Here is a 121,896-nt window from a genome sequence, read left to right as displayed (position 1 = left end):
AAGAAAGAAAGAAAGAAAGAAAAGAAGGCAGGAAGGAAGGAGAGGAAGGGAAGGAGGGAGGAAGGGAGGGAGGGAGGAAGAGCCCACATACAGGAATGTCAAAGGGACCCAGGAGCCTATTGAAGGAGCTCCCAGTGACCAAGACTGGGACAGTTGGAGCAAGAAAATAAACAGTGGGTTATAACCCAGAGAAGAAACTGAATATCCAAGAGCCCGTACAGAGAAAACAAATGGTTGAATAAACAAATACGTAGGGAGAGAGCAGGCCAATTTCCCACGCAGAAGAATTCAGAACCACTTCTGTGAATGGACGGGGGCCACGCCTCACTCTCCTCCCGCGCGGACTGGGCTCGGTGACCTCCCCCCAAAGAGGACACTGGGGGAGGGCACGGTGGGGTGGCTTTGCAGGGAAGCCGCCTGACAGACACGTCCCAGCCCGGGGATCGGGCTCGGTGCCGACAGTGACGGGGTGTGTTGACAGCACGCGCCCTGGTCACGACACGGTCGAAACGGCTCTTAACCTCTGTGGCCTTCCTCCCCCCCGCGCACACCCCAGTCTCATCACGAGAAAAACACCAGCCAGATCTCAGCGGAGGGGCGGCACAGTGACGAGGGCTTCTTAAAACGGGCAAGGTCGTCGACAGCCGGGAAGGTCTGAGACACCGTCACAGCCAAGAGGTGCCTCAGGAGACCCGATGACCGAATGTAAGGGGACTTCCTGGGTGGGATCCCGGAACAGACCAAGGATATTAGGGAAACAAAATAAAAGAAGACAAAAACGAAGCAAGAAACCCTGACCAAGGCTTGGATTTGCCACAAGAATCCAGTTATCAAGGGGGTGCCTGGGGAGGGGGCTCAGTCGGTTGAGCGACCGACTTCGGCTCAGGTCAGGATCTCACGGTTCATGGGATCCAGCCCCATGCCGGGCTCTGTGCTGACAGCTCGGAGCCTGCTTGGGATTCTCTCTCTCGTCTCTCTCTAGCCCTCCCGCAGTCGTCATATCTCTCCCTCAAAATAAACAAACTTAAAAAAAAAATTTTTTTTTAAAGAATACAGCATCCATAGCCGCTCACTGTGACAAGTGTAGCTCACGAAGAGAGGGCACTCCCAACGGGGACACCGTGCAGGGTACACGAGAGCTTTCTGTAGGACCTTTGCGAGTTTTCTGTAAGCCTCGAGCAGTTCCACCATAAAACCTTGGTTTTATAAACGTCATGAACTGTTCAGCCTGTGACTCACGGGTCGTATTGCCTGGGCAGTGACCCAGACACCTCGGCCCCTGCTGCAGTGACTCACGCTGGGCCCCGTGTGGCCCTCCGGGTTCCCTCCGGGAAGCTGCTCACCCAGCGCCCAGGAAGGTACCCTCTGCTCGGGTCACAGGGCCGACAGGACGGGGGCTCCGGGCCGCCAGCCAGCCCTGGCACGGGCCTCAGGGGGAAGGGGCGTTGGGCGGGGGGGAGACAGACGGATAGATAGACACAGACTGAGACCCGGATCAGAGCAAATCCAAGCGTCCTGATACCCCTGGACGTAAGGAAGCCCCGCTCCGCGCCTCGGATATGACGTTTTACCCTGCGTGCCGTCCTGTGCTTTAGAACAGGGAGAAATTCAGAAAGCCGTGTCTCGCATCGTCGAAAAATTGGAATTTTTACAGGGCACGTCCAGAGGAGAAGCTCAGACTGAGTGTGTGCCGAAGCACCGAGCTTTCGTCTACACGGTGGCTGGACCCCCTTGAGTCCCCCTGGCGTGTTATGCGGCTGAGGACTGGCCGGCCCTCGGAGGGCACCACGGAGTTTGCTGCTAGGCTACTCTGTGCTCGAGGGGAAGAAGGGGCAGGAAGTAGATTCTCGTGCAGAGGACGCCGACGACACCCCAGGCGTGTCCTGTGACCACAGCTACAGAACTCCTCCTGTTCAAATGCCACCGAAATGCGGACGGCTGGTCGCCAGGGAGATGGCCTTTGGGAAGGGTGTCTCTGTGCACACAGGCGTCCCAGCGGGGCTCTGGCTGATGCGTCAGCGGGATGGGCTCCTTTCCTGGAAGGTGGAAGGCGTGGGGGGGATGGGAAGCCCTTGCCAGGCCCCAGGTGATTCTCATTAAGGACGGAAGTGACCTCGGGGGCGGGGGGGGGGCCACCCTCCCAGCAGCCACACTTCACTGGGCGTTAGAAATTTTCTGTCGTGTTCAACTTGCTCTCAAGGGGCCTCTTCAGCAACCCTTAAACCTCCGCTGCCCCGAGGGGGACAAAACCACCACTGCCATGGCAACCGTGATCCCGTGCCTGTCAGACAGCAACCGAGCCTCACAGGGCTTCCACACAGTGGTGTCAATTCTCTCCACATACATTAGAAAGCACGGGGTGCCTGGCATCCGACCTGGGCTGAGGTCATGATCTCGCGGTTCGTGGGTTCGAGCCCCGCGTCGGGCTCTGTGCTGACAGCTCAGCCTGGAGCCCGCTTCGGATTCTGTGTCTCCCTCTTTCGCTCTCTCTCTCTCTGCCCCTCCCCTGCTTGTGCTCTTTCTCTCTCTCCCTCTCTCTCAAAAATAAGTAAACACTAAAAAAATATTTGAGAGAAAGAGAAAGAAAGAAAGAAAGAAAGAAAGAAAGAAAGAAAGAAAGAAGGAAAAGGAGGAAGGAAGGAGGGAAAAAAGGGGGGAGGGAGGGAAGGAAGGAAAGAAGGAAGGAGGGAGGGAGGAAGGAAGGAGGGAGGGAGGGAAGAAAGCATAAAGAGTCAGGACGGGGGGCGCCTGGGTGGCGCAGTCGGTTAAGCGTCCGACTTCAGCCAGGTCACCATCTCGCGGTCCGGGAGTTCGAGCCCCGCGTCGGGCTCTGGGCTGATGGCTCAGAGCCTGGAGCCTGTTTCCGATTCTGTGTCTCCCTCTCTCTCTGCCCCTCCCCCGTTCATGCTCTGTCTCTCTCTGTCCCAAAAATAAATAAACGTTAAAAAGCTAAACTTTAAAAAAAAAAAAAAAAAAAAGAGTCAGGACGGGGAAGAAGAAAGGCAGGGATAGTCATGCCAGGTGCTGTATGTATACACCTCTACCATTTAATCCTTGCAAAGGCCCCGTGGGCCCATTTTACAGGGCGGAAAACTGAGGCTTAGCAATTCAGCCAGTGGTGCCCAGCAAGGAAGAGCTGGACGCCTGGTCCCAGGACCCGCGGCCCTGGTCAGCCCGGCCTCCTCGCACACGTCACTTGCATCCACGTCAGTCAGCTCTCGCCGCAGCTGTTGATCCTCCGGTGGCTTCCGTCACACCTGGAATAGAGCCCCAAATCCTGCCAAGCCGGACTCTCTGACCCCTGCCCGCTCCTCTGCCTCCCCCGCCCGACCCGTCTCCCCACCCCAGCGCCGGCTGCGTCTGGCTTCTCCTCGCTGCTGCTCCCTCCGTGTGCCCCGCTCTCCTTTCTGACGAGTCTCCTTCACTTGACTCAGTGTCTGCTCAAATGTCACTGCCTCCGTGATGACTTCCCTGACCACAATATCTACAATGTCAGCCTAAGAAACTCTCTATCCTCTTTCTCTGCTTTATTCGTCACGTTACGGGTCTTATCTCTGTCCTGGTGTTGTACATCTATTTATACGACGTATTGTACGGCGTTTCCTCCATTGCCTATCTCCCCGCCAGAATACAAGTCCCGGGGCTGGGGGGTGTTTGTGGTCGGTTTCCCCACCAGAATATAAGTCTCAAGTTGGTAGAACTGTGCGCGTCTTATTTACTGATAGAGCTTTCCTCCAGCCGCCCCGGATAGAGGGGCTTACACTGTGCGTGTGTGCGGGGGGGGGGGGCAGCAACGGTGTGTCTGCTTTTGTTTTATATCCTCCTCTCTGTCTGCCTCAGAGCTCATCAGAGAGCAGGACCAGCCCCACAAATCTTTGCCCCAAGCGTGCTCCAGGCTCCCAGCTCCCAGCTCCCTGCCCTTGGCCCCGTGCTTCACCCCCGACCGATGCTCGGTGAGCTTTATTTGCTGTCGTCTGAACCGGGCTGGACCCAGAGGTCGGAAGGCCTGATGGATCCCGTCAGTTCACCTGCTTCACGCTTGGCCTTCGTGAGGTTCCGGTCAGAAACAGGCCATGAGAGACGCCGGTAAACCCTTTTGATTCCCCCCGTCTCCCACCTGGCCTAATTTCGTAGTGGAAGCTTCTTGGAAAATCTCCAGGCTTATCTGGTCCACTGATCAGGAAAAATGCTCTCCTTCACTTAAGGGTGTCATGATGGTGGTAAGAATAAGCCAGGGGCCCGGCGGCCAGGGGGAGGAAGGAAGGAAGGTAAGAAGGAAACCCACTGGTGTGGCGGGGGGTGCGGAGGGTGGAGGGGGGCGGGAGGGCAATTTAAGGGAGCTGTAGAACCAAGCAGGGGTGGGGGGTGTCCAGGGGGTGATAAAGCTGTCCTCTGGCAGCCGTAACCCAGCCCAGCTGCAGTCTGCAGAGACGGACTGGAGGCACCTTTCTGAGGGGGGGCGGCCCAAGGCGCACGAGCCGACGCTGGGAACTTCACCCGGCCCCGGGCTCTCAGACCCAAATGATTTAAATGAACAAATACCAGTAACAGCTCAGTTGCTAAGAAAGAAAACAAAAAAAGGAACGGGCTTTTCCTAGTGTTAAGATCTCTCTTTGCCATCACACTACCGTTTGCAAACTCTAGTCTGGCGCCTGTTGGCGGAGGGGCGCGTTGGGTTTCTGCGCTTGCGTTTGGCAGAATCTCGAGAAGACACCGGCAGGAAGGAGCCGTGTCCCCCACCTGCTGGGAGGATTCAGAGGCCCCTCCCGTTGGCCTCATACACTTCTGGTTTGGGTCCCGTGGGAGAGAGAGGGCGGCTCTCAGGTCAGGGGACAGGGAACCTCCAGCTCCTGTGGACAGGCGGGCACTTCGGAAATTAACCACAAATGTACAAGAGGCGTGGCCAGGGCGGAACTTGGAGGTCACGGAAGAGGTCCTTGCACTAAAATGCGTACGGGCTCTGACCCCTTAGAACTCGCATTGGGCGGATCTTTAAGGTACCCCAAGGCGTTGTGGAAGCCATCCAAAATCACAAGCCTCGCGCTCAAGGACCACCCAGGAGGAATCCCGCTGAGCTGGAGTGCTAGGATCTGTGGACACACACTGTCGGTAAATAACCAAGGACAGGTCTGCATAACAATGACTCTGGGCCCTATTTCTGGAAATGACGTCATCGGCCTGCCGTGGATCCCACGCACGGCCACCGGGTCAGCCTGGGCCGGGAGGTCTTTTGGGTTCTCGGACCAGCCTGGATCCTGACTTAAAATTCTGCAGCTGCCCCACACGGTCACCGAGGGCGCTGCCGCACGCAGGGGGCGCGAAGGACCCACTCGGTGGCCCGGCACGGTCTCCAGCACCTGCCCAGGGGCCCGGATAGAAAGAAGCCAGCGTGCTGGGCGGGTGTCTGGGGCAGCCATGTCCCCACTTGCCAAAGAACCTGGGGTGACGGGGGCCGAAATGAGGGCGGGGTGGGTTGGCAAGATGGGGCCCCCCCCCGGGTGACCCGGGCCGGCGTGCGCAAGCCCCCACTCGGCCCACCTTCACACACCTGGAACCTCCTCTCGTTTTCAACGACCAGCCTGGTCTGTGCCCTTGCAGTTAACTCAGCTCTGGGAACCAGAACGCGCTCTCCGCTCTGCCCCCGACCTGATCACAGGGAACACGGTCCAGAGAGACTGGGGGTCGCCTCACAGGCCGGCAGCCCCCGACCCAGGGCACGTGTCAGTCAGTCGCACTCACCTCCGACCTCGGAACTCCTCGCAGAGAACGGCCTGAGACACCAGCCAAGGTCCCTCGAAAGGGTTTGCAAGTCGAAAACGCACAGCGGTCCAAAGGGTGGGTGGCGGCCGCGGTCAGCACTGGTCTGTGCGACAGGTCGGGGAGCACGAAGCCTCGGTGGAAAGTTGGGGGGGTCTGCCCGGCAGACGTGCACAGGGACAGGTGAGGGTGCCCCAGAGAGCCCACCGTCAGCTGTCAGCTGACCAGGCCCCGGGGCCGCAGTGCGCGACTCCTGAGCTTCCGGTGTGCCCCTGTCCAGCTCTGTGGGGCAGACGGGAACCAAGTTCACCCCGAGGCTGGAGGGCGAAAGACGCCCTTGCAGGGTCAGCACGAGGCAGCCTTTCCGTCCTCGGAAACGTCACCGTAGCCAAGGCGTCGAGGATGCACGGTTGGCTCCCAGGACCCTCTTAACGTCCATTAAGGGCAAGGCCAAAAATTCAGCACAGGCCACGTGCAGAAGGAAGGCTGGCCGCTGAATCACACACGGCCACTCGTTCCTTAATGGGGCGCGGTTTGTCCACTCAGCCCCAGAAGGAGGGCCGGCCCCCATCGGTCTTCCCTCCTGACGTCATAATTCAGCGGAGAAGACGGTGGTAGTCACCACACCCAGCACAACGCGGCTTATTCCTGACACGACAACCACACGGCCCCGTGCTCCTACTGCGCGCCAGGCCCTGGGCCGGCGGACTCCCACGCATCGGCCTGTGCTCCCAACTAGTCTCCAGAGGGCTCCGGGCCGGGTCGTCCTCCCCATTTGATCGGTGAGGATCCCGAGGCACAGCGAGGGCACGTAAATTGTCCAGGGCCACATGTGGGATCGCAGAGGTGTGGTGGGTCTCAGGGCCCCAGGGCAGGAGCTCCTTGCCTGGCTCCCGAGATCAGGGGGTTCAGGGAAGTTGGCACCGTGTAGGTGACCCCTTAATGGGACTTGAAAAAGAGGCGGTCAAGGGGAGGAGACAGGGAGGAACGTTCTCGATGAAATGAGGCGCAAAGTCACAGATGCGACAGTGAGTTTCTGGTGTCTCCTTGGTGTGGACGGACAAGGACAGGGCAGACAGATGCCAGGGACGATACCACGCTGGGAGGTGAGGAAACGTCCCCAAAGAGGCCAGTCAGGGAAGTGACAGGGCCAGACTGGCCCAGTAGGAAGGTCCTGGGGACACGTGCTCCACAAGCATGACAGGGGCTGGGGAAGCAGGATCCCCGGGAGGAAGCCGCTAAAACGGACCAAGAGAGGGGCACCTGGGCGGCTCAGTCGGTTAAGTGTCTGACTCTGGATTTCGGCTCAGGCGATGATCTCAAGGTGCGTGAGATCGAGCCCCGGGTCCAGCTTTGTGCTGACAGCACAGAGCCTGCTTGGAATCCTCTTTCTCTCTCTGTCTCTGCCCCTCCTGCTCTCTCTCTCTCTCTCTCAAAATGAATAAACTTTTAAAAAGAAGGAAAATGGACCGAGACAGAGAAAGAAAGAGGGCCCGGGCCAGCCAGCTTCCCACGGAGGCCATCACTGTCCACGAGGAGCGGGGGAGGAGGGAGGCCCGCTGAGGGCCCAGGGAAGCAGGGCATCTCCACACCGCACGGTAAACCAAGGGTCCCACGGCACAACATTTGTAAATGGGATGCGTCCTCTCCTATCCAGCCACTGCTAAGACGGCGGAAGGGGACCCGTCAGTCCCGCTCGACACAGTCACCTGATGCTCCCCCTTTGCCCAATTTTATGGCAACAATAACATCACAGAATGTAAAAGTGTTTTGAAAAAGGCAATGCCCAGGGGCACCTGGGTGGCTCAGTCGGTTAAGCATCCGGCTTCGACTCACGTCCATGATCTCACAGTTCAGGAGTTCGAGCCCCACGGCGGATCGTCTCTCTCTCCCTCTCTCTCTGCCCCTCCCCCACTCACGATGTCTCTCTCCAAATAAATAAATAAACTTTAAAAGGAGAGAGAGAGAGAAAGAAAAGAAAAGAAAATGCCTAGAACCCTGCCCCCTGAACACACAAGCATTTCTTACTCCCTTTCCAAACCAGTTCAGCTCTGTGGCGGTTTTCACAGAGCGACCCCGGTGTGCCAACTGCGCAGCCCGGGACGGTCCTCTCCCCGGCAGGTGTCCAGCTTATGCGTGTGGCTCGTGTCCCACGGACGGATAGTATGTGGGAACGAGCAGCCTGCGTGCAAACGCCTCTGCGGATCCTGCCGCGTCGCTGAAGGTTCCGCGCGTGACCTTTCCCTGGGTCTCCACACGCTCGTCATGATTTACCCTGTTGGATTCCCCTCGGCAAATGTGCCACAATTAGTTAGCCCGTGCCAATCTTTGGAAACGCAGGTCACTTCTTTCTTTCTTCTTTTTTAAATGTTTTTATTGTAGATGGTACTTCCTTTCCAGGCTGGCAGGAAACCCGGAGTGCCCCCCAGAAGACTAAGAAGGGCCTTGATTCCTTACACACATAAGAGGCACATTATAAAGACACCATGAATAAAGCTGAGAGATAAGCCAGCAACTCGGAGGAAATATTTGTAAAATACACGATGGCCGATGAGCTGCTATCCTTTGCACACAAGGAGCCGGTTAAAAAAAATCCATAATAAGGGATGCCTGGGTGGCTCAGTCTGACTTCGGCTCAGGTCATGATCTTGCAGTTCATGGGTTCGAGCCCCCCCACCGTCGGGCTCCGTGCTGACAGCTCGGAGCCTGGAGCCTGCTTCAGATTCTGTGCCTCCCTCTCTCTGCCCCTCCCCCGCTCATGCTCTGTCTCTCTCTCTCTCTCTCTCTCAAAAATGAATAACATTAAAAAGAATGTATTTTAATCAATAATAAAAAGATTTTTTTAATAAAACAAAGGGCAAAGCAAATGGATTTGCCACAGAAACACAAACGGCCCACAGTCTGGAGAGACGTCTCCCCTCGCTCGTAAGCACAGACGTGCAAGTCGAAACAAGACGTCTCTTCCCTCTTCAGACTGGAAAACAAACAGGATTAAGTCGATCTTATTTTGCGGAGAGTGCGGCGACACGGCACCCCCGCTTTCTGACGGCGGGCACGTACGTCAGCCGCACCGTCACAGACGGCCATCAAGCAAAATAAAAAATTGAGCTGTGCACACACTCCCACCCAGAAGTCTGACTTCCAAGAATGAGTCGCACAGAATAACAGCACAACTACCCAGGGATACACATGCGGGTTCTTTTTGCACCACGGGCAGCCACGATGTGCTGGGAAGATCTCCAGGCCCATCCCGTGGGGAACCAGTGAACGAGGGGAGAGAAACGAACGCACGCGTGTCAGGGACCCGCGGGGGCGCGGGTTCGGAAGAGGGGACGTCCCCACCTCCGGATCCGGATGGGACTTTGCCTCTTCCACTGCACCGTTTGAAGCATTTACAACCGGTCGTAATTCTGTAATGACCAAAGCCATAAAAAGAAACAAGCTGATGTGGGTATAAATCAAACGCCAGGAACGCTGTCACCCGGATGGCTGCTGCCTGCACGTTTCTCCTCCCTTTGCCCCGGAGCTCGGGGCAGGCCGGTTCTCAAACTCTTGGCGCATCCTGCCCAACGGCTTTCCGCGAGGGTGAGAGCAGTTTGTGGGGTATTCGGTGCGTTATGTACGCGTGAAGCAGGCGGGTCCCTCCGAGAGGCTGGCGGTGCGGCTGTCAGAGTGTGACGCGCCTGATCTCTGGGCAGTTCATCCGTTTCCCTGCCCCACGGTGCTCCCACAGTCCAGGGCGCTCCAATCCCCCTTCATAAGGCCGCTCAGTGCCTGGTGTATGGGGGGCACTATAATACACTCTGCTTGTTCAATGCGCTCTTTGGCGCCCCCCCCTCACCCCCCCCACCATGGTTCGGAAAAAGAGTTGGCAGAGGAGGCGGTTGGATTCTTTTCAGAATGGTTATTACCAACACCAGGTAGACCCAAGAAAGAACAGGAAGGCGGTGTCCTCAGGGCACAGCAGCCCGCTGACCCATTTCCCCGCCCCCCACCCCAGTCCCAGTCCAGGCGCCCCGCCAGGAGCCAGCGCTGGGCGCTGCTGGCCACAGGGGAAGACGCCGTGCCTGGCCCGGCCAGTCCGGACACGCGTCTCCCTCTGCGGTTGGATGCATCCTCTAGACTTTTCCCGAGTGCCCGAACCCCCTTCCTCATGTCTGCATCCTTGCCGGAGACTGCCCACCCTGAAGGGACAGGGCAGACCCTCTCTCCTCCCCGTGTGGCTCCATCTCCTAGAGCCGGAGATGAACAGCCATGGGACCCGGGGACCGGGGCCCGGCCCCTCCAGCCCCGGTCTCTGCTCAGTCCCTGTCATCTTCATTTTGTCCCTGATGCCTTACTCTGGCGTCTCCCTCGGCACAGTCCTTGCGGCAGATTAAAAGAGTAGGTTCCGCGAGCTTGAGTGTGGTACCAGAAGAAATGTGGTCGACGTGCGGGCCAGAGACGGAGGCTGGACCCAGCCCTGGCTCTCAGACGCCGGGGGACTTTGCGCCTCTGGGGGCTCCTTCTCCTCCCCCTTCCCTGTGAGACTCGGGCAGGATTTGGCACTCGGACCTCCCAGACAATCATAAGCTTCCTTCCCTGGGACTCCCCCTGGGACTATGCGAACGCAGCGGCCAAGTTCCTATAACGCTCTTGGGGCTCCTGCGCCCCGCCCCCAGCCCACCTGGCAGAGGCAGGCGGTTTCTTTCGTTTTTGTCTTGATTCTGGGAACTTACGTTGGCTGCCTTCCTGGTGGCCAAGCCAGGGTCAGGAACACAGGTCAAGGACACCGGGGCGACGCTTGGGCTGATTTGGTGCACAGAGGGGAGAGCTGGCCCCTCCGAGCCTACCCCAGGGGCCGTCCAGGATGAAGGAGCGTGAATTTAGGCAGGGCCACATTATATCAAAGGGAAGGAGAGCTAAAAGCAGAAATAATGTCAACCCAAGCAATGAGCAGAAAGATAAGATCTGAGCAACCTCCCAAGTGGTTACAGGTTCCAGCCACTTCTCACGGCCCTGGTCCAACCACCAGCGTTCTTAGCAAACGCTAAGAACCGTAGGGGTGGGTTCTCGGCTCTCCCTGCCGCAGCCCTGCTGGCCAGCAGCGGGATGATCCTGTCCAAACACCAACACTCGAGTAGACCACATCCCGTGGGGCTGGCCAAGGAGAGTGCCACCGGGTCACTTGCACGGTCCACATGGGGGCCTGCCGCCCCCTCGTCTCTGGGACCTCACTTCCCACTCCAGGCCCCCTCTGTCCACTCCCTCCCGCCCACCGGCCGCACTGGCGTGGAGGCTCTCCACCCTTCGCTAGAAGGTTCTTTGCTCCTGGCTCCCCGACGCCTGTGTGCTGTCTATGTCAGCCCCCCACATGCCCCAGTTTGTATCTCCTTCCCCCGTGACGTCTCTCCTTCGCACTCGTCATGACCCCACAGGCCACAGGTCACATTTGTCTGTCCCGTCTCGTCTGTGTCCCAGCGAAACGCCAGCTCCTCCAGGCCCAAGACCGTGTTTCTTCTCTCCTGACTGCCAGCTCCTAGAGACGCAGCGATGCACAGTGAGGACAGTGCTGGCTAGATCCGCCGGCCCACTCAGGAATAAGGTGACGGCGGGTAATCCTCTTGGGCCCCCAACGGCAGCGGGCTCCCTGAATGAGAATGTGTGCGCAGGGCCGGTCCAGGAAACACTGAGGAGAGTGATTATTATTCTGAATCCAGACCCAGCCAGCCAGTGTGAAGACGCCCCCCCCCCCCCCGGGACGCCGGGAGCAGTCACAGAGCCCCACGCTCCGATCTGGGACCCAGAGCTCCGTGGAGAGCCGCACACGGCCTTTCCGGGGCGCCAGAGGGAGATGATTGGAGAGGGTCAGACCAGATGACTGTAAGACACAGGGAATAAACAAGCACCGGGCTAATGAGCCATCTGCTGGGTGGTGAGATTCCCACACCACACAGCGCACCAGCCCCACGGACCCATCGCTGGCTTAGCCCAAACAGCATCAGAACATTCGACAACAAAACTGAACCATGACAACAGTGCTTGCTCCAATTTTCTGGGGGCACGTGATCACAACTGTGAGTCAGGTGACCGACGACAGCCACCCAAACGAGGCCACCCCCGCACCAAAGTTCCCTTGCTGCCCTCTATCTCCCCCTAGTCACTTCTGAATCAAGTCTCGTGTGCCCAGGCTCTGACGTGGCCCCTTCGCTGGGCTGGAGGCCAGGGCCACGCTATGGGGACATGAAGCCACACGTGCCCGACTGTCCAAAGGCGGAGTGAGGAAGACCACTTTGCCTAAAGACGATGAGCCCCACCTTCCCCGGGGCTCCAGCCTGGCCAGTGCTCCGCGTGGCTGGGGTGGGGGGGCCCTGGAAAGCCTGGGCACCAGGTGAAAACCAGAGAAGGCAAAGGAGGTGACCGTTGGCAGTGGTCAGGCTGGCTCGGGCCGGCGTGGAGGGCGGGAGGAGCCTGTGTGCACGGGGCCCTCTCTCAAAAAGCAGCACCCGGTTTTCACCAGCCCTCCCCCCATCGGGTTCCCACTGGGAGATCCCAGAGAACTGGGAGCCACAAAGGAGCCCCCACTGTGGTCTGCACATCTCTCGCTGCCTGAAATCCCTTCTCTTTCCCTCCTGCCTTTCCCACACTCCCTGTAGCCACGAACCAGGTGTGGGGAGGGTGGGCAGAACAGCGCGGAAACCAGCCCAGAGCCGGTGGCTGGGTAATCCTCACTCTGGCTCCAGTAAGGACAGAAATAAAATTGCCATTTCAGCTCTGGGTGCAGCTGGGAGAGGCTGTCAGTCCCGAGGATGTACGGAAAACTTAGGCGAGGGATGTGCATGAATGAGAAGCAACTTTTCTCATTTCCTCGTCAAATTAGGCGAGGATAGCAATCGCAGCAGGGGGAGGCTGAACCCAGGGGAGCTGCCCGATGTGAAACGGGGCCCGGGATTGGCTAACGACTGCAGGTAGCCTGGGGCGGGTGGGGGGGGGGTGCCCCCAGTCCCTGATGTGTTTGATTAGCCACCTGGGGCAAAGGAGTCACTATGGGCAACTGTCCGTGTGGGGAGGTGACCAGCCTGCAGCCAGAGGGGGTCGCTATGGGATTTTCTGGCCGGCGGAGGGGTGACCAGCCGGCAGCTAGAGGGGGTTACTGTGGGAATCTGGTCACATGGGGAGGTGACCAGCCCGCAGCCAGAGGGGTCACTCGCTATGGGCACCTGTCCAGAGCTCGCTTGGAGATAGGCTTCTCTCTTGGCCTGGTCCCCAAGGAGGCTGGAGTCAAGCGGAAGAAGAGGGGGTGTGCCCTAATGTGGGAAGGGAGGGAAGAGGGAGGAGGGAAGAGGTGGGAGGAGGAGGGAGGGAAGGGGAGGAATCGGGAGGGAGGGGGAGGTGGAGGAGGGAGAGAGGAGGTGGGAGGGAAACGGGGGAAGGAGGAGGGGGCGGAGGGAGGAGGGGGGAGGCCGAGGCCGGAGGCGGAGCACGAGCCTAGACGCGCGCGCCAGAGGCGGCGGCAGAGCCCGCACCGGTGCGGCGCGGCGCTCTGGTTGGCTGGTCTCCTCCTCCCTCCCGCCGCCGCCCCCTCCTCCCTCCCACTCCCCGCCCTCCCCGCGGCGGCTGGCGTCGAGAAAGTACAGTAAAAAGTCCAAGTGCAGCCGCTCGGCGCACAAGATGGGGTCCGGCTCCTCCAGCTACCGGCCCAAGGCCATCTACTTGGACATCGATGGGCGCATTCAGAAGGTAGCCTCCTCCCCGCCCTTGCAGCCCCCGCTGGGTGCCCCCACCCCTGTGCTCCGTGCGCGCCCCCCACCCCCCCCCCCTCGTCAGCACCGTGGCCCTGCGATCCCGGGCAGTGGCCCCTCCCCAGGTGAAGGGCGACGCGCGGGGGGGGGGGGGGGGGGGGTCGCCGCGGCGGGGGGGGGGGGGGACCGTCGTCTGTGCGTCCGCGCGTGGTGGGTCCGGGCTGCAGCCTCTGACAACTTGGGCTGGGGGACGGCGGGGCCCTGCGGGGCTGGCATCCCCACGCCTCGGGCCCCGTGGAAAGGGGACGACCCACGCGGGGGTATTTTTTCCGCCTCATGGGCAGAGCTTTCTCTGTAACAGATCTCATCCGGTTGAGTTTGCGTGTTCAGAGGGCTGGTACGTTAAGCCTTTCATTTCGCTCCAAACGACCCCGAAGCAGACACCGCGGAGCCAATGGGCAGCGATGGGCAGCCCTGGGGGATGTGGTCCCCGCGCAGGGATGGTGACCGTGGCACTGAGGGTGACCGAGTATGCCGCCGCCCCCCCCCCACCTCCCCGGCCAGTAGCAGTGCCTCCTGCCCAGTGGGGAGCAGGTGCGGAGGGGGGATGGGGGTCTTAGAGAGAAGAGACCCTCGTACCTGCCCCCACTCCCTCCGTGTCCCCTCCCAGGCAGGCGGTCACTCTGACCGCAAAGGGGGCTCCCTGAGGCTGCTCATCACCCCCCCACACACACAAAGCGACAGGCTCTGTGGTCCCTCTGCCCTTCTCTGGAGACATGAAGCCCTCCAGATGTCCAGTGACCCTAACCAACTTGAGTCTCATAGGAGAGGCTTCTGGGACAGACCCCCCCCCTTTGTCCCGGGCCCCTCCCTTTCTAAACCCCTGGCCTGAGCCCAGAGAGTCCTGGACCCGTGCCTCTGATTGGCAGAGAGGGACAATAAGAAAGCTGGCTTGGAGGGGGGATTTTCAGCTCTTCCTGAAGGCCCCGGGGGAGGGGGGGAAGCCACCGCGAGGCAATGACCCCCATTCTTCAGCTGCACATTTCAAGGAAGCCCCCGTAGCTGCCGTCTCTCCCCTTCTCTTCTCCAGGACCCCCACCCCCACCCCTGCCAGGAAGCCAGGGGAGGGTGCCCCCGCCAGTCACGGAGTAGGCAGGGGGCAGGAGAGGGTCTCTCCGAGAGATCTGGAGTGCCTCTGCCAGCTTGCCAACAAGCCACCCTCACTGCCACTGTCCCCATGTCCGTCCCGGGGACGTGAGAACCCACCCTTCCCCCACCCCAGCCCGCCCTGGTCGAATCAGAGAGCAGGGAACAGGAGGCATCTGCGAGGGCAGGCTGGCAACCCCCTCGTTTCATGAGCGCTGGGCAGGTGGTCAGGACCGGCCTCCGGCCCCCCGACTTCCAGGACTGGGCGTTCGCCGGACCGCTCAGGAGCCTCAACGGCCTCCTCAGAGGAAGAAGCGGCCCCGCGTCAGGTGCACGCACACGCAGCCCCACACACGCACTTACACGCGTGCTTCCACGCACAACGTGCGCACGAAACCATGCGTGCACACAGCACACACGTGCACAAACACAAACCCGCACACCCGCCTGCACACACACGAGCGCACGTGCGCACGAGCGCACGCTCTCCCGCCCTGCCGGATGAGACTTCCCTGAGGCCGGCCCCCTCGATCTTTCGAAAGAGGTGAGATGAGACCCTGCCGCCGGGTCAGCACTGACAGCTTCTCCCCCAGAGCTTCCCAAAGGTCTCCCCGAGAAGCTGGATCGGAAGCGGGTGAAAGGCGGAAGGCAGGTGTCGGAGGGTGCGAGGGGAGGGCTGAGTCTGGAGGCTCCGCCGGCGGTGCGGGCAGGCTGGCGTGTAGGGGCGGACGCACCTGGGGTGGGGGCGACTTCCAGAAGGCAGCCCTTGAAGGCACACCCGTCCTCAGGAGCGGGGAGGCCGTGGCCTCCGAGGGGCCCGATCTGCTTCCCCGGGGCGGCTCCACCCCTTCCCGTGGTTCTGAGCAAGTCCCCCCGCGGCGGAGCTGGCCTCCGCATCCGAAAAGTGGGACAATCGCATCTGCTTTAGAGACTGGCCTGGGAAGCCAAGAGCGGGCGGCCAGAGCGCCTGGGGCTGCGGGACCAGGGTGGGCATCGGGCGCCCACCCCCGGCTCCGGCCACGAACGGCCTCTGGCCGCGGCACGCAGGGGAGGGGAAGTGCGGGCAGGCGTCTGCAGCGCCTGTTACTGTTCCTCGACCTTGCTCGGAGCGCTCTGCCTTTGCCCTTGACGCTGTTGGAGGCTCGGCTGGACTTGCAGCCCTGGGCAGAGCCACGCATTTGGGGTTTCCAGGCACGTGCCGGAAAATGACAATGGGCCACTCACCGCACGCCCAGCAGCACCGTGGGGACGTCAGACGTCTCTGCCGAGAGCGTTTCCAGCGGTGTTTTCTGTGGCTGCGCCCTCCTTCCTTAAGGTCACAGGCGCCCGGTTGATTCTGAAAGGTCCCCGCGTGCTGGCCGTGCTCTGTCTCCCTTTAACCCAGCAGAGCTCTTCTCCCCCACCGAAGGCCGTGGACACGACCCCACGTTGCTTCCAAGGGGAAAGCGTGATGGGGGGACGGGGGAGGGGTTGAGGCGCGTGTCCCCTGGCGTTTGCGCTGCTTTGCCCCCCTGGTCATCAGTCCCGTGGCTCCGCCTTATTTCTGCCCTGTGCTCCGCGACTCACCCGGCTCTTGGTCACTGCACGCTCCCCCCAGAGAGGGCACAGATGCAGGGGAAGAACGCCCCCAGCAGTGACCCCCGCAGATAGAACCGGGTCCAACAGAGCTTAGGGGGATGGTCCGGAGTTGTCCGAAGGGAGGCCGCCTTCCCTGTCCTGGGGTGATGAGGCTGGGGCGTCTCAGGTGCCCGGTGACACCATTGCAGCCATCGGACAGTTGGTTCAGTGCTTTTTGACATGAAGGCAACTCCAGACGCACACGTCACATACGGTCCCCGGGGCATACAGTGTGACAACAGCAGTGGGAACTGGGGGGATCCTCGGACCGCCTCGGGGAATCGATCTTTCGCCTGCGAGCTTCCCTTCAGAGGCTGTGCACAGTGGGCTCGGAGGGCACAGGTGGCTCTGCTTGGGGCCCGCGCCCCTCCTGCCCCCCCCCCCCCACACACAAAGGCAGCACACAGAGCCAGGCCGACCGCGGGCCACACTCTCAGAGCCTCCCCCCTCCGTCCACATGGCCTGGGCGCGGTCCTTAACCTCTGCGCAAGGTGCACGAACCGCCAGGGCTGCTTGACGTAGAATCAACGGGACAAGGCGAGTCACTTAGCCCGCTGTCCGGACGAGCTGTTGAACAGCTACCGTGTGCTGAGCGCTGGGTCCGGCGTGACTGTGACACCCACGATGCCGTTCCCCGCCCCCCCCCCGTGATGGCCTCACAAATAGGCAACCACAGCTGCCGCAGGGCGCCCCGGGACGGACAGAAGGACACGGGGGCGGGGCAGGACGTGGGGGGCTTAATGGATACGTTCCCTTCCTTGGTTTAGACTGGCTGGGGTCGGGGGGCGTTTCGCAGACTGGGAAGCCTTAGGATGACCCGGATGGGGAGCCGCTGGTTGGCTAAGGGGACGGCCTCACTCACCTCCACACACCTGTCCCCATCACCTCTCCTCCCCTGCACCAGAGGAAGCCGTCCCCTGCTCGTGTCGAAGGGGGAGCCGGGGTCCCCAATCCTGGATGGCTGGGAACCCCTGCTCCAGAGGACTCTTCTCTAGAAGCTAATGCTTCTTGTCTTCGCCCAGACGGTTGGCTTTTTTCTCTCCTCTGCGGCCCCGGGCCTCAGTACCTCTGCCTTCGCACTCACCTACCGTGCCCGCGGAGAAAGGGTGCGCTCAGCTGGGATGTCCAGGGGATGGCAGAATGATACACGTGGCGTTGGGGAGGTTGAGGGGCCCCTGCCTGGTGGCACGTCCAGGCAGGGGTTTGATGACCTTACGGAGAAGAGTGAGGCGTTCATGTGACCCTTCAGCCTGTCCTTGGGCTTGGGCTGGTAAGAAGCCTCATGTGGACAAGAGTGGGCCTCCCGGAGCTCCCGAGGATAGAAGGGGCCACCTCTGCTGGTGCATTGCCCTGGGCTGGTGGCTCCCTCAGGGACAGTCCCCTGCCGATGGCACCCTGCCCGGCCCACCCTCAGCCCCCACTCCGAGCCATTGCATTCTTGTCCCAGCCTCACCACAGCTGGGACCCCAGCCTCGCTCTGAACCTGGAGCCCAGGTCCCCAGAAGCAAATGGCCGCTTGACTTGGTGAAGTTGTGTCTACTCTAAAACGAGGGAACAAATGAGAAAACCCGAAAGCGGAGAGCGGTGTTGGAAAGTTGTTCTAGTATCTGTGAAAGACTGTGCTGGGTTCACCGATTGCAGTCGCCCCCCCACCCCCACCTGCTGACTGCGGTCCCTCCGCCCCAGTGCACCCGGCTGTCCTCCCTTCTCACCAGGAGCCGTGGTCCCCGGAGCCTGGGCCTGCAGTGCCTGGGTCCCGTTGAGTCCCTGCGGTTTCCTCTGCGGCCAGGCCTCCAACAGCCCTGCCCGCCGTCCCTCTCCCCGCCGCCTGCCTCCCTGTGCCCGCCACCCGACCTGCTCCAGCCCTGCACCCTCCAAGGGACTCCAGGCTCCTCTGCCTTCCTTTCTTGCCTTGGGCACAAACAGCTACTGCACTTCTTTAGGGCAACCCCACCTTCTCTTTTGCGAAACGTGGAGCTGCCCCCCACCCCCCACCCCACCCCCGCCCCACATGTGGTCAGCACGGCCAGGCCCGGAGACCCCCTTTGGGGTATCTCCCCCCTTCCTGGAAAATATGTCTGTCTTGCCACCTGGCAGAGCCTGGTGAAACTGTCCTTTGGAATCTGAGATGCGTGCACCTGCCCTGCCCACGTGCAGAGCCGACGACGGAGGGGCCTCCGCTCCGTTTGCGCAAGACCGCGTCCACTGGCCGCTCGGACCCGTTGCGAGTTCTCGGGGCCTGGGCGCCGCTGTTACCCCTGCACGACCGCCAGGTGACGGCGACTCCCCGTGGCCATCCTCCAGCGCAGTCTGCTTGTCTTCCTCTGAGTGTTTGTAACTTACGATATTTAAGTGGATACTTGAAATGGTAACATAAGCTAATCGCCAAGTTCGGAGACGCCCAGGTTCGGAGAGGGTCTCCAGCTGGAGATGGTCCGGTAGTGAGGGGGGAGGAGGCGTTTTGCCTCCAGCTCTGTCCCCCTGGGCTTGCGATGACCCCTCTGTCTCCAGCTGGGTGGGAGCTGGGAGGGGGGATGTAACAAGAACGGGGGTGTCCGGTCTCTTACTGGACAAGTAGATCGACCACACACCTCTCGGAGAGGAGGCCTGTCCAATCCTGTCTAGCCCGAGGGCACCGACGAGTCAGGGAACCACTGGTCTCCCTCCCCCTTCCCATTCGCCATGGCCCGAAGGTCTCTTAAACAGAAGGACGCGGAGATCTCTCAGACGGCCTGCAGCTCACCCTGTCTTGGAGGGGTGGCCGCACAGAGTGGCGAGGACCACGGGCCCCGCAGACCCGGCTCTGTCGCTTGACCGCCAGGAAGCCCGAGGGAAGTCGCCTTCTCCTTGGTACAGCGGGCACGGCAGAGGCGCCTCCATGGGGTGACCGCGGATGGCACCAAGTGACAGGCAGAGTGCCCAGGGCGGAGCCGGCCCCCCAGGGAGGCTCACATCCTGTCCTGACAGCAGCCCCCGGCCCGGCACCCCCTCCCCCGCCACCCCCTGCCCCTCCCTCTGCCCTGGGAGACCGCGGCAGGAGCCGAAGCAGCACTCTTGTCACTTGTCCGCATCTCTGTGAGGCCACCGCGAGCCTGAACTCAGCCCCCAGGACCCCGGGTGCCTGCTGGAAACACGGCCCCTGGAGCCCCGAGCGGCCTGGGCCAGCGGCCTCCCCGTGGCCTGAAACACGTGCGGAGCACAGCTCTGGTCTTCAGGGAAGGAAAGCAAGGCCAGAGGAAGGGCTTGGTGTCCCGTCAGACAGCTCACGTGACTTGCAAATGAAAGCGGCTGAGCCGCCAATGTCAGTGCCGTTGACGGGGAGCCCAGGGCCCAGCCCGGCGGTGGGACGGCAGGGGCCGGGGGGCGGGGGGGGGCACAGGAAGCCGTGGCTCCCTGGAGGCTGGGTCCCCACACCCTGGCTTTGCCTCCTGGGAGTGGTGGGCACGTCCCCAAGGCCCTTCCCCCAGCAAAAGGCACAGGCCAAGCCGCCTACATCCAGCCCCCGCTTCCTCGGCTGCGGATGACCCAGCGGCAGCACTACCGGGAACTGGGGCAGGTCTTTGGCTGGAAGGGACAAGAGAGTCCCCGGAAGACGTGGAGGGCCTCCCAAGTATCCACCTCGACAGCAGCCCGCCAACTGATCTTGCCCCTAGGAAGGATGTCCCCGCGCGTCCTAACTCCCCCCTCGGGCACGCGGACGACCAGCTGAGAGGCGGCTGCCTCGAGGCACGTCCAGGCCCAACATTCCCGTCCGCCGCAGAAGCACGAGCTCCAGGCTCGAAGCCGGCGCAGTTTGCAAGTTAGCGACCCCGGCCCCGAACTGGAGCTGGACCCACAGCCTCTTACTCGGCTCCCGGGGCCGTCTCCTCCCGCTTGGTGGTCGAGTGTCTGTGTTCCCAGGGTTCCGGATCTTTCTGAGCAAAAAATATCCTAAGCACGCACGTCAAGAGCCACCTGCGGGAGCGCGAGGAGTACGCGGCGTCTCTCCCCGGGTGTGTTGGGCACGCGGCCACGTGGCGGGAGATGGCCCCAGACGGTTGCAACCTCAAAAAACAAATCTCTGTAGTTGACGGTGTGGTTCGTTTGCCTTGAGCGCACCGTCCCTGTCCTCCCGTCCCCCCTCGCCCCCACCGCGGTACCACGCCTGCCCCCCGAATCCCCAAGCTGATCGCCCGAGGGGAGCGTTTGCCTGAACAGAAGCAGTACCCCTAAAAACACGGTCTAGAGCATTAAAGTAGAGCCAGAAAGTCTCATCGAGTTAGCTTTAGGTGCCCTGCGTGACTTTTTTTTTTAATTATAGCAAAATACATATAAAACTGGGGGCGCCTGGGTGGCTCAGTCAGTTAAGCGTCCGACGCTTGATCTCGGCCCAGGTCACGATCCCAGCGTTTGTGGGATCGAGCCCTGCATCAGGCTCTGCGCTCACAGCACAGAGCCTGCTTGGGACTGTCTCACACGTGCGCGCCCTCTCAATATAAATAAGTCAACTTAAGAAAATAATGTATAAAAGTTACGATCTTAACCACTCCTGGCTGTGGAGCTCTGGGGCATGAAACAGATTCACAGTCAGGTCACCAGCATCCCCACCGACCACCCTCCCCGACTGAAACTGTGTCCCCAGTACATGCCGCTTCCCCAGCCCCCGGTGCCCACCCTCTGCTCTGTCTCCGTGGACCTGACTCTCCAGGCCCCTTGGACAAATGGAATCAGTCCTTGTCCTTCTGTGCCTGGCGTGTTTCCCCGAGCACGATGTCCTCCGGGTCCGTCCACGTTGTGGCATGGGTCCGCTTCCGACGTTTCCTGGCCGCAGTTGCGTTAATCGAGGACGTGGTGTGTGCTGTGGCCGTGAAGGGTGACATGTTACAGGCAGGGACGGTAAACAGTTCGGGGAGGGTGGGCGCTTCTCAGATTCAGTGACACTCTGTCCACGTACCGACATTATGATGTCACAGTCCAGAGCCCGGATTCTGGGGCACGCAGGCAAGTTCCTTACGTGTCTCGGTGGCTCCATCCGTGAAGGGGGGTGGAGGGAGCGTCTCTCTCAGGGGTCGTTCGGATGAGACACAGGACTGTGTGTCCAGTGCCGAAGCGGGGCCAGTCCGTGGTGAGTGCCGCGTAGAGCCCTCGCCGCTTGTATTGATCTGTTGAGAGTTTATCTATTCACGCTGCGGACGGAAGGCAGTCAGATGCCCGTGTCTTGTTGGGAGGGCCTCGCCGAGACCCCCGGCTTCCCGCTGCGGGGCGGCAGGTGGCTCCCGGGCAGCTGGCCGTCAGTCCCCGCGCCCGGCCTGTGTCCAGGCGCGCTCTGTGACATGTAGAGATGCTTCCCGCCCAGGGACACCGTGCTTCCCGGGGCAGCCCTACGTCCACCCTCCTGCCCCCCAGCCTTCTCACCGAAGAGAGGACCCACACTTGCCTTTTCTTTCTCTTCTCGCCGGTTCAGAGGTGGGACCACGGGGACTGCGGAGAGGAGGGAGGGGGGGCGGGGTGGCCACTGACCCTGCCACGCCCGCTGCGCAGGATGAACGGGGACAGCCTGCCCCCTCCTCCCCCCGGCCGCATTAGGGCTCCAGGCTCAAGCTTCATTGGTTTTGCCGGAAGGGGTGTGGGTGCCGCAAGCACCCAACAGTAATTGTGCTGTTGAAGCGAGCTGGCTTCGGGCTCACGCTGTGTGGCTGGTCGCTGCTCGGGCTGCCCGCGGGGGGCTGCTGGCCACACCTCCCCCCACGGGCCCTTGGCCCCCCATGTGCAGCCCGGGGGAACACCTCAGCCCTGGGAGAGATGGGAGGTGCTTCGGGGAAACAAAGTCAGAGCCTACCCGTGCAGTGGCGGGAGTTAGCGGGACCTGGTACGTTCCCCGCTCCGTTTAGCCCAGAACACGGCCGTGAGGAAAACTGCCACCCTGTCCTGCAATCAGCACCACCAAAGGGACGGTCGGGGTAACGGGCATGGTGTCCAGATGGAGTCTGGTCACCCTGGAGGCCAGTCGCCCACTGGGCCGATTTGTTTTGTAAGCAGACCGGTTAACGGAGCCCTGGAGCCCGGTGATTCAGGCTCTTTATCTTCCCAGCTTCTGCCTTCCGGGTGTTTTTTTTTTTTAAACTTTTATAGTCTTACAAATGCCAGAGAGAGAGGCAGCACCCAGTACCGCTGACATTATCCTCTAGAATCTTCCATAACGTTGAATTTACATTCGCAAGAGGGGCTAACCCCCGGGTGCTTATGGAAAGGCTGGCTGTCCACCGAAGCCACTGGGTGCTGGGCGTGGCTGGGGAGCTGAGCCATTTCCAAAGTGTTGGGGGGAGGCCCCCAAAATGATGTCTTTGCCCAGAGTTGCGTTATATAAACTTCACACAGAGAACAGTTAAGATGTGAGCGGTGCTTAAAGGTTCATACCTCCCCTCAGATCTCTAGAAGCTTCTGAAGCCTGAGACATCACTGCGGAGAACAGAAAATCCGGAGCTCAGAACAGACACCAGAAGGGCTGGGAAACAGGACTCCAGAGATGGCCGTGGCCTGTGGAGCCCTTAGGACTTTAGACTCGGCCCTCGAGCCGCCAGGGTGCAGAGCTGTGGTCCCATCCCAGCGTGAATTTGATCCCATTTCGTGGGTGTTGTTTGGAAGGCTGAGCCCTAAGCAGCAGAGGAGGGAGGTGGCCTCTGTGCCCGCCCCCCACCTGGCAAAGCCAGCCCAGAAAATTCCAAGGAGCCGGGGTCCAGAGAGGAGCTTCCCCTAGCAGAGGAGTGAGTAGGGAAGTGTAGGAGCAGTGAATTCCCCGCCCCCGCAAATATTTCTGGAAGCGGTGCCGGGTGGCCCGGGGCTGAGCAGGTGAAGGAGGTGGGCATCAGCCTCGGGGCGCTGCGTGGACACGTGGGCAGGTAGTATGAAGGTCGGCGGGAGGTAGGGGGAGGCGCTGAGAAGCGACAGGTGGGTGGGGAGAGGGCTTTCTTGGAGTCAGAATCAGACCTGCCCCCCAGGTGCTGCCTGTGTTAGAGCCCTAATCAGTGTCGCCAGTGCTAACGCCGTGGCCCTGAACGAGCCTGGAGGGCTGTGGCTGGGCGCGCCAGCTCCCACGGGCTCCTGTCCTGAAGGTGTAGACGCGTCACAGGCCACCCCACACCCTGCGCCCCACCTCTTGCCCGGAGCACCCTGTTTCTTCCAGCTAGCTTCCTGGCCTGCAGCTTCCCCCCCCCCCCCCCAGGGCTTCCCCTGAAGCCCGGGGCCTCCCCAGGGATGGGGACCCTGGGTCTCCTGGGTGTTGGTGCGGGAGCAGCCGAGGCCGCGGGCTGGATGCAGAGCCCCTGACCCCCCGGTGTGGGTTTCTGATTCGGCCTCAGCCCCTGCAGTGAGCCCTCTGTGCGTCCTCCAGAGGGATCCAGGAGCAGGCAGCTTGAGAGGACGCCCTGGAGCGAGGCGGGTCCAGGCAGCAAACGGACCCCTCCTAAGGGCCAGGCTCTCCTTCTGGAAGAAAGAGTCGGGGAGCTGGCGGCTTTCACGCAGCTGCTGGGAGCCCCAGGCATCAAACTAAACGATGAGCCGCGTGCAGGCCTTTGGCTCGGCGGGACTGCGGAGACACGGCCCCCGGCTGAGGTTCCATCGCGGTGACAGGCCACCCCCAGAGTCCCATGGCGTTGAGCAGAAACCCTGACCTTTGCAGGGACGTGTGGCAGCCACCCAGGAGGCACGGGGCGTTTCAGCCTGGCGGGTGGAGGCCAGCCTCTGAACACAAGAAACAGGGCCGGGGAGCCACTCCAGCCACCTCGGCGGCAGGCACGCAGCACGCTGGGACCAGCGCGAGGCCCCTGCCGCCCACACCCAGAGACACTTGTTTTCTGGCAGGAAAACCATCCTCGATTTTTCTAATGAAATCTCAAGGTCATGAAAAGGAAAGGGAAAAGAGGAGACCCCGGACGCAGGAAGGAGGGACTCCTCCCCCGTGCAGATGAGGGCTTCTGGATCCCTCCACTCCGGGTGGCCACCCAGCTGCCCACTTTCTCCCACGTCTCCGATTTCCACGCCCTTGGCCTCGGCTCACCAGGGTGGCTGGGTGAGGGCGTCTGGCCCCGCCTGCCCGCGCTGTCCCCTCCCTGTGCCGCTGCCCGCGTCGTCCTCAGCTCGTGACTGATGCCGGATGAGCTGTCCCCATCCTAACCTCCAGTCCTTCTGGGAGTATTACAGTTATTTCAAAGAGGATTTAAAGTTATATTTGGAGGAGCGTCATGAAAAAGAACTTTGAATAAAAACATGCCCCTGCCTCCATTTGCCTGCCTTCCGTGCTGGCAAGAGTGGCCTTGTAGAGGGAGCGGTGTGGCGCAGGACGGTCCCCGTGGCGTCAATAGCGGGGGGAGTGGAGTTTGCCCGAGGCCCGAGGCCAGCCCCCCGGAAGGTGGACGGGAGGACGCAAAAATGTGACCCACTTCTCCGGGTCGTCCTGGGCTGTCTCTGCTCACGGAAGCTGTGGGTTCCAGGTTCCATGCGAGTTCGGGCCATCGTGTCTCGAGGCGGCCAGAAGTGGTGAGTGATTTCTGGGGTTCCGTGAAAATACTTGGATAAGGAGAGAATGATGGTGCACGGATTCCTCTCCAGAGAAGTCGCGGTCCCCTGGTGTGATGCCTGGGAAGGAGGCTGGAGCAGGAAGGGGCGTGAGCCTTCCGCCTTGACAGGTTCTCCTCAAAGGGCTGCAGGACCCGGATCCCCAGGGTTTGCGCCCCGCTCCTGACCTCAGAGCCAACACCTGCCATTCGGCCAAGGCCTCTGGGACACCGTGCAGGACCCACTTCCCACGAACAGCCCCTCCGCCCGCGCACTTCTGCCTCCCCCCACCCCCCCCCCCCCCGATTTCATTCCTGCTGGGACAGACGATGGAAGTGATGCCGCTTGCTTTCCAAGGTGCCGGAGCTCGGGGTCTCCCTGGGGAGGGTTTTCCTGACTCCCAGGCTAGGTCTGGTCGCCACAGGGCTTCCCCACGTCTTTTCACCCTGCCCCGCCACCCCCTCGCCCCTCCCGGATACGGCTGCGGGCTGCAGGCTGGGGGTCTCCCGTGGGTGGCCCTCCTCGCGGCCCCTCCCCCCGGGCACGAAGGAGCCCGGGGCCCAGGACGGTCTCGCTGGCCGCACTCAGCCTCCTGATACAGCCGAGCCCAACAGAGCCCCGGGGGACAAGGGTGCAGGTCGGGCAGGAGAGCCAGGCAGGGGCCCAGTGAGGGGACACGGGACGGTCGGGCACCCTTGAATGGGACCCAAGAAGTAAAGCAATTGTCCACCGGAGAGACACCTTCAGAAATGTCCCCACACAAAACAGTCCTTGGAAGGGGACTCCACCCCCACACATTTCTTACCCGTTCGGCTGTCTGCTCTTGGCATTTTCCGTCCCCTGTGGTCCATTATTTATCACGGCGGAGACTGGCCTCAGACACCAGAAGTAGAAAACGAATCAGAGCAAGCCGGAGAGTGACACGAGGGGTGAATGGATCGGCCATGACAAATGGGTTCAGCGCGCAGGGGGCCGTGGGCCCTCGCAGACACAGGCGCAGGGAGAGGGGCCCTGAAATCCTGCCGAGCCCAGGCCCGGAGCCCAAGCTGGAGGGCTGTTTGTTTAGACGGTCTGGGGGGCCGTGTCCTGCTGATGAACATTGTCAACCAGGACAGGAGTTACCCTGGATCCCCAGGCTGCTCTTGTCCGGCCTCCCCGCCCAGGCCCACATCGGCCCCTCCAGGAGGGGAGGGGCGGGGGGACAAGGTGATGGGTCCCCTCCCTGGAATCCGGCCCCCCCGGCCCCTCCTGGGGTGTGCCCCCAGTCATATCCGCACCCCGTGCCTCACACAGCCTCAAGGATTCCTATTCTCTGCAAAGAGAGTCCAGTCTTAGAACGGAGGCCAAGGACACAACGGCTCCTGGGACGACACCAGCGCATTCCCACTGTCAGCGTCACTGAAAACAGCACCAATTTATTCTCTCGCGGTTCTGGAGGCCAAAGTCCAGGATCAGCACCACGGGACCTCCATCAAGATGCTGGCAGAGTTTGCCTCCCCGCCCCCCCCCCCGCCGCCCCCAGAGGCTCTAGAGGGAAGCATTCTTTGCTGCTTCCTACTTCGGGGGACTGTCAGCACACTTTGGCTCGTGGCCACACACTCCAGCACCTTCCAAACTCTCTGTCTTCACATCACTCCTCCTCCTGTGTCACCTCTCCCTCTCTGTGGCCTCGCGATTCGGGGCTTTCCCGTACGGCCCATCCAGAGAATCCGGGCTAATCTCTTCCCAGGATCCTCAATCTTACCGCGTCTGCTGAGGCTTTGCCTCGGAGGGCGGAGAAGGACGCCACAGGGCTCTTAGCCGCCCAGTTGTACGTGTTTCCGGCCTCGGATTAAACCACAGGCCCTTGTCTCCAAGGCTCCTCACATAACGGCTGTTCCCCAAAGCCGGCGGGATCATCGGTCTGGAGCGCGGACGGGGCGCAGTGGGGCGGTCGCGCCTTCCCTGCACCTGCGGCCTGGTGCATCGTGCTCCTTGTGGCCTCCCGTCCCTCAAGGCCGGCCCTCCTTCACAGATGGGTCACATCTGCCTTTATTTGTGCGTGTGATGACGTCACTGCCTCCCCTGCCTGCCGGCTGCCCGCACACTCCAAGCAGGGTCCTACATTTCTGTCTCCTCTACTCCCACACCAAATTTCGCTGTTCATTTTGACGGAGTTAACTCATGCCGTGCTGAGCAAACGTGCCTCCAGACCCGTTCACTTAACAGACGAGAGGGCCCCCCCGTGCGTGCACGGGAGCCGAGAGGAGATGCCTGGTGGGCCGTGGGCCGTGCGCCCGCCCCGCAGCCCCCTCCGCCACCGTGGCCCCGCTTGCTTATCCGGCAGCCCTGGGATCAGCAGACTGCAGTTTGCATCTGCACAGACACGCGTGTAGCTGTAGGATCCTGACCCTCGGACTCCACACCTGTGCCACAGGGATAGTCCCTGCCCAGCCCACATCCGTCTCGCGCCCACAACGTAGCAGGGATTTGCAAGTATTTTACAAGGGCGACCAGTGTCTCGACTGCTCCGTGTTGCAGATGGGGACAGCGTGCCCACCAACCCCAGGGCGCGTCAGAGGCAGAGCTGGGGCCGCACCAGGAAGGCTGGCTTCAGGTGCCGCGCGCCACAGCACAGACCTCAGGGAAAGGTCTACCCATGGGGTGCTAGGGTCACTCCAGCCCTCGGGCTCGGTGCGGCGACCGCCCCGTGGGGGCCTCCCGGCACCTCGAGGCAGGTGGAGCTGTATTACCCTCACTGTGAGGATGAGAGGGCCCTGCAGGGGCAGGGAGGGTGGCATTTGGGGGATTCCCCCTGTGTTTGCTCCCAGCTAGCCCTCCCACGATTCCGGGAGACTTTGTGCCGCGTCCGAGGGCGGTCATCAGTAGTTCCGGTGTCCTTCGTCACCCTGAGCCGTCGCGTCCTCACCCCTCCCCGCCGACCATCGCCCCTCTGCCGGACACTCACGCACGCCCTTTCCCTCCATCGCCGCTCCCTCGCTGTGTGACTCTGGAAAAGTTCCTGACGCTCTCTGAGCCTTCCCATCTACAAAACAGGAAGAAGGATACCCACCCTCAAGGGTACTTGAAGGATCAAAGGTCATGAGCGTTCTTCACCAAATCGCGCAGGAAAAGGAAAGGGGACCGTGTCTCACACACTCACACACGTGTTTGTTTTCAATTCGGGATCCAAAGCTGGCCCACACATTGTATTTGTTTGCGGTCTCCCTAAGCCTCTTCCTGTCCGCGTGTTTCGTGCCCTTTACGTTCCTTGCCATTTATCTGGAGATGAACGCTTGCTACTTCTGATCCTTAAAGACACAGACACGGATACAGGCCCGGGTACAGACCCAGATATAGAAATACAGATGCACCTGTAGCTATGACGCCCCGAAGGATGATAAGGCAGATTGTTGTTAGTTTTCCTTCCATGTGAATATCGCCCCGTGGCTGTCTTGAACCATAAGAAAGGATCCCGTAGGTTAGGGATCCACACTGACGTGCATACAGATGAAGCCGTATGTCTACCCTGGGTTTTCAGTCACCCCGCGGGGGAGATGTCGGGGTGCAGATGACTCGGGCTGGGCCTGTGCTGGTGGCCGTGGGGGTCGGGGGCCGCGGTGGGGCCCCGCTGTCGTGCACGCTCGAACGTTTCCAGAGTACGAAACTTCTCTTCTGTAGAGGAATGGATGTAATGAGTCTGCCACATACTTATAAATGGTAGTTTCTGCTGTTACTTTATATTCTCTTCAAACGCAGTGACCAGAAAAATACCTCCTAACTTGGAAAGGAAAACGAGGCCTGATAGAGAGTTTATTTTAGCGGATTGCCTGACAGTTCACTGTAATCCACTCTGTGGCATCATCCTTAAGGGTCCAAAAACAAGGGGCAACACAGTGAATATTGTGCTCACATTTACATGACTGTAAAATTTGTAATTAGAGGTGAATTGCAGACAGATTGCAGACAGAGATAGATGGAGAGAGAGGTAGACGGCCCACACGCTTCCTCGGCGACACGTGTTTATTTCTTGCGTATTTAAAAACATAAAATGTGGGATTGTGGTCTTGGTCTCTTTTTAGCCTGTTCTCTATATTAAACACTTGTAATTCTTGGGCACTCAAAAGCCGGTGGAAACTCGTCTTTTAATTCCCTCAAAGATAGAAAAGTTGTGAGTCCAGGGATGGGCGGTGATTTGGCCGCTTTATGGGCTGTGCGGGTTGAGCTCTAACTCCTGGAGCTGGGGCATGAGATCCGGGAGTCAGACTGAAATACCCTGGTTTGCTTTGAAGGCAGACAAAGCCTTATAAAGCTTCTAGAAGCGGATGTAAACCTGAGTAGGTTCTAGGAACTACAGAAAATAAGTCACAGTTTGATAGACGAAAGATAAGGAATTTGAATTGGTTTCTTCTCCTCTGGGAGAGGAGCCTAAGTCAATATGCCATCAGAAGTACCGATAATTGAAAACAAGGCAAACGGAGGACGTATACGCCACTATGGGCAAGTGACAGTGGCAGAGGCCAAGAGACCACTCCTGCTTCCGTGCAGACCGCCCCTAGAGGTCTCCGTTCAGGAACAGCACGCGGCCCTGGGTTCAGAGCCAGGCGGGCCCAAGTTTGCATTCGGGACCACGCTGGCCAGGCCAGCTTCTTCTCTCTCTGTGGCTCGGAGCCCTCATCTGTGACAGGGGTGACGATGATGTCCCAGGGTCACTGGGCTCAGATTCTGGCTCAAGAATAGTTGTGATCCTGTCAGGTCGTGGTGACGGTGGTGGTGGTGAAGATGTGATGACAGAGGTCAAGGTGGAGGTGATGGCGGAGGTGACAGTCGAGGTGACGATGGTGGCCCTGGCATCATCAGGGGTGTGACACAAAACAGCGGATGCAGATTTCAGGCCCAGCTCGTTTGCAGAGGCCAACGCTTGGGCGCCAAGTGCTCCCGGACCTGATGGGCAGATCCTGTGCTCCGTGGGAGGCAAAGGACCGCCCACAATTCTGCCCTCGGGGACCTCATCTTCCGAAGACTTTCTTCCTGTGTAACGAAGACAAAACGAACCCGGACCAGAGTGAGGTCACGCTGATCCCTGAGCCCAGCAAAGTTTTCTCAACCCCTGCTTGGTGATTCGGTGAACTAATCCATACACGTCTGCGTCGATCTGACCCCAGTTTTCACTGCACTTTGGATGTAGTTGAATGTGGTTAATGAGCAGTACAAGGATACCAGAGCGATGGAACCTGCTCTGTGACAGCTTGCCCAAGATAACACGTCCTTTCGTGCCACACTCTGCTGAAACACCCAGGAACGCCGACACGTCGAGGTCGAAGCTGTGTGCCCTGGCTGCCTCTTGCTTGTGAAAATGGCCTTTCACAAGGGGTCAAGGAGGAGCCTCCCCAGCCCCATCCCCAGGGAAGGGTTTCAAAGGGCCCCTCCTGTAATCACAGCGGCCACATAACTTAGCACTCAGTGCACACCAAGCTCTCTATGTGTCCTGATGAACCTTCCTGACATCCCAGAGGCACAGGAAAACTACTTTCCTCACTCTGCAGGAGAGTCAGAGCCTCAGAGCGGTGAAGAAATCTGCCCTGGGTTGAGCCGGTAAGAGGAGAGGCTGGAAGTGAACTCACGTCTGTGGCTCCTCCCTGCTCACCCCTCTGCCCTGCATGTGCCTGGAGCAGTGCACAACACCAGCGTCCAGCCAGGGGTAATCCAAGGGATGTGAGACAGCTGAAATGGCCCACGCTCCAGGCAAACCAGGACCTGCCGGTTCAGACCAAGCCAGCTGAGAGCAGCCGCTCACCCAGCTGACTTACTCGTGGCCAGACCCACTTACTCCGCCCTGATGGCCAAAGAGTTAGTGCTGTGATTTGCACAGTGCTAGCAACCCATCTGGTCCCCCCCCCGCCACACACACAAAATTTTACACGCAATCCTAATATGTGAAGCTTATATAAAGTTAAGTGACATGTGTTAGTACCCATTTGTCCTGTAAGTTCACATCTATAGCACGCAGTAAAGAATGAATGGGAACAGAGGGGGTCCCTGCGTGAGCACTGGGGTTAGAATCAGGAGCTCGGGACGGCATCCACCGGCTAACGGCCTCAGCGTCAGTTAACGTCACTGGCCCCAGATTTACTGGCCCCCAAGACACTCCCTGAGGAGCGCACCCTGGCCCACACTGTCTTGCGGACGTGAGCAGGGCTGTGTGGCCCCGTGACTCGGGGGCCAGGACTCGGCCTTAGGACAGCGGTCACGGGCGGCCTCGTGGGGGCCAACCCAGCGGACCTGACCCCAAAGATAACGTGTCCCCCCCCTCAGATCGTTGATACTTCGGTTATTACAGCCGAGGGTTTGCTTTGTAATTACATCTAAAGGAGTTTGAGGCGATCTACTGGAAGGAAAGAAATCTGAATCAGGGGTTGCCAAGACCCCGTCCTGCGCCCCCGTGCCCCAGGGCGGCTCCGGTCAACCAGAATGCGCCCTTCAGAAGTCAGCCGCTTCCCCGCCTGAGCCGCTCTCAGCCCATCTGCTGGTCTGGACTCTGCAGGGCCCCTGAGCCTGTTCATTGCAGCTTCCTCAGCAGGAGGCCCCGGGCCTCCACACCCTTCCTGGTCCCTGGTCGGCCCTGAAGATGCATGCATGGGTCTGAGGGGCGTTCCAGTAAGGTCTGGAGCCCAGGAATTCTTTAACAGGGAGTCCCGGCCCGTGGGGGAGCACCTGGCTGCATCTCCAGCACTCAGAGCACCTGCTGGGGACGGAAGCACCCCCCCGGCCTCCCCCTTCCGTCTCCCCGACTCGGGTTTCCTCTGGGTCCCAGTGCCCCGTGGGGTCCCTCCAGGCCCCAGTTTTCTTTCTCACCTCATTCTGCCCCAGGAGGCACCTGGCCTCGTTCTCTGCCCTGGATTCTTGCTCTGCCCTCCCCCCAACGCCTTCTCTGGGTCCCCCCACCCCCCGCCGGCTCTGCACCCTGCCCCCCATGTTCCCCTGGTGCCTCCCTCTCACGCTGGTTCCCACACTCCTTGCTGAGCGCTATTTAAATTCTGGGTTTTGTCCTCTGGTTAATTTCCTCATCTGCTTGGCGTAATGCCAAAGAATATTCTTTCCGAATAAGAAATGGTAAAGGCCCGTTATTTGTCTCCTAAGAATTCTATGTAAATGCAGTACAGCACGTGCTCTCGGGGGGGGGGGGGGGGGGGGGATGTTCATAAAGCTACTTCTGTTATCGGTTACTAACCTCAGCTTCCAGATCTAGATAACTCTTGCTTGTGAAAGCCCTGCAGAGTCGCTGTAGAATATTTGGAAAACGCAGAGCATATAAAAAGAAAAGAACCCACCGTGCCACCAGACGTTTCGGGACCTCTCCCGAGGCTGCGTTCTCGTGTGTGTGTGCGTGTGTGGCTCTCTGTTATTTACATAATTCTTTACCCTGATCATTTCACTCAGCATTACGTCAGCCGTACTTTCCGATAGAACGTGAAGTCGTCTTCAGAAACATGATTTTAGTGCCAGCATAATGTTCCGTCCTGGAGACTAGCTCAAATGGAGTCATTTCGTCGTTTATGTGATATTTCTCTGCAATAAATAACAGGAGAGGAGCCTCCCTGGCCGTGGCTCTTTGCTTGCAAAGCGGCCGCGCAGCTCAGGGGTTTGGCTCGCCGTAGGCGTGAGCTCACTCGTGAAAAGGGCCCGAATGGTGTTAGAAGGGCACTTTATAAATGCTCTTATTATTATGTTCACTGTTATTGTTTCCCTAAGAGCGGTTCCTGGAAACGGCTTTCTGGGTCAGAGGGCACGCGTTTGCCAAACCCCTTTCCACCAGGGCCGTGTGGGTGCACATTCCGGACAGGGCGCCCCCTCGCGACCCCCGGCCAGAGCTACCGCACGAAACCTCTTGATAGGTAGACACACAGTTGTAGCAGAGAACACAGAGAGGGGCGCCTGGGTGGCTCAGCCCTTGGAGCATCTGACCCTTGGCTTTGGCTCAGGTCATGATCTCACGGTTCGTGGGTTCGAGCCCCGCACCGGGCTCTGTGCTGACGGTGTGGTGCCTGCTCGAGATTCTCTCTCTCCCTCTCTCTCTCTCTCTGCCCCTCCCCTGCTCCCTCTCTCTCTCTCTTTCTCAAAATAAAGAAATAAACTTAAAAAACCCAAAGGGAAACCCAGTTTCCCTCGTGGCAACTTCTTGCAAAATTATAGGAGTGTCACAACCAGGACGTGGACGCTGAGTTGACCCAACACCTCACTCAGATTTCGCCCGCTTTATCGTGCTTGTTCGCATGTGTGTATTGAGTTGTATACGTGTTTGTCAAACGTACAGATGCTCATTGCCACCCCCCCGATCGCCCCTTTTGAGACCCCCCCCATCCTCCCCTCTCCTGCCGCCACCCACCCAGTCCCCAACTCCCGGCTGACGCTAATCTGTTCTCCGTGTCTAAAGTTTTGTCATCTCAGGAGTGTCATCTGAATGGAATCACACAGTATGGAACCTTCGGGGATTGGCTTGTACTCACTTGGCACGAATCCCTCCGGATTCATCCGGTCGTTGTGCGGACCGGTAACTTGTTTCTGTTTCTTGCTAAGCGGTGTTCCGTGGTGTGGACGGACCCCAGCGTGCTGGCGTTCACCCATTGAAGGGGGCGTTCGTCGCTTCCAGATTTTGGCCGTCTACCGCTGTTTCACCATTGCCAATTTGGTTATTTCCTCCTATTTTCTTGGAGGCCGATATGGCTATTTTTAGAAGTCCGTACCGTTGTTTTGGTGGAGTACAGATTTCTCATGTCAGCGGGACATTTATAATTAATGAACATCATCATCAATTACAAGAGTAAATACAAGTTAACACTGAGATTTAAAATGCCCCGGGGGGGCTGAGATCAACAGCCGGTGTGAACAGAGAGAGGAGGAGTGGGGGGGGGGGGTGGCCAGAAGCGAGCGTCCCAGAAGCATCCATCCAGTTCTGATTAACCAGAGGAGGCCACATGAAACATTCCCTGTGTGGGGAAGCAGAGCTCACCCGTTGCTCCGCGGGAAGGGGGACTTGGTGGAAGAAGAAAGCGTCTTCCCCCCTTATGCTGGGACCCCAGCAATGTGGTGTCCGTGGCTCAGTATCCTCAGCGGAAGCCCGTAAAATCCCTTGGGGGGCAACACTGCAGGAGAATCGTAATGAGGACAATTTTGCCTGCGATTCGTTACCCCCAGGTTCTAAGCAGCTCTGTGAAAACTGTTGCTAAGGCAATTGAGTAAAAAATTTCACAGGCGCCATACACGGGAACAGCAAGACAATGAACGTGATTGCATGTTTTACAACAGCCAACCCCGAAAGCACGGCATATCTGACACCGAGAGTTTTTTGATGATTTTCAGGGGTTCCGGGGACGGTTTCCGTGACTTTGAAAGGCGACTAACTGGTTTGCCAGCTTCGTGAGACTGCCCGCGCCCCGATCGGGATGGTGGCCGGCCTCGCGGAGGAGGTCCCCGGGGACGCTCAGCTCCCTCGGGAGGCCACCCCCGCCACCCCCACCCTGCCCGGTCCCTAGTCCCCTCCCGACATCCGCAGACTGAACTTCTCTTCTGCGATAGTGGCGGTCGCCGTCTTTCCCAGGCTGCAAAACTCAGCCCAAACCCACGCAGCCACTTGGTCATCCTACTTGTCCGGATGGGGAGCTTTTCGTAATGCAAAACCACAGATATCTGCGCAGGAAACCCAGCTTCTAGTGGTCGCTGACTTCGTGCCAGTCCACCCGAGAATGTGACAGGCCCGGCAAGAGTCGTTCTCAGCAGCTGCGGGGAAGCGCCTCGGCCGGGCCCCCGCCTCCCCGAGCGGGTGTGGGAGACCCGGAAGGAGAGGGTGCGGGAGATCTGGAAGGACGGGGTGCAGGGCCTGGGGGGGCGCGGCGCGGGGCGGCCCTCCTACTCCTCCCGCCCGAGCGCCCGACGGCTCCCAAGAGGGGGTCACTTCCTCGGAGACGGTGCCAGCCACAGCTGGCAGAGCAAGGCCCGCGGGCAGGACGCCACAAGTCACGTGTGTGAAGGCCACGAAGACGCCGTCAGCCCGCTTCTGCGCACCTGCCCCCTCCGGAGCACAAGCGCCCACCCGCCCTGCGGCCCTCCCGGGGCAGCCGGGCTGGTTCCGGGCACCGGGACCGCGGGGCCCAGCCCGGGGCTGTGCACCCCCCACGCTTTGTCATCGTCCTTACCCGAGGGGAGAGTGGGAACAAAAGGAGGGCGGATGGTGGACATTAAGACCAGCTTTCCTCAAACATTGCTTTGTCTGTGACTCGCACGTGAATGTGTCACGAGGCATGACACATCCTTCAACGGTCCCCGGTATCTGGCCAACGTGGGATGCAGCACCCCCCACCCCCCCCGCCATGGGCATCCGGCATTTCCTGAGCGTCCGCCACCCGCTGGACCCGCCCCAGGCTCTGGGCACAGCAGAGCGGGACACGGACGGTGTGGCGGCCACGGCCACCTGTGGTCAGGGCTGGGGTGGACGTGGAAGCGGGGGCCGGGCCTGCCTCGACACGGCCAGATGCGGAGCAGGGCTGGGAGCCCGGGGAGGGGTGGGGACGTGCGGGGACCGGGGCGCACACCAGCCACCGCCTCCCTCCGCTGGAGTAGGAGCTTCGTAAAGCCTGTGAGTCACAGCCCGGCCGCTGCCCGCGCCATGCACACTGCTGCCGAGTTGAAGAATTGGCCACCAAAGGTGTCTCGCCAGGCCAGTCCCTCCATACTGTTGGGCGTAACACCACACCTCTCAGGTTCACGGAGCCAGGTGTGGTGACGCAGGAGTGGTCCGGGTGAGAGGTGACAGCCGGAAACGGGAGGGGGACACGAAGGAGCCCTGGCAGCTTGCCACTGGCCGAGGATGAGGAAGCCCAAACTGCCAGGCCCTCTGAGTAGGGGAAAGAACCTTCTGGAAAAGATCCAGGCGCCCCCCCCATCTGTGGGTGAACGCCTCATCACCTCTGCTGGTCTCGCCGAAGCCTGGAGCCCCCACCGCACCCCGTCCCCGTGTCACTGCTGGCCCGCGTCCTGTTTCCCAGTCAGTGCACCGTCGAAATCCTGTTTCTGCTCCGGAACATCCCAGGCTCCGGAACATCACTGTCACTGGGGTCTCCTCTCCTCGCGGGATGCCCGCCCACATCCACACAGCGTGCTTCCTGCCGGATACACAGCTTCATCGCTCCGTGGAAGGTCCTGGTTGAAAGCTCCCGGAGGGGACTTGGGAACAGCGCTGTCCTGCGCGTGGGTTTGCAGGAAGACCACACACAGAGTGCCCTCCGGGAGCCGCGGTTCAGCCACGATCAAATCTTCACCCGCCTAGCGTTGTAGCGGGGAACTCGTTTGCCTGGAGCTGGCGCTGCGGCCCGGAGACCCCGTCCACCCCCCTGCCTTTGGCAGGCAAGCAGCACAGTGTGGCTGGAAGCCGGAACCTCGAGGGGCCCTCCCTGCACGCTCCCTCCACGAGCCTCTGAAAGGGGAGTCCGGGGAGAGCGGGGAAAACACAGACCAGGGCCCTCCGTGAACAGAATCACATTCCGGGAAGAGGCCTCTGGACCCAGAATCAGAGAGAAGCCACACCCCGTCCTCTAGAACCGGCCCATCCTGTGTCTGTAACCCGCAGACCACCCGGACGCGGGTTTGGTGGCCGATGGCCACCCTCTCTGCAGCCACCAGCCCTGCTCCTCTAAGTACGTCGGTCAAGGTGCTTTTGCTACTTGGAAACAGAAGTGGGGTTATGTCAGTTCAAGAAGCTCAGGGTTCGCGGTGGACGGATGTGAGGAGGTGCGTACGGGCGGGTCCCGATCTGGGGCTGCGGGAAATGTGCTGGGCAGCTAGTGGGTAGAGATGCCCTGCGCTCTGACGGGTGTGCATTGGCCACTGCCGTCCCTGCGCCTTGAACCTGAGTCCCCACCTGTAAGGACAGGCCCGGAGGACACCTGTCAGGAAGGAGACCCGCTCAGCCAACCTGGCCAGAGCCCCGGGTCTCAGCCCTGGGCGGCCCGATAGGAATGGGTCAAGGCTGGTCCCAGCTGTGAGCTGAGCCAGAAAGTCCAGTCAACCTGGGCTCCAGTGACACCTGCCTCTCTTCCTCGTCCTCACCGACTTGATCGGTGCCACAAAGCAGCAGGACCGTCCTGCTGTGAGCTTGGGGATCCCCCTCCCAACCCCTGCTTCCGTCTTTGCCTTTCTGGGGTCAAGCGTTGCTCCCTCCCCAAGAAACAGTGAAGCAGAGAACTGGGTTCGATGTTCCTTCTTCAAGCCCTGGAAATCCCATAGGCTGTAAATTTGAAGTCCTACGAAAACAAAACTGGGTGCCGAACAAAATGGAGCGGGAGGTCATCCGGTGCGTTTGGCAACGCAGAGCCCCCGGGAGACCGGCACCCAGAAGTGCGGGATTCCAGAGCCACCAGGAACCGTGAGGTCCGTGCGCAGTGGAGACGGCTGGCGTTGGGGTTGTGTGGAAACACGGCGTACGAACGATGCCTTCAGCCACCCGCCCTCCCGTGTCGCTCCTCACGGACCCGAGAGCAGGTGCACCTGATGCGATCGGTGCCATTTGCAGAATGGCAAAGCGAGGCTCCAAGGTCACCGTCTTCCCGGTGAGGGGTGGGGAGGGCGAGAGAGGAGCCGGTGGGCAGAGGGAGTAGCCGGTGGGGACAAGCCCTGCCCTGCCCTGCCCTGTCGCCGGAAGGAGGCTGGTGTGAATGCAGGCACCGAATGACACCCACGACCTGGGAGTCTAGGTGCTGCGGCCAGGTGTGTGCACGGGGCGGGGCGGCCCTGGACGCGTTCCGACCGCCACTGGCTGGCGGGGCCTGAGGGGGCCTCTTTGGCTTTGATCCCGGCATGGGGCTGGGCTTGTGGCCCCCGTGCCCCTCATCGGTTATGCGGCAGCAGGAAGGTTCTAGACACGGAAGCTCCCGCTGGCATCACGGGCCCCAGCTGAACAAGAAGGTTAGCATCCAGCAGGCGAGAGATGGGTCCTCGTGTGTTTCTCGTGTCTCACTCTAATATCATGGCGCTGCCAGTCAAACCGCGTGAAAGGGTCTACTTACAAGTGTCAGTCGCTGCCTCAAGCCGGACGGAAATACGAAATCTGTGTTTTTTTGCGGGCTTGCTCCCCGTACATCTCCCGTTTACATTTCCTGTTTCCAGCACTCTTTCTTGGCTGCATAAAAGGGAAAGGATTTGGGGCGCCTGGGTGGCGCAGTCGGTTAAGCGTCCGACTTCAGCCAGGTCACGATCTCGCGGTCCGTGAGTTCGAGCCCCGCGTCAGGCTCTGGGCTGATGGCTCAGAGCCTGGAGCCTGTTTCCGATTCTGTGTCTCCCTCTCTCTCTGCCCCACCCCCGTTCATGCTCTGTCTCTCTCTGTCCCCAAAAAAATAAATAAACGTTGAAAAAAAATTTAAAAAAAAAAAAAGGGAAAGGATTTGCAGAATGATTCGGCACGGGAACCAAAAGCCACGGGGCCCCCTGGCAAGGCTGCCCTGGGGTGGGGGGGGGGGGTGGGCAGTCTCCCGAGCCAAACAAGCGTCTCCCACAGCCAGGAGCACCTGACCTCAGCTGGGGAGCCTCTCCTGCCACCAGCGAAGAACCCCCGTCCCAGCCCTGCCACCATCAGGCACGCCCGTCGCTGTGCCCCAGCCTCTCACCTGCTCGCGGCGTATTCGGTCAGGGGAAAGCCTGGCTCTCACACACGTGTAAGACGGCCCCACATCCCAGACGTCATTAGCTGAAGGGGGGGTTACTAAGAAGATGTCACAACCAGCACAAAAGGGAAATCCAAGGACCATACGCCTGCGTGCGGTAATCTTTTTTTTTTTAATGTTTATTTATTTTTGAGGGAAGGACAGAGTGCGAGTTGGGGAGGGGCAGAGAGAGGGAGACCCAGAATCGGAAGCAGGCTCCAGGCTCTGAGCTGTCATCACAGAGCCTGATTCGGGGCTCGAACTCACGAACCGTGAGATCACGGCCTGAGCCGGAGTCGGACGCTTAGCCCACTGAGCCGCCCAGGCGCCCCTTGCGTGCAGTAATCTTGAAGCAGAATCACAAGTGGACGCGGCGTGACCTTCCAGTGGAGACACCCAGCATCATCTGTTTTGTTTACCCCGGATTTCCTTCCGGCCTCCTGGCCTGTTGTCAAAAATCACCTCGACGGGGGGGTTATTCTGGGTCTGGAGCGAGGCTGGCCTCGCTCGGTGTGGCCGGGTAGCTTCCACGGGGCAGCAGGCGGGCTGAGGCGCCTCGTGAGCCTGCCTGACCTCGTCTCAGCGGGAGACCCCATGCGTGCATTTTTTCAAGCTTCTGTTATTAGCTGTCCCGAGGCCGAGCGGGCGAGTAGGACAGTGTCTCTCTTCCAGCGGCCACAGGCAGCACTTAGATGCCAGTGAAGCCTCTGCAGACAAGCACAGGACAGGCCCCCCCTGGACCGCGTTCCCGTCCACTGATTGTGGGCTGAGTGAGCCCACGAAGCTGTCTGTGTCCCAGCTATAAAGAGTCACAGTCTGAACGCTGTCTGAGCGAGGCCGTCAGAAGCCCGTCCCCGGGAGTCTGCCCCTTGGCGTGGAGGTAGTTTTCGTCCCGTTCTCTGGGGCTCCGAGGTGGCCCTTCCGGGCGGAATCACAGCCTGGCCTCTGGCTGATGCAGAGACACAGCTGATGCAGAGACACGGCATAGACGTGACTCTGCCCAGTTCTGCCCGTTCCCACAGAAGAGAAATTTGAAGCACAGAGAAGCTTGCCCAGGGTCGGAGAGGTCAGAGGCAGCGCGTCAGCGTCCCCCAGGCGCCCCGGTTCCCACGCTGTCACCCCAACCGCTGCAACAGGAAATCCCCGCCCGCGGGCCGGCTGTGCTGGGCAGAGTCGGAGGAGCCCTCCCCGTCTCAACGGGCTGCGTTCATGCATCTTCGGGGACGCTGCTGTCCACGCCCCTCCTCAGTCCAGCCTCCAGGAGCCCACGGCGGAAGCTGGCTTTCCAGAAGAAGCTGGAGAGAAAGAATCTCGGAGACCGCCCCTGCCTGTGAACGCTGCAGGCTGGCACAGGGCCCCGACCCGCCGTGGGGAGCCGCCGTGCACATGAGCCGCGTGGGAGGCGACCTCTATGAAGGAGTCGCATCTGCCCTGACAACACGGTGCCCTTCTCCTGGTCTGAGGCAGCCCACCCAGCCCACCCAGGTCCCCGGGAGGGACCTTGCTGCGGTCAGGCAGGGAGGGAGGAGCGCGGGGCTCACGGCAGCCGGGAGACCCCTGGCTCCTAACCCGCAGTTCCCGGGGCCCAGCCCAGACCCTCTGCCCCAGAATCCTCGTGCCGGGGCCCAGACATCGGCATTCTTCCGCCGAACACACCCTTGGAGGAACATCTCATCAGCAGGGCCAGGGGGAGAAGTGACTCTCCCTTCCCCTCTGCGAACGCCCTCGCCTGCCTCCTTTGTGCACCCCTGCCCTTCACCGGGGCCTGGAAGAAAGCCCCCAGTCAACCTCACAGAGGTTCAGGACGAGAACGTCAGAAGTGGTGCTGTGCCGGTGGGCGAATCGCCAGGACCCCAGACCCAGCCCTGCCGGCCCTGCCCGCTCACGGCACGGCCAGAAAAGCCGAGGCATAGACTGTGGCGCTCGGGCCTGCGCTGGGGTCACTGGGGATGCGCCGTCGTGAAAATGCGGGCCTGGCACACGTCAGATAAAGGCGAGGCTCCTCTCCAGGGGGCGGGGAGGCTTCGTAAGGCAGCCAGCAGTGGGGGGAGGGGCATCCAGAAAGCAGAGGTGGCGCCCATCGGAGGGCCCGGGGAGGGGCACCACGGCCTGGAGCGAAGCGGGGGCGGCCCCCGGCGAGGCCCCAGGCTGGAACCCCCCCGCAGCCAGCTAGGACGCGGCCACACGGGCAGCCAGAGTCCCTGCTGCACAGGAGAGTGGCATGGCCGTGTCCGAGTCCCAAGGCTGGGAGCTGGGGCAGGACCAGGAGCGGGGACAGTGCAGGGGCCACTGCAGGTCGCCAGGCTGAGCCAGGGCGGCGGCCACCAGCGCGGGGTGGGACACCGGCGCCGTGACTGCTGGTGCAGATAGGCCAGCGGGGAGAGGGCGCGCTGGCTGGGCCTCAGCGTGGCCAGGCCAGCAGCCCACGGCGAGTGGCGTTGGTCACAGAAAGGTGAGGTGCACGGGGGAGAGTATTCACTGCGTCCTGTAAAGAGAGACCCAGAGGGTCTTAGAAGAGAAAGTGGTGCTCTGGGCACCGGAAGATGCCCACCCATCCCAGGGCTGCTTCTCGCCACGTAGGGACGAGGGGAGGGGCGGTCAGCCAGGGACAATGTGGAAGGAAAACGTCCCGTGGGTGGAGACGGGGGCTTTGCCACGGACTGTCCACACCCCGTCAGCCACGGAGATCGGCCGCTCCCGGGGAGGGATTCAGAGCAGCGACTCACAGTCGGGACCCCTTGGACGGAAGACGCTGATGCAAACGTGTTTCCCCCCCCCACACCCCGTTCCCGGGGTGGAACCCCCCGGGCGCTGTGCACCTGCCTACGTGCTATGTGTTTTGCTGTGGGGACCGCTGGTTGGCCGGTTCGCTTTGGCTTTTCCCGTGGTGATGCCCCCTTGGATTTAGTCCTACAGCCTCAGCCCCCCGAAGTCCACAAGGGCAACCTTTTTTTAATTTAAGTTAATCACCTTTAACAAACTTTTTTCCATAACGGTCTCCAGGAGTCATCGGAGACTCCCCGCAATGCCGTGTCACGAAACCGAGGGGGTCAGCCTGTGCGTCAGACGTCACCGATGGTGACCGTCACCCGCAGGTGTGCGCCACGGGTGAGAGCTTCACCTCTCGCGACATTTTCCAAGACACAAAGAAAAACTGAAGTTTTCACAGTCCGCGTGGACGGGCTGAATGAAAACACATTCTTACGGCATTCCCGTGCCCACAGTTCTGTTGTCTCTTTTTACGGTGAACCTGCAGGCTGGGCGGGAGGCAGGGCTGGAGGCACCTGACGTCGCCATGGAAACCGGCACCCCACCCAGCCCACCCATCACCTCCCTGTTGCTTGTGTCTTACAGGTGGTTTTCAGCAAATACTGCAACTCCAGTGACATCATGGATTTGTTCTGCATTGCCACCGGCCTGCCTCGGTGAGTGATCCGGACGCCCCGCTGCCGGCCAGGCCTCGCCAGGCCAGTGCACCTTGAGGGGAAGGCGCCTGGGAAGGAAGGTCGAGCCGCCAAGGCTGAGGACGACAGGTGCACCAGGGCCCGGTGGGCTCGGTTCACACGTGGGAGCCCTTTCGGATCCGTGAATGAGACCCCGCGGACCTGGGCCACGGCCTGTGTTCATGGAGGAAACCGCTGGGCAGAATTAGGCAGAAACCAACGTCTTCCGAGGGGTTTTTTTCCTTTTATTTATTTGCTTTCCAAGAAAGGCCAAGGGAGGGTGGTTGTGTTTTGGCTTTAACACAGGTGAGATTTTTCCATCTCGGGACGGGGTCTGGTGGCCACGGGGCAACATTTGGGAAGATGGGTTGAGAGTAGTTGAAAAGGCCAGTGACCCCCTCCCAGAATCATCACAATTCCAGAAGAGCTATTTCCCCCAATCAACAGTCTGAGTGCAGTCTTTCTCCTGACTTTTTTTTTTTAATATTTATTTATTTTGGGGGAGAGCGCAGGCGGGAGAAGGGCAGAGAGAGGGGGACACAGGATCCGAGGCGGGCTTTGCTCTGACGGTCTGACAGCAACGAGCCCAACGTGGGGCTCGGGCTCATGAACCGTGAGATCGTGACCTGAGCCGAAGTCGGACGCTCATCCGGCTGAGCCACCCAGGCGCCCCTCTCTCCTAACTTTCCGATTGTAAAGAGTGGTCAGGAGTGGCCGTGGCGTGGCATCTCACTCCAGAGCTGTGGCCCCGGTCACGCGCCGGGACGGGACACCAGGAGCGTCTCACAGGCAGGGGAGGAAACTATGTGCCTGGAATGACAACGAATGGCAGTTTTTAGCTGCAAAACTGGTCCTCAGTCCTGGGCATCTTTCCCTGACCATTGTGCTGAACAATACATGTGTATAATTCTTGAGGACAACCCGGGATCTGGGTATCACCCCCCCAACCCCGTGCACGCCACAGAAGGGCAGAGAAGCTTAAATAACATGGTCAAGGCCACACGGCTTAGGCGAGACCCCAGGGGCGAGAGGTCGGGGGAAGATTCAGCTCACCCACTCGAAACTGCTTCGTAGGAGAGCGTGCCCCGCTTACACGGGCCCCCACAGTGCGGTCGGGGAGCAAACCGAACTCGTCGTTGGCCGACATAAATGCCCCTTGCTGTCTGGCTGCCGTCTCCTTGATCTCCCGACTCCGTAACCTAGACTTCCTCCGATTCCCATTTTAAATTACTTAAAAATGGGGGCACCTGGGTGGCTCGGTCGGTTAAGCAGCTGACCCTTGATTTTGGCTCAGGTCACGATCTCACGGTTTGTGCGACGGAGCCCCGTGTTGGGCTCTGCGCAGACAGTGCGGAGCCTGCTTGGGATTCTCTCTGTTCCTCCCCACCTTGTGCTCACTCTCTCTCTCTCTCTCTCAAAATAAAACAAACTTTAACAAAAATTATTTTAAGTTACTTAAAAAAGGACAAGGTAAAGCCCACTTGGAATTACGCATGGCCGCTTGTGTGTTACAAACGCAAGTGTCGTGTCTGGGAGCCGGGCTGGCCCCGGGACCCCTGTTGCCCTTTTGCGCGTGGGGACGCTGACGCGGTGTATCTTCCAGGAACACAACCATCTCTCTGCTGACCGCGGATGACGCCATGGTGTCCATCGACCCCACCATGCCTGCCAATTCAGAACGGTAAGCGGCAGCCGGCCGGCCTCGGCAGCTCGGGGTTCTTGGGGCGTCTCTGACGCTTCTCTACACGCGCGGGAGGGGCTCTAGGTTGTCCTTGCAATTTGCTGCTGTAGGAAAATCCGAATTTAAGCCAAAGATGGGGTAGGGGCGGGGCGGGGGGGGGGGGGGCGAGGGAGGCTTGTTCCTTTGCAGACCGGTCCCTCCCCAAGACAGTCACATTTGCAACAGTGCTCAGGAGGGTCGCTCTCAACAAGAGTCCTCTGAGGAGCCACGGATGGGGAAACTGAGGCACGGAAGGCAGGCGAGGAGCAGTGAAGCCAGGTCCCGGGGCCCTGCGCTGATGGCCCCACTGTCTGCCTCCAGAAGGTTCCCTGACCACAGCCCCGGGGGTGTTGCGTTCACACTGGGGCAAGATCTGGTGGTGGCCCGGTGCTGCCTGCCCAGACCAGTGTGCACAGGAGGCGGGGGGGGGGGGGGGGGGCCTGGGGGCCTGAGGAGCGGTTGCGGGAGACCTGGAAAGTGAAAGGGACATTTGCGAACCTGAACATTCATAAAATCGGCCAAGCCTGCAGTATGGCGGGAAGAAGGACAAGGCCTCTGGGCAGGGGCCCCTCCCCTCCCTGAGCAGCCCCCTGGCCCAGCCACCTACCGAGTCCCCGGGGCCTCCACTCTGTGTCTGCACCTGGGCAAGGTGGGCGAGCAGGGTCCACGGGGGACGCCCCTCAAGACCCCCCCCCCCCCCGCAGCCCCTCTCCCGCTCCTGCTTCCCACTGAACATCTGCTCCGAGGGACATTTGTCACTCCGGCCATTGGGCTGTCCCACCTGATGACTGAGCCCTGCCGGCCATTCCCAACCTGAAGGAGAAAGCATGCCCCAGGCGGGCCCCACTCGTGCCCCAGCAGCTGGAGGGCCCACGGTGCTTAGTGACAGTTGGAAACATTTGGGCTCCATGTGATGGGGTGGTCTGAGACCCTCACTGGAGGCCCCCAGAAGGATCCCCCCACCCAAGGTGTGTGCACACCTGAGCACCCAGAGGTGCCCCGGGCTGGGTGCCGGGTCCCCCAGGCCCCGCCCGGGGCGCAGACCCTCCCCCGCACAGCTTAAGGCTTCAGTGCAAGGAGCCGCACGAAGCCGCTGGGAGGCACAAAGTCCTCGACCGTCCTCGTAGCCACACCGTCTCTCAGGCTCGGTGAGCCGTGGTGGGCGCTGTCCTTCTCCACGCACCCAGTTGCCTCCGCCAGGCCTCCCCTCCACGGTGCCCATCGGTCTTCCCAAATTCCGTCCGCCGGGAGCTTCTGCCCCACACCCTCGGGCTCCAATTGCCAGCCGCGGGCTCCCCGGAAAGAGCGGCGCGAACCTGCTCCCCAAAGACTCCAGCGTGAGTCCCGTAAATCACGGCACACGCTCGGCCAGATCGCGCTTCAGGAGCTGGGTCTTGAGCGACCTGTCACCCCCGACGTCCACAGACTAGACTGACCTTGGGGTGGGGGGGAGGCGTTCCACTCAAACCAGCACAAGCTGGTCTCTGAGCGAAACGGCATTTCTCCTCAACAGCGGTTTGTCCGTAGCTTGTCTGTCTGTACTTTGTGGCTTCCAAATGTCTGCTTTGTACTTTATTCTGCGCCAGTGGCTCTCGGCAGGGGAGGTGTTGTTCCCCTGGGGACACTGGGCAGTGTCTGGAGACACTGTGGCTGTCACAACTGGGGCGGTGGGCGGAGAGTAGGGCTGCTGCTACCAATTCCCACTGTGTGCAGGATGGCCCTACCATGCTCAGGATGGTCCCACTCTGTGCAGGACGGTCCCACTGTGCACGGGACAGTCCCACTGTGTGGATGGTCCCACTGCACGCAGGATGGTCCCACTGTGCACAGGATGGTCCTAGTATGCACAGGACAGACCTACTGTGCGCAGGGTGGCCCTACTATGCGCAGGGTGGCTTCCATGCAGAGACCCACTGCCTGAAACACCAGGGGAGCCGAACTTAAGAAGCCCGGGTTTCTGTGCTCTCTGGCATTTTCTTTCCAGAGCTACCCGTTCTGCTCACAGGTCACCAGCCCCCCACCCAGCCGCACAGGAGACTTCCCGTCCTCCCTCCCCTCCCTGCCCACCCCTCAGGTCCTCACGCTCTTGATCTGGGCTGGGGCCCCAGAATTTGCTGTTCTCTGGACTCCCAGGTGGTGGTGGCGATGCTGGGTGGATGCCACTTCCCAGGTCCCATCCCAGCGGCCCCCAGACCCCGCCTGCCCCAGGTCTCTCCAGGCCACTTCTCTAGTTGCCTGGGGGTCCAGTGCCGCTAACCCAGTGACTTGCAGCCCTCCCACCGATCAAAACCACCAGAGAGCATCGCAAAGGCCCTGAGGTCCAGACCCCGCTAGGACCCGCCCATTAAATGTGAATTTTTGAGGGATTTTTTCAGTCTCACCAGGTGATTCCAGTATACAGCCCTGGGGGAGAGCCACTGGTATAGAGTGTGGAAAACGTAAGAGACTGCCCTTGACCCCAGGTCGGTGCTCACCAGAAAGCCGTGTCCACCAGACACAGGGTTTCCTCTCTGGGAAAGTGCTGGAATCTTGTTTCTTCCCAGCAAACAGTGGCCGAGTAGGCCGTGCATGTGGTCAGGCTGTCTCTCCAGCATCTTCCACTTCTGAAGACATTCGCAGCCGCTCATCGCCTGCTTGCTTCCCCAGCCTCAGACGCAGGAGCCATCTCACAGGACAGGGCTGGTGCTGGTGCTCCTGTAATTGTCAGCTTTCCAGGGTCTCTTCTCCAGATTCCGAGGGCTCGTGACTGGCCACCTGGCTACTGATGAGAAGAGGGGTCCCGGTGGCCCTCAGGCCGATACTTTTGGGCTCATTTCAAAGCAAATATCATAATCGTCTGAGGCTTCCTTCAAAATACGTTTCCCCTTAATGCCTTCTTTAGATGCTCCCAGCCAGCCTTTGCTTTGGACTCTCCTACCCCTCCTCCGGGCTTTGCGATGCACAGACGCCTGGTCTCTGCCTCCAGGTGCCCCTCAGCCGAACCCCGTGCACCTTCCAGGAGACTCGGCCCCAAACACAGCTTCATCGCAGTGCTCCCGGCACGGCCTGCTTCGGGGCCTGTTGGCCACAGGACATTGTCCAGATGCCTCCAGTGCATCCTCAGCCCCCTGTTGACTGGGGCCAGAGAATTTCTAGAGCTTAGCCATTCAAGCAGTGCAGGAACACCTGGCCCTCTAATGCGTATTTGAACGCGGAACGTTACCTCCGTGAGGACAGGAGCATTTTTGTCTTTGTCACCTGTACCTGACCTGTGAGCCCTCCGGGAACAATTTATTGACTAACGACCTGAACACAGGACACGGGACGATATCCCCACGGGCTAGTAAGGTTTCATCTGGTACGTTTGTTCCTAAATTCTTGCGCTGGGTCAAGGTCATGTGATGGCCTGTGAAGATCAAGGATCATGCGTGGGCCTGTTAACCGGTCTTGCCAGGACTCCTTCCCCAAGGCTGTGACCGTCCATACTCCCCCAGTGATGCTTTTTCACCTGCTTCCCTGTGTCCTTGCAGCCTGCCTGTCACAAGGTTTTGCAATTTTGCTAAAAAAAACAAAAAACAAAACACAAAACCAAAAACCCAAACAGCCTCTCTCTTGAGGTTCCTCTTTAAAAAACTATTATGAGCTATTGCCTATTCTTTTGAACTATTTTCTGTTGGCTCAGTCGTCTTTCCCTCCCCCCGTCCCTTGCTGTAAGTCCTGGTGTGCCAGGGGCAAACCTTCTGTGTCCATCCCCTCGGGGCCTCGTGATGACTGGGGATGGCGTCACCAAGATGCCCGTGCGTGTTCACCCGGGCGGCTGACACCACCCGCTCTCGTGCACTTGGGAGATGTGGCCGTCGGGAGCTCGGACCGGGCCAGGGGCAGAGCGCCTTCCCTGTGCGAGTCAGGTGCTGGCACGGACGTGGGCACAGGAGCCCTTCCCGGCGGGATCCCGCACCCGAGCGTCAGTGGTCCCGATCGCCAAATTTGTTGAATTCACCACATGTGAACATCAGAGAGGAAGTTCATCATTTAAATGATATGTTTAGGGGCGCCTGGGTGGCGCAGTCGGTTAAGCGTCCGACTTCAGCCAGGTCACGATCTTGCGGTCCGTGAGTTCGAGCCCCGCGTCAGGCTCTGGGCTGATGGCTCAGAGCCTGGAGCCTGTTTCCGATTCTGTGTCTCCCTCTCTCTCTGCCCCTCGCCCGTTCATGCTCTGTCTCTCTCTGTCCCAAAAATAAATAAACATTGAAAAAAAAAATAAAAATAAATGATATGTTTAAAGTATTCGGAATTCTTCCGAACGAGGAAGCTCAGAACAGCCAGAGAAACTAATTACAGAAAAAAACCCTAATCTGCTGGATTCCAATTTCTCCCGAGTGCTTATCTCCCGTACCAGGCGTGCTGGGAGCACCTCGGACGGCATCTCACAGAGAACTGTCTTCTGTCTTGCAGCACCCCGTACAAAGTGAGACCGGTGGCCATCAAGCAGCTGTCTGGTAAGGCCCTGCTATCATTTTTAAAATTAAGAGAAAAAACAGAAGGCTCCAGGCTGCCCCTGTGATTGAATATATATTAGGTAAGCATTTGAACGTAAACCCTGTGCTGTTACAGAATCTGAAGCCCTGTCTTACGCTCCACCCTTGACGACCCCTCGGGGGCCTCCCTCCCAGGCCGTCCCCACGGACTTAGCAGACCCTGGGTGACAGTCCGCCCTTGTCTTCCTGGGCGCGGAGTCTGGCCTGCGCGCTCAGACCCATGAGTCGCCAAGTCCGCACGTCAGGCCGTGGGCCGTCCGCGGCCCCCAGCCCCCAGCCCCCGGGACGCCGGGTGCGGTCAGTGGTGTTACGGTGGTAAATTCCCATTTCCTTCTGGATCTTTTCTCTCTCGTATTTACGTATGATTCATGCAGAATACAATGTTCCCATTTAAGTGTATATTTTGATGAGCTTTGAAAAATGCATACCCCCTTGTAACCGTTCCCAAAACCAAGACGCGGAACATTTACGTCACCCGAAAAGGTTCCCTTGTGTCCCTTCCCAGTTAACCGCCCCCCCACCCCCGCCCATGACCCCTGGCCTCTGTCAGCAACCCACCTGCTTTCTGACCCCGTAGATTTAGCTTTTCGAGAGCTTTGTATAAAAGAGATTACATAGGATGCCTCCTGCTTTTTGACTCGGCCTAACGGCTTTGAGACTTGTGTGTGTGTCAGCTGCCCCAGTGGTTCATTCCTTTGTATCGCTGGGTAGTGTTCCCTGGTGTGGCTGGACCCCAGGGTGGTTCCCCACCCATCTGTTGAAGGACAGCGGGTTACTCCCAGTCTGGGGGCTTTTAGGGTAAGGCCGCCATGAGCATTCAGGTGGATGCCTTCGTGGGGACGGACGTTTTCATTTCTCTCGGATCGAACGGGACCGCTAGGTCGTAGCGTTAAGTAATTCGCCGAAGAGCCTGCCCGTCGGTTTTTCCAAAGTGGCGGCACCGCCTGACCCTCCCACCCACCAGGGGTGAGCAGTCCCCGGCCGCGCTCGGAGTCGTCAGTTAATCATTCTAATGGGTGTGGTGTGATATTGCGTGTGGTTGGACTTTATGCTTCCCCAGTGACTAATGATGGCGAATGTATTTACTAACCGGTCATAAATCTCTCATGATCCGTCGTGGTAGGTGACTGCTTTCCTTATTATTGAACAGTGAGTGTCCCTGATTTATTGGAGACCCACACCCTTAGGCAGACCCGTATCATAAATATTTTCTCCCAGCCTGGAACTCGCTCCTTCGTTTTCTTAGCCATATCTTTCAATGAGGAGAAGTGTTCCATTCTGATTCGGCCCGGATTATCAATTTTGATCTTTTTATGGTTTGTGCTTTTCGGTACCCTATCCGAGAAATCCTCGTTCGTCCCCTACCTGTGAGGTTTTCTGCCGTTCTCTCTTCCGAAGGTTTTGTATTTTTAGTTTGTCCCTTTAGGGCTGTGATCCCTTGCAAGATGACTTTTGTGTATGGCCTGAGACAGAAGTCGAGGTTTATTTTCCTTTTTAAAGTGTAAAGTTAATTTAATTTTGATTTTTATAAGGTTGATGGCCACAGAATAGAATTTTGAAGCCACCCATCCCATGCTGGCCGGGATGAGGCACTTATGTGTCTGCACCTTGTCTCATCTTTAAGGTGACAGTTGTCAGGGCACCTGGGTGCTGGGCAGCTCAGTTGGTTAAGCATCCGGCTTCAGCTCAGGTCATGATTTCACAGTTTGTGGGTTCGAGCCCTGCGTCGGGCTCTGTGCTGACGGCTCGGAGCCTGGAGCCTGCTTTGGATTCTGTGTCTCTCTCTTTGCCCCTCCCTTGCTCGTTCTCTCTCTTTCTCTCTCCTTCTCTCTCAAAAATAAATAAGCATTTAAAAAATAAAAAACAGGAAATCTTCTGGATCTAAGGGGAAGAGTTTTCAGACTTGCCAACAAAAATCACATCCACCAAAGGAAAAATTGATAGAGGTGCCCGGTTGGCTCAGTCAGTTAAGCATCTGACTTCAGCTGAGGTCATGATCTCACGGTTCGTGGGTTCAAGCCCCGCGTCGGGCTCTGTGCTGACAGCTCAGAGCCTGGAGCCTGCTTCGGATTCTGTGTCTCCCTCTCTCTCTCTGCCCCTCCCCGGCTCATGCTCTGTCTCTCAAAAATAAAAAAATGTTCAAAAAAATTTTTTAAGTGACAGCGTTTACATGTAGGCACTGATTGCTTTGCATTTTTTTAATGCTTGGGGCATCTGGGTGGTTCAGTCCGTTAAGTGTCTGACTCTTGGTTTCGGCTCAGGTCATGATCTCTCAGTTCATGAGTTCAAGCCCCACTCTGGGCTCTGTGCTGATAATGCCGAGCCTGCTTGGGATTCTCTGTCTCCCTCGTTCTCTGCCCCTCCCCCACTTGCACTCTTTCTCTCAAAATAAATAAATAAACTTAAAATAAAATAAATGTTTTTAATGCTTCACTAGCTCTTTGAAAACTCTTAATTCAATTCTCTTGATAGTAGATGTCAGAATAAAATCGGAGTTCTAACTTTTTCTAGAAGGAAAATTCCTTTTTTTAAAACAAAAAGCAATCGAGCCCTTGACTTGATAATGAATGTGACTTTTTTTTATTAACTCAACCCCACACTTCATTCGGATTTCACCAGTTTTTCTCTGGATGTCCGTCTTCTGTGCAGCATCCAAGCCACGGTCCCGTCTGTGTCACACTGGCCCTTGGGTCTTCTCCGTTGGCCCCGTCTGACAGGGCCGTCTGACTCAGACACTTTGGAGAGTCTATAGAATGTCCCCCAGGCTGGGTTTGTCTGAGGTTTTCTTCAAGATCAGCCAAAGGGTATGGATCTGGGGAAAGGATGAGGGGGCCCACGATATCCCTTTGAATCCCTGGCTTCCCCACTGCCGAGTTGCTGTTTCCCCTTCCTTACTCTGCTCTTTGGAAGGATGTCGCTCAGTCTAGCCCACCTTCACGCGGGGCGGGAAAGGACTGAGATTCATTCTCTCTGCATGGATATCCATTTGTTCCAGAACGTTTGTGGAAAAGACAGTCCTTTCCCCCCATCGAGCTATCACGACATCTTTTGTTGTTCCGGGTTTCTTGTATTTTCAAATAAATTTTAGTATCAGTCTGTCAGTTGCTATGAAAAAAAAAATTTCTTTCAGTGGGACTTTGAAATTGTACTAAATACACAGAACAATTTGAAAAGAGTTACTGTCTACATTGCTGAGTCTTCTGATTCATGAATGTGGTATCTCTCGATTTATTTGGGTTTCTTTTAATGTTTCACAGTAACATAGTTGTCAATGTAAAGTTCTTAAATCTGTGTTAATAAATTTATCACTAAGTATTTAATATTTTAATGTTACTGTCAATGGATTTTTATTTCAATTCCCAGCAGTTTTTTGTTTATACAAAATATAATTGGGAGCGCCTGGGTGGCCTGCTTTGGATTCTGTGTCTCCTTCTCTCTCTGCCCCTCCCCTGCTCACATGCTGTCTCCCTCTCAAAAATATATAAAGATTAAAAAAAAAACAATTAAAAAAAAATATATAATTGGTTTTGTGTATTGATTTAGCTAAGCTCATTCAGTAGATCTAGTACCTTTTTGCCGATTTCCTATGATTGTCGACATCTGCAGATAGAGAATTGCTTCTTCCTTTCAGACTGGATGTCTTTTGTCTCTCCTATTTCTCTTTCTTGCCTTGCTGCTCCTGCTGGGATATCTAATATGAGAGAAGCACACGGTGTGAGAATGCATATTCTTGCTCTGTTCTCATCTTAGAGACAAAGTGAAGCTTTTCACCATCGGTTATGATGTCAGCTGTAGGGTTTTTCTGTAGACGCCCTTTCTCGGGTTGAGGGTTTTGTGGGGTTTTTTCCCCTTAATTCCTAATTGGTTGAGAGTTTTGATCATAAATTAGTGTTGGATTTTGTCAAATACTTTTTCTGCCTCCATTGAGATGATCATGTTTTTTACTCCTCTGTTCTGTTACTGGTGGACGTACTGATTGATTGTAAAACTTTAACCTTGAATTCCTAGTGTAAACGCCATTTGGCCACGGTCTACTATCTTTTTGCTTTGGATTCAATTTAAATACGTTTTGTGAAAGGTTTTTGTTATCTGTATCAGCAAGGATTCCATAGTTTTACTTTCGTACGGTATGTTCATCTGGTTTTCACATTAGGGTGATGCCGGCCTCGTGGGAAGTGGGGAGGTGCTCCGCCCTCCTGCTTTCTGGAAGTTTGTACAGGGATGGCACTATTTCTGCCTTAAATGTGTCCTAGAATTCACCAGGGAATCCTCTGTGCCTCGAGTTTCTTTGTTGGAAGGTTTTAAATTATGAATCCGGTGTCTTTAAGAGACGAGTATGCCCAGGTTTTCTGTGCACTTGGAATGAACTTCAGGAAGTGGTACCCATTCGAGCAGAGATTTCATCTAAGAATTTGTTGGCAGGATGGAGTCTGGGAAGTGCTGGTCATCCCCTTTATGTCCATGGCATTGGCGTGAACTCTGCTTTTCCATCCGAGATACCCGGAAGGTAGACCTTCTCCGTTCTCGAGTCCGTCTGATTTATACGTTTTCTTGATTTCTTTTTTCTAAGAGCCAGCTTTGGGCTTCATTGGTTTTCTCCATTGTTTGGTTCCTCTTTCACTGATTTCTCCTCTCATCCTTTTGATTTCCTTCCTTTCCTTCCTACCCACTCCGCATCTAGTTCGCTCCTCTTTTTCCAGCTTCTGACGACGGAAGCTTAGATCATTGATTTTAGATCTTTCTCTTTTTTCTATAATAATTCGAAGCTAACGATAGCCCTCTAACTATAAGTTAGCGGTATCTCATAGATGTCGATGCGTTGCGTTTTCGTTTTTATTCAGCTCACAATATTTTCTAATTTACCTTGGGGTTCCTGCTTGGATCTATTTGTTATTTAGAAGCGTGTTGTTTACTTTGCAGATGGTTGTGTATTTTCCAGTTACCTTTCTGTTATTGATGTCTCAGTTCATTCCACCGCGGTTAAAAGTGGACCCTTGGGGCGCCTGGGTGGCTCAGTCGGTTAAGCGTCCGACCTCGGCTCAGGTCATGATCTCACAGCTTGTGAGTTCAAGCCCCGCGTTGGGCTCTGTGCTGACAGCTCAGAGCCTGGAGCCTCTTCAGATTCTGTGTCTTTCTCTCTCTGCCCCTGCCCCGCTCACACTCTGTCTCTGTCTCTCAAAAATAAATAAACATTAAAAAAAAATTGTTTTTAAGTGGACCCTGGATGGCTTCTGTCTTTTCTAATGTATTGGAATGCGTGGTGCGGCTTGGGGATTGTTCCGTATACACCTGAGGAGCATGTGAACCCTGCTGTTACTGAGCGGAATATGCCACCAATATCAGTTAGGTCGAGTGAGTTGATAGGGTTGTTCAAGTTTCCTCCGCCTTCATTTTCTGTCTATTTGTTCCATCAATTGCTGAAAGCAGGGCGTTGAAATATACAAATGCCTTGTAGATGTATCCATTGCTTTTCTCAGTCTGTCAGGTTTGCTTCATGCGTTTCCCTTCCTGTTATTGGGTGCGTACTTGTTTAGGATTGTTCTGTACTCTTGATGGATCGATCCCTTTATCCTTACAAAAATGTGGCCCTTGTCCTTGGTACTATTCTTTGAATGTCCTCCTTGTCTCATATTAACGCAGCCACCCCAGCTTCCTTAGGCTTTAGTGCTCACATATTATACCCTTTCCATCTTTTTATTTTACTGTGTCTGTGCCTCTGTATTTGAAGCAGGTTTCTTATTGGCAACATTTATCAATCTTGGCAATCTCCGCCTTTCAACTGGAGCCGTGAAACCATTTACGTTAAAAGTAATCATAGATACAGCAGGGATATCTTGCTGCTACCTTGCCACTCATTTTGGCTTATCTCATTCATTATTTTTTTAATTTTTTCTCTCTTTTCTTATGTCTTCTGGATACTGACCATCTTTTCGCCACTCTTGGTCTCTAAACTGTACTTCTTTGTCTCTTCTCGGCTGCCCTTGGTTTCACAATTGGTATCACCGACGTATCGCAGTCATCCTTTAAATCGTGCCCTGCCACTTCTTGAAGGAGTGGGGTCTCAGAGCCGTGTGCTTGTGTGTGCCCCCACCCTGTGCTCTATGTCATACATTTTACTTGTGTGCTACATATGTTTTTAGGCCCATAATCCACTGTTACTCATTTTTTGCTTTCAACAATTATGTTTCTTTGTATAAATCCACATTTGCATTTTTTTTTTTTTTTTTTTGCTATATTGTTGATCATCTGGATTTCGTTTCCTCCCATTAAAGAGTGTGGGTTCTGTCCTGGAAGGCAGTTCAGGTACTTACAATTCAGTTTGATGCCTTTGAGACCTGCCTTTAGGCTTTGCCAGGATGGTTGTAGTGGACCAGGATCCAGGGATAGTTCAGTCCTACTGCTAAGGCGTGATGCCTCCAGGGTGTCCCTTGAACTCCTGGAGATAAGGTTGGGGGTGTCAGGGGCTCATCAGGTGGGACTTTGAAGGCCCATCAGGAGGCTGTAATTCCCGTAGGCAGAGAGGAGCATGGAGGCAGCGGGGGTGGTGAGGAGTGGCCAGATTCTGGCACGTTCTCCTTTTTTTGTTGTTATTAATGTTTATTTTTGAGAGAGAGAAAGAGAGTTGTGAACGAGGGAGGGGCAGAGAGAGAAGGAGACACAGAATCCGAAGCAGGCTCCCAGCTGCGAGCCGTCAGCACAGAGCCCGACGGGGGGCTTGAAGTCACGGACCGCGAGATCGTGACCTGAGCCGACGTCAGACGCTTAACCGACTGAGCCCCCCAGACGCCCCCAGATTCTGGCGTGTTCTGAGGGAAGAGCCCTACTTATTTCCTGAGTGGACATGGGACATCAAAGAGGAGTCAGAGGAGCCCACAGAGTCGCTGAGGGGACGGAACGGCACCCCCCACGTGGGAACAGGCTGAGGGCGTCTGGCACACGGGAGGAGAAGGCGGCTCACATTGGGACATCTCCGCGCGCTGTGGTTGTGGGCACCAGTGTTGAGTAGATGTGACTAGAGCCTGCGGCTCCCCCGTCCCCCAGCCCTCACTGGGGATGTGCCGTGGCCCTGCCAGTGATGGTGCTGGCAGTGTTTGCAGCCCGGGCTCCGTGAGCTCACCAGGGAGGCAGGGAGCTAGCACGAGGGACCCAGGATGGGGCCCCGGGACGCCACACTCGGGCACAGGATTCCATCGGAAGGAGGACGCTGGCCGCTTGTCACCATCCAGTGTGGAGGGGCCAGAATAACGAAGCCTTTGAGGAATAATGAAGCAAAAAACAGGCCGAGTGCACGGCTGCCCGGACACGAATGAGCTTCGGGAAGGAAGCCTGGGGAGCATGGCAGGCGTGCCCAGGTGTTTACAAGATTGTCTCTGGAGGAAGAATAAGGAGGGATTTTTGTGTAACTTCGGGCCCAACTTGGACCCGTGGAAGTGGGTCTGTGCTCCTTAAGGGAAAGAACTTAGCAAAAGCTGGAGTGCACCTGACCGTGTGGGGACTCACTCAGCCTCCCGTGGGAGCTGGCACAAAGGCATGTGTTCTCTGCAGTGACGGCGAGCGGGTCCTCCAAACGTGCGCATCCCCCAGCACCGTGAGCACCCGCACGGGGCGGTCCGCGCTCGCCGTCTGCACACTGATGGGCAGGCTCACACCCTGGCGCACGAGGACCCCTTGTCTACAAATGCACACTATCCCGGGTTTTCCTCTGGGAAAAGAGCTGGTATCAGGTAGACCCTCGTGGTCCGAGCCTTCCTGAGACAGGTCAGGGAATGGTGCTGTGTCTTTCCGTCTGGAGCCTTTTCTGCAAATGGGAACTCTCGGCTCTCGGCAGGAAATGCCCCTCCTTCGCCCACGCACCGGCGCCCAGCCCGGCCTTGCTTCCAGAGCCTCTCAGCCTCTCCCAGGGTCAGTCGTCAGCCCCGGCCTGGCCGCCCTGAGTGTGGCGGGAAGGAGCCCCAGCTGCCCGTGAATCAACAGGCCACAGTCACAATGGCAGGAAAAAGGTCAGGAAAGGAAGTAGGAGCCTGAGGTCCAGACTTCCATGCAGCTGCTGAGGCCCCTGGCCTGGCCTTTCCTGGGGGTCGCCGTCCTTCCCGCTGGCCCCACGTTTTGGTCAACGCTCCTACCTGGTCCTGGGGGAGCCCTGGTCTCTCAGGGCGGTGGCAGCTACGTGTTGAGAGACACGCTCCTCCAGGGGAGCGTCTTCAACTTTAGGACTGACAGCAGGTCCCCCCGCTCCCTGCCCATCCCTAGGACCGGGACACATCACACCGCCCGGCTGCACCTCTGCTGGCCTCTCTTCCGGCGGGCTGGTGGGGGCGCCCCGTGCGGGCTGCCCCTGAGGCTGGCTTTCCTTTCTGTCCCCCTGGGCAGAGATCAGGGGTGACTCCAGGCCTTCTGGCTTCCAAGAGCTTCCTTGTCCTTGTTCCCAAGGACAGACAGAGAAAGTGAGCCGTGAAGACACATCAGAAGCACCCCCACGGAGCCTGCCTGTGGTTTTGCAAGTCACAGGTGACAGGTCGCTGGGGGGAGTGACAGGTGCTGGCCGCGCCTTGAACGTTGCCCAGAATTCCAGCAGGCCACACGCAGCCCTGTCCCCGGGGCGTTCTCCTGCCCTTTTCCCTCCCCAGTTTAGTGCGAGATTCAGGGAGTCCCTGCCAGAAGGGCCCATCTGGATGTCCCCACGTGTGCTTGCCTGCTCGGGTCTCTCCAAGACACCCAGCGCCCCAAACTTGCGCGCCACCGCTTAGGAAACAGGAGTCACAGTGCCTGGGGCTCACCCTGGCTGAGTGGTGGCTTGCTGAAATCCCAACACCGCAGAGCACTGCGGTGACGGACCCCGGAGCTGTTCTTCCAGGAGGGGACCAAGTGTATGCAAGGTCACCGCGGTCCAAATGCGGAACTCACACTGGATTCCGAAGACTCCGTACGGATAAAAGAATGTGCAACACCTCGCTACTCGTTCTCCGACTGCACGTTTTCCTTGTGAGATAGAAACATGGAATGCGCCGTTTTCACGTGACAGATTCCATGGTTTCTAGTACATTCATTTTTTTTTTTTGTGCAACCGCCACCACTGTCTAGATCCAGAACATTTCCGTCACCCCGCAAAAAACTCCCGTGCCTATCGGCAGTTACGCCCATTGACTTCATCCCACCCCAACCCCTCCCCCCCCCCCCCCGCCTCCGCCCGGTCCCTGGCAACCACCGTTGCTATGGAGATGCCTGTTCGGGATGCCTCCTGTGATGGAGTGCGCGGCCTTGTGCGTCTGGCTTCTTCCCCTGAGCAGCGTCGTCGGGCTCCTCGGTGTCGTACTGCGCTCCAGTTCCCGGAGGAGCCACGTTCTCGCGAGACGTTGGGCCGCGTTTTTTCATCAGCTGACGGCATCGGGGTGGGTTCCACTTAGGGCTGTTGCGAGTGATGCTGCAGGGAACGTGGGTGTGCACGTTTTCATGGGATGCACGTTGAGATGAGATATATTGGGTCAAATAAAATACTGACATTTTTTCAAAGTCCAGCCGGTGCCCAGCAGCGCAGAGCGGAGGCCGCTGGTGCCACGGGCGCCCACGGCGTCCTCCCACCCAAGCTCCCGGCCTGCCTGTGGACCTCGCGTGCACAAGGCCCACCAGAAGTGGGGAGGTCTTGCCGCCCCGGGAGCAGTCCCCGCCTCGAGAGGGGGCCGAGGGACAAATGCACCTCGGCGCCCTTGCCGGTGCTGGGAGGCCCTCTGAGGTGGCCGTCACGGTTGCCCAGGGGACCCCGTGACAGGCCTGTGCTGACTTGCCCTCCATGCACTCTCTTCTGTCCCTCGCCTCGGTCCCACATGCCCTCCAGGGCTTGCTGGGGTCCCTGCCGCACCCATCTCCCCGTCTGTGGGTCGGCTTCCAGGCACCAACCTGAGAGCTGTCCCCAGTCCCTTGTCAGTCGGGTGAAATGGCCTCAGGACGGTTTCCTACCACACGGCGCCTCAGTTTCCCTGCAGAACAGGGAACCCACCCCGTGGGTTCTTGGGAGGACAGATGACAGAATTCATGCACAGTGTTTAGCCCGGCGCCTGGCATGCGGTAGGTGCTCAGTTAACGGTAGCTGTCGCCGGTAACGACCCAGGGGCTGCAGTCACGCCTCTCTGGCACTGCTGACGTTTCCTAGGACAGGAACGGCCCTGGGGTCGAAAACGGCACGCGCCGCTGGCTGCTGTCCCCTGCGAGTCTGGTGCATGCCTGGAGATAAGCACAGCGTTGCTGATGAGACAATAACGCTCTTCCTAGTATTTTCCATCCTTAGCTCCGCTTCCGCCTGAAGAGCCTCCCGATCACGGCCTCGGTCACCCTGACGTGTGCCACTCCTGAGACACAAAGGATAACCAGCCCTGCTGCCCTGCCGCCTCCAAGCGGCTTACCCCACTCCCGCGGGGTCTTCACGGGATTGCACCACCCGGTCCCACCAGCAAAGGCAGTGGCACCTAGCATGTCGCTGCCAGACGCATGGGCATCACGCAGTCATTCGGGGCCTTGGGGACCTGTGTCCTGCCCCCAGAATTTGGTGATGCAGAAATGGCGGGGTCCGAACATTACCTTGAGGACCTCAGGGAGGCCGCCGCTCCGAGCGCTGTCTGCCTCTGGGCATGCGTGAGGACCTGGCAGAGCCACATACGCCCGCATCCTGTGAGGCTGAGACACGCGCACGCCCGAAGCGCACAGTTTGATGAGCTCGATGACAGGACCCACGCGTGTAACCCCCATCCCACCGAGATGAAGAGCAGTTCTGTCACCCTGAAAAGTCCCCCGTGCCTGCTTTCAAGTCAGTGCCCACTTAGGAGACCACTGTTCCGACTTCCATCAGCACAGACCACGTGGTCCTGGTCCGGAGTTTCACGGGAGCGCAGTCATTCCGTAGATGCTGTTCCGTATGGGGGACTCTGTCGGTGTCATGTTTTTAAGACGCATGTGTGTAGTTTATTAACTCCCATGTTGCGGAGTAGTGTTCCACTGTGAGTTCCCCGCCGCTGGCTCTCCTGTTGAGGGACACTGGGTGATTTCAGCATGCGCCGCTGTAAAAATCGTACAGATCTTACCATAGGCATCTCTGTCCGTTATCTTGGGCCATAACCCATGAGCGATGTCGCTGGTTCATATGGTAAATGGATGCTTGGCTTTATAAGAAGCTGACCAACTGTTTGCCCCAGTGGTCGTGCTGCATTACATCCCACCAGCTATGTGTAGGTGAGCTGGGAGCTCCACGTACGACCCAACGCAACGTCTCAGCTTTTAACTTTTTAGACATCAAGTAGGTATAAAATCATATTTCATCATGGTCTTTTTGGTTTTATTTTTTTTAATGTTTATTTATTTTTGAGAGCGTCAGGAAGGGGCAGAGAGAGAGGAGGACACAGAATCCAAAACAGGCTCCAGGCTCTGAGCGGTCAGCACAGAGCCCGACACAGAGCTCAAACCCACGAACCTCAAGATCTTGATCTGAGCCAAAGTCGGACATTTGACTGAGCCACCCAGGTGCCTTTCATCATGGTCTTAATTCACATTTCTCAGATGACTTAATGATTGTTGAGCATGTTTTTTCATGCTTATTGGCTGTTTGAACATCTTTGTGAAGTGTCTGTTCTATGTGTTTGCTCATTTTGTAAACAAGCATGTGTCTTTTTGTTTTTGTTTTTTTTATCACTGGTTTGGAGGAAACTCTCTATATTCTGGATATAATTCATCTGTCAGATATATGTATGGCAAATATTTTTTCCCACTTCGTGACTTGCCTTTTTACTTTTCTTAATGAGGACATTTGATGAGCAGAAATTTTTAACCTGATGAAGTCTAATTTAACAAGTTTTTCTTGCATATATTGTATTTTCTGTGTCTTCCCTATGAAACTTTCTCCTACCCCCAGGTAGAAGAGATAAGATAAATTTTTAGGAGATTTGAGAGTGATAGCTATTATATTTTGGTCTATGATCCATTAAAAAATTTTTTAATGTCTATTTATTTTAGAGACAGAGCACAAGCAGGGGAAGGGCAGAGAGAGATGGAGACAGCATCTGAAGCCACTTGCAGGCTCTGAGCTGTCAGCACAGAGCCCGATGCGGGGCTCGAACCCACGAACCATGAGATCATGACCTGAGCCAAAGTCAGACACTTAACCGACTGAGCCACTCAGGAGCCCCAATCTATGATCCAATTTAATTTTTTTTTCAACGTTTATTTATTTTTGGGACAGAGAGAGACAGAGCATGAACGGGCGAGGGGCAGAGGGAGAGGGAGACACAGAATCAGAAACAGGCTCCAGGCTCTGAGCCATCAGCCCAGAGCCCGACACGGGGCTCGAACTCACGGACTGCAAGATCGTGACCTGGCTGAAGTCGGACCCTTAACCGACTGCGCCACCCAGGTGCCCCTATGATCCAATTTAAATTAATTTTGTGTGTGGTGTGAGGTAGGGATCGACCTTTTTTTTTTTTTTCCCCTGTATGTATATTCGGTCATCATAGCACCACTTGTTAAAAAGACTTCCCTTTTTCCATTGAATCACTTAGACACTTTTCTAGAAAATTATTTGTCTCCATGCACGGGCCTCTTTGTAGTCTTTCTGTTCTGTTTCATCCACCTGTGTGTCTATCTAGACACCAATAACACACTGGCTTAACTGCTAGGGCTTGAAACCAGGGAGCCTTCCACATTTGTGTTTCTTTTACAGTTATTTTGGTTATATGGGCCTTTTTCTTTTCCCTACAAATTTCAGAATTAAGAATCAACATGTCAGTTTCTTTTTTAAAAAGCAATCTATGACTTTGGGATTGCATTCAATACAGAGGTTAGTTTGGGAAAGCTAACATCTTACCAATACTGAGTCTTCTAACCCATGAACATGGTACACCCTCCACTTCCTCAGGTTTTCCTTAACTTGCCTCAACAAAGTTTTTTAGCTTTCAAGATGAAAGTCCTGCATATCTTTTGTTAAACCTATTCCATGGCATTTTCTGTTTTCCAGTGTAATTGCCAAGGGGACCTGAATTTAATTTTCCATTTGTTTTCTGCTCATTATTCTAAAAATACAGCAGATTTTCGTATATTGACCTAGTATCTTCTGACGTTGCTTAATTCATTTCTTAGCTCGGGTAGTTATTTTCTAGATTCCTAGGATTTTCCATAAAAACAATCATATCTTCTGATAATAGAGACACTTTGACCTCTGTTTGTTTTCTATCTCTTTCACTTGTCTTGTGGCCCTGGTTGAAACTCCGATACAATTAAGTAAAAATGAGGGCAGGCACCCTTCCTTTATCCCAGCCTTAGGAGAAACGCGTTCACTCTTTCCACCAAGTGTGACATGAGCCACAGGTGTGTTGTAAATGCCTCTTATGGGGTTGAACACGTCTTCTTCCCCTAGGTGCTAATAAACATTTTCCATCAAATGTTCTTTGACAAAATTCTTGGTAAACTGCATCAGGTGTTATATTTGCATCTGTTGAGATGGGTTGCGGCAATCTTTTTATTCCTGGGTTTCTAATGTTTTTTTTTATCATAAACAGGTATTAGATTTTGTCACGTACTCTTTCTTCATCTAGTGGATGATCATATGATTTTTTCTCCTTTATTCCGTTCAGGTAGCGAATTACGTTGACTGATTTTTAAACGTTAAAACAACTTTGTTTTTCCATGATTGCTGCACTTGTATTCCTTGAAAAATACTTAGGAATGAGTTTTTTAAAAGGTATACAGGATCTCTACCCTGATGTAAGATGTATTCTCTTTTACATATTGCTAAATTTGATTTCCTAATAATATTAATAATTGTTAAGGATTTTTGTGTTAGTGTTCAAATGGGATATAGGTTTGTAACTTTTCTCTTGTAATGGCTTTGTTATGTTTATATATGGTTATAATGGCCTTATAAAACATGTTGAGAAGGGCACCTGGGTGGCTCAGTCAGTTAAGCGTCTGACTTGAGCTCAGGTCATGATCTCACAGCTCATGAGTTCAAGTCCCATGTCAGGCTCTGTGCTGACAGCTCAGAGCCTGGAGCCTGCTTCAGATTCTGTGTCTCCCTCTCTCTCTCTGCCCCTGCCCCGCTTACACTCTGTCTCTCTCTTTCTCTCTGTCTCTCAAAAATAAGTAAACATTTAAAAAAATTGGGGTGGGGGCACCATGTGGCTCAATCGGTTAAGCATCCGACTTCATCTCAGGTCATGATCTCGTGGTTTGTGAGTTTGAGCCCCGCGTCGGGCTCTGTGCTGACAGCTCAGAGCCTGGAGCCTGTTTCGGATTCTATGTCTCCCTCTCTTTCTGCCCCTCCCCCACTCACACTCTGTCTCTCTTTCAAAAATAAAATAACGTAAAGAATTGCACGCTCTTCTAACTGAGCCAGCCAGTCGCCCCTAAAAGTAATTTTTTATGGTTACCTACATGTATGTCATTTCGGGTGCTTGTATTTACCCCTGTAGATTCCAACTTCTAACTGGTGTTTTAGGCCTTCAGCCCGAAGAATTTCTTTTTTCTTTTAACATTTCTTGCAGTGCAGAACTGCTAGTGACTGACTCTGTCAGCTTTTACTTATCCAAACATATTTCTGTTTTGCCTTCCTGTTGAAAGATGGTTTCTCAGGGTATAAATTCTGCATACGTGGTTTGGTTTTGGTCTTGTATTTTTGAGGGAAGTTCAAAGATGTTGGATCCTTTTTTTCTGCCTTCGTCGTTTCTGACGAGAAATCAGCGTTTCCTTTATCATTATTCCCCTGCAAAGAACGTGTCCTTTTTTTTGGCTACTTTCAAGGTGTTTTTCCTTCGTCTTTGGATTGCGGCAGTTTGATTAGGATGCACCCGGCCCTGGTATTTTTGTTTGTTTGTTTGTCCTACCTGGTATTTATTGAGTATCCATGGTCTGTAAACTCGGGTTTTCTCCAAATTTGTGAAATGTTCAGTTTTATTTCTTGGAATGCATTCTACGTGGCATTCTATCTCGCCTTTCCTTCGGAGATTCTAATTGCACGTATGTTAGAAATTTGCTATTATCCCTCAAGTGGTTGGCTCTGGGTGTTTTTTTTTTTTTTAATGTTTTTTCTTTGCTGCTCTTCAGGTTGCATAATTTCTGCTCATCAGTCCTCAAGTTTCCTGACTCTTCTGTTCACTCAAACTGCTGTAAGCCCATCCATGAATGTTTGGAGATATACTTTTAAGTTCTACAGTTTTCATAGGATTCCTCGTCATAGATTTCTGTCTTGAGAGTCTCCATCCGGTACTATCCACTAACATCCTTTTCTCACAGTCCTTGGACATGACTATAATTTTGCTTCATTAAAAGTTTGGTCTGCTAATTTCAACATACGCATCATCTTGGGCTTCTGGGGGGGTGATTTTTCTTCTTGACTGCATATCACATTTTCCTGTCTCTTTGCATGTCTCTTTTTTAGTGTAGACTTACACTACGAATAATACATTGCAGAGACTCTGGATTTTGTTATCTTCCTCTGAAGAGTGTTTGTTTTTGTTCGAGCTGGCAGCTAAATTGTTGAGTGATCACTTTGGTTTGGGGGGAGTTGTTTTGGTTTTTTTAAGTTTATCTATTTTGAGAGAGAGAGAGAGAGAGAGAGAGAGAGAGAGAAGCCTGGACTCAGACTCCAAGCTTTGTCTCCCATGTGGGAGCACTGATATAGACATATCAGTACTAAGCTCTCTCACCCTACTAGGCACATAAATGTGTAATTCAGAGATGGATTAGGGAAGGAACAAGGGAGTTCTTACAGAACTGGTCACTCCCAGCCACAGACTTCCTTCTTTGAGAGTTATCCCTTTCATTTCCACTTTCTCTCTGACAGTCCCAGGCTCTGCCCTCTGAACCCTCAACCCCGTGAACCTGCAGCTTTCTGCTTACATTCTAGCCACCCCACACTGCAAGCTCACTCCACAAAAGAACTTAAGAACTGTCTTCCTTCCTTCTCTAGCAGCCCAGCCATGGGGATGTACCATAGTTTATCCAGCTAGTCCCCCATCGTGGATATTTATGTCGCTTCCCATCTTGGGCTGTTACAAACAGTAAGTTAGCCATTTTCCATTCCTCTTGCTACAGCCCCCACAACCGTGTGCGACGTGTTCGAGTCCATAGATGGAGCGAAACCTTTAGTCTGTCAGTCTTTATAGTCTTTAATGGATTTTTGCAAAAGCCTTGTCTTTTCTACTATAACCAATTCGTTGATTGGGTCAGAGTTTCTCCTGCAGAATTCTCCCCGAAATTAATCTTGTGACATTGTTCTGATATGTGCAGGTTATCATACGGTGGACAGAGTCCCAGCAACATGTACAGTCCACCGCTTGCTGCCAACTTCAAATCCCTCTGGGGCATCCTCACTAGAATATCATACCCACACCCTTCTGCCTCAGAAGCACAGCGCACCCCATCAACCATGGGGGAGGGTGTTTCTGAGAGAGGAGAAGTGTGTGCGGAGTATATTTCCCGCATGGGTGAGCACCATCCCGCCCCGTCTTCGCAGCCCTAAATGGAAACATGACCCGGGTAGGGCAGGATGAGTTTGGCCACGTCATGACTCAAGCTGCTGTCTTTTATCACCCAGCCACATCGGGTCACCCAGAGGATTAAATGACCGATCTGTGCAAACCACGTAGGACAGTGCCTGGGCCATAGGAAGAGCTCAGTACAGATTGTTGCGGTTGCTGCGATCTATAAAACAATAAAGGAAAATTGCACTGCTGGCTGCCCCAGAGGGAACTCCCCTCATGGGTAAGTTGTCTTGCAAACCAAGCCTAAGGAGGAGAGAAGGGCAGAGAGAGAAATCGTGTCCAGACATCTGGGATCAAATTAAACTATGCAGAACACCAGGTCCCCCTCTCCAAAACCGAAAGGGGAAAAGGTCCACCCTATTCTTGTCCCTGAGGTGCCATGGGTCCCTAACGACCCTGCAGGAACCCCGGGCAAGAAGGTAACAAGATACGCTCCAGAGTTTCAGATGTGGTCATCAGAGTCCTTTGGGCCACCTTGCTTTCTGTTACATCTGACGGCTAACAGGAGACAGAGGAATCACTCAAGGTCACCACCAGTCACAGGGAAGTGTCCCTTTGGCTGCTGATAAACATGAGTGATTTCTCGGTCGGACAGACCCTGGAAAGGGCACCTGTGCCTTTAAGAAGCAAGGTGAGTTCACTGTTAATCATATATCTTTACTGTGCTCCTGGGTTATTAGGGAAACATCCTCATCCTGCATGTCTGTTTTATGATGTCCATAAACACTGAATTGCCGACGGCTGTGCCCTGGGCCAGAATGTCCTCTGCCGGCTAGAAGGGCTGGGGGAGGGACACCAGAGCAGGGGTGAGTTCACCCCTCTGCTTCCCTGGAGAAGGGTGGTGACACTCCGAGAAGGAGGGACGGGGCAGGGGATGGGCAGGGGCGGGCGGGGACTCCCCTTCCCTGTCCCCCGAGGCAGAGCCCTGGGCAAGAGGGACAGAAATGTGCACCTTCCTTTCAGGGCCTCGGGGGCATCTCTTTGGTGCCCACTAATGGGCATCGTTTTCCCCAGCGTGAAGTAAGATACCCCTTTCTGAAGGGAGAGCACGAGAGTCTTGTTTTGTAAATGCTCTGGGAGAATGTGTCCAGTCCGTGTTTCTGGAAGGATGCTCGGCGTCTCACCCCACTGCTCCCGGGTGGGACTGACGAGGGGAAACACCGCTCCCGCGTCACAGGAGCCGCTGGAGCACGGCAGTGGCATCGTGCGACACCGGCCCACTCATCCGAGAGATGGTTCTGGCCTGAACTCGCAAGCACCCCACGCGTGCCGGGGGTCAGTGGCGGGGCCGAGGTCCCCACGCCGCCTGCCCTCGGATTGCGGGTTTGGGGGCCGGCGTCCTAGGGCGCGGTTTGCAGTCACTTGCCCAGGGGAGAAAGGCACAGGTGCAGACCGGCTCAGGTGTGTGAAGGAGGACGAACGCCCGGCCGTCACCATTATTCTGTTCAGAACAAGATGGAGAAGCGCCCCGGCCAGCTCGCTGCTGATCGGGTTAGCGCATCGTGTAAACCACCCCTTAGAGGAGGAATTATCGGTTGGGCTGTGCTGTCGATCAGTTAAGCCAGATTTCCATGTCGTTCCATGGGGGGGGGGGGGGGGGGGAGACTCGGGATTTATCTGAAACAAGTAAACAATTCCTGGAAGGACTGGGAGAGGCGGAGGCGGGTTCCGAGAACCGTGTGCAGCGGCCGAGGCGTCGTCGGGCAGCGGCGGACTCTGCCCTGGTCACTCGCGGGAGCCGCTGGGTAAACGGCGTGGGGGAGGGTGCCCGGCCTGCCCCCGGGCGTCCCCTAGGCTCTGTCCCGGGGGCCGGGTCCTGGGGCCACTCGAGCGCAGATCGGGGCCTGAGGCTGCGCTGATCTGGCAGCGTCCTGACAGACGGACCCGGCCTCCGCCAACCTCCGGGGTTGCCCTGGAACCAAACCAGAGTCGGCCGTGGGAGACAGTCTGCCAGCCACGGCACGTCCCCGCCGGCGCCTGCCGCCTGGGAAGCCCCCGGACACGCGCCCACGACGCCCTGAAGGCAGCCCAGACCTGGCGAGGCGACGGGGAGCCTGCCGAAGCCTGTGTCCTGAGCGCTGGCCGTCGGGGCAGCCAGATCCTTTGCCTGTGCTGGAGCCACGGTGAGCTGGGAGCAGCGGTCTCCGCACGGCGAGCGGGCTGCCCGCGACTCTCAGCTGGCTCTCCCTAGCCTCCGTCGCGTGGGGCGGCGGTGGTTCATCCGGGCCTCCCGTCCCCTCGGAGCCTCCTTTCCACACCCCCCGTTTTCCAGCCCCGAAGTGCCCGGCCGTCCGCGTCGCTGCTGGTTGCTCTCCAAGCGATTCAGAAATTCTCAAAGCTGGGGCCCCTGGGTGGCTCCGTGGGTCGAGCACCCGGCTCTTGACTTCGGCTCAGGTCATGATCCCGTGGTTCGTGGGATCGCGCCCCGCGTCAGGCTCTGTGCTGTCAGTGGGGAACCTGCTTGGAATTTTCTTTCTCTCCCTCTCTGCCCCTCCCCTACTCATATGCTAGCTCGCTCACTCGCTCGCTCTCTCTCTTTCTCTCAAAATAAGTAAATAAACTTTAAAAGAAAAAAAAAGATGGAGTGCCTGGGTGGCTCAGTCGGTTGAGCGACCGACTTCGGCTCAGGTCATGATCTCACGGTCCGTGAGTTCGAGCCCCACGTCGGGCTCTGTGCTGACAGCTCGGAACCTGGAGCCTGCTTCCGATTCTGTGTCTCCCTCTCTCTGCCCTCCCCCGCTCATGCTCTGTCTCCCTCTCTCTCTCAAAAATAAACGTTAAGAAAAGTTTTTTTCAAAAAAAGAATTTCTCAAAGCAGAAGACCTAAATATGCTTTAATTTTTAAAATTCAGTATGTGCCATGCCACACTTAGGAGAAAGAGGTGAGTTTCCTATATAATGTCAGATTTGTCCGAGTCCCAACCGGGAAGGTTGGGAATAACTGACATTTGAGATTGAAAACTACTTGCTGCTCCCCCTGATCCAGGGGTTTAGAGCCATCAGAGTGTTCCAGAGTTGCCAACAGAATGCAGGCAGGATGTGCCCCCCACCCGGAGCTCAGCCTGTCCCCCAGGGGCTCACCAGGACAGGCACTGAAAGGAGGGAAGGGTGTCCAGGAGGGCTCGTGGCTGTCAAGGACCCGCAGTGATTTAATGACAATGGCATCCGATGGCTCCCGCGGGCAGCGCTTACCGTGGGCCCGGCGCTGGCCTGAGGACTTCCCACACACGAAATCACAGTTCATTTTCAGTTCTGAAATCCACCGGGAGGAAACGCTGGCCTGCTGTAGGAGTCCCGGCGAGCCCGGTGGGGAGGGGAGGCATCCACTTCCTGATCAGGGCTGTTTGTGGATGTGCGGGTGTGGTTGGCCTTTGCGCACATAGGCATTTTTGCCTCTTTCCCCTTGCAAAGAATGCAGGCCGTGCGAGTATCTAAAGCACGCAGGAGCCACGGTGCCGTGGCGGGTGATGGTGCCCAGTGCCTGTAATCACCCAGAGCTCGGCCTCCTCTCGGGCCCCCTCTGAGAACAGCAGACGTAGAGGCCTGAGTTGGGCTGACGCATAGCTGTTAACAGAGACCAGAACACCCGTGTCCCCCCCGGGACTGAACCAGAGATGGGAAGATACAGGATGAGGGGACAAACATCTTTATTAGTGCTTTTGGGCTGGAAATTCGATTTAGGCATTAAAATCCAGAAACGCTCAAAGGATACGATGTCGAGAGTCCAAAGGAAAAAGGAAAATTGCTCCTTAACTTTTCTATTCCATTCTATCATATTTTTTTTATCAAGCTTTTTATTTTTATTTTTTTGAGAGAGAGTGTGTGTGGGGGAGTGTGCATTTGATCAAGGGAGGGACAAAGGGAGAGAGAGAAAGAGAGAGAGAGAGTGAGAGAGAGAGAGAATCTTAAGCAGACTCCATGCTAAGCGCGGGGCTCAGTCTCAAACCTTGAGCTCGTGACCTGAGCCGAAATCGAAAGTCAGATGCTTAACCGACTGAGCCACCCAGGCTCCCCTTAGCTTTTTATTTTATTTTAATTTTCCTTAATGTTTATTTATTTTGAGACAATGTGAGAGAGCACAAGCGGGGGAGGGGCAGACAGAGGGAGACACAGAATCCGAAGCAGGCTCCAGGCTCTGAGCTGTCAGCCCAGAGCCCGACGTGGGGCTCCAACTCACAAACCGTGAGATCATGACCTGAGCCGAAGCCAGACGCTCAACGGACTGAGCCACCCAGGCACCCCAGCTTTTTATTTTTAAATAATTATAGAATAGTACACAGTTGTAAGGAAAGGTACAAGAGAGCCCATGTACCTCTTATGCATTTTCCCCTGCGGTAACATTTTTGAAAACACAGTAAGATGTCACAGCCGCGCCCCGTCGATACAGTCCAGATGCACAACATTTCCTCCCCACCAAGGTTCTTCCTCCTTAACCCCTCACAGTCACGGTGTTCTCCATGTCCGTGGTGTTGCCATTTCAAGAGCGTTCTATAAATGTAGTCATTCGATAGGTACCTCTGGGGATTGGCTTCTTTTACTCAACATAATTCTCTGGAGATCCATCCGGGTGGTTGTGCGGATCACTAGTGTGTTCGGTTGTTTTTCATGACCCAGTTTGGGGCTGTTACAAACAAAGCTGCCAGGACCGTCGTGTGCAGGTTTTCGTGTGGCCGTAAATTTTCATTTCTCTGCCCCGGGGAGCAATTGCTCAATTGTACGGTGCATGCATATTTAGTTTTTTCAGGAAGCTGCCAAACCATTTCCCAGAGCGGTTGCACCGTTTTGCATTCCCTTCAGCAAGGTGTGAGTAATCCGTTTCTCCCCATCGTTACCAACACTTGGGGTTGTCATCGTTTTTGTTTTTTTTTTTTTTTTTAGCCTTTTTGACAAGTACGCCGTGACATTTCACTGTGGTTTTCATTTGCGTTTCCTAATGGCTAACGACGCCTACGCTTGTGCTCCCTCTGTGTTTGCTTCAGGAAAACGTCTGCTAGTGTCTCCTACCCATTTCAGATTGGGCTGTTCCGTTAAGGGGTTTTGAGGGGAGGGGGTTGTCTGCAAAGTTTATCTCACAGGGCTTACGTGGAGTTTTGATGGCTCTTTTCACGTTCTGCATTCAAGTCTCTGTCGAGTTGACTTTGCGAGTCTCTGTCGAGTGGACAGACTGTAGCCTGTCCTTTCGTTGTCGGTTTCCCAGTCCCGCTCATGGCCAGAGCTTTACTTCCTTTTTTTACCTATTTTATTTTATTTTATTTTATTTTAGTGTGTATTTATTTTTGAGACAGAGAGGCAGAGTGTGTGGGGGGAAGGGGCAGAGAGAGAGGGGGACACAGAATCCAAAGCAGGCTCCAGGCTCTGAGCTGTCAGCCCGACGCGGGGCTTGAACTCACGCACCGCGAGATCGTGACCTGAGCCGAAGTCAGACGCTTAACTGACCGAGCCACCCAGGCGCCCCAAAGAGCTTTACTTCTGACGAAGATCACTTTGTCCATTTTCCCTTTTATGGATCGTATTTGAAGCATCAAGTCCGAGAACTCTGCCTCCCTCAGGAACCTGGAGATTTTCTCTATTTTTTTTCTAACAGCTTTATAGTTTTGTATGTTCCATCCACGGTCCATTTCACGTTAATTTTTACATAAACTGTGAGGTTTAGATCGAGTCTCATTTCCCTGCCTGTGAGTGTTCAACTGCTCCAGCACCATTTGTTGAAAAGACGGTCTTCCCTGCGTTGGATTGCTTTTGCATGCTGGTCAGAATCAGTTGGGCATATTTGTGTGGGTATAACTCTGGGTTCCCCGCTCTGTTGCACCGATATCTGCGTCTACCCCTCCGTTCGTATCACACGGCCGTGATTAGTGTCACCGTACACGGAGCATACCTCGTTTTCTTGTGCTCCATTTCATTGTGCTTTGCGGATATTCTTTTTTTTTTTTTTTTTTTTTTTTTTTTTACAAATTGAAGGTTTGCATCAAGCAAGTCTGGTGGCACTACTTTTCCAACAGCCTTTGCTCACTGTGTGTCTCTGTCACGTTTCAGTCATTCTTGGAATAGCTCGGGCTCTTCCATTTTTATTGTATTTGAACGGCTGCCATCTCATGATAAAATTGTAACGGATGAGGAGTTGCTTGTTAGGGATGAGCAAAGAAAGTGGTTTCCCGAGGTGACCTCTACTCTTGGTGAAGATGCTGCGAAGATTGTTGTTGACAACAACAAAGGATTCAGAATAGTACCAAAAATTCATTGAAAAAGTAGCAGCAAGGTGTAAGAGGACTAATTCCAGTTTTGAAAGGAGTCCTACTGTGGGCAAAATGCTTTCAGACCGCATTGCCTATCAAGAGAAACGTTCGCGAAAGAAAGACCTACAGCCTGATCAGTCAGCGATCGTCCATATTGAGGCAGGACCCTCCACCAGCAAAAGGATTGGGTGGGACTCACTGAAAGCTTAGACGATAGTTAGCATTTTTTAACAAAAAAGTACTTTTGGAATTGAGGTATGTACATTTTTTGGACATAATGCTATTACACACCTAACACACTGCAGTGCAATATAAACATAACTTTTACACACTAGAAAACCAAACAGTTCATTCTGACTCAGTTTATCGTGATGTTCAAGTTCGTTGAACCCAAACGTACGATATCTCTGAGGTCTGCCTGTCATAGGTCTTAAACTCAGATAGACTGATTCAGTACACTTTATCTTCTTTTTAAAAACAGTTTTAACTCTTCTAATTCCTTTGCATTTTCACGTAAAAGTCAGAATCGGGGCACCCGGGTGGCTCATTCAGTTAAGCATCTGACTCTTGATTTCGGCTCAGGTCATGATCTCACAGTTCCTGGGATCAAGCCCCGCATCGGGTTCCGCATTGGCATCGAGGAACCTGCTTGGGATTCTCTCTCCCTCTCTCTCTCTGCTCCTCCTCCACTCACACATTCCTTCTCCCCTTCTCTCTCTCTCTCTCTCTCTCTCAAAATAAATAAATAAATTTTTAAAAAGAATAACTGTGTCAATTTCTACAAAAATCTTGCTGGAGTTTTGACAAGAATTATGTTAAACCCATTTATGAGTTTGGGGAAAATTGACATCTTTACTATATGGAACCTTCCGAACCATGAACATGGTATGTCTCTCCCTTTATTTCCATCTTTTTTTATTTCTTTCATCAGTGTTTTGTAGTCTTCATCATACAACTTCTGCATATGTCCTGTTATATTTATACACAAGTTTTGGGTGTTTTTTTCTTTAGTGTTTATACAGTGGTATGGTGATTCTAATTTTGGTGTCTACATGGTCATTGCTATATATGTAAATACAATTTTGTATATTTATCTCCTATCCTGTGACCTTGCAGAACTCATTTATTAGTTCTAAGAGAGTTTTTTGCAAATGCCTTGGAATTTCTGGTGTAGACAATCATGTCATTGGCAAATGGGGACAGCTTCGTTTCTTCATTTCTCATCTGCTTTGCTTTTTCTTGCCTTGTTGCACTGGCTAGAACTTTTAGCACTGTGTTTAATGACAATAGTGAGAGTAATCCCTGCCGTGTCACAGTTTAAGCAAGAAGCAGTCAGTCTTTCACCATTAAGTGTAATGTCAGCTGTAGGTTTTTGGTAGATGTTCTTACCAACGTAAAGTTCTCCTCTATCCCTGCTTTTCTGAGTGTTTTTTTTTAATGTTTATGTATTTTTGAGAGAGAGAAAGGGAAAGAAGGAGAGGGCCCAAAAGAGAGGGAGACACAGAATCCGAAGCAGGCTCCAGGCTCTGAGCTGTCAGCACAGAGCCCGATGCAGGGCTGGAATCCACAAACTGTCAGATCATGACCTGAGCCAAAGTCGGACACTTTACCGACTGGGCCACCCGGGTGCCCCTTATGAGAGTTTTATCAAAGGAACAGATGTTAAATAGTTTTTCAAATGTTTTTTTATGAATTGATAGATCATGTGTTTTTTTTTTCTTTAGCTGTTAATAGATTGCTTTCATTGATTTTCAAATATCAAACCAGACTTGCATCCCTGGAATCAACCCCATTTGTTCTTAATGTATGATCCTTTCTATATTTTGTTGAATTCTAATTGCTAATATTGTGTTAAGGTTTTTTGCATCTATATTCATGATATTGGTCTGTAGTTTTCTTTTGTTCGGTTGTCTTTTTCTGGATTTGGTATCAGGTTCATACTGGCTTCATAAAATGAATTGGGAAATGTTCCCTCCTCTTCTATTTTCTGGAAGAAATTGTTTAGAAATGTGTTCATTCCGGGGCACCTGGGTGGCTCAGTTGGTTAAGCGTCCAACTTCAGCTCAGGTCATGATCTCATGGTTCGTGAGTCTGAGCCCCGCATCAGTGCTGGCAGCTCAGAGCCTGGAGCCTGCTTCCGATTCTGTGTCTCCCTCTTTCTCTGCCCCTCCCCTGCTCGCTCGCTCGCTCTCTCTCTCTCTCTCTCTCTCAAAAATAATAAATATTAAAAAAAATTAGAAATGTGTTAATTCTTCTTCAAATGTTTGGTAGAATTCTCCAGTGAAACCATCTGCCCCTGGAAATTTCTTTGGGTAGAGTTTTAAAAGTAGAAATTCACTTTCCTTAATAGTTATAGGCTGTTCAAATTACCTGTTTTATATTGGGTGAGTATGGTCATTCATGCTTATTAAAGAGTTGCTTCATTTTCCTCTAAGATTTCAAATTTGTGTGTGTCAAGTCCCTCATCCTTCAGGATTTGTAGCCGTATCCCCTCCTCTTCCTAATATTGCAAATCCGCGTCTTCTCTGTGTGTTATTTTTGTCAATCTTGCTAGAGATTTGGCAACTTGTTGATACTTTTAAATAGCCAGCGCTTGGCTTCATTGATTTTCTGCCTTGTTTTGCTAGTTGGTTTTTTTCGCCACTGATTTCTTTTATTACTTCCTTTCTTCTGCTGTTGTGGTGGGTTTATTTTGCCCTTCTTTTTCTAGGCCGTTGGATTAGAGTCGAGTCTTTCCTCTCTTCTAATGTAAGCATTTAGTGCTATAAATGTCCCTCTCAGCACTGCATTAGCTATGTCTCACAGCTAAATTTGGATATATATTGCATTTTCATTTTCATTCAGTTCAAGGTCTCTTTTGTTTCCTTTGAGACTTCCTCGTTGACCCCTGAATCACTTAGGAGCGTATTGGTTCATGTCCAAGTGTTTGAAGATTCTCCTACGGTTTCTGCTACCAACGTCTGGCTGGATTCTCTTATGGTCAGAGACCATACTCTACATGGTTTCAATTCTTTTAAATATTTTGAGGTTTCTGTGTGGTCTGTCTTAGTCTGTGCTTCCTAGGCATCTGAAAAAAATACGTGTTCTGCTGTTGTTAGGCGGTGTGGTCTATAAATATCGATTGGTTGATAGACTTCTAAATTTATCTCAAGACCTCGAGATCATTAACCCTCGAAGACTCTGTGCGACACCATTTTCGCCAAAGATTTCGGAGTAAGTGATTTAAAATCCCGCTGAGTCCACCAAGGAGGCCTGTGAAGCTTTCTCACCGGTGGCTCTTGCTGGTAGAGTTGCTGTGTCTCTCCCCTGGGGTAGGAGTAGGCTCCCTGAAGGACAGGGCCCCGGATCAGCCAGCAGCTCCACCAAGGGCTCTCTTAAAGTTTCCTGGATGACGTTTTCACTCCTCTAACGGTGCCTTTTTTTTTTTTTTTTTTTTTTTTTGAGACAGAGAGAGACAGAGCATGAGCAGGGGAGGGGCAGAGAGAGAGGGAGACAGAGAATCCGAAGCAGGCTCCAGGCTCTGAGCCATCAGCACAGAGCCCGATGCGGGGCTCAAACTCACAAACCGTGAGATCGTGACCTGAGCAGAAGTCGGACGCTCCACCGACCGAGCCACCCAGGCGCCCCATACGGTTTCAAAAGATTTAACAAAACATCGTTTTTCTTGGTTTCAAAAGATTTAACAAAACATCGTTTTTCTTCTTCTCATCGGGTCTCAGAATGCTAATGCCACAGAGAACCTTGGTCCATCACCCTTGCATTCGGCAGGTGAAGGGATGAGAGGTCTCAAGAGGCTAATCTGGATTGTTTTTTAAATGCTTTTCGTGAAATTAACGTGCGTTCATTGTAGAAATATATTAGATCTAGAGAAACAAAAGGAAGAAAAAAGTGCACCTATAATCTCACAACCAACGTGTCTCCTCCCAATGTCTTCAAAACTGAGAGCCCACGTTTGCATTCCTGGTTTGCAATGTCTCTCTCTCTTTTTCTTTAACCACAGACATGAACGTTTTCCAAAATATTATTTCTGACAGGAGACTTTATTTCCACAGGACAGATGGGCCATCATTTACTTAATGTCCATTTGATGGGCACTTGGGCCTTTAGAGGCCCCGCTAAGTTCAGTAACACGGTGATGAACGCCTTCTGTGTACGTGCGTATGTTCCTTCCTAAAAATGGAGACCGCAGATCAGAACGTGGGAACGGGAGCTTTTTGTGTGTGTGTGTGGCTTTAGCGCCCCACTGCCAAACCGGATAATTGAGATTTCGTGTTTGTCTGGGCAGGTTTGGTTTGCTTTTCGTTCGTTTTGGTTTTAGGCATAGAGCCAGCAGAGATTACGTGGTCAGGAGTAAGTCCTGTGCGGGTTCTCGGCGTTTTAGGGCGTGGACGAACGGCCACCTGAGGCCAAGGCGAGCGAGCCGTCCCCCTTCCCAGGAGAGAGAGTGCTGGAAAGAACAGTGCCATGAGCGTCTGTGCCTTCCTATGAGGCATCTGGCGCTGAGCCCAGTCAGGAAACAGGAAAACTGGCAGGTTATATTCAGCCCGGGACCGGGACCTTGTAAAACCATCACAGGGCCCAGGTTTACGTGCAGGAACAAACTCGCTCACCCTGGCCCACTTCCTCTTGCCAGGACCCGCCATGAGAACGCCGTGTTTTATGTTTGGAGCATGCCTTGAACTTGCTTTGTCCTAGTAATTGCCCCCATAAAATGGAGCGGGGCACTAAGTGAAAACTTCCCGTATTTAGAGACCCAGTCCTGCCTGCTTTTTATGACTCGTGCTGACTCCGGCAGGACCAGCTCTGCCGAGAGGCCACTTACACGCAGGTTGGCGGGAGCAGGACAGGAGGGAAGAGCCTCTGAAGGTGGACGGGGAGACCCCAGGCCCTGGGGAGGCCCCGGGTGCTGACCGTGGGCCGGAGCGTCCCCCCCCCCCAGGTAGCCCAGGCCGCTCCCTGCCCCGGTGTCACCGTCACCTGCCACGACATCCCAATTCAGGCCACAGCGGTCCATGGACTTCTCCCTTTCTCCATCTGCCTTTCTCTTTTGGTCTGCAGAGAAAGAAGAATTAATCCAGAGCATGCTGACCCAGGTCGTAGAGCAGTTCTCAAGGTACAGAATCTTCTAGACACATAGTCTCTGCAGAGGTACGCTTTTCTGCTCACGGCAATGGTGGGGCCTCGCTTGGAGGCCGTGCTGGCCGGCAAGGCTCCGGCACATCGCTCACCCGGAGGGGCGGCCTTCCAGGGGGAGTCCTTGCATGACCCCCTGTAGCTGAGCCGGCGCGGGTGGGACCCAGGAAGCGCTTGCCTTATACCGAAGAGCAGGGCCGCTGGGCGCTGGGAGCGTGAGAGCTCACGCTGCTGACAGGTCTCTCCACCGGCTCTCCTGGGCTTCAGAGGTCAACCTACAAGAACTGACACCATTTTTGTTTTATTCGCTTATTTTTAATTTTTTTTAATGTTTATTTTTGAGGGAGAGAGAGATGGAGTGTGAGTGGGGGGTGGGGGGGAGGGGGCAGAGAGAGGGAGACACAGAACCCGAGGCAGGCTCCAGGCTCCGTGCTGTGAGCACAGAGCCCGACGCGGGGCTCGAACCCACGAACTGCGAGATCACGACCTGAGCCTAAATTGGACGCTTAACCGACCGAGCCACCCCGGCGTCCCTTATTTATTTATTTTTAAATGTTTTACTTATTTTGAGAGAGCACAGGGAAGGGGCAGATAGAGGGGGAGAAAGAGAATCCCAAGCAGGGTCCACGCTGCCAGCACAGAGCTTGATGTGGGGCTCGAGCCCACGAACCGTGAGATCATGACCTGAGCTGAAATCCGGCGTCGGGCGCTTGACCAACTGAGCCACTCGGACACCCTGAATTGACACCACTTTGAAAATGGGCCTGAAAACAAGCATTGCCACGGAGACCCTGTGTAGACGTGGGCTTCCTTCCGCTCTGAGTTGTCCTGCCCGTCCCGAAGTGATGCCTTCTGCCCTTGGTTATTTCGAGGTGGCATCTTGCCGTCTGGGGGCACGTGGGTGACACGCCCTCAAAGCCTAGGCATTGCGGCGCTGAACGGGCTGGGCCCGGAAGGGATGCGGCGGGTTGGCGAAGGGGTCTGTGCCCGGCCAAGCAGGGTGCAAGCGAGGGCCGTCCCCGCCCAGGTGTGGGGACGTGAACACACCCCGTGCCTTCCGTCACGGAAGGACGTCAGCCGAGGGCGTCTTCCCCCCTCCGCCCGACCCTCAGACACCTTGAGCTCCTGGAGATCAGCCCCTCGCCCCCCTGTGCCCCCTACAGGGGTGAGCCTGCCCACAGGGGGGGTTCGGCAGGTGACCGCCAGGCCCGTCGTAATTCTGAAGAGTTTAAGACTTATGTGTTGACTCGTTTTCATTCCTAGAGCGTTTAAGATCAACGAACTCAAAGCCGAAGTCGCGAATCACCTGGCCGTGCTCGAGAAGCGCGTCGAACGTGAGTGAGCTCCCTGCTTCTCTCTCCTTGTCCTTTAACCTCTGCATAAATTAGCCGCCTGACGGCCGGTGGTGAGCGGCGAGGGGAGTGAGGCGAGGCTGGAGGTGAGCGCCCGTGTCTTTGGCGCCCGGGCGAGAACAGTGAGCACTTCCTGTCGGAACACGTGACACGGTCCGCGAGCGCAGCGGCTCAGGCCACGGTACGTGTCCAGCAGCGGTGCGTGGCAGCGTGTCTGGGTCTGGAAGGGGCAGAACGAAACCGCGGAGTCCCCCAGACCAGCCCCCCGGAGACGAACTTGTGCTGAACATCTTTGTGCCTCTCTTTACGCAAACGAGGCCTGCCGACGCCCTCCCTGACGTCACGATTGGTTCTGGACCACGTGTACCAAATCATCACCTCCTGCTCCCCAGTCACCACCAAGGCAGCGGAAAAACTACCAGGAAGCACAGGAGAGTGGGTTCGGGGCTTGACTCAGGGACCAGGGTGCCCAGGCCTGCACCAGACCCCGCACACCGGGAGAGCCGGCCCCGTGACACAAGGTTTATTAATGCCAGGTCGTGCCAGCGACCCAGAAGGCTCGAAGCTAAAAACCCAGGCTTTTCTTCATGCCACTCGGGACGTGTGCTTTATGCACATTCCGTACCAAAACCGTTGGGGGGAAACGTTGAAATGCAGCTCCAGTCATATGTGTCTTTAAGGAACTTTCGTTAGCTCTGGAGCCGAAGGAGGGCCCTGCCTCCCCGGCCTGTGCTGTTGCCTCTGCCCCGTGAGACCCCTTCCCCCCATGCCGGCACCCCGCCCAGAAAATCGTCCCCAGAGGCTCTCCTTCGAGGCGCCCTGTGACTCGCAGAGGCGCCCTGGGGCTCCTGGAGGGGGTGGCCAGGCTTGCAGGGGGTGCTAACCACGAGTCAGGCGGCTGTGACCAGTCGGGGGCCAAAGCCGCTCCTCGTGGGTGGACTCCAGCATCCCTTCATGCTCTAGCTTGTGGTTCCACTCTGTGCCCGCCTATTGAAAGTGTGAGGGCGGACGGGAGAGGCCACACCGTCGAGGCCGGACATCCAGCCTCACTCGAGAGCCGTTGCCGGAGTGCGTGCGGGACTTTTAAGGGGTCCTGCACCGGGCCCTCTCCCTCCTGTGCAGTGGGGGCAAAGTGAAGCTGGGACAGGCCAACCAGGTGAGCAGTGGAAGGTTCCAGAGGCAGCCCGGAAAGGACAGAGGCAGCAGACACGGGCGTGCTGATGCTGAGGGCCAGGCCCCCTCCTCCCGTGTTCTGCCTTTAATCCCACGACCTGTTCTCCTCCCATTGATTAATGCACAACTTTGCCGTCTTGCACTCACTCTCCATTTCCTTGGCAACCAGGCTCTTCATAAACGTAATTGCCATAAATTCTGAATCTCTGGGACTCAGATTAGTGATATTGTACTGTCCCCCCCAAAAGGCTTCGTTTGAGCATCACTCCCAGTAAATGGCCCGGAAACCTGATCCATGTGAACCAATATCCAATCGAACATTACGCCCCCACTGAGAGCTGCTAACGCGGGGCACGCCTTTAACTTACCCACAACGGTAAATAAGCAAGTGAGAAAACAGAAGAAGCCGTATGATCCCAATTTTGTCTTTTTAAAACTCCGGATGGACAGATAGCTGTGTCGATGCACGGGGCTGAGAGAGAAACACCTGGAAAGGCACACGTCAATAGATATTAAGTGGGTTGTTCTCGGGGCCCGTAGGACCATAGATAAATTTTAAAACATTCTTTGAGATGCTCCGTATTTCCCCCATTTTCTACAACAGTCAGATGTAACCGTATCGAGAACATAGTAAGGGGAACCCGGGACTGTCAGTGGCAGGGTGCCAGCACCCTGTTTGGACACCCCACTGTGTGGCTGTTCACTTTGGGGATCAAAGTCTGTGCAACATGCAGGGATTCTTCTCCAGATCTGTTCGCTTTCGGGAATTTTCTGCCACACGTCGCTGGGACGTGGCTTCCCGAGGCTGAGCCTCCTGCGGTGTGGCCCAGGGCCTGGACGCGGCGCTCTGGGAGGTCCAGATGCAAACCGGAAGGGGTGCGCGCTGGCCTGCTTTGCCCAGAGGAGGACCCGCGGCTTCCGTCCACTTCCCAGTAGGGTCCCTGATGCGAGAAAGCGCTAAGAACGCCCCACTCCCAAAGGAGGGTGTGGGCTCTCGGTGAGAGAGTGGACCGTCCTCCAGCTCAGACTCTCTGCATCTCCCCACCTGGCTGCTGCCACCCAGCCCCTTGCACTGACGGCCCCGGGCTTCGGTCCCGCGTCCCCGGGCCTTGGTCTCACATCCCCGGGCCTTGGTCCCGAGTCCCCAGACCTCAGTCCTACATCTCTGGGCCTCGGTCCCATGTCCTCGGACTTCGGTCCCATGTCCCCTGGTTTTGGTCCCATATCGTCTTGGTGGAGCTTCGCACAACATCCCCCAAGTGGCACAAGTCGCCGGAACCAGACCCGAATATCAGATCCTCCAGATTCCCACCACTCTGGGCAGAAAGAAGCAATACTTTCGTGTAGCCTTGCCCCTGCGTGGCTCCTGGCCCCGGAAGCGTCTAGAAAACTGCCCGGGGATGCTCAGGGCTCCGGCAGGCTCTCTCCCCACACTTGCTTCAGAACGGCTCCGGAGGCCGTGGGACGGAATTGTCTCTCCCCGTTGTGTGCTTAGGCGCTCAGACCACGTTTGAGGAAGAGGGGAATAGAGTAGCATCGTGGGCCCCGTCTTTTTGCAGAGAAACCGAGGCGCGATTACAGAGTAACGAGGCTAGTCTTTTCTGTTGCGCGCGAACTGCTCTGATCTGAACGGCTTTCGGAAGGGAAGCCGCCTGCTTCGTGGCAGCCTTTCTGGGCTAAAGGTGCACGTGCCAGAGCAAACGTCTCAAAGGTGAACGCTCCGGGGGAGGCACGAGCTCCAGTTCCTTCCGGATCTTTCTCTGGTGCCCCGTGGCGTCCGGACGTGGCAGGCACTCCTGTGTGGCGGGGCTGCGGGAATGTGAGCCGGCCCGGCTCTGCTGACCCACGACCTGTCCTGTTTGCCTGCCCCCAGCCCCCGCCCCCGCACGTCCACACCCCTTCCTGGCTAACGGCTCCGGCGGGACCTGAGAACTCGGAGGTTTTCTGCTAATACGAGCTCATCCTTGCCGGGAAGGCTGTGGTTTTGCCTGCTGAGCCTCTTGCTGGGTTTTAATGCGCGGCGGCCACATTTCCTCCCCTTGTCTTTTTAGGACAAGAGATTTCTTTGTCCCCGGTCCTCAGCTGGGGAGGGGAGAGAAAGGGGGGGGGGGGGGAGTGGGTGCAGGAAAACTCAGGACTTGGGGGAGGGGAGCGGCGGTCGCCGTGGCCGAGCCGCACCGCCGCGGGCCGCAGCGGGGACCAGTGCAGGAGCCCGAGCCAGCCGTCCTCGCCGCGCAGGGCCAGCCCCGGCGACAGCCTTGCGAGGTCCTCCACGTGTCTCCATGGTAACCCCTGTGTCTCCTTGTCCCAGTGGAAGGCCTGAAAGTGGTGGAGATTGAGAAATGCAAGAGCGACATCAAGAAGATGCGGGACGAGCTGGCGGCCCGAAGCAGCAGGTGAGGTCAGGCCTGGGAAGGGCTGCCCTGGCCGGGCCCCCCGAGGGGGCTCCGGGCTTCGCCCTCCCTCAGAGCCCGGCGGCGGGGCCCCGACCCAGCGCGGGCTGCGGCGGGCGCGGTTTGGCTGGGGAGTGCTTGTCAGTCGCGCGGCCTCCTTGTCGTAGAAGAGGGTCCGCGACCAAGGCGGGTGGAGGCGACGACATTTCACGGAAAGGAGGAAGAATCCGACCGCAGATCAAAGCCTCAGGATTAACTTACCCAGCTCGAGAGAAGCTGGAGAGAGGTTGGCATCGGTTTTTGAAGCAAGGGCCCGGTTAAGAGGAACAGGCGTGAGGCTCACGGGGGAGGGCGTCCTGGTGCCCGGAGGCCGTGCTCCTGGGTGGACGTCCCCCCCACCCCCCGCCCCGGCACAGAGCAGGGAGAAAGGCCACAAGGCCTCAGGCCGTTCTGGACACAGAAATCACTCTCCCCCGGGGAGCCGAAATTCGTGGGGAAAAAAACACCCCGGACTTCATGCCGCCCCTTCGAAAGCAGGGTTTTGTCCAGCAGGACCCTCTCCAAAGCTGTGAGCACAGCAAGTGTTTGAGCTGGCGGCAGAGATGAGGAGGAGGGGGGGCGGGCACGTCGAGCACTTGCTGTGTGGGGACCTCACACCTGCCGGCCCTGCGAGATGGCCCCCAGCCCCCCTGCCCCCCCCACGGCCACTCCCGGGAGGGGACTCCCAGGAGGGGGCACAGCCGGGCCTCAGCGGGGCTGAGGGGGAGACAGGGAACCTAAGAATCGCCCCGCGCACACACCGGGTCGTCTTACGACGACTCATCTGCCACTTTGAAGATCGTTCCCTGATTTTAAAACACTGAGGGCGACCGGCTCAGCGAGGGAGGCCGGCTGTGCAGAAGGGTCTCTGAGGGCAGGAGGTAAAGGGGAAGGAGATGGTCCCGGCAAGTTTCCGTGAGATGCAGAGGGGCCGGCTGGACTCGGGGGGGCTCGGGGAACAGCCTGATGGGCTCAAAGCCACGTTAGTGTGGTCCTCCAGGGACCAGGCCCCGTCCGTATCACACCCACGTGATGCCTGATTTGAATCTGGGGATGTCTCAGCCCATTTGATTTGGGGACGTCAGGGCGAAGGCATTTGTGAAAATGCACAGAAAATTGGGAGTCAATGATTCATCTTCGACATCCCCTCAGTGAGAGGCTAGCACCCTCGTGGGACCGGGTCAGGGCCCTGGACTGGGCCGGGGACAGGGCTGGGAAGGATGCTCACACCCACCCTGGCTGTGGTCACGGAGTCGCCCTCGGGCTCAGGATCCACACGGTGTGCCCCAGCCGCCCTCCGCCTTGGGGCCAGGTGCGGGCGGGCTGATCCGCCGGGGACGGTGGCTCCGGCGCCCCCAGCATTACCAGCTTCATCCGGCAGCTTCCAGGAAAGGGAACTAAGACTGGAGCTTGGCTTCGGTCTGAAACGAAGGAATCTGAACTGGCCTCCTGGCTTCAGCGGCTCGTCTGTACCGCGGGCCGAGGAACCTCACCACCTGGGCGGGAATGATGCCCCGAGCTCCCTTCCCGCCTCTGTGGGCACCGCGTCACTCACTAACGTGCCCACGGAGCCCGCGGAACACCCACGGGACACATTTCTGAGGCAGCCTCTTGTCCCTTCTCAAATGACCACATCCTACCACCTGCCCACAGCAGCCGGGGTGAGTCGCGAGCCCCAACCTTGCTGGTCCCGTCCCTGCCGTGTCTCAGGCGCCCCCCGGCCCCCACCTCACCCCATCCCGTGGAAGCGAGGTGTGTGCCAGCCTGGCGTCCCGCAGGTCAGGCTGCAAGGGGACACTAACGTGGCCCAAGTGGCCTCGCATGCCTGTGGCGGCCATAACAAAGCACCACAATCGGGGGGCTTTCTCACGCTAGAAATCTGTTCTCTCAAAGTTCTGATGGCAGACGTCAGAGAGGTAAGTGTCGATGAGGCCATGCTCCCTCTGACGGCTCCAGGGAGGGTCTGTTCCAGGCCCCTCTCGGAAGCTTCTGGAGGCCGTCGGCAGTGCTTGGGGCTCCTCGGCTTGTAGCTGCATCACGCAGTCTGTGGTCTTCACTCCACCTTCTCCCTGTGTGTCTCTGGGTCCAGATGTCCCTCTTTACAAGGACACCGGCCGCATCTTAACTAATCACACCTGCAGTGACCCTGTTTCCAAAGGAAGTCCCGCTTGCGGGTGCTGGGGCGTTAGGACTTCAAATGATCGCTTTGGGGACGTGGTCCAACCACGACGCGGCACATGGGGACGATACGCCCGATTTCAGAGCCCACGGGAAGAAGCCCACCAGGGAGCCGAGAGGCAAAACGTCACCCACAGGCACCCATCTGGCCAAGTGGGCTAAGCTGAGGCGTGGTGGGTGCCTGGGCTCATCCCCGGAACAGAGCTCTCTTCCTCACCGCCCAAAAAGTCCATTTTTAGAGCTCCCAATGCCATGATCCAAAGAGAAGCCTTCCCGGTGCCCTAACTGCTTTGAGAGGCGATATTCTCAGCAGACGGTTTTCACAGCATCCCACGTAGGTGAGAGACGGGTAAATGTGACTCTTCAGTCACAAACAGAGGGGGGTAAAAATCTCCAACATCGCTGACACATTTAGAAAAAAGAACCCCGGGGGCCTGGGCTCAGGCCTCACCCGCAGCCACGCCGCCCACCCCGGACCCTGGTCCGGGAGCCCGGCAGCCCCTTCCGGGCCACACGCTAACGGCCCTCTTGCCCTTGCTTCGCGGAGAAGGGAAGCTGGGAAACAATCGGCCGCTCGCACTCCCCCTTCTGTCTCTGTTGGCTGCAAGGTTCCGTTGTAGTGGTGCAAGGACGTCACGCAGCATTTAGCGTCCCTGGGACCAGGCTCCCCGACACCTAGCTTCGCCTCACTGCGGGGAGAGAAGGGCGCCCCGGACAGCTCTTTCCAGTCATACCCACCTGCGAGGTGGCGACCGAGCCTCTCCGGAAGGCGGAGGGGACATAGGCGGCGGGCAGGGGTGAGCCCAGCCCCGTACCCGCAGGGATGACTAATGACCCACATTCGCCAGCACGTGAGCCCAGCCCAGCGGGGCCTCGGCACCAGGGGCCCCGCTCTGGGAGCAGGGGTGGGGTAGCGCCGTGGGCAGGCTCCCAGACGCCCCCGGAACAGGCCGCACGCCTCCCAGACCCACGCCCTGGGCTTCTCCTGGTCCAGGTTCCTGCTCACATTCAGGGCAGGGCCAGGCCTAGCTGAGCACAGAGAGGAGTGCCGCCCCGGGGCCGGGGAAGGGCTGCGAGGGCCTGGGGTGGCATCTGAGGGCTCCGGGGTCCGCGGCCCCCACTTCCATCAGAAACAAAGGGGCTCGTCCGCCGGATGAGCCACAGGGGAGGGGAGGCCGGGGGCCCCTGGAAATGAAAGCAAAAATAAGCCCCAAATAGAATGAAAAGAAAAGGCAGCGTGCCAGCTGCTCCGTGGCTGGAGGAGGCTGGTTCCCATGGCAACGGGCACAGAGGGGAGGGCCCAGGTGGGGAGGCCCCGGGAGAGTCGCCAGGCGCCCAGCAGACGCCCCCGGCACCGGGAGGGTCAAGGAAGCTTGCCTCTGCGACCACCCTCCTGGGACACGCACAAGGCCTACCTAGCTGGTTTAGTTTAAGAGAGAGAGAGAGAATGAGCAGGGGAGGGGCAGAGACAGAGGGAGGGAGAGAGAATCCAAAGTGGGCTCCACGCTTTCGTGCAGAGCCCGACGCGGGACTCGAAACTCACGAGCTGTGAGACCATGACCTGAGCCGAAATCAGGAGGCAGAAGCTCGACCGACCGAGCCACCCGGGTGCCCCCGTGCCGTCTCCTTTCTCAAGTGCACAGACCACGCTTGTCACTTCTCAGAAACGTGTAGGCTGCAATTTCTCGTTCGCGGGCGACCACGGGAATCATCCGGTCGGTGTCTTCTGTGGGTTCGTCGGTGACTCTTTGGCTAAATCTGTGTGCAAACCCCCTCCCCACACGGAGCCGGGTGGGTTTTGTGAGCATCCGGGGCAGGGAAAGAGCACGACACCATTTCATTCCGAAGGCGCCTGTTCCAGAAGGAAAACAGGCTTGTTACTCTGAGCACAGCCCCCAGGTGAAAGCTCCAGACTGAACGGATGAGGGGGCGAATCCCCGGCAGTGACCATGGCTGGCGAGGCCCCCGCCTGAAATCTGGATGCCGGGCCGCCCAGATCCTCTAGGTATTTCGAAAAGAAATGCTGTGTTGTCATCTTTTTTCACTTACAACACCGTGAGCAATAAATAGATCGAATTTTAACCAACGGGCGCCTGGGGGCCTCGGTCGGCTGAGCGTCCGACTTCGGCCCAGGTCATGATCTCACGGTCCGTGAGTTCGAGCCCCTCGTCGGGCTCCGTGGAGCCTGCTTTGGACTCTGTGTCTCCCTCTCTTTCTCAAAAATAAATAAACATTAAAAAAAATTTTTTTTTAATTTCTTTAACCAACTTCATCCAGCTCATCCATTTGTCGAGGAGGCCACAGTCCCCTCATTGTCTGTCCACAAACGTGGTCTTTTGCCCTTGTACCTCGGTGGATTCTTTTTGCGTTACCTTTCAGTGCATACCGAACGCAACCTTTCTTTTTCCTCTCTCCCCTAAACTCTCCTTACTTCACATAATACGCATAATTGCCTAAAGAACGCGTAATCGTCCGTCGTGGTTTAAGCTCTTTCCCACGTTTCAGTGGCTTCCGGTTTGGGGTTGTGTTTTCGTAACGACAGATAACGTTGCAGTGAATACCTTTGCGCCCAGGGATGGCTGCTTGCATCCAATTCTCTTCTGAAGATAAATTCCCCAGGGTAGACACACGGGCTTCTTGGACGTGAATTTCTCTGTGGCTCTTACTATGTGGTACTAAATTGCTCTCCCAGAAGGTGGACTTCATTTACAAAGTTTGCCAAGTCCGAGGATAGAGAGCGTGTTCACCTTCCGAGAAGGTGGGGAGGGGGCCACGTGCAGCCCCCCCAGGGTACGGCCAGGTCCGCACTCTCTGCCCTGACGGTGGGAGGAGGCTTGCCCTGCAGAGCACCCCCCGTTTGGTGTGTTCTGTCCCCGTGGAGAATATACCTCGATACTGAGGGACAAAGGAAGGCAGATAGCAAACGCATCTCCCGACGGTAGGCGCTGGGGGAAACCGGAAATGTCCTGCACGTCCGTGCTGGGAGACGGGCTTGGTAACACAGCCACATCCGGAAGCACTGGGCAAGGATCTGCCTTGTCCCGCAGCCCCGCTCTGTGGGGCGCCATGCAGTGAGTGTGGGATATATGAGGTGAGAAAAAAAAGAAGTTGCAAAAGAGGAAGTTCGGTACAATTCCATTTGGGTTTAAAAAAAAAAAATACAAGGCGCTATCCCTGTGTGTCCATGCCTAGGAAAATTCTGGAAGGATACGCCAAACTTAACGCATTTCCAGGGTGTGAGGTTGAGGGGAAAGAAATAGGTAAAGTGGGGGGGGGGGGCAGGGGACTTGCTTTCTTTTTTTTTACACCTTACCTACTTCCTTGTTTGAATTTTGTAGAATCCAAGGGTCTTACCTGCGTCATTAAAAGATATTTAGGAACCTGTTTAAAATGAAGCTGATGTGTTTTCTGAGAGCCCCCGTATCATCTCAGGAGGTCCAGGCAGGGTCCCTGGGGGTTAGCAAAGAGATGTCGCCGGATTTAGGATTTACTGTCCCGCAGCAAGTAAGGCCAAGGGGTCGGTGGGGGTTGGGGTTCGGGTTGCTCCGAGGAGGTGCCCCAGTGGACACCCCGCTCAGTGGCGATGCCAGAGCTAACCCCGACTTTTCCCCTTTAGGACCAGCTGTCCCTGTAAGTACAATTTTGTGGATGCCAACAAGAAGATGACGCCCCGGCGTGATGTCCCCACTTACCCCAAGGTGAGAGGAGGTGCTGGCTCTGACGAGACCGCGGCTGTGCGTCCACGGCCAGGGCACCGGGCCCCGAGCCCTCAGCCACCCCGACTTGCCGGCCAGGCCCCCTCTGGCTCTGCCTTCACAAACCCAGCTCCCAAGCGGCGCCGGGCTGTGGGACGCTCCTGCTGTCCTCGGGCAGGGTAGTGTTTTGTCTGCTCTGTGTCTGCCACAGGAGCCCCGGGCCCGGCCTCCTGTGCCAGCAGGTGAGGGACAGCCCCCGCCCCGTCCGCCCGTCGCCGACGAGGTGAACGTGTCCGCTCTCCCATGTTACTGCAAGGAGCTTTAATTTTTTAATTTTTTTTTAAATGTGTATTTATTTTTGAGAGAGGGAGAGACAGAGCACGAGCAGGGGAGGGGCAGAGAAAGAAGGAGGCACAGAATCCAAAGCAAGGTCCAGGCTCCGAGCTGTCAGCACAGAGCCCGACGCGGGGCTCGAACCTGGAACCGTGAGATGATGACCCGAGCCGAAGTCGGATGCTTAACCGACTGAGCCGCCCAGGGGCCCCTGGAGCTTTAATTTTTAACTAAATTACCTCAGATCTGCCTGTTTGGATCTCCCGTCCCCGAATAATACGTAGTGATTACGAGAAGTTTCGCTCTCTAGTCTCAGATCTCTCCATTACAGGAACCCAGGCCCTGGTGACAGGAGCAGCGCCCTGGGAGTTGAGGGGGGTCTTCAAACACCACAGAGAAGGGTCCTTTGGCGTCAGTCGCCATCTCAACAGTCCCTTCGGCTGAGTTGGCAAAGCCCTGGCCCGACTGACCACACGCTCTCGCGCTAAGATTCAGGCTTCCGCGTGCTGGCGCTGAGACCGGTGTCCCGGGTCCCCAGGGAGTCATGAGACCCAGCCGGTGCCCAAACTGAAAGGTGTCTCTCCTCTGTAGCAACTGCCTTTAAAAAAAAGAACAAACCAGGGGCACCCGGGTGGCTCAGTCGGTTGAGCATCCGACTTCCGCTCAGGTCACGTAGTCACAGTGCGTGGGTTCGAGCCCCGCGTTGGGCTCTGTGCTGACAGCTCAGAGCCTGGAGCCTTCTTCCGATTCTGTGTCTCCCTCTCTCTCTCTGCCCCACACCCCGCCCCCACTCACACTCTGTCTCTCTCTCTCTCAAAAATAAATAAACATTAAAAAAAAAAAAAAAGACCTAGGGCAAGGTTATATCTAATCCCGGAACCCTGTCATCACGGGGCTCCTCCCTCTACCATCACAGCCTCAATCTCCTACGACAGTTTGACCCGAGCTCTGGTCTCCCCTCTGCCCACACCCCTCAGCGAGCTGTGCTGCATTAGCGTATGGCCAAAGCAGGGACAGGTTCCCTCAAAAAAGAAACTCCGGATAGCTTCTTAGCCAGGATTTGAATGTACGCCACGTTCCCTGGACTTCACTTTAGTGTATTTTTTCCAAGTCGGGTGTATTGAGAGGTAATTGACACGTAGTGAAGTTTCCCTCCTGTGGGTGCAGAGTACTGCGAATTTGGAAAACCTCAGGTGACCTCCAGCAGTACCAAGGGGCGGCACATCTCTGTCACCCCACGACCTTCCTCGTGCCCTCCCCCTGCCCCCGGCAGCCACTGATGGGGTTTCTGCCCCTGGAGGTTGGCGCTCCCCAGAATTCTGGTAGAATGTGGCCCTGGAGCCTGTGCACAGGTGTCCTTGAAAGGGGACAGGAGGAAGTGGAGGAAACATCCCCCAGCCCGCGTGCGGCTGGTGGCCTTTGTCTCAGCCCAGAGGCTGATGGTCCCCTGTCCTTCCCAGTACCTGCTCTCTCCAGAGACCATCGAAGCGCTCCGGAAGCCCACCTTTGACGTCTGGCTCTGGGAGCCCAACGAGGTGAGTGAGGGGCCCCCGTGCCAGCGTCACGGGCACCCCAGATCTCTTCCTCCTCTCTGGTCTTTGTTTTTTAACTCGATTCTCCAGGTTTTACTCCAAACTGACTCTGGGCAGGCCCAGGAGGGCCCCAGAGACAGGACTCAGCGAGGGGGGTGTCGGAGCAGAGGCGTGGGCGGTCAAGGGCAGGAGGGCTGGGCCGTGGTGCCCCTGGCTCCCCACCCCTCAAGCACCCTCCCGGGCGGCTGCCGTGCCCACCAAGGAGAAGCCCGGGAGGCGTCCCCCACAGCCAGCGGAGTGGGACGCAGGACGCGGAGTCCCCTTGCGCAGCGAGAAGGATCTTTACGTTGTCCGTTTTGCTGAGAAAACACTAAGATGGAGACTTCCCGTTTGTTTGTTTAGTCTAATAATATCAGTTGTACCCCTCCCTTTGTGAACCCCAAGAAAACAAAAGCCGTTCATCATGGACACCGGCCCCAGCAGCTCTACGGACAAATTGTCCGGCTTTCTGGCAACACAGATGTGTAGACAAGCTGCCCCCGGCAAGCCCACCGCCTGGACAGCAGGTCCGCTGACGCGGGAACGGAGGGCTTTGCGCCCTGAGCGGGCGCCGTATGTGTCTCCAGGGCCTGGGCTCTCGTGCTGTCGTCCTTGCCGACACAGGAGAGGCCTCCGCCCCGCCGCGTGCTGACCCGGGTCCCAGGGGTCGTCCCATAGCCAACACTGAGCCAGACGACACGCGGCCACCGAGGAACGTGCAGACCGGAGCGTGCGTTTGGAGGCGCAGGAGGCTGGCCTTGCCCTCGAGGTCGGTGCGTGACCGGCAGTGACCGGGAGGGTGGGAGGTGGCGTGGCCAGCAAACAGCAGTTGGGTCTTGAGGACGAGCGTCGGGACTGAGGTCTGAACGGGGGGCCCAGGCTGGGCCGGGCCCGCCGGGTGGCGAGTGGACTCAGCGGGGTGCCTCCACATGCACAGATTCCCGCTTCCCGCGGGTGGGCAGGAGCCCTGCCAGAGCACTTCTAGAAGAGCCGACGCTCCCGGAAGTCATTCTGACCCCGGCCCACCGGGAGCGAGAGCAAAGCCGGGGCCCCCCGTGGCAAAGCGCCCACGTGGACAAGGGCACTCGCCGCCCATCTCTTACGGAATCTCACCGAGCGCAAGGCTCCCTGTGGCCACGGAGGCCACGCCGTCTCGTGGGGAGATTGAAGGATTCACGCATCCACGATGGGAAGGCCGCCCGCCCGCCCTCCCACGGGCAGACCCGTCAGGGGCCCCGGACCCCTGCCGCTCTCCAGTTTCCAAAACCCGGCGCCATGGACGTTATCCTATCTGCATCCATCCCGTCCCCTCCAGGAAGACCGGTGTGTGGTCGGCTTCCAGGACGTTCCAGGACGTTGCCGGCTCTCCCAGGACCGCGTAGCCGGGAACATGGCTTTGGGGTGGCATGCCCTGTGTTAGCTCGGGCAGCCATGACTCAAACCACATCCTGGAGGCTACAGGTCTGAGATCCAGGCGTGGGCAGGGCTGGTGTCTCCCACGTCCCCAAGCGGTCGTCCTTCTGTGCGTGTCTGTGTCCTGGCCTCCTCTTCTCGAGGGGACACAGGTCCTGGTGGATCAGAGCCACCGCAGTGACCTCATTGAACCTGGATGACCTCTCTGAAGGCCTGCTCTCTGCACAGTCACGTAGGGGGTTAGAGCTTCCATTCACTGATTTGGGGGCCACGGTTCAGTCCATAACACGCCCGTTTGGGAGGAGGTGGTCACACCGTGACCACAGACAGCCGGGGAGCGTGGCCGTGCAGGCCCCAGGTGGCTGGTCGATGGCATGGCGGCAGGGCACAATGTCACGCCCCGGGCCGCCAGGCGATGCCTAGAGATCCCTGCCTTGCGCGTCGCCAGTCACCCTGGGAGACCCGCCTCCCGGAAATCAGAGCCCGTTTTATCAGACTCCCACTTTGTAAAAATCACTTAATCTTTCTTCCCTGGTTTAATGAGCTCCAGAGCTCTGAGCTGTATTTAAATAGATCACCACGATGACAGCACATCCTCTTTGGGACTGAAAACAAATCTACTTCAACCTGAGATTTCTACAGAAGACAGCTCAGTGAAGTGAAGTGAATCCGGGGCGGGAAGCTCACCTTCCAGACCCCGTAATTAACGCATTAAAATGTGTGTGGGGTCCCAGCGGGCCCCCGAAGGGCAAAATGGAGCATGTGGGGGATGCAGGCCGTCAAGGCTCAGCCTCTGTGTCCGCACACGCACCCGCTCTGGGGTCTGTGTCCGGGGGATCTGTGCCCCGGCCTGTGATGCCCTTCGGGAGACGGTTTCTCGTGTGCCGAAGTTCACCGCGTCGCCGCTGACACGGTCATCTGGGGGCGCTCCCTCTCACCCGATCGCTGTCCTTCTAGGGGTCCTGAGACAACAGCCCCCCACCCGGCCCCAGTCAACACGGCTCCTCCCTCCGGGCCTCCCGGGCGGGGAGAGCTCATCCTGTAGGGACAGGCCCTGGCCCTGCGCGCGTCCCCCAGGGCTCCGGAGGGGCCGTGCCGGGCTGGCTCGCTTGTGCCGCTGACCGCCTGCTTCCCCTGTGCCTCCAGATGCTGAGCTGCCTGGAGCACATGTACCACGACCTGGGCCTGGTCCGAGACTTCTCCATCCACCCCGTCACGCTCAGGAGGTGGCTGGTGAGTGCGGGCCCCTCACGTCCCTCTTGAACAACACAGTGCCTTCCGGTTACTCGGGAACAGACCGGCCAGGCACCTTGCTGGACGGACGGAGGCGACGTTCCCAGGAGAGTTTTGTGAGAACAGGCGGCCAGGGTCCGTCTGTCTCCTGCCAGAATACTCAGTCCCCCTAAACCCCTGCTCTGGCGGCGAGAGTGAGAACCAGGGAGGGGCCGGCGAAGCAGCCTGTGAGGGTGAGCGTGCAGGTGTGTGTGTGTGAGTGCGTGTGCAGAGAGCAGAGTGCGTGTACGTGTATGAATGTGTGAATGTGTGTTTCACAATAGATTTTTTTTTTAATTTTTTTTTTCAACGTTTATTTATTTTTTGGGACAGAGAGAGACAGACCATGAACGGGGGAGGGGCAGAGAGAGAGGGAGACACAGAATCGGAAACAGGCTCCAGGCTCTGAGCCATCAGCCCAGAGCCCGACGCGGGGCTCGAACCCACGGACCGCGAGATCGTGACCTGGCTGAAGTCGGACGCTTAACCGACTGCGCCACCCAGGCGCCCCAGATTTTTTTTTTTTAATAAAAGATTGCTCGGAACCAAGTAGGAAAGGCTCAAACGTCAAATATGAAAATATGAAAACGTGTGATGGTGACTGGGCCCCAGAGCCCCTCCCGTAACCCCCAGCCCTTCCCCCGGCTTCACGTCCCCACGTGGCCCCTCAGAGCCCCTCTGGGGGCACCTCAGTCCGTGAGCCCCGGTGGAAGCCTGTTCCCCACCTGCCCTCTGAGGCCACAGGGAGGCCAGTGGGCGTCCTCGGGCCCCCGGGCCACTCGTCCTTACCTCCAGCAAGCACAGGAACACAGCCGGCCTCTGGGTCGGCCGAGGATGTCACAGAGCGCATCCGAAACGCCAGCCGGCTGGCGAAATCGGGGGAAAGGTGTGCAGGGCGGGGAGGGCAGGCAGCTGCGTGCCAGCAGCCGGGGCCTCTGTCTCTCCAGCTCTGCGTGCACGACAACTACAGAAACAACCCTTTCCACAACTTCCGGCATTGCTTCTGCGTGACCCAGATGATGTACAGCATGATCTGGCTCTGCCGGCTCCAGGTGCGTCTCTGGGGGGCTCCTCCTGGGGGCGGGGGCACCTCGCTCACGGACGCCGCCCCCACCCGGGGGCACGGGCTCCCCCACCCTCCCAGGGAAGCCTCCTCGCCCCTTGCTGTCCTCAGGCGAGCCGGTGGCTCTGTGCGGAGAGCAGGGGCGGGGCACCGGGCAGGTGCGGGCCCGCCCTCCCGGCCCCACCCCAGAGAGCGGGCCGGTCCTCCCCATAGGCCAGCTGCTAGGGGACTTCGTCCTACCCGAGTCCCGCCTCTCCCACCCCATTCCAGCCCCCTCCTCACCCCCTCCCGCCCTCTCTCTAATCCAGGAGAAATTTTCCCAAATGGATATCTTGATTCTAATGACGGCAGCCATCTGTCACGATTTGGATCACCCAGGGTACAACAACACGTACGTGCACCATTTTTCTTTCTCTCGTTTCTTCCTTCTCAAGGGCTCTCTGGTTGTCAGAGGTGACCTCTTCAGCTTCACGCACAGACCAGTTCTGAGGTGGGGCTGTGGCAAAGGCGTCACCAGCACCCCCGGCTCAGATGCTTAGGACACGGCTCCCACTTTGGGACTTTGTCCAGGGCCTCGGGCCCCCCCCGGGGCAGACCCTTCCAGGTCGCCAAACCCCGAGGGGCCGCCGCCCTCCTTTGCGGTCCTGCTCCAGACCCTGCACGTCCCTCTGCACAGGCAGAGCCGTGGTGGTGCCCAAACTCCCCTCCGCCCGAAGCCGGGGGCAGTACCCGCACAGGATGCCCATTCTCCGGATCTCACTCCCCAGCCTGTGTCCGGCAGCAACGGGGCAGAGACTAGGACTGAGGGAGAGAAGGAGTGCAGGCCAGCAGGGGGCGGGGAGGCGCCGTGGGGGGCCAGGAGGACAGGCCAAGCTTGGCTGAATCGGTGATCCGCTCCCACCCCTGCGGTGGGGGGCAGAGGCACAGAGTCCACCCCGTGTAGCCATCAGGTCCGGGCCGCGTGGCACCCGTTCGCATCCCTAGTGAGGCACCTGTCCTTTCGGTCAGATGCGTCCGTGCGGTGACATCACATATGGCCGGGAACTCGCCGGCGGCTTTCATGCCAGGCCTCCGTCAGGACGGGAGTGGGTTCCACGGTGTGGACGTCCGTGTTCCTCAGAGGAGGCCGGCACCATGAGCGCCCATTCCCCCATTTCACACTCAAGACGATGTGCACAGCACAGGCCTTAACCGCAGCCTCTGACCTCAGAACACATCTTGGTTCTTCTCCCAAACGTCTGCCTTTTGCATATGCCGATGTTTGCAAGGGGCCCGAACACATTCCCTGCGGGGCGGCATGACTGGGAGAAGTCGAGGTGTGTTGGTGGTGTCTACTCGGCGGGATTCTAAGACCTCGAGGGTGTCTCGTTAAAGGGGCGGCAGAGTCAGAGAGCCCAGGGGAGCAGGTCCCCGGCACCTGCAGGGCACGCCCGGCTTGCCTTCCAGCCTCTGCGGGCACCGCCGCGTCCGAGCGCAGGTGCCCAAGGCTCCGTTCGCTCTCTCCCGCGATGCCAGGTACCAGATCAACGCCCGCACGGAGCTGGCCGTGCGTTACAATGACATCTCGCCCCTGGAGAACCACCACTGTGCCGTGGCCTTTCAGATCCTCGCCCAGCCCGAGTGCAACATCTTCACCAACGTGCAGCCGGACGGGTTCAAGCAGATCAGACAGGTGTGCAGGGGCCCTCTGACCGCAGAGCGGGAGGCGGTGAGCACAACCACGGAGTAGAGCCCCTCCCGCCAGCGGCCGAGCCCCCAGAAGCCCGTGGTCCCACCAGGGATCCTGGGGAACCCACCCCCCCCTCCTCGCCCGCCAAGGCCAGTGGCATTCCGGGGAGAGGCGCGCCCTCGGCATAAACACACGGGACCCCACTGACCTGCATTTCACATCCAGTGTTTCACCCGAAGCCTTTAAGGTCCGTCCTTTCTCCAGCTTGCAGCCCGGGAGAGTGGGGGTTACAGAGGTGAGGGGCACCGTGGGAACGTGCGGGCCCTGGACAGATGCACCTGCTGAGTCCAACCTAGCCGACTGTTTCACCTGCCCCCCAGCTGCCTCCCCCTGCCCCACCCGCACCCGGTCGGCCCCACCGCCCACTTCACATAAGAGACCCTGGGGAGGCCTCTGTCACCCTCCTGTCCTGAGACAGACGTCCACCTCGCTGGAGGTAACGCCCCCTCCCACGCAGGAGGTCCCACGCTGAGCACAGCTCTGTGCGCCACCCTCTGATGTTTTCAGGGGAGGGAAGATACCAGAATGATCTCTTGGAAGAGTGTATGGGTTGAATGGTAGCCAAAAAAAAATTGGATGTTCACTTCCTAACCCCCAGAACCTTTTGTATGTGACTTTATTTGGAAAAGAGTCTTTGCAGTGGTGATTAAGTTAGGATCTCTGCGTGAGATTAGCTGGTGTTACCCAGGTGGGCCTAAAGCCAGTGACAGGTGTCCTTAGAAGAGACAGAGGAAGAGACAGATACATGGAAGGGAAATTGGCCTAAAGATGGAGGCAGAGGCCGGAGTGACCCGGGGCCACAGGAGCAGGAAAAGTCAGGAAAGACGTTTTCCCGGCGCCTTCAGACTTCTGGCCTCCGGACTGGGAGAGAATGCCCCGCTATGGTTCCCCGTCACCTGGCACGCAGCACTCATGTGGCAGCCCCAGGACACGCGCACAGGGAGCCGCCCTCGCGGTGAGGCACCCTACTCTGCTGTCCCACGGATGACAGCCTCACCCACCGGGTGCCCGGGGGCCTCGCTTCAAGGTGCACCTGTTAAAGACGCTGGGACCCGGGCTGTCCCTCCTGGAGGTCTGACGGGCTGCACTTCATCAGAGAACACCGTCCCTCCATCTGCCGTGGAAGCTCAGAGCCGAGGCCAGTGCCGAAGGACAGTCCCCATCGAGTCGCCGATTTCCGGCCCAACCACGTCCCCTTTATCTATGGGCTTTCTGGCCTCTCTTCCATGTTCTGGAGCCGCCGGCCGGGGACACCGCGAGCTGTTGGGATGAGCCCTGACGTGTCTTCCTCTCCAGCGTGGGAAGGGGCGAGTCGTAGAGAGTCCCCGAGGGCTGCCGGTGAGGAGCTCCTGTGGGGAGCTGGAGAAGCGAAGCAGCCGGGTCCCCTTGGGGTGTGCCCTGCCCTCCTACCCCGGGAGCAGTCAGAGCAGCGTCCCCAAGCAGGGGACCCGCCTCTCTCACGCCGCCCGCCGTGGGGACGCACGAGGCTTGTCAAACGTCAGACATGAGACTTTCCTGACCGTGAAATCATTCAGCCCGATTTTTAATAATATTTTGTCATCGAGTACCTTGCTTACCAAGGTAGGAAGGTATTTGTAGTTAGAGAATCGTCGCATTCTCGCTTACGAATGTGTTAGCAGAACGACGCTGTCAAATGCAAGCGGGCTTTGACCACCCCCGCGCAGTGTGCGCCCAGAGTCACGTACAGATGAGACGCGACAGGGGAAAGAGACTTCTGGAAGATCGGCGATTGACCTCCGGCAACGGGACGTGAAAGGAACGGCCGTGGATCTGGATTCCTGAATTGAGGGGAAGTATCCGTCCTCAGTCGAAACCGACCGTCATCACCGGGAAGCCCAGCGCCGAACCGGCCATCTGCAAGCCGATGGGCCTGCCCCGTCCTGGACTCGGCCCTCGGGGCCCATTTGCAGCGCACGGGTGGGCTTGAACCCCCAGCCTCCACTCGCCAGCTGCGGCCCGGGAGGCTCCCCGGCCTCTCATCTTACAAATGAGGACGGTGTTGTTGTGCAGACGCACACGTAGAGTTGGCCCGGGCCCCGGGGAAGGGCCGTGTGCCCAGCCGGCGCTCGCTGGGTCCTTGCTGGGATTCCGCCCGGGGCTAACGCTTTGCTCTCATCTTCCAGGGGATGATCACTCTGATTCTAGCCACTGACATGGCAAGACACGCAGAAATTATGGATTCTTTCAAAGAAAAAATGGAGAATTTTGACTACAGCAACGAACAGCATGTGACCCTCGTAAGTAGATCGCTACACCCGTTTTGGCGGCCCTGGTGCACGCGTCCTACCCTCCGGCCCAGACTGGACACCGAGACCCCAAAACCCTGAACCTTGCCCTGCAGCGTCCAGCTCTCCCCGGGCGGCCCCCAGCGGGCCTGTCTTCCGGTCGAAGGCAGCTTTTGTGCTTCCTGTGCCGCCTTCTGATTTGAAGGTGGTACGTGGGGGAAAGCAATCCGTCCTGCTCAGTCCCGAGAATAAAGTTGGCTCTCCCACGAAGGCGGTCCCCCAGAAAACACTCCAGTTACCAGCTTCCGGGCGGGCACCCCAATTACCAGCTTCTGGACGCAGCACCCCTCCCGGCCCGGCCCTCCACGAGCAGGGCCAGCTGTGCAGAGAAGGGCAGGGAGCCTCACCGTGAGGAGGGCCCGCCTGGGTCTGCACCCCACCTGCCCTTCGTAAGAGAAACACGTGGAAACACCCTTCCCCGTCTTCGGAGAAAGGGGTTCTGCTGAGCCTTGTCTGGGCGTTAGGCCTGCTTTCCGGCCTTCTCTCTCTCTCTCTCTGGCTCTCTCTTTTTTAAAACCGATGGTCACTTTCTGTCCCTGGAAGCTGATGAACAAGGAAGCCCTCTGAGATCTGGCCGCCCGTCTGACGTCACGTCCCCAAAACTGATACGTAGCTAATACACAAGGTGTGCGGGGAAGGACCTCACATTCTGCAGAAGTTACACGTCAGGAGAAATGTCCCCTGGGGCCAGGGCCTCCCGAGGCATCGCTTCTTGGGGACGGGGCGCAGGGAGATGCAGTCACGTGGGAGCCGGGTCCCTGCTCCCGAAAACCAGTGGGTGTGGGTGGGGCCGCCTGGCCCTACGGCAGGGTGAGGGCGGTGCATCTGGAGACAGAGAGACGAGTAGACGTGCCCCCTTTGCCTCCGTTTTCCCTCTGAAACGTAAGGAAAGACCCTGGAGGGCAGAGGCCACACGTCTGCTGCCAGTGTCGAGACCGTGAGCCACACAGAGTGACCATCACCCCTTTACTCCCTTCCTTCAACCGTCCAAGCGGGGGGGAGGGGTGGGGAAGAGGCCCCGGGTCCCCGGGGTTCCATCCACCCCCACACCGGGCGAGGGGTGGCGGCCCGCAGCACAGACCAGGGGGTCGTGCCCTGGCCGGGGAGCCCCCAGATCTCCACTTGTTCGTGCACAAGGGCTGGGGGAGGTAGAGGGGAGGAGGCCCCCAGGAGGAGGCCCGAATGCTGACGAGCTCCGCGCGGCCGGGCCTGGGGGCCTGGAAGCTTCCCGCCGCCCGGCAGCACCCAGCCTGTGCCCCGGGCCCGGCGTCGGGCCGCTGCCCCGAGAGGCCTGCCGGGCAGAGCCCTGTGATGGCCTGTGTTCTGGAGTCACCTGAGCGGAGACAAGGAAGGCCGGGATCGACTCCCGGGGACTGACAGGGGACAGGGACAGGGGCAGCCGAGTCAGCCCAGGTTCAGCTGAGGCCGTGCCAGTGTTTGAGCCGAGCAGAGCCTTGCCGAGTCGCCTTGCCCACCTGCGCCTGCCGGGAGGCCGGGGCGCGCCCGGGGCCCGCAGCCCCGAGCTGATGTGATGTGCCCGGGAGCACCGCCTGCTGAGTCAGCGTCACACCCTGAGCGCCGGCCCACACATCGGTGACTCCCGGGGCCCAGGACATCGGTGACTCCCGGGGACGGTCGCGTGCCGGCCCCGAAGGCACCCGCCTTCGGGCGCAGGGGCAAACACCCTGGCCCGACCGGTCTCCTGAAGTGCCCACTGGGCGCGCAAACCTCACCAGACTCGGAGGGCTGGTCTCCGGGGAGGACGAAGTCCAGACCCAAACGGCAGCAGGGGGACGTGCTCTGGGCCCCACTGATCCCCCCCTTGTCTTCCAGCTGAAGATGATTCTGATAAAATGCTGTGATATCTCCAACGAGGTGCGTCCGATGGCAGTTGCAGAACCTTGGGTGGACTGCTTGTTGGAAGAGTATTTCATGCAGGTGAGAGCATCCCGGTGCCACCAAACCCCCTGCGGGGGCCCCGTGTTGGAAAGGGGGATGGGCGTGCCCGGGGGACGAGTGGACGGGAGCGGACGGTCTCCAGCCCCCAGACAGCCTCACGGCAGGTGCACATCCGAGAGGAAAGACGGCCACAGCCTGCAAAGTAGCGTCGACAGCTGCCACCGGGGACCACGAAAGAGCAGTGAATGGGGGCGGCAGCGTCGGGCAAGTGGCCTGAAAGGGAAGAGGCAGAGGCAGGAGGGGAGGCTCCCCTAGGGCGGGCGACACCAAGCAGGTCGGCCTACACTTTGAGGCCCGGGGAGGCCCTCAGACAGAAGACCAACCAGCCCGCGTGGGAGGTGCTGGAAGGGCCAGTAGGGCGCTCGCAACGGCAGCGTGGTGGACCCCGGGTTCAGAGCCGAGAGCCGAGAGCCGCCCGGTGACTCACCCCCCACCCTTCACCCTGTCCCTCCGCCCTGTCGTCACGGCGTGGCCCTGCATGCCCAGCTCCCACCATCCGTCCTGGTGACTGTGAACGTCCCCACGACGGAGCGGGCTGGCTGGTGGTGGCACGTTAACCTGCCTTCTGCCCTCTGAGGCCGGTGACCCTCAGGGCCCCCCAGATTCCGCGCTTTCCAACGTTTCGGGCTGTTGCCTCCCTGCAGAGCGACCGCGAGAAGTCGGAAGGCCTTCCCGTGGCCCCTTTCATGGACCGGGACAAAGTGACCAAAGCCACGGCCCAAATTGGGTTCATCAAGTTTGTCTTGATCCCCATGTTCGAAACGGTGACCAAGGTGAGTGACCATCACCGCATGCTGAATGACGTCATGCTGAGAAGCACACACGTGCACACACGCACCAGCGTGCTGTAGCTGCCTGCTCAGTGCCCCCCTCCAGCACGCCCAGAACACCCTCTCGTCCCCCCTGTCTTGTCCCTCCCGGTCTTCCGGCCTCCCTGCCCCCTGGGGCCCCCCTCTGCCCTCCACCACCAGGGCACCTCTGCTGACCTGCCCCATCCACGGGCACACGGCCATCCCCAGGCAGATTTCAGCAAGGAGACTATCTCTGCATCTCTCCCGAACCTTCCATGGCTCCCCACTGCCCACAACGCAGGGAAAACTGCCCGCCTCGTTACACACAGTCCCCCACCCTCCCTAGCACTCCGGTCGTGCAGGACGGCCCCCAGTTCCCCGTCCTCCCCTTTCTTCAGACCACCTCTGACTGTGTCCCTTCAGCTGGCCTTGGCCCCGTCCCACCCGCCAGCCTTCCAGAACCGCCTCAGCACACCCTTCCCTACACCCCATTCACTCCCGCTTCTCTGGGGCCTCGGCCTTCCCGCACATTCCTTCACCGACTTCTGGGCCTTCGCCACGGCCAGCGGGGACAGGGGCACAGCGCTGCCACATCGGGCCTGCCCCCCTCCGGCAGCAGGATCGGGATGTGACTGGGGAGGCACGGAAGGCATCCCGGGGCCCAGAGCTACGTGCGCAGGGTTCCGTGGGGCCGGGATGGCGGGATGGCCCGAGTGAAGGCGGACGGCCAAGGCCCTGCCGCGGGAATGGCCTGTCTCCTCCAGCCACTGCGTCTGGGCAGAGACCAGAGGCGAGGCTGGCGTGTGGAAGATGGACACTGGGGGACGGGCAGGTGGAGGGCAGGTCCGTGTGAGGGGACAGGGCGGAAACAGAGCAGGACCCAGAGGTGGGTGGGCAGGGGCAGGTGGGAGGCTCTCCAGGAGGGTCTGCAGGAGCCACTGACCGGACGGCCTCAGAACCCGGGTCAGCGTGGACCCTGCTGCGGGCGGGACCCCAGAGCTCCACGGGGTGCGGGGGACTGACTCACTGCCTGAGCCACTGAGCCACGCAGGACCCGACGCCTGATCTCCCGGACGCCGCGGCCGCGTGGAAAGACAGCCTGAACGCATCTGCTTGTTCCTCCCAGCTCTTCCCTGTGGTCGAGGAACTCATGCTGCGGCCCCTCTGGGAATCCAGAGACCGTTACGAGGAGCTGAAACAAAGAGACGACTCCGTGAAAGAGGTAAAGCGAGCCGGGCAGGAAACGCGGTACTCCCCGGGGACGGGCCGAGCCGGGCACCCCTGCAGGGGCCGCTGCGGACTCATTTCCACCACCACCCCCCGAAGTCCAGACCCAGGCAAACCGGGGAGCGTCTACTCTCAGCAAAACCAAACGGCCCCCGATGGCCCACGCCCCTCGGAGGGGCCACGTCGTCCCCAAAACCTGTGCTGCAGTCGGGTGGGCCAGGGCGTCGCGGCATCTCAGATCCTCTCGGAGCCGCGCCCTGGCCCCTTGCGGGTCCCCGTCCTCCAGCCCTGGGGCTGGCCTTGCTGAGCGAGAGGGTGGTGGAAGGAGGCGCTCCCCGCGGCACAGGAAAAGCATCCTGGAGCTCTCACACACGGCGGCTCGGCCCCCTCGGGGTCGGGGAGACGGGGCGTGGCCCCAGGTCGCTGTCAGGACGGGACCGTTCGCAGGGAAGGTCCAGCTCACGTGGGCAGAACCGGCGCAGACGCTTTCTGCAAAGCGTGCGAGTGGGCTGACCGCCCCAGGGCCTCTGCATGCGCACGTCTCTGCTTCGGGGACCCCCGCGGGCCTCCCCTGCGTGACATCCAGCCACCAGGGTGTGCCTCCCCTCAGCCCCCCGCCGCCTCCTCTCCGGTGTCCCTGCTGCCTCTCGCTTTGTCCTGGTCTGGCCTCCACCAGCGTCACGCACCCCGTCCCGTGCCGTCCCCCGCTCACTTCAGTCGGGGCTCCCTGGTCATGGCGTCCCCCCACCTTGCCGCCGGGAACCCCCGAGCCCCACTGAGCACTGAGCGGTTTCCCAGGCGCCCCGTGTTGCCCTCGCCACCCCCCGAACTGCTCTGTGTGTGACGCTGGGCATGTGTCAGTGCCTACTGGTCGATGGGCGTCCCATGACTGGCCTCTCTAGAGGGATCCCTCCACTACAAGGTCCCCGAGAGGTCCTGAGACTCCAGAGGCTAAGAGCAAATGGTACAGAGAGCAATGTCAGGGCAGGTGTGCCCGGCGGGGCCCCGGCAGGATCACTAAAGCACACTCCAGCCGTCGCTATGAAGGTCCCAGGCCCCGCCGCCCAGTGGGGGCCCCCGGGACCTCCAGGATGCTTCCCTACCCCCAGAAAGGACAGACCCCCTCCCCAGAAGAGAAAGGGTGGATGGGCTCCGTGCTCCCTTCCGCCAGGCCACCGGGCTCGGCAGACACGGTGAGTGCATCGTCCAAGCTCCGGACGCTGGCCGAGAAGAGGGGGCCTCCCACAGCTAGGGAGGTGGCTCGCTCGCACAGCCGTGTCTGCGACGTGCAGCTGCGTGTGTTTCGGCACACCGCGGCCGAGGACCTCTGCCTCAGTTACACACCTTAGCGTCTCAGTCAACAGGAAGCACTTTAGCAGACAGTCAGGTCCTCACGGTCTCCTGGGACCTGATCGTTGCCTTCTGTATACCTGTCCCGGTTACAGAGGGAGACGGAGAGCTTGACGGCGGGGGGCACCGACACGTCGTCGTCGTCGAGAGAGAAAAGCAGAGATGTGAGAAACAGAGAAGAGGGTGCTATTCTGAACTGACGTCTCGATGCACGTGGTAACTCAGAGCCTAAAACGGGGCGGCACTGAAAATCTCTGGGAGGGGGGAAGGAAAGAAGGTGGGGGCAGAAATCTGAAAGACAGATGGGTTTTTTAAAGTTTTCGGAACGTTTTTTATTTATTTTGAAAGTGAGAGAGGGCGTGCGCACAAGCAGGGGCGGGGCAGAGAGAGAGGGAGACAGAGACTCCCAAGCAGGCTCAACGCTGCCAGCACGGAGCCCGATGCAGGGCTCGAACTCACGAACCGTGAGATCACGACCTGAGCCGAAATCAAGAGTCGGACGCTTAACCGACTGAGCCACCCGGGCGCCCCTGAAAGACGGATGGTTTTTCAGTAAAGTGAGACTTTTATTCCTGGCCTATAATTCTTAGAATTAGGCTCTGAAAGAAGGGGGGGTCACGCTTGGGTTGATAGCCAAAGATCAGTAATTAGCCTATGTGCCGCTTATAAGGAAAAGCACGTTTTAAAATCTTTCCAAACATAAAGCATTTGCGTCTGTCGCCGTGAGCGTTTTCCTGTGCCCCTGACGCAAGCTGTCCATGTCAAAGGGAAACCAAGCTCATTCGGCCTCCGCGTGGTAAGGTCGTGGCACACGCACGTCTGAAGGACCCCTGGAGAGATTCTCGGGACAAAGCTTTCCAGGGCACGGGGTGTGGGAACCTGTGTCTTGTTTGGTGCAGAGGGGCAGTGGCCGGCTCTGGCGTCCGAGAAACTGAGCGCAGCCAAGTACAAGCTGAGAGACCCACACAGGCGTCTCAGCCTCTCTGAGCCTCAGAGCCCTCATCTCCGGCCTCGAGATAATCACACCATTATTACCCCTTCCATGAGCAACATGCGGGTCCATCAGAAGCGCTCGGGAAACACTGGCTTTGCGTGTTTCGGTCACACCCTATTTTTTAGTGGTTCAGGAGAAGGATCAAAATCGTTTCATTTGGCCTAAATGTGCTCAGCCGTGTGTCCAGTCCTTAAACATCCCATGCGTCCTCCCGTGACGATGTTGATTGTGTTGACTGTGGGAGGTTTCAGCCCCCACGAAAACAAACCAGTAGATCTTTTCCCTCTTCCGAGCAGACGGAGCCTGGAGGAGGCAGGACGATGCGGGCTGTGGTTCTGGACCAGGCTGGCCGAGCCTCGCGAGCCGTCCGCGCAGGGGAGAAGTTCATTCCGAGCGCCTGACTCCACGAGACCACGTTTTCTAAGAACTGTTTTGTTCACTGATAACAAAAAAAAAAAAAAAAAAAAAAAAAGGAAAACGGAATTCATGACGCTGTACAGAATTTTTATTTTTAAACTGTCTTTTAAATAATATATTCTTATACAGAAACGGGTACTGTACTTTTTCTTTGTAGTGTTGTGTATCCGGGGGCTGCGTCTGGCAGTCCCCAGAGCCCCCGAGCTCTCACGGGGGGACAGGAACTGTGCTTTGCTCACAGATGTGTCTGCGCGGTGTGATGTGACGCTCCCTCCCGTGTAAATTCAGAATTAAATGCCAGGCGGTGCCCGGAGTACAAGGACGTGCGCGTGTCCTGTTTGTGAGCAGCGAGGGGGCGTTGGTGGCTGTGTGTGGGGAGGTGGGAACGTGCCACTTCAGTCAGCAGACTGTGCACACCACGTCTCAGGGGAGGACAGCTGTCCTTTCTTCCTGTCTTTGCTTTTGGGACCGGCACTGGGGACAATCTGGGGGGCCCCGTGCCCATAAAGGGAGACCCAACCCCGGCTGGCGGGCGGTCACGCTCTCCCTCGGCCCCGCTGCATGCGTTTAGACCCCGTGACGCTTCCCAGGGCCACTGGCTCCTTCCCTGCACCCCCTCGGGACAGAAGAGGCTCCTCTCGGATGAACTGACCTGTCAGGCCGCCCGCCTAATCTGAGCTCCGCGGACATTTCACCCGCTGCCGCGGAGTCTCCTCGGAGCACGCCTTGGTGAATTCCAGAATATTGCTTTCCACCTCTGAATAATTCATCTGTGGGCTGTGACATTTTCCGTCACTTCTCGAATCCAGTTCCGCATGAACGGCGACCCCGGTTCTATTGCTCTTCGAGGTTCTGTTTTTCATGTTAATCCCGCTAAAGCCCGTGCACATGGCCACGACACGCGCAAACCCAGCAGGTGTCCCCGATGCAGGTCTCCCCCATGCCTGCGTGGTGCCCTGCACTGAAGTCCGTGACCCGCTCCCCCCAGCGAGCCAGCCTCTGACAAGTGCCCCCCACCTGCCCGCCCGTGAGACCGGCTTCTGGCCAATTCCCTCCACGCTCCCACCCCCGTGAGCCAGCCTCTACCCAGTTCCTTCACCTGCTCCCCCAGCGGGGCAGCCTTCTGGCCACCTGCTAACTTGTGCTCCACACCCACTTGCCACACTCTGCCCCCTTGTCAAAGTTTACACAGCGACCTCTGAGTTCAACACTTGGGCACACACACACACACACACACACAGGTCCACACGCGTCTGCATGAGCATACCCATGCCGACATACAGAGAAGCACGTCCACACACGCTCACACTTGCATGAACAGGTGCACAGGGCTGCACACGTGTGCTTGCCCACCGGGTTGTACATAGACACGTGCCGATGCACGCCCACACACACAAATACACAACACGCTCGCGTGCACGAATCCACATAATCACACGGACGGCTGCAGACACACACACGTATACACACTCCCGCACACTTTGTCTGCATCACGGGGTTGCGGTCCCACCAAGTCCTGGAACGAGGACATCCACAACTAGGAGGGGCCTGTAAGGAGAGGACGTCGGTGACAGTCCCCCTCCTTGTGGGACAGCCTGGGTTCCTAGCGGAAAGCTTAGACACGGGGACAAAAGCATCAGCATCAGCATGAAGGACAAAATGCTCAGAGCCACGCTGCCCATCAAAGACACGCGGCGCCCGGCACGGTCCAAACGTGACATGGGCGGCCGCCCCCACGGCCCCACACACGGCACACGGCAGCAAGACACCGGCACCTTCCTGCAAACCCCCTACGCCCCCATCACCCTGTGTTCACACGGGGGACAAGAACACGCTGTTTTGCATTGTCTTCTTCTCCCAACTTTGTAGCGATTCAGGGAATGATGCGTGGGGTCAAACTCCGGCTCCGACGGACCCCCCCCCAAACCCCGCTCCCAAATGTCCTGCCCGAGCCGGGCCCTGACGAGGCGCTGGGCAGGCGGCTCCCGGCACACCCCTTCTCCCCCTGCTGAGGACGCAGCAGCCACTTGTGGCCCCAGCGCTGAGCCCGGGGGGAAGGAGACAGGAAAGGAGGAGCGTCCGTCACTCCCACCCGGGATGGTGACCCCGGGCCCGACGCCCCCACACCGCCTGTCTCTCTGCCTGTCGCGTGTCGGACCACGGGTACCGTCTGCGGCTTCCTCTGCTTGTAATGTCCGAGGCCAGCGGGACAGTCCTCGCGTGCTGGCATCTCTAGCCAAATCACATCGTGAAACCAGTTCCACGGGTGGAACGGATGGACGTTAAACGAATGAACATTAAACACGCAAAATACCTCATCTCGGCCGAACAGCCGTGGGCGGGAACCGCTGGCTTCCAGTTGCCTCTGCCCCACGTGGCCAGCCGGGTGCCACGAGGCCACCCGCCACGTCCCCCGCAGGAGACGCCCTCTCCGGCTCGGGCTCCAAGGGCAGCCGCGGCGCCAGGCCCCGCCGCCCCCACCCCGGGAAGGGCCGAAGAGGGACAGTGAGTCGGGCACGTGTTCCAGACGACAGGCTTTGCTCTGGCTCCCTGCTCTCCCAGTATCACCGCTGGGGAGTTTGTAAGGTTCAAATCAAAAGAATTCAACTGCGGTTTCTCTAAGGGGCGGATAAAAGTGTCGCTCTGGATTTTGGGGGGCCGTTCTCTGTCAGGAGCCCAGAGGAGCTGCATGAGGCTGCTGGGGACTCACAGTGAATCCACACAGGGTCCCCACGTTCCCCCAGGCTCGCCGTCAGGCTGTGTCCAGCCGGGCGATCGACGGAGTGAGCCCGGCAAAGATCGGACAGTGTGTCAGAGGCCCCGCAGCAAAGACGGGAGGCGAGCTTGTGAGCTTGGGGTGTGCGGCGAGGGCCGCCAGGTGAACGGCGAGCCTGGGGCAAGGCGGGGCCTCCTGGAGTGTGGCTGTGCAGAAGGGCCACACAGGGAGGCCGGAGGCCGGTGAGGGAGATACCCCGCACCATCCAGGAAGAGAGGGAGGTGGGGTCCGAGGGGCCGCGCAGGCCCTAGGCCCAGCTGGACGTGGTGAGAACAAGGGGGGCGATGCCCACCCGGGGTCCCCACCGAGCGGGCTTGACCAGCCGGTGACTGGGCCCATCTGGGCCCCGGCCCTTCCCTGGCTCGGATGCCCGGCTCCCAGTTCAGGTGACTGGAATGGTTTAGAAAGGCAGACGCCGACACAAAATAATCTCCCAGGACCCCACCCACGTTGGGGGCAGCCCTGGTGATGTACACGTTACGAACTCAGACATCTGCCAACTGATGAGCGAGTCTGCGTTCGTTTGTGGTCGCTGACCGAGAAATCGTGTAAGGGGAAAAAACAGACAGCAAAATGTGTGTGTGTGTGTGTGTGTGTGTGTGTGTGCACGTGTGGTGGGGTCAAGGATACTCAGGCAGGTGCCAGGGGTATAGGCACATACCCCTCCTGGCACATAGGCCCCGCTCCCGGCTGGAGAGGGAAGCTGGAAAAATGGGAACATGGGGGCACCGAGTCCAGGCCTGACAAACAAGGAACGTGTGCGCTTTGTTCAGGGGGAAAGGGACAGGTGTGGCTGCGTCACCCCAATCTCTGCTGCCACGTGGCCCTCCTCCCTGTGTGTCTGTGTCCAGATGTGCTTCTGCTATGGGGACATCAGTCACTGCATCAGGGCCCCGCCCACCTCAGGGCGACCTCATCCTAACTTATTATTCTGCAAAGACCCTATTTCCAGAGAAATTCACATTCACAGGTGCAAGGGGTCCCGTTCTTTCCCGGGGGGCGGGGGGGCACAGTTCAACCCCCTACGCGCTCAGTCTTAGCTTTCCCGTCCATCCATCTCTGCCTCTCCAGCGGCCGTGCGTGCCGAGTCATCAGCATGAGGTCTGGCTCTCAGCTCTCCCTCGACAGCAGGCCCCTCGGGAGCTCGCCTCTCTCTCTGAGGGTTGAGGCGTCACTGCTGAGGCCCGGGCAGGGCGGGGGCTCAGCTCTTTGGGGATCCGAGGAAGGCAGAGGGCAGGTACCCGTGAGGCGGGACAACGGCAGACTCAGAGTCCAGTGCAGACACAGGAAGGGACAGCAGGGTCTCTGCGGGAGGACCGGGGCACCGGGCACAGGGGGACTCACAGGGGATGGCTGACAGCAAGGGGTTAGGAGGAGAGGTTGACAGGAAGGTACAGACCCAGGAGGACAAAGTGTGACCATCTGCCCGGGGAAAGCTCAAACCTCTGGCCACAAACGGGAAGCGTATCAGTCACCTCTTGCTGCATAACAAACCGCCCTGAAACTTAGGGACTGGAAACCACATCGCTTTTCACTCCTTGTGGCTCTGGGGGTTGAGGGGCAGGATTTGTGGTCTGGCCTTGCTCAGCTGGAGCCGGTGGGTCTAAAGGGCCTTGGCCACATGTCTGTGGAGCTGTTTGGTACCAGCCAGAGTTCCAGTCCCGGGCTGTGTCGCTGTGCAGCAGGCCAACGTGGTTCATCCTCAGGGTGGCAAAGTGATCCCAGTGGCAAGAGCGCCTAAGCCCCAGTGCCCGGGCACTTTTCACGCCTTGCCACACACACGGCTGTTACGTTACATCCGTCTGGCCACAACAAGTCACGTGGTCAAGCTCGGGTGTAAGGGGGGCAGGGACAGACTCCACTTCACAACAGAAGGACACGCGGTTTGCCATCTACCAGAGGGAGGAGGCCCGTGGTCTAAACGCACAACTGGCACCCACGCCCCAGTTTTAGCCTCTTCTGCCCACGCCGTTTCGGGAGTGACGGCTCCCCGCGGACCCCGTGTCACTGAAAAGTTACCTCGGCATCCCGATGCTGCAATCGCTGGACTCCCACTGAAAGGGTGTGGCTTGGAAGCTCTTGAACGCTTCCGTGTGGTCCTCGGAGGGCTTCCCAGACGTGCCGTGCGGTCTCCACTCAGCTTTCCCACCAGCTCTGGCCGCCGTCTGTTCCGACCGCGAAGTCGGGGACAGCATCACGCCCCACTTTCAGGGCCACGTGCCGCAGCCCAAAGGGGGTTTTCCTGCCCCTGGCATTGTTTCGTTTCACCAGATTCTCTGCACAGGACTCACTGCACCAAGCCATCAGAAGGTACCTAATAAAACCTAAAGAATTTTTAACCATTAACCTTGCAGCAAAAGCATCGAATGAAGGGACTCTAACAACGAGTGCAACCTTTTACTCTGAGCCCCCAAGAGCTCACGGAAGGTGTCACATTTGGTCTTTCAAGTGACGGGAGAGCAGGAACACTCAATTTTCTGAGACATTCAGAGGAGGCTGGGGTTTCCAGACAACTCTGAGGAAGGTGGGACCAGCGTCTCACGACTGGAGGAGACTGCAGATAGGCCAGGGCACGCCCACAGGGCACCACCAGCTGAGGCCGGAGCCAACGACTGCGTGCTTCGAGGACACTTCACGTCGTTGAAAAATGCTCATTAGGTGGGGCGCCTGGGTGGCGCAGTCGGTTAAGCGTCCGACTTCAGCCAGGTCACGATCTCGCGGTCCGTGAGTTCGAGCCCCGCGTCGGGCTCTGGGCTGATGGCTCAGAGCCTGGAGCCTGTTTCCGATTCTGTGTCTCCCTCTCTCTCTGCCCCTCCCCCATTCATGCTCTGTCTCTCTCTGTCCCAAAAATAAATAAACATTGAAAAAAAAAATTTTTTTTAAAAATGCTCATCAGGTGATGCCAGACTGGGCAAAGTGGATGCAAAATGGTTTGTACGGTCTGATCCCGATTTTGCTGAAGAAAAGTGTTAACAACGGCTATATTACAGTAGGTTGTTTCCGCGTAAAATGAAAACCGATGTTTTTCCAGCTTATTTTCCTCATCTTTCACAAAGAAAACGTATCATTTTTCAATCAGAAGATACAACCGCGAGCAATACTATATTTGGATGGGGTAGCTTGGCCAGTGGCCTGAGGCTCAGAGGTCGGACCAGGTCGCAGCCCAGAGGATGTAAATGCTGGAGCCCAGCGCCTGTGCGCGGAGCCCGGTCCAGGCGAAGAGGACGCGTCTCCGCGCCGCCAATCAGGTGGTTAAGATTTTTCTTTCTGCTTATTGTCCGAGAAACGCCACCCCCGGAACGGTAAAGGCAGCCCCGGCTAGGGGCGCTCAGCCCAGCCCCACCCCAGGACCCCAGGCCCTCTGAAGTCCTAATGTTCCACGCTGGGGCCGAGGACACCCGGGAACAAGAAGCCAGGCATGGGGGCACCTGGGGGGCTCACTCAGTCGGTTAAGCATCTGACTCTTGATTTCAGCTCAGGTCATGATCTCAGGGTTGTTCAGCTCTGCGCTGACAGCACGGAGCCTGCTTGGGATTCTCTGCCTCTCTCTCTGCCCCTCCCCTGCTCGCTCTCTGTCTCTCTCTCTCTCAAAATAAAAAAGAAAGAAAGAAAGAAAGAAAGAAAGAAAGAAAGAAAGAAAGAAAGAAAGAAAGAAAGAAAGAAAGAAAGAAAGAAAGAAAGAAAGAAAGAAAGAAAAAGAAAGAAAGAAAGAAAAAGCAGCCTCCAAGGCATGCCACGGCCCCCACACACTAGACCAGCCACCTCTGGTAGGATTTCACAAAACCCCTCGGGGAAAAGCACGCCGTGTTTTCTCGATCCGCTGTGAGGGGACACTGTCCACCATTTCCACTAAGTAGGTGCTGAATGTATTTGTCTTTAGGAAAATAACGCCTGTTCGTGTTCAGAAATGAAAGGGTATAAGGAGGGAGGCCACGGGAGGATGTCAGCACCACTGCAGAAGGGAAAAGGGGTTCTTTTCTCCTGGTCATTAAGGGTCATTTAAGGGGCAAAAGGAGACAGTTCTGTTAGCATCATCCCTGACTCGGAGAAACCGAGTCAGGGATGATGGCAGGGGACAGAGGCTTGCCTGGGTCAGCGCCAGGTGGGGCCTCCTGCCTCCCCCCGCGGCCTGATGAGCGAGGGGCTGGTGGGGCCACGCAGCACCCTGGGGCAGGTGCGCGGTGACACAAGCCCACGAGGTCCCTGCATCTTCGACGACTGGCGGTGGCCTCCTTGCTGAGAAGCCTGGTCTCCTGGTCGGTGAGTCACCATTACCGCCCGCTGTGCTCACAAGGACAGCAATGAGGGACCCCGGCCCCCAGGGCAACTCATTGCTTCTAGCAGGCTTCTTGGGAGCTAGAGAGAGCCCCCCCACTCCAGGTGGGTCTGTCCTTCCTGGGCCATTTCTCGCTGTGACTCTGGGCACGGCACCGTAGCCTCTAGGGGCATCCATGGCGGTAGGCCAGGCCTCCACGATCCCCTCCAGTGGGATCCTCCGTGGTTCTTGTAAATTCCCCACAGGGGAGGGTCCATGCAGGAGACCCTCCTCAGCAAGGCTGGGGGCTGGGCGACCAATATGGCTGCAGACTGCGTCCCTCACACCCTGTATCCCCTCAGCTCACAGGCTGCCCCCCCAGGACACCCCCACCCCACAGGCGGCCCCCGCCCCAGACCCCCTACCCCACTCACAGGCTGCCCTCCCGGGACACCCCCAGCTCACAAACTGCCCTTCCCAGGACACCCCACTCCCCAGCTCACAGGCTGCCCCCACCATCCCCAAATCTTGGGAAGCACCATTCAAAGTCAACAAGTGAACTGTTTTCTCTGCAGTGACCCTGTCAGACTCCCGTTCCCACGGCCAAGTCTGACTCCAGCCTGAATTGCTGAGGGCAGGACTGGGTCAGCAGGTGCCCAGAAAGGCAAAAGGGATTCAGGAGTGGTTTGTGAGGGTCCTCCCCGCACGGGGATGTCCGGGAAACGTGGGAAAGTCTAATAGTCTAACACATTCACTTCTCTTCAACATGCTTCACGTTATAACCAAGAAAGTGACCATTTTTACGTCAAACTCTTAATTTTGAGACAACTGTAGATTCCTGCGCAGTCGCGAGAAAGACCGGAGAGCGAGCCCGCGTGCCCTTTACCCAGGTCCCCAGTGGTGACACCTTGCAGAACTCCAGTGCGCAGTCACGTCCGGGATGGTGATGCCGGGGTCACAGTGTGGGTACCGGGCGCTCCATCCCGCGGGGGTCCCCCTGCCGCCCCCTTCCAGCCCACCCACTGTCCTTCCACCGGCCCCCGCAGTCCCTAACCCCTAACCTCTTCTCCATCTCTGTAATTTTGTGATTTGCTGAATGTGACATGAATGGGGTCACGCAGTGCCATTCTGTGGAGGTTCATCCAGGTTGTTGTATCAGGAATGCATTCCTTTTTCCTGCCGAGTAGTGTTCCGCAGTGTGGACGGATCGCCGTTTGCTGAATCATTTACCGGCTGAAGGATGCAGGCTGATGCCAGCTCGGTGCTGTGACGAATAAAGCTGTGCACACTCGCCCACCGGCTGTGTGTAACTGGGACTCTTCCCATCTCTCTGGGCTGGGTGTCAGGAAGGTGATACTGGGTCACAGGGCAGTTGGGTGTTTCTTCTTTCAAGAAACAGCCAAGCCATTTCCCAGAACGGCCCTACCACTTTCCAGTCCCACCAGCAATGCACGAGTGATCCAATTCTTCCCCGTTTTCGTTAGCATGTGGCACTGTCACTATCTCATTTTAGCCACTCTGACAGGTGCATGCCAAAACCCAGCAGGGCTTTGATTTGTGTTTCCTCCACGGCTAAGATGCTGAACCTCCGGGAAGACGAACTCTAGTATCCTCGGTAAAATGTGTGTTCCTGTCTTTCACCCACTTTCAAATCTGGGGGGTGTTGGGAGGGTTTTTTTTTTTTTTACTCTTTTCACCGTTGACTTTGAGAGCGCTTTGTATATTCCGGACACCGCTCCTCTATCAGACGTGCGGCTTGTGACGCTTTTCTCCCAGGCTGTGACTTGTGTTTTTTATCTTCTTCACAGCGGTTTTCACAGAGCAAATATGTTTTGCAAATCGGACAGAGTCTGATTCTTGAATGTTGCCTCTTACCCATCTGCCTTTTGGTGTCAAGTCTAAGAACTCTGTGCCTAGTCCTGGACCCTGAAGATCTTGTGGGTTTTTTTCTTCCAAAAGTCTCATAGTTTTATGTTTTAATCCACGATCCAACTTTTTGCATGAAGAGGTCTGTGTTTTCGCCTCGGGATGTCCGGGGCTCCGGCACCCTCTGTGGACAGGACTGTCCCTGGTCCGCTAACCTGTGTTTGCACCATTGTCCACAAACTGCTGGCCGTGTTTGTGTGGGCTTCTGTCTGGGTTCTCCGTTCCGTCCCGCGGATCTCTGTGTCTGTCCCTCCGCCAACACCACGCCGTCTTAATTGCTGTAACTGCTGATTCCTGTCGTTTATCTTCAGGTTCAGAGGTGTTCAGCTACTCCAGTCTCTTTACCTTTCCATAAGTGTCACAATCATTTCATCCGCACCCTGGGATTCGGACAGGCACGGCATTAAACACGTTATTGCACATAGGGAAGAACCAACATCCCTACTATGTAGATTCTTCCCGTCCATCACCGTGGCGTGCCCTTCCTTTTTTTTAGATCTTCGTGTACTCCCTTCAGCCGTGCTTTGTGATTTTAAGGATACACATTCGGTTTGGTGAGATTACGCCTGCGTATTTCTTTTTTGTTTTGGGTGACTATGAATGTTACTGTATTTTTAACTTCAGTGTCCAAGTGTTGTTAATCTACAAAAATGCAATTGCTTTTAATAGCAAATTTTAAAAACAAATTGGCTAACATACAGCGTGTACAATGCGCTCTTGGTTTTGGGGGTAGATTCCTGTGGTTCAACACCCAGTGCTCATCCCAACAGGTGCCCTCCTCGATGTCCATCTCCCATTTTCCCCTCTCCCCCACCCCACCCCCCAACAACCCTCAGTCTGTCCTCTGTATTTAAGAGTCTCTTAGGTTTGCCTCCCTCTCTATATCTATTTTTTCCCCTTCTGGTCTTTCCCCTCATGGTCTTCTGTTAAGTTTCTCAACTTCCACATATGAGTGAAAACATATGATATCAGTCTTTCTCTGACTGACTTATCTCACTTAGCGTAATATCCTCCAGTTCCATCCATGTTGCTGCAAATGGCCAGATCTCACTCTTTCTCATGGCCAACAGACACATGAAAAGATGCTCAATGTCACTCATCATCAGAGAAATACAAATCAAAAATCACACTCAGATACCACCTCATGCCAGTCAGAGTGGCTAAAACTACAGTTGCTTTTTAGGGGCATCTGGGTGGCTCAGTCGGCTGAACATCTGACTCTTGATTTGGGCTCAGGTCATGATCTCTTGGTTCGTGGGATTGAACCCCGAATCGGGCTCTGTGCTGACAGTGTGGACCTGGCTTGGGATTCTTTCTCTCTCTCTGCCCCTCCCCACCTCTCTCTCTCTCTCTCTCTCTCTCTCTCTCTCTCAAAATAAAGAAACTAAAAAAATTGCTTTTTATGTATTAATCTTGTATCCTGTGACCTTGACTCATTCGTGTACTAGTTCTAGGAGGTTTTTGTAGATGTCTTAGGACTTTCCACGTAGACCATCAAAGTCATCAGCGAACAGGAACATTTGAACAGTTTTTGCTTCCTTTCTGAACGGAATGCCTTTTATTTGCTTTTTATTTTGAGAAACATAGCCTTTGTTGAACATGGTGCTGGGTCTCTTTTCACAGAAGAAGGTATTAACACACAAGCACCTACGCACTGAAGCAATTCTGGCTTTCTTGGATCAGTAAAATCAGGGAAATCGCATGCGGTGACCCTGGGCTGGGATTCTGGTCTTTGTCGGAAGCACAAAGGTACGTGTGATGCTGAGTAGGAGGGGAGACAGCAGAGTTTCTGTGCTTCCGTCTCAAGGCGAGAGAAGCGTGTCGATGCAGCTCGTGGCCGGGCTCCTGCCTCTCCGTGTGTCTCTCTCTCCACACATGCTTTGCGGGGTGGGGGTCTGACTTGTACCGTCAAGTTCTTTGTGTCCCGGCTTCACGCAGAAGAAGAAAATAGTTTCATTTGTACAAGTGTTCTGTGTACAAGTACTCGTGATGTGGGGGCGTATCATTGTTAGCTGGCTTTTGTGTGTCGGCTTTGTATCAATAATGCAGAAGAAGAGCCAGTCTGGTGTGGGAGGAGCAAACAGTTCCAAGAGGAGACCTCTGCCCCCACCCAACATGCTCATCTTGGGAAATGAGTCCCCAGAGCTCCCCACGGTGGAGGCTCGGTGCTGGGGACAGAGGGGCAGCACTGCGGGTGGCAGGGAGTTCAGGGGTGGGGCCAGGGGCTGGGGGGCTAGCATGGCCAGAGTCCTCTGAGGCAAGGCGGCTGTGGAGGGGACAGTAGGGCTCTGGATGCAGGAGGCCCAAGGGCTTGCTGGCCAGGCCCAGGGTCAGGTTCTGGAGGGAGGCTCTCCAGGGTGAGACCACAGGACAGGGCCCATGCCCACCTGCCTCGTGGAAGAAGGCCTCTCTGACTTGGCCCATGAGGGATGGGCACAGCCCCACTCCTGCCCCAGTCAGCATCCTAGGGCTTCAGTGGGAGGCAGTGAGGTAGCAGATGCTGGGCTTTGAGGGTGTGCTCACGAGCCCCATGCTGTCAGCACTCCCACTGTTGGCCAGAGGACCTGTCAGATGAAGCACTCGGTGACCAGGCCAGCTCTGCAGGAGGCACCCAGGGGACCCCACACTGCTCCATCCTTTGTTGTGTCCCAGAAGAGGCTGGCACAGTGGCTGCCACAGGGGCGCATGGTGTGCCACTTGGAAGCGAGACTCTCTCTTTCCTTTTCTTGCCTTATTGCACTGTCAGAATGCCCAAAACCACGTTGAGTAACAGTGGTGAGAAGAGACATCCATGCCTTGTTCCCAATATTAGGGAAAAAGCATTCAGTCTTTCAGTGTTAAGCATAACTTCTGTAGACACTCTTGATCAGCTTCAAGAAGCTCCTCTCCATTCCTGTTTCTCTGACAGCTTTTATCAAGAACGGCTGTTCTATTTTGTCAAATGTTTCTTCTACATCAATTCATATGACCTTATGGGTTTTTTCTTCTTTAGTCTGTTAAAGTCGTGGGTTATGTTGATCACTTTTTGAATATTAAACCAGCCTTGCATCCCTGGAATAAACTCCGCTTGGCCATGGTGGTTAATTCTTTTTATATATTGCTGAATTTTATTTGCTAATATTTTAAGAACTTTTGTAATATCCTAAGGGATATTGGTCTAGTTTTCCTTTTTTTGTACTGTCTGGTTTTTGTCATAAAGGTGATACTAACTTCATAAGATGTATTGGGAAGAGCTGCCTTCTCTTCTATTTTCTGCTGGTGACTGTGCAGAATTGGTGTTAATTCTCCTATAAAAGCCTGGAAGAATTCTTCATTGAAAACATCTGGGTCTGGGAATTTCTTTGGGGGGGAAATATTTTAGGTACTGATTCAACTTCCTTAATGGTTACAGAGCTATGCAAAGTATATATCTCATAATGGGTGAGTTTGCTAGTTTGTGCTTTTCAGACAACTGATCTGTTTCATGGAAGTTGTAAACTTTGCGTGTGTAGAGTTGAAGTGTTCTCTTATGATCCTTTTGATGTCTGCAGGGTCTCTAGTGATATCTCCCCTTCTGTTCCTGGTTTGGGTAATCTGTGTCTTTTCTCTGTGTCTTCAGCCTTGCTAGAGGTTTTGTTTCGTTGACCTTCTCTGTTGTCTCTGTTTTCAATTTCATTGATGCCTTCTCTTTATTGTGTCCCCACTTCTGCTTGTTTTGGGTTTATTTTGCCCTTCTTTTTGAGGGTGGAGCCCGGACTATTGATTTGGGATTTTCCTTCTCTTCTAATGTAAGCATTTAGTGCGATAAATTTCTCTCTTGACCTTGCTTTGATGTGTTATCTTTTCGTTTTCATTCAATCCGATGTATTTTTTATTTCCCTTGAGAGCTTCCTTTGTGATCCATGGATCATTTGCGCCAATTCCAACTGTTTGTGGAGGTGGTCCTGTTGGCTTTCTGTTACTGATCCCTAGTTCGATTGTGCTGTGGTCAAAAAAAACACACTCTGTGTGATTTCATGTGTTATTTGTTAAGGTGTGTTTTATGGCTCATGATGCCATCTATCTTGGGATACATTCCATGAACCCTTGAGAAGCGTGTGTTCTGTGCTGTTGTTGGGGGAAGTGGTCTATGAACGCTGAGTAGATCCTCTTGGTTGGTGGTAGCATCGAGTTCTTCTTGTGGTTTCTGTTGGTGGTAGTGGTGGGTTTCTTAGAGAGAGAGAGTGTGTGTGTGAGCTGGGGAGGAGAGGGGCAGAGGCAGAGAGAGAGAGAATCCCAAGCAGGCTCCAAACATGGGGCTCGATCCCACAACCCCAGGATCATAACCTGAGGGAAACCAAGAGTTGGATGCCCAACCAGTCATGGCATCCCTTGTTTATGTCCGGCCACAAACTGGCTAAGCTCTTTCACTGAAGGCCACGGCTGCTGCCAGCCTTCTGCCATGTGGCCACGCTCTCTGGACCCTAGAAACAGTTTCCTCCCTCACCCTTGCAGACCAGATCTTTTCCAGATGCTGAGCACCGTTCTCATGAGCCCTAGGATACTGGGTTCTCTAACTCTGCCCCACCCCACCGCACTGTCACTTTCCTCGGTGACCCAGTTTTCTGTGCCATCTGTTTCCTGCTGTGGCCTCATCACATGAGACATAATATCTCAGAGGGCTACTGCTATTACCCCAGACTCCTACGGTGGATAGTCCCACCAAAAAATGAGCTCATGGAGTGAAATAGTTAGGTTTGGGCTGCGATAAAATGCATAAGAGACTTGCATTTCCACTCAGAATGCCAAAAGCTGCAAAGAACATCCCTCCCACGCTACAATGGTGAAAGTCAGATGATGAGTCACAAGGGAACAAAGTAAACTGAATTCCAAAAAGGAATGAGCCCCTTCAAGGAGAGAGACAGAGACAGAGAAAGGGCACCAACTGTTTCATCTTTGATGGGACGCGGAGGACGTGACCACCGCACAAAATGGACAAGAAAAACTCAGTTAATTTGAAGAAGTTCTTAAAGGCTAGTAAGAATGACAGCTGGTTAAGAGATGGGGTCCTGTACAGAGAGCTCTCTGGGTGACACAGGTGCGCATGGAGGGACCAGCAGCTCCTTAGGCTCCCCATTCTTCCCAGACTCACACCAGCAAAAGTCTTCAGCTGAGGGAAAGGCACCAAACAGTCACACCCCTGAGGCAGAAGCAGAGACCCAGTGGTCTCGGAGGCTCCGTGGGGCCGTCCTGCAGGGACAGCTGAAAGCTGAGGGGGCCAGGAAGCCTGAGAAGGACCCTCCCCTCCAGCACTGCACCCCAGTGTAACTGCAGGGCCACTGCAACCCACAGCCTGAGGGGTTTGAAGTCTGCACCGAGGTAACCATGGCAACAACAAACCCCAACTGGCCGGGCCCCTGACCAGATAGAGGCCCGCGGGGGACGACGGGCGCAGCTCTCTGGGCCCCGGGGACTTCCGGCCCCTTGTTCTATCCATTACTGAGAAGGCAGCACGCGAGTCTCCAGCCGTGACTGTGGATTTGTTTACTTCAAGACTCAGTCCCTTCAGGATTGTCTTCATGTATCTTGAAGCTCTGATATAAGGACACACACATTCAGGATTTTGATGCCTTCCTGATCGCTTGACGCCTTCACCTCTACCCCTGGCAACAGCCAGGTCACGATTTCCCGGTTCTTGAGCTCAAGCCCCTCATCGGGCTCTCTGCCGTCAGTGCAGAGCCCGCTTTGGATCCTGTGTCTCCCTCTCTCCTGCCCCTCCCCCATCTGCACTCTCTCAAAACTAAATATTTTTTTAAAAATTAGAAAAAGAAGAATGGCAAAGTGCATGCCTCCCAGGTGAGTCCCTTTACAGGACTTGTAAAATGAGGATCCATCCAGAAACGTTGCTTACATCTCTCCGACCCTCCCTGCCTTCAGAGAGGCAGGGAGATGTGTTCTGTCTGCTGGGCACAGCGATGCCTCCGCAAAAGAGAGGCCTTCTGTAAAAGGGAAAACGAGAGTAGACACTGGCCAGGCAGCCAGCAGCCTCTTTCTCAGACTGAAAAATGCTTCAGGTGGAAAAAGGGGCTACATGAGAATACAGTCCTGAATCTCCTCTTCAACATGAAATCGTTGTTCGTTGACGACAATTATTTTAATAAAGAACTGGCTGATTTGAACTCTTTGTAGTCAAGATTATAGGCATAAAATGTGCTCCCAGTGCCTTCCCAAACCCCTCTCCGTGTCCCTGCGTCTCCAGGGCGCTGAGGCAGAGACAAAAGACAGCAGTCTGAATACACGGATATGAACACAAATTGAAAACTGCTCAGCTGAAGCGAATTAGTTCAGAGAAACAATAAATTGGGGGAGCTGGTCACTTGGCAAATTGGCTCTTCAGAGAGCTGGCTTTTAGTGACTGCCCACGCGGAAAGAGGGATTCAGGCAGAAGCCCACTCCGATGGGGCGGGGGCGTCCCTTAAGGACTCCTGGGGGGTTTCTTGTGGGGCTGGTAGGTTCCCCACCAAACTCGGGGAGGTCCCACGGGCTGGAGCACTGTTCCCACTGCATAATAGTCACGCCCCTTGAAGTGTACCGTTGACGTCCTCTGGAAAGGAAGAAATAAAACCCAAGCGGAAAGACCGCTGACTTCAGGAGAGACGGTGTTCTGGAGAAAGGCGTGGAAATGGGTCCTCTGCGCATTGGAGACCGAACCTGCTTTCAGGACAGGGCGCCTTGGCAGCTGGGGCTGCAGCAGGAGTCTCGCTGGAGAGACACCCAGGTGGCAGGAAGACACCCAGTCTCCCCCACAGCTCTCTGGGGCTTTCCATCAACCCATCCAAAGTCCTCAGGAACTGAGAGCGACCACTGTGTGCACCTGCTTCCCGGCAAAGCGTGCACACGCATGGTCATGCCACAGGCCTTTCCTGCCGGGGGGCTCTCAACCTTCTCGGCCACCAGCACTGGCTGAAGGTGCTTTCTACTCTGCGCTGTCCTGCAGCCGCGTCCGGGCAGCTCGCTGACCACAGACGAAGGGCCACTCCCCACGTGACCCGGGGAACACACGTAGGGTCGGCCGGCCACCAAGCCCCACCACGGAAACTCTTCGCTTTCATTCCTCCATCAGAAACTCATTTAAGGAAGTGTCCGTTACTGAAGGGTAACATGACAGGAAGAGGTTTCCACTGGTGACTTCCAATCTACAGAGAGAAAAACAAAAAGCACCTCGAGTCCTGGGAGATGGAAATTGAAAACCCCAGAGGAGGGGGGAAAAAGTGTTGCCTGCTCCTATTTGATTGCAGTTTGAAGCAGGAATAGTTAGAAGGAAGAACAGGAAATTATTGGATTGGAAACTCTCTAATGGTTAAAGAGAAGTGACCAGCTGATGCATCATTGGCAATTTAATGGGAACCGGTCCTCCGATCACGTCTGACTGTAACTGACAAGGAAGGGCTTCTCAGGAGACAGAGACCCAATCATCCCGCTGCGGGCGGGAAGGGCTGGGAAACGCACTGCTTCACATGCCCTTGAGGTGACTTTCTTGGGAAACTGCTGGCTCCGAGCGGGAAGGGGCCTCGAGGGAGGTGCTGGGACCGGGACGGGCTCCCAGGCGCGGCCACGGGGCAGTAATTTTCCCTGGACCAGCAGGGACTCTGGGCTTTGCCTCTGAAGCCGAATGGCCGGGTTCAAATTCAGGACCTATTCTTTGCTAACCTCCTGGGCTTCAGCTGCCCCACTTAGAGAGGAGGAAGAATCACATCCAGCCATCACGAGAACTAAACGAGAGTTAATCACCAACAGCCAACGATCTGATCAACTGTGCCTCTGTAATGATGCTTCCATAAAAACCCTAGCTGAAGTTCAGAGAGCTTCCAAGTTGGTGAACACACCCACCTGCCAGAGGAGGACAAGCCCCAACACCCTGGGGACCCACCTGTCAGAGGAGGACAAACCCCAACACGCTGGGGACGCACCTGCCGGGGGAGGACACGCCCCAACACCCTGGGGACCCACCTGTCAGAGGAGGACAAACCCCAACATGCTGGGGACGCACCTGCCGGAGGAGGACACGCCCCAACACCCTGGGGACGCACCTGCCGGGGGAGGACAAACCCCAACACCCTGGGGACCCACCTGCCGGGGGAGGACACGCCCCAACACCCTGGGGACCCACCTGCCGGGGGAGGACAAGCCCCAACACCCTGAGGACCCACCTGCCGGGGGAGGACACGCCCCAACACCCTGGGGACCCACCTGCCGGGGGAGGACACGCCCCAACACGCTGGGGACCCACCTGCCGGGGGAGGACACGCCCCAACACCCTGGGGACCCACCTGCCGGGGGAGGACACGCCCCAACACCCTGGGGACCCACCTGCCGGGGGAGGACACGCCCCAACACCCTGGGGACCCACCTGCCGGGGGAGGACACGCCCCAACAAGCTGGGGACCCACCTGCCGGGGGAGGACACGCCCCAACACCCTGGGGACCCACCTGCCGGGGGAGGACACGCCCCAACACGCTGGGGACCCACCTGCCGGGGGAGGACACGCCCCAACACCCTGGGGACCCACCTGCCGGGGGAGGACACGCCCCAACACCCTGGGGACCCACCTGCCGGGGGAGGACACGCCCCAACACCCTGGGGACCCACCTGCCGGAGGAGCACAACCCCCAACACCCTGGGGACGCACCTGCCGGGGGAGGACAAACCCCAACACCCTGGGGACCCACCTGCTGGAGGAGGACAAGCCCCAACACCCTGAGGACCCACCTGCCGGAGGATGACGTGAGCCAAAGTCGGATGCTTAACCAACTGCGCCACCCAGGCGCCCAAACACAATTTTTTAAAACAGTCTCTGCTTTTAAGACTCAATCTCAGGGCGCCTGGGTGGCGCAGTCAGTTAAGCGTCCGACTTCAGGCAGGTCACGATCTCACGGTCCGGGAGTTCGAGCCCCGTGTCGGGCTCTGGGCTGACAGCTCAGAGCCTAAAGCCTGCTTCCAATTCTGTGTGTGTCTCTCTCTCTGCCCCTCCCCCGTTCATGCTCTGTCTCTTTCTGTCCCCCCCCCAAAAAAAAAGACTCAGTCTCGTTGTTGGGGCACCTGGGTGGCTCAGTGGTTTCCGCAACCCACTCTTGATTTCTTTGGCTCATGTCGCGATCTCAGGCTCGTGAGTTCGAGCCCCACATCAGGCTCTGTGCTGACAGTGGGAGCCTGCTTGGGATTCTCTTGGGATTTTCTCTCTCCCTCATTCTCTCCCACTCCCCAACTTGCACACCGTGTGTGCGTGTGTGTGTGTGTGTGTGTGTGTGTGTATCTCAGAAGTAAGTAAATGTAATAAATTAAATTAAAAAGGAAATCTAGTAGAGGAAAAAACACACAGACTCATAACACAGCTGATATTCTGGCCGGAGGCAGAGGGGATGCTAATCCGCCCGTCTCCACCTGTAGCCATGGGGCCTCCCACTCGGACTGGAGGGGAGCGGAGCATGGGCTGGGCTCTGGCACCCGGGGACCCTCGGCCACGCCCCTCCCCCCCCCACCCTCTTCCCACCACCTGCTGGCAGGGGGCGTCCTCTAGGTATCTTTTCCTCACTCTGTGGATTAAAATCTTCCTATCCCATTTCTCCAGCTACTAACGAGAGCCACTCACTTACTCTATCTTTATTTTCTAGTGGTGCCGTGTGCAATTTTCCCTGTCTGCTTAGATCAGGCAAGGC

The 121,896-nt window shown here is 57.0% G+C and overlaps 1 protein-coding gene and 1 long non-coding RNA gene across 5 annotated transcripts; one reads left to right on the top strand and one right to left on the bottom strand.

Moving 5' to 3' along the window:
- Positions 1 to 13,323: 13,323 nt before the first annotated feature.
- PDE9A (phosphodiesterase 9A) lies at positions 13,324 to 103,586 on the top strand. Of its 4 annotated transcripts, none has more exons than XM_023238692.2 (19): positions 13,324 to 13,476; positions 41,798 to 41,868; positions 43,490 to 43,567; positions 48,041 to 48,084; positions 75,935 to 75,989; positions 77,273 to 77,343; positions 80,846 to 80,930; positions 86,761 to 86,842; positions 88,633 to 88,707; positions 91,303 to 91,389; positions 92,376 to 92,480; positions 92,800 to 92,882; positions 94,007 to 94,163; positions 96,365 to 96,478; positions 98,360 to 98,464; positions 99,130 to 99,258; positions 100,403 to 100,498; positions 101,949 to 102,069; positions 103,144 to 103,586. In XM_023238692.2, the coding sequence occupies exons 1-18, from the start codon at positions 13,408 to 13,410 to the stop codon at positions 102,051 to 102,053; spliced, it is 1,611 nt and encodes a 536-aa protein (XP_023094460.1). In that variant the 5' UTR covers positions 13,324 to 13,407; the 3' UTR covers positions 102,054 to 102,069; positions 103,144 to 103,586. The 4 variants fall into 4 exon arrangements, with proteins under 4 accessions (XP_023094460.1, XP_044892490.1, XP_044892491.1 ...); XM_045036555.1 differs by lacking the exon at positions 13,324 to 13,476 and adding an exon at positions 21,288 to 21,345; XM_045036556.1 differs by lacking the exons at positions 13,324 to 13,476; positions 41,798 to 41,868; positions 43,490 to 43,567; positions 48,041 to 48,084 and adding an exon at positions 48,146 to 48,164.
- Positions 50,681 to 53,167, bottom strand: LOC123379847. The gene is made up of 2 exons (XR_006584762.1): positions 51,693 to 53,167; positions 50,681 to 51,228 (listed from the first exon to the last, which is right to left on the bottom strand). It is a non-coding gene; the product is annotated as an uncharacterized LOC123379847 (long non-coding RNA).
- Positions 103,587 to 121,896: the final 18,310 nt, after the last annotated feature.

This window comes from Felis catus, chromosome C2, assembly GCF_018350175.1.
Source record: "Felis catus isolate Fca126 chromosome C2, F.catus_Fca126_mat1.0, whole genome shotgun sequence".
Taxonomy (NCBI): Eukaryota; Metazoa; Chordata; class Mammalia; order Carnivora; family Felidae; genus Felis; species Felis catus.
This window is presented reverse-complemented; position numbering and strand designations above follow the sequence as displayed.

Coding starts and splice junctions, on each gene's coding strand:
- PDE9A (XM_023238692.2), top strand. CDS start 13,408: ATGGGGTCCGGCTCCTCCAGCTACCGGCCCAAGGCCATCTACTTGGAC. Junction 86,843..88,632: donor ATGTCCCCACTTACCCCAAG/GTGAGAGGAGGT, acceptor TGTCCTTCCCAG/TACCTGCTCTCTCCAGAGAC. Junction 92,883..94,006: donor CACCCAGGGTACAACAACAC/GTACGTGCACCA, acceptor CCGCGATGCCAG/GTACCAGATCAACGCCCGCA.